Below are 117,882 nucleotides of genomic sequence, written 5' to 3' on the forward strand. Positions count from 1 at the left end.
TTTTCGGTAATGATAACTATGTATGTGGGAGTTCCTGTTATCTATAGGATTAGGGTTGTGTGTGTAACGAATAGTAGGGTACGGATGAAAGATTGATTCATTATGATTTGAACGGCTGAATGATGAGGAAACGGAAGGGATGAATGAGGATTGGGATTGAGAGTGCGAATAGCAGTTTAAAATAATCAATCATCAGAGGATCAGCGAGTTGTGTAAGACGTAAAGTCCGATTTCCGAAGGCGGAGCGTAGCGAAGCGGAGCAGAGAAGTTTTTTGAATAAAAAATCAGATTCCATTATTTGCACATCTCCACTCCACCTTCTTCACCCCGTTTCGGTGCAAATAGGTCGCGTGGAGAAGAGCGGAGCAATGCGGAGATGTTCTGAGCGGTGCGGTGTTTCATAGATAGCAATAGACTGACAGCTGACAGCTACGCACAGCTCACACTCTCTTCTCGTCTCCGCAGCGCTCAGTTCTTTTCCGCTCCACTTTGATAGAAATAGCCTGCTAGCGTAGCCGCACATCTGATTCTCTTCTCCTAGAGTAGGCCTAAGGCCGGCAATACACGGACCGCTTGAAGCAATTGCAACTGATTCGGGCGGTCGACAGCACGGATTTTCATCGTGCGGTCAAGCAGTCGCCAGCCATACACTGACTGTTCGAGCTGTCGACAGCTCTCGCGCAGTTACCGTCCACTTTCTTCATTCTACGGCGCGCGCGCTTGTGATTTGTTGAGCAGTTATCACTGGCAGCTTCAAGCTGTTGACTCTTGACTACTCGAGCTGTCCGTGTATGGCGGGCCTAAGACGGATGTTGTATGATTATCATTTTAAAAGACCTGTAAACTGTATTAGACGAGCAATATACCAAGTTCTGAATAATCATCCTAGTTTTAATAATCAAGAGCTGGAAGTCCCTCATGTAATCAGAAACACGTGTGCCCAAATTAAGGACTCAAAGCCTACTTGAGGACTCAAATACGATATATTATTAAGAATGTATGTATGTATAATGTAGTAAGTACCCGCGATTTTCCCATCCCCGTATCCTCTCTACACTCAGCGAGAAGCAAGCATTTTTTACAGATCATCGTTTTTAACAACTGTATTACTCAAGAGAGTGGAAGCAATGGCAATATGGAGCTTCATACTTATATGCCTTCGTTCAAGGATGCGGAAGAAAGTCCCCAACTATACGTATTTAATGAATACCTACGTTAGATACTTCTCGAAAGTTCACGTTACAATACACATTGTGATATAATGACGTAAACTAATAACTGTTCGTTATATTGTTAGGAGTTGTGTATATCTTTTACTAACTTTCCGCCCGCGGCTTCGCCCGCGTGGAATTTTGTCTGTCACTGAAAAACAATAGGTACATATGTGCGCGTCCCTGTTTCAAAAACCGGGATAAAAACTATCCTATGTCCTTTCCCGGGATTCAAACTATCTCTATGCCAAATTTCATCAAAATCGGTTGTTTAGGCGTGAAACCAACACAGAGTTACTTTCGCATTTATAATATTAGTATAGATTAATATTAGTTAGATACGTACGTTTCGCGTCTCAATTCTTGACTTATAGGTTACGGTCTATTTTGCAACTTTATAGGTAGGTAGCTCAGGTAGGTAGGTACCTACCGTTTTTCCAGCTCAAATTGTTTAATGGGTTTAATTTAAATCTCCTGGCCAACAAAGTAAACACAATAATATTCGGTTCATGGGAGAAGGAAATTAACCTTTAGCAGCTAATAAGTGATTCGATTTGCTGATTACGATTCGATGTTAGCGAATATCCGGCGTGGAAGGAAGGTGAGAAACGAAGTGCGCAGACAGGTAACTTAATTCCATCTCCCCATCTGAAGGGCAGGGCGGAGAGGAGAGGCCCTTTTATGCCTAAAGGTTAGCAGTTAGGCATAAAGGGCTAAAAACCGCAATAGGTACCTAACAGATAAAAATAAGCCAATTTTCAGGCGAAAAACAATAAATCAGACCAATTTGTTTATTATACGAGAACTGCCTCGTAACAAACGAGTTATCAAATTTCGTTAACGTAATGATTAATGTGTTCGTGAACTCGTAAAATTTTAATCCATTCATTTTCTAACGCGATAGAGCGACATTTACACGGCGCATAGTGGCTTAGCAATGTCACCAAAATTTATTGGAATGAAGCCTTTGTCCACTTTTGGCGTGCTTAGGAAAATACCTATCTAAAATAGTAAGTAACTCATATAAACGTCGAGTTAAGACCCGTGTCTTACTATTTTAGTTGAAATGGAACGCGAAAGTTTAAAATCTTAAAACACCTATCTGATGGACAAAGGACTATATCGTCAAACACAAAATTGAACCACACAGGTGAGTAGTATTATGAAAATAGATCGGGTTCTTCCTCGAGGGGATCCAACAATAATTAGAGCTTGATCTAAGGTTTATAGGTCCTACTGGCGTGAAAACTGTGGACGAAGCGCTGGACGCAGACCGCTACCAATCGATTAACATGGAAAACATTGGGGGAGGCCTAAGTTCAGCAGTGGACATCCTTTGGCTGAAATGATGATGATGATGATGATCATGAAAACTCAAAAAGTCAAAACTTTACAGTCAGCTTTAAATCATTATTGTTATGGATTTTCCACTGGAACTGAGTGTACCCTCTTTTGGATAGAATTAGATACATATTTTTCTTTGATTAGTCAAATAAATTGTTACTAAGTTACTACATATCTTACTTAATTTTCTTATGTAAAAAGTGTCTATTTCTAACACCTGTTGCAGCAAAAACCAATAACGTTCCTGAAATAATTCTGAATATTTTAGCCCTAAACTTAACTTGACCGATCTAACTTCATTCCTATTGCAATAATACTGCTCTATTAACATGGACAAAGGGCAAACGGCTACTAGTTAAGCAAATCCGACCTCTATTTTGTCTACGCAGCAACGTAAGCTACCCACAAATCCTGTTAGTGAGGACTTACTGTGACGCAAACCTTTAATCCAGGATGTGCTTGCGCGTAGACTGAGGGAAAAGTGCAATGTGTTTTACGGTAGGTACCTACTCGTAAGTACTGGCGTATACGATGGGTTCGTAATCTTTGGATCTGTGTGCCCCAGTTGAAAGAGAGACAGTAAACTGTCTTTAGTCGCAAAACCTTTACAGATAGGTACAGTACCTACATACTTAGTTTATAGGAAAAATTTCGTTAGCGTTTAGTGCTTTTAATGAGTATCTAATAAAATTATTCAGTAAGTAATTAAATAATTCTAAGTAAAGTAACTACTCAGTATGCAGTTTGTCCAGACCGATACCTAAATATGATCGCGTCATAAAAATACCAAAACTAGGAATGTAGATAAATTTTATAATGTAGGTAGAGGTTTTTAGAAATATTTTATCAAGGACACTCTTAAATGAATCTTCTCAAAAAAATGGGCGACTTATGAATGAAATCAATTTATTTCTTGTCAATCTCTATCGACAAGAAACATACGAACTGGCTCCTATAATAAATTAGTGTTTCTCTTACTACTTCCATTGTGAATCAGTAGTACAAGTAACTCATTAGGATGTCCAATCATAATGTGGCTTGCCTTAATCCTGCCTATCGGCTACCCATCTTGGCCCTCCATCCCCCTTCTAGAGGGCATGTAGCCTGTAGGTAATACATAGGAATTATCGGCGAAAAGGCCTGAGACTAGGTAGATTACTTCATTACTTGGCCCGACTTCAATTTGTTTGCAGACTAGATCTAGATGTTTGTTATCTACCTTTTTACAAACGCCAACATTTTTGTTCCAAGTGTTCTAAATTATTCGTTGTTTTGGTAATACTGAGGAATAGGGCTCTATAAATTTATCCATTATTGTAATAAATATGATTCCCAAATACATATCAATCTTCTCTGTTGTCTCATTAGTTATTTAAAATCAACAAATAACACAATATTTGAAGTCTAGCAGTAGCATATTTAAGAATTTTGCCTGGATAATGATTTTCTGGAATGTACCTACTTAATTCTTTTTTACAGCCTGGAAAGATAATGAAAACTATCAAATCAATCACCTGAATTAAAATTAACGATTCATCTATCCGTAAGAACTTTACCACAATAATACCTAATTGATTAGTTGTCTAGATAATGAATATGTATTTTCCCAGACATACACTAAAGGCAGTTAAATATCTACCTGTGCAACCTTCGGGGGAAAGTGATTGATTGGACTTGTCGAGTGCTTCGATATGCCGTCGCTAATGTAGGTACCTACCTAGATAACAAAAAAACGTTTTAGTTCCCACACAGTGTATTTAGCCCATGTGGCAATAAATCACTACTTAATTAGGAAAAAATAGGTAATTGGTATTATTATTATTGATATACTTACTTAATATGGCTACGCAGCTACGATACGGCCAATAGTTTTACACCACAGAGCAGAGGCAGCGAAAGATGATGGCAATGAGGGTTTTCGCGATTGAAAAATCGCGACGCGAGGTCCAAATGCTGTGTGATTGGTGGATTTTGACATATCTGTCAATGTCATGTCAAAAATAACCAATCATGCAGCAGTTGGACCTCGCGTCTACGTATTGCCATCTGGCGGATTTTTCAATCGCGACAACCCTCATTGGACCATGATAAAAACGAAATATAACGTAGCTAAACTACTAATAAGGCTGGTTTGCGTCACCAAACTTTAACGTTAACCGGTGTTTTTGTATGGAGTTTGACAGATTTTTGACGTTTGTTAAAGTTACAGTAAGATGGTGCAACTCAACCTTAGTTTGCTAGACCGTACGAAGTATAACGTAGCTGTACTAGTTTACCCAAAAGCTTCTATAATGCAAATCGTCTCACATAATTTTACAACCTTGAAGGTTTCCCAAGGATGTCAGGTTGGGTTATCCTAAGCAGCGTCGAACGAAACAAATATTATACGTTGCTAACTGTTATTTACACCTTTTTTAATAAACCAGTTGTTAGGTAGGAAAGAAACTACGATTAGTTATGTTTTCGTTTTTAAAAGCACATCAACACATGTCAGACGCCCTCGTGAATACAATTTATCAATGTCCTCACTTGTTATAAGTATCCCACAGTATGGAAAGAAGGAGTAGTCGACAGCATATCCTACTAATATTATAAATGTTAACATGTTTGTTACTCTTTCACGCAAAAACTACTGAACGGATTTTAATGAAACTTTACAGTTTATAACCCAGAATAACTTATACTAGGTATAATTTATGACGATATGACGTGACAAACTAAATTACACGCGCGTGAAGCCGCGGGCAAAAGCTAGTCAGACCATACATTCTTGTTGCAAAATGGCACAAATTTCAATGACATAAGATGCCGCAGTACTTAGTTAACTTGATGTGCTGTCGCCTCTACATTATACAGTGATAGCATAGCTACCGGGCGTCATATAAAATTAAAACATGAATATTAAACGGGAAACTATAAATATTAGCGTATTTCTGGCCGCATTGTTTTCTATTAGCATCACAATGAACAATAATTCCTCAATAAAGCTATTTGCGCCACTCGTCAAAGGAAACGCTTGGCTCGTTACACGCATTCTATGTAAATGCAAAGGATGTGCAAAGTGCACCTATGCACTTTAAATGACATGCTAATACAGGGTGGAAGAGACATCTCGGCAGAAACTTAACAGTCAATTCACAAACTACAGATACTTAAAAATTTCAGATTTTCCTTCATTTTCTTGCTCTTGAATACTTGAAATTAGGAAATTAATATAGGCATAAAAGTATAAAGTAACATAGGCATCTTCCTATGTACCTAAGTTACGAACGTAAACGAACGCTAATTAATTATGCTATTATGGCCATATGTATCAGTTAAAACATTATTTCTTTTCTTTTTAGGACATAGTATTTGTAAGGTTGAAGTTTATACGCATGTATAGTATAGAGTCCTACTCAAATTCTATTTCTGTACTTAAATAAAACAATTTTGATTTATTTCGATGACAATTTTATTTATACCGCGAATATTAAATTGTTTTAAGGCACTAAGTCGAGAGCGTAGCTGTTTTCTTCAGCCTTCAAATGAAGGAAAAAGCCATGTTATCTCCGGGGGTCTTAAAATGTATTAACGACACGTCAGAAACACTCGTTTGCTATTCTAAAGCTATTTGTAGAAACCTACGTAACGAGAAAGTTTTGTTAAATACGAGTAAAATAATGTAGTCTTTCACTTTCGAATTCATAGAGAGAACTACATAGATACGTGAAACTATGAATTTATATAAAAGCTCTTTATTAACAAACATTTTCATTCACGTTGTTAGCTTTTTTCTTGCTTTGAATTCTATATACATTTAGCTAGGTATTAAGTAGGTTGAGTCATTCAGGTAAATGCTTTATTATTTATTTGAAACTATTGTACACCATACAAATTGATTCTATAAATGGCGAACTTAATGCCATGTGGCATTCTCTTCTATAAAGCGTCAAGAACACCCAGACATCCTGTGAGGACAAAACAAGAATAAAACTGTTACGAAACTTCAGATTGTAAATACTAATAAAATTTGTCCCTTCTATAAAAGTAATTGGGTACAAACTTTAGAGACTCTAAGTATAGACTAGGACAGGGGTTCCCAAAGTATGAACCGTTGAGGAGTACCTAAGCGTAGATCTACCTTCTGCCAAACATACTTATTCGTTTATTTACTATCCCACTATCATTTCAAATATACTCCCTAGCCGCTTTCGACTACAGTGAATACCACAAAATTCTTTAGTCCGCAATAAGACTGCCCTATCATATTTTATTTCAAATACCAAACACACATACTAAGTACAACGGCTCCGTGACAACCAAGTTGAACTGTGAACTGAAAAGTTTGGAAGCCTCTGACTTAGGGCATTACAAGGACGCCTAACTTCAGAACTTTAACACTAAATATAGATAGCCCAAGTCTACACGTGTCCGACCTATACTGACTGAAATGGAAATTTCAGTTGGGTTACGTTTTTTAGAGATTTTTGTAGACTATCTTAGGCATGAAGTCGCCCTATCTCCTATCGCAAGAAAGAAAGAAAGAAACATTTATTGCCATGGACATCACAAAAGACAAAAGAGGTAAATAAAAAAAGCGTTGCCCATCGCAATGGGACCCCACTCAGCATATGCCGTGGCCCCCGGTGAGGAAGGCCACGACGCTGGTTTTCAGTGTGCCCGCGTTGTGTTGCGCGTAACGATCACAGGAAATTGTACCCTAGTGAATACAGCCTGTGAAAGAAACTTCGGAAGTAAAGGAACTTCTACGGATGCACTAAATTCCCTTCAAAAGTATCATAAAATACGATTAAATGTTTAAAGACTGACAATATTTATTCAACTCAGGCCAATGTACTAGGTATTTCTTACAAGACCTCTAATTACATCTTACAGCAAACCTGTATAAATAATTCAATAATACAATGAACAGGCCACCTTAATCGAATATTCTTAGCTTCGGAATAATACGGGAAGTCAGCGGAAGAAATGACAATAATTTATTATACCACGCGAACGTGATTCTTTTCATAACAGTCTCTGCTTGGTATTAGCTAGGGAGTTGCTAAAATGTAAAGAAGATGAACGACTACCTACTTCCTTTACCGTCGTTTTTCATCCAACTTATATCCATTTATTAATAAATAAAACCTATCTTTCATTATTATTTCATAGTCATAAATACGCATTTACTATCCGTTCGCTTTAAGTTTGCCGCTGTGGCGATATGACGTCACTCGAAGGGAAGCGTCTATAACTATAACAAACTACATTTAAAATATTTTTTATTATTATTGATAAAAATTATGTATCTGCGTAAAATAAGACACATTAATTGTGTTTATCACAAACTAATTGCGTTTAATCGTGGTTGGGGGAGCGGACGCGAATTCCACGGACCGGCAAACTTAGCGCGAACGGGTATAGGTACTATCAGTAAGTACCATTTTCACACTTAAAGATACCTTCTAAGCAAATATTTGCTCTTCGGCGAAAATAGTATGTAATAATTTAGATCGAACTTCACTTGGTTGGCAAGTTCGTTTGATCATCTAAAAATGTTTATTTACTAGGTAATCACTTTTCATTGCAAAGTGAAGTAATGTAGAGATCAATTGAAAGTTTAAACAATGTTTTGATAACTTTAATCATCTTTACATTATTGCTTAATTTTGGCGCAAATTAAACTGGCCATGACACATAAATTGTTCCGAAGTTACCTAATAAAATTCCAGACTGTTGTTAATTACTAAAGCTTAGGCTAGATAATTAATAAAAGTCCAAAGCCCCATTTAGGCAGATAAACGAAAGTAGTTCAGTTGTCATGCCTGTTTCGCAAGTTGTTATTAATTTCGTTGCTATTAAAATTAACAAATGAAAAACAAGTAAAATTTTACATTTCATATTTTGCGATGGCAACAAGGATCAAATATTTATAGCTTCTTCTAAAAATTGCGAAAAAAATGTGCTATTTCATTTTTTTTCTGGATAGTTTCTTACCACTTATCACGTAGTAAAAATATTCATGAGAACAAACAACCCTTATCTTCAACCTAACATGTTCAAAATACAGGGCGTATTCTCCGATTTGGATGGAAATAAAAGAGATAAATTCTTGTGTATAATAATTTATTTTAATTTTCATGGCAAATAACACAGACATGGTGTCGTTTCGCTCAATGTAAAACACTAAATAAATATTTTGTACGTACTTATTTACTTCTGCGACTAAAACGTGCGATTAAAAGTATACAACTACAATATTTAGCAAAATGCTAAGAGAGCAGATCCAAACAACAATACGCGTCAGCTAGCCTACACTTTGCATCGTATTTAACAACAATATTGCAATCATAATAACCATAAAAATAACTAATAAGTTATACCTTGCGGCGATACAATAATATCGGTTGATTGTATGGAGCACACAAATACAGGGTGTAAGAAATAGGCTTGCACATTTTTAACTCTTTTTTTATTTCGCCAAAATTTTATTTAAAAGTTAATTTTACATACATAACGTAAATTAAAAGTTCATTTTACATACAAAACATGTAAACATACATACAAAAAATTGAAAAAATTCAGAAAAAGTTTCTTAGATTTTTAAACTTCAAACACCGGATAATGGGCACGACTTACGAGGCTGACTGTAAGCATCATCATCTACTTCCATTAAAACTGCGAAGAGAAGTCGCTGATCTTACCTTCCTCCATAACCTAATTAATGGTAAAATAGACTGCAGTGAGCTTCTTTCGCGAATCAAGTTACAGGTGCCAACTCGTGCCAATGTCAGGAGAAATTATCTTAGACTTCACGTTGATGCATGTACCACTAATTATGGACGCAATTCCTTCTTTAACAGAGTTTTCAAAACTTTTAACAGCAATTATTCTGAAAATGTTGACCTTTTTCATATTGTGAGACCAAACTACTTCAAAAATCAAAGTAATAAAGAATTCTTTGGCGACACTACTTAGCACTCTCCCGGTAAAAAGTTGAAGTATCTGTTTACTGCTTAATATTCTGCTATTTTGGTATGGCTTTAGTAGGTATTTTCTGTATTGTTTTAACTTTTTTTATATATTGTAGTTATACTGCATGCTAAATGGTTTTGTTTTGGATTGTATCTTGATATGCTATTTGTGAAAACTATGTAAGGCATTTTTGATCTTAACCGCCTCATCTATTAATAATACATATATGCTGTTTGTTTTCCATAAAATAAATAAATAAATAAATAAATAAATAAATTTTGCCTCTTCATTTCGAGGTTTGCTAGATCTTCCACGATTTTCAACTAAAAGTTCCGCCAACCTATTCCTGACACCCTATATACATTTGTTTAAACAATTTTACATTGTTCGAAACTACATATTACCCAGTCTCAAAAGTTGTATTATAAACAAAGGCTACCTACGCTTACTTATTGCAAGTAATATTTACATCTGGCTACAACACTGATACGGCCGATAGTGAACGAGCCTATATTCGTCAAAGATAGATTCATTGGAGGTTGCATTTAAAACTTTATAAATGTCCATTAAAAAAAATTGGAGATATAAAACTTCATAATGTAATATAAATAATGCAAGTTGATTTTTTGAACAACACAATTTAGAAGAAGAGTAAATATTTAATTTGCAATAATTTATGTGTCAAATACATAAGAACTAACCCACTCCCTTCAATAAATCTACCGCGGAGAGAAATCCCAGTTTAGTAGTCACTTATTTATACTTTACACGTAAATGAAGGAGCAGTGACGTGACGTCACGTAACACGCACTAAGGGAATAGTTACGTATGTAAAAAGAGGTATTTAAACAATTTTCTATTCAAAAATTTAACGCATTCAGTACAATAAAGCAGAATTGACTTATCGCTTCGTTCGCACCCTACATCATGACGCCGTTTCCATCACATATTGTCATAATTTAAATTTCATACAAACATTTCAATAAACTAAAAATATTTTTATTTTTTAACTTACCCGTAAATCGGCGGTTCGAGGCCTTTTATCTCAATATCAATTAACTTTCAAATTATCTCAAATCTCAATTAACTTTCAAAGTTAAATCATTATTATTCCAACTACATTTTTTAAATTTATACTAAACACTTCTCAAAGAAGAAAACGTATTAATTTTTAACGAAGACCCCATCTCATCATCTTTATCTAACATCATAATAATTCAATTTTGCAAACTTTCTAACAAATAGAAAAAAACTCGTGTCACGAGAAAAAATCACATTCAAATTCTTCACACTTTGTTTACGCAATTTTAGTTTCGTTGTAATCAATTTCACCAAAATAAATATTGTCAAATTTAAGAAATATACTCTCACACTCAAAAATTCACCCATGTCATAATAATTTTATTTATTTTCTCGACATTAATTTCTAGTTAAGACATGGGCGTGTGACTATAATTAACATTTCTGTTTATCTAATCCAACAATAAAAAATAAGGCTCAATTCATTTCCTAGCACCGAATGACGTCTCGAATCTCAGTCTCCAATAATCACAATTCCATTTGTCATCGTACCCCCTCCAAACGTTCCAACCGATAAGATAAAATGTTCGTTCACAGCGAAATCGTGTAGCAAATTAGTAGGTATTTCATACAATTAAGTAAGTATAGTACGCTATGTTTACTTATTACAGGACTTGGTGACTCTGATCTCATAGTATAATTAGGGGTCATCCATAAAGTACGTCACACGTAAAGAGGGGGGGAGGGGGTCGACAAAGTGTGACATGGTGTGACAAGGGGTGGGAGGGGTCCTAAGTTTCGTGACATCACATTTCTAGAGGTACTTACTAATCGCGTAATTTGAAATATAAATTAAACTAAAAAATACCCCCACCACTTAAGCACAACTCCGTCGAAGTCGAAAACCTAGAAGAGTTTTAATGGGCAACCAATGAAGCCATTAAATCAATAAAATCTTTTGTAGGAATTATTTGAGATTTAAAATCTAATTCTACTGGCCTATAATGCCGCCAAATGCACCGTACCTCGCGCGTGATTTTATTGTTTCTATTTGTTGCTATTTTTTTGTTAATTTAATAATTTTTCGATGTGAAATTGCAAAACATGTGACGTCACACTAGGGAGGGGGGGTCTCAGAAATGTGACCACCTGTGACAAGGACGGGGGAGGGGTCAAAAAATCATGAAATTCGTGTGACGTACTTTATGGATGGCCCCTTATCAAAGATTCAAATTCAAAATGCTGAGCGCATTAACTTTTTTGTTGTTTATGTGTTTGCTTTTAAATTTCACAGCAAATTCTGAATCTTTATTTGGAATTTATTTTCCTCTTGGGCATGGTTTAGATTTAATTATAGTTTGATAATAATTTGCATTAATTATCTCAAAATTACACGATTCGCCTTGAACTCACACGAAATTTTAAAAGTAAGTTGTTGATTTATTCAATAAAATACAATAGTGAACTTAGATTAATAAAACCTAGATGGATAGTCTTCATACAAACGCTTCGTCAAGAGTGAGGCAAAAATCTTATGTCATTAGTGTCAATTTTGTTGGGGAGTGTAGACAGTGAAGGCGATTTTCCCGAAAGTAGGGAAATTTTTAATACGTTTTTAATTATTTTATAATTAACAAAAACAAAACGCATCATGTGCTTACTTATTTATTGAATTCAAAGTACCTACCTAATAACAATAAGATAAATCGACTTAAAAGTCTCGATTTCATAAAAAAGGAAGTGTATTTGTACGGCGAACAATTGGGAAATAAATTTTCTTGTTACTGGTATCATTCCCGTATTTAATTTTTGAAAGCCAAATTCAAGCAAAATACGCGTCGAATTGTAGTACTTACTTTTATGAAATGTAACACTGGTCACTTTCTTTCGTTTTTCTGATGTATTTTAGACACCCTTTCACAGCACAAACCGTTTTAATTAATTAAAATTCGTCGGACGTGTTTACCAATTTTTCACTTTGACAGTTCATGTGACGTTTACGGGTGAGCCGTGCCGGCTCCCTAAAAACTGCCTCACCTTTCGTGCACTGACTATCTATCTAGGTTTTATTAATCTAAGATAGTGAAACGATCTGAATTTAAAACACTAAATATTCACCCTTTGCGTCACATTCATTAAAATATTTACATTATACATAAAATCGTCATAAAACGTGATAATATTATACATATAATTATCCTAAACGAATCTTAATCACTAGATAGAACAATCGTTATAATATCTTTGGTTTAATAGTCCATAATACACGCAACCTCATTTGTTCAAATCTGGGCAGAGTCCTAAATAAAATTATACGTACAATCTCTATGAAATCAGTACAGAAATATATAGAAAATGATCTCCCGATTCTTTCATATGCATTTTAATACATTTAAAATGCTTTCGGATATGGCAAGGATGCATAGGTTTACGGTACCTCTCAAGGCATATTCATAGAACCACATTATGTGCGCGGGGCGTATGCCGTTCTTATGAGAATGAAACGGTGCGTACGCGGTGCTTTCGACTTCTCATACAAATATACACGCACTACATATGCCCCACGTAACTCACGCAGGATTGTGAAAATACCTTCAATATCTGTTTCAAATACTTCTTCATTTGAACTTAAACTGCTAGGACTGCGGTTTTTATTTATCAGATTGCATTACATTTGATTGCACATATTAAAACTTAAATACAAACTGAGATTGCGATTTTAACTTACAAGCTAAAAGTAAATTGATTTAACAAAATATTTACAATAAAGTTTCAATAAAGAACTAAGGCAAATGCTTCGAGGAACCACAAAAACACATTTTCATCATATTTACAGATTTATCAAACTTCATCATTCATGTTGCTTCATATTTACTATCAAATTGACCGGAATTTATATTTTAAAACATTTATTTCCATAATCTCTTTTCAATTCATATCTACTTCTTTCGACATTCGTTTTTTTATAATCTTTGATACTCAATGTCTAAAAAATTATTATCAAGAATATTTTAGAGCCATCTTACTGATTGCTCTTAAAATCGTAGTCTTTATTACAAAGAAAACATACGAATTAGAAAATTGTGCAACATTATAAATAAATAAGTAAACAACTATTATAAAATGTTAAAATAACCGAGAATAATATAAAATGGCTCATCTATTGCTGTATATTTGTGCAAATTAATTTAAACCGTCTGTAAAAACTTTAGGATATTGCAAAATACATAAAAACGTTCGTTCGATTTGTTCAGAATTTTTCAACAAATTCATGACAAAACTTCCGTACTTAGGTATCAAACGCACTGTCAAAATGCTGTATAAAACTCAGTTCCATGTTGGAATTATGTGTATAGGATGTTCTTACGTGCCCTGGTCGTAGTCCTCTAGAAAGCGTTTGGCCTTAATCTTGAGTTCTGTGAAGGTGGGCCGCCGGTTTGGCTCAAGGTTCCAGCAATCGGTCATCAGGTATCGGTAGATCTCAGATGGGCAGTCGTCGGGTATTTGAAAGCTGGAATAATATAAATACGTTAGAAACGTGACGAGGGCATTGACAAGTAGTAGATGACAGACAAAATTACAACCCGATCGAGTTAACTGCGCACCGGCAGCCGTGACGTCACATCGACGCTTTGGTACAGTAGGCGGAACGAACGCGGGTGAGTGAAAGGAAGAGTCGCATTTCAGCGAAATTAGCCGATCAGCCAGTACGTCGATCGGGTTGTGATGTTGATGATGTCAATTTTGACTACTTAGGCTGGGTTGCACCATCTTACTTTAACTTTGACAAACGTCAAAAATCTGTCAAACTTCATACAAAACACACCGGTTTTCGTCAAAGTTACGGTCAAAGTTAGGTGGTGCAACTCAGCCTTAGTATACTTACGTCTCATCTATCTATTACAGTATCATACAACAACACACAAAAGATTCTTAAGAATAAGAATGGCCCTAATATGCACGCCAAGGCAAAATGACCTCTACTCCTATTCCTACAAGGATAGCTTACCAAGAAGCCCGCTCCTTGGGCCGCGTCATGTCGAACTTGGGCACCTCCTGCGTGGCGCGCGTGAATATCTCCCACGCTGTGACGCCGAATGACCACACGTCGCTTTTGGTCGAAAACATCCACGGGTCACTCGCAGACTCGGGCGCGTACCTGGGACAATATAATAAGGTAAGTTAAGATATTGATTCGACTGTGTGAGACAAAGTGCATTGAACTACATACTTCACTCGAAAGACGAGGGCTACCCACTAAAAATCAAGCGGATGTTTAACACACAAGTGTCACTACTCGTGTTCTTAGATATTTGACAGGTAAAGCCTCGAAACCAGTCAGTCAATCTTGCAATCTCGTTAAAATGACACAATATGATAGATCTAGCGCTTTGCTCAATTTTATTAGAGCCTGAGCGGCACGGGAGAGGTGACATTGACATAATATTATGACGTAACAAGAGCATACAAATCTCAAGCATATTTGAAGTCTTGCTGACTTTTGACGTCCCAAAAACATCCGTGCCGCTTCCATACCACAGGGACTGGTTGAGTTAAACGCTAGACCTTGCTGTACCCATATAACTATTTTCGTCCGTAACTTCATCGCGCCATGATCGTGCATTTGAATCTGTCACCAATGTTACTTTGTTTAAGAATAGTAAGAAAGGAAGCCTGGATTAACTAAGCCATCGTCGCTGCAGGAGGCCTGTAGCAGCCTAGACGGGCTGCTTGCCTTCTGGGGGGATCTGGGGTGATTGGAGTGGGAAGATAAATCGCGCACAATGGCCCAATCATGAGGCTATTAGGGCGGTATTCGATTGCCCTGCAAAACTAACTAAAGTACGGCCAACTAGCAGCGATACAAAAGGTCGATACGATTGTCGAGTTGACAATATATTCTGTCTCTTCCCATCTTATGTATTTGTCATAATGTCTCGTTCTCCCGCCAAAATATGTCAAAGTCAGACGGTTTCACCCAAGACATTGGGTTTGTTTACATTTGGTATCGCTTCTCGTTGGCCGTACTTTAAGCCTTATCTTAGAAGCAGTGGAGGACATACCAGTTGATGGGCAGCAATCGCTCGGTCTTGAGCTTGTACTTGTCGTCGTCCTTGGGGATGGCGCGCGCGAGCCCGAAGTCGGAGATCTTGACGTGGTATTTGTCCACCACGAGGATGTTCCGCGTGGCCAGGTCGCGGTGCACTATGTTCTTACGGGACACGTACTCCATGCCCTAAGAAAAGGACATTCTATTTACCCCATATTTCTATGTACAAACAGCAACACTTCTAAGTATACACCATCACGTGATCAAAATATTGCAAGATAGAGAGATAATAATCTATACGTATGTGTGTGTAAGGTAAAATAGTTTTGATAGTGACTATGTTCTTGCGGGACACGTACTCCATGCCCTGGGAAGAGGACATTCTATTTAACACATACTTCTATGTACAGCCGGCGTCAAATAGTTCGTGACACCCAGTGGTAAAAAAGTTAACAACACAACTTTATTGCAACTGTAACAAAGAATGTGTTGCGAACTAATTGGTTACTTTGCGTGTCACGAATTATTTGACGCTGACTGGAGACAGGACATCACAAACTTTCATTTAAAAATAAAACGATACCTACAACTTTGGTACAAGCAAATAACTCCAAAGCTAATCTACACTCATGAATAGATTTAAGCCCCTCATTGATCCTTCTATTGTTTTTATTTTCGTTTCGCACCTGCACTACTTGGCCTTTGTCCAGCAGTGGACGTCATTTGGCTGAAACGGAACGGAACTACTACAATGTATGGACTATTATAATCGTGTCATCATATCGATTTCAGACGTAAAATCAAAAAGCATTTACATTATGTATGTGGGAATATTTCACTGAAAAGCTGGTTCTATTTGTAACACGAAAATTGCCCTGGCATAACAATCTTCTTAGGATTGCTGTTTAGAAATTAAGCTATAACGTTATGTAAGAATAAAAATAAAAAACTAAAATAAACTCGTTAATCCCACATTTGTGCTATCCAAAAATCGAGATCCCATCATGTTTAAGCCAGCCCAAATGGTAAGTGTGGCAGAAAATAGTTGCAAGAAAAATAAAGAACCCTTATTGCCTAGCATTGACTGTTTGTCACAAACCCAGTTGCTTTCTGTAACACTACAACCAGAGGAAATACAAATGAGTAGGTCAACTTCGTGTGTGCGTGCGGTATTGGCGCGCTCACATACAAACCGCGCCCGGTGCGTTTCTATGAAGATGACCTACTCATTTGTATTTACTCTGCTACAACTCACCGTGGCGATGTCCCTTGCGTATATTAGCAGGTGCGTGATGGACAGCTTGTCGCCCTGGAACTTGAGGTAGTAGTTGAGCGAGCCCTCCTCCAGGTACTCCATTACGATCATCACGTCCGGCTTCCACGAGTAGCCCAGGATGTTCACTATGTTGTTGTGGTTCAACGACTGTAAAATGTATCGTTAGTTGTAAACTTCTGTAATAGACTAAGAGCTAGTGAACGCCAGAACTACGTCATTTTATAAAAGCTGAAAGTTTGTCAGCGTATGCTCCGAATACAGGATATTTTATAATGTTGGTGAATTATGAAGTTTGGGTCATCGTGGCCATAAAATCTGATTTTTATGTATAATATTTGGGCAATAATTAGAAGTAGTTTCCCCATCAGCCAGACAGTTTTGACAGTTTTTTTAGGGTAGCTGTCAAAGCCACGATGACCCAAACTTCATAATTCACCAACATTATATCCTACTAGCTTTCCGCCCGCGGCTTCGCCCGCGTGGAATTTTGTCTGTCACAGAAAAACTTTATCGCGCGCGTCCCTGTTTCAAAAACCGGGATAAAAACTATCCTATGTTCTTTCCCGGGACTCAAACTATCTCTATGCCAAATTTCATCAAAATCGGTTGCGAGGTTTAAGCGGGAAAGCGTAACAGACAGACAGACAGACAGAGTTACTTTCGCATTTATAATATTAGTTGGGAAGTTGGGATATAGGGAGCATACACTGACAAACTTTTAGTGTTTATAAAATGACGTAGGTCTGGCGTTCACTAGCTCTTAGTCTATAAGAAAAACAACTCTCATTTGAGTAGGCCGTGATACATAGACATGACTGTGAAAAACAAGAATCTTTACAAGAATTTCGCATGATATCTCAGCACTCTGCACGTAAAGAACTTGAATGCAGAGCGCCAGAATCTGGTTATCATTTTATTGGTTCCATTGGTGAAAACTCGTACTGTATTATGCGAGAACAGCTCAAAAATGCAAACTCAACATGGCAGAAGGTTTTGGTAATATACTGAATGTCCCAAAAAGAGCGTCGACTACGCGTTAGAGCCTACGCAACTCGAACGTGCACCCGTTCGAGTTGCGTAGGCTCTAACGCTTTTATATAAAAAAAAATAGCATGACCAGCGCAGTGTAGCGCGGCGTTCCCAAGGTGAAAACCTTCCGTCTACTATATTTCGAACTTTAGCTCTTTACTTTGTATAGTGTAAAGCCTGGTCCGTGAGCACGTAGAATTTTTTCCAATAACCCCAAGCTACCTCGCAGCGCGTAATTATGTTGCTGTCGCGCTCGCACACTCACTGCGGGCGCCCGCCGCACAGTCGCGACAGCAATATAATTACGCGCGAGCGATAAGGATGGGTAGCTTGGGGTCATTGGACAAAATTCTACGTGCTCACGGACCAGGCTTTAGTGACGTCACCTTCATGATCTCGAGCTCGTTCTTGAAGTCGATGTAGAGCGTGCTGTCCTTGTCTATGGCGTGCGCCTGCTTGGTGAGCTTCTTGATGGCCACCTCCAGCCGCTCGTCCGTGTCCCACTCCATCCAGCCGCGGTACACCTCGCCGTAGTTGCCCTGTGTTGGAGAAAATTGGTCTTTATGCTACATATGTCTAGGTTCATTATTGATGGTGAATCGTTTAGTAGAGCCATAGCACACATGTTACTTTTAGCACTAGCGATCGGCGATTTAGCCGCCCACTTAAAAATGCGAAACTCGGCGATTAAATCGCTTTTCAAAGCTCGACGCAGCGAGAACAGTCACTGAAACGCGATTTCGATATCGCGCATGAAGTCGCAAAATCCGAACACCTATGCTAAAAGAAGCATGTATGCTGTGGCATAAGCAAATTTTGACAGTCAATAGACAGGAGTGTCTGGCGATCAAAGGGGTCTGCTACCACTATGACAGTAGACTTATGATTAGAACACACAACGGCTGCATGCGTCACGGCTGCCCTCTTGCCACGAACTGTTCTCCGGGATCGTCGACTTATGGCGCATAATTGGGACATACAGCCCATAATTTGCCTACATTCTAATAATTAATTTGGACTTTTAACTCACGCTTCCAATCCTCTTAGTCAGCGTCACAAAGTACGTAGACCTTCGCGTGACAATCGGTTGCATGCGTCGCGGCTGCCCTCCCGCCACGAATTGTTCTCCCGGGTCGTCGGCTTATGACGCATATTTGGGACTTGTAATACGTTCCAAATAAGAAAGAGTCTACATACTACTAAAGAATATAAGACATTACTCACGCTTCCAATCCTCTTAGTCAGCGTCACAAAGTACGTAGACCCTCGCGTGACAATCGGTTGCATGCGTCGCGGCTGCCCTCCCGCCACGAATTGTTCTCCCGGGTCGTCGGCTTATGACGCATATTTGGGACTTGTAATACGTTCCAAATAAGAAAGAGTCTACATACTACTAAAGAATATAAGACATTACTCACGCTTCCAATCCTCTTAGTCAGCGTCACAAAGTACGTAGACCCTCGCGTGACAATCGGTTGCATGCGTCGCGGCTGCCCGCCCGCCACGAATTGTTCACTAGGATCGTCGGCTTATGACGTATATTTGGGACATACAGCCCATAATTTGCCTACATTCTAATAATTAATTTGGACTTTCAACTCACGCTTCCAATCCTCTTAGTCAGCGTCACAAAGTACGTAGACCCTCGCGTGACAATCGGTTGCATGCGTCGCGGCTGCCCGCCCGCCACAATTGTTCACTAGGATCGTCGGCATATGACGCATATTTGGGACATACAGCCCATAATTTGCCTACATTCTAATAATTAATTTGGACTTACGCTTCCAATCCTCTTAGTCAGCGACACAAAGTACGTAGACCCTCGCGTGACAATCGGCTGCATACGTCGCGGCTGCTCTCTCGCCACAAATTGTTCACTATAGTCTTTTTCACGTAAGATGATCCGTATGACACTTCAAGGTTATCCGTATTACGCATACTACATATGCAGAATATTTTTAAAAAAATATTTGTATTTTATTAGCAATATAATAAAAAAAAAATTAACTACTTGTCTTGAAATATGTAGTAAAATCTGAGTCTATTGATTATATTTTAATTAAATACGATGTAAAAATATTTTTTATTTAATGTACGCAATGTGTGAAACGGAATAGATTTAGTGCTGGGGTATTTGTTGTATAATAAAATCGATTATTTCCGCGGTTCATTAATCGATTGCAGTGAATACTTAGTTATTAAAAACATCACAAAAATCAACTGTATTTTTCGATTATTGACTTTAATAAACGCATTGAAAATAAATTAATAGTTTTTCATTTAAAGAAACAGAACCAGTACTTTTTAGGAATCGTTTTTTTGAACACGAACCATGAAATTTGAATATTATTAATAAAAAATTGTTACAATAATATTTGTAATTAAAAAAAACATGTTTTTTGTTAAATAACACATATACAAAATATTTATCTAAAAGTAGGTTTTACTAACTCTTCGAAAAAAATCGATAGATAAATCGCTATGGTTTAGTTATGTGACATCTCTAAATCTTTCAAACTCGAAACGTCATACGGATCATCTTAGGTGAAAAAGACTATAGGATCGTCGGCTTGACGCATATTTGGAACTTGTAATACGTTCCAAATAAGAAAGAGTCTACATACTACTAAAAAATATAAGATATTACTCACGCTTCCAATCCTCTTAGTCAGCGTCACAAAGTACGTAGACCCTCGCGTGACAATCGGTTGCATGCGTCGCGGCTGCCCTCCCGCCACGAATTGTTCACTAGGATCGTCGGCTTATGACGCATATTTGGGACTTGTAATACGTTCCAAATAAAAAAAGAGTCTACATACTACTAAAGAATATAAGATACTAGCAGCCGCCCGCGACTTTGTACCCGTGGATCCCGTTTTACCACCGTTAGGGGTAGGGTTGAATTTTTCTAAATCCTGTCTTAGTGAGCACCTACATTCTAAAAGGAACCCATGCAAAATTTGAGACTCCTAGCACTTTTAGTTTTTGAGATTTCGTGATGAGTGAGTGAGTCGGTCAGTCAATCAGTGACCTTTCGCTTTTATAAGTATAGATTACTCACGCTTCCAATCCTCTTAGTCAGCGTGACAAAGTACGTAGACCCTCGCGTGACAATCGGTTGCATGCGTCGCGGCTGCCCGCCCGCCACAATTGTTCACTAGGATCGTCGGCTTATGACGCATATTTGGGACATACAGCCCATAATTTGCCTACATTCTAATAATTAATTTGGACTTTCAACTCACGCTTCCAATCCTCTTAGTCAGCGTGACAAAGTACGTAGACCCTCGCGTGACAATCGGTTGCATGCGTCGCGGCTGCCCTCCCGCCACGAATTGTTCTCCCGGGTCATCGGCTTATGACGCATATTTGGGAATTGTAATACGTTCCAAATAAGAAAGACTCTACATACTACTAAAGAATATAAGATATCACTCACGCTTCCAATCCTCTTAGTCAGCGTCACAAAGTACGTAGACCCTCGCGTGACAATCGGTTGCATTCGTCGCGGCTGCCCTCCCGCCACGAATTGTTCTCCCGGGTCGTCGGCGAGCGGCGCGCTCGCACTCGCGCTACGCAGCGAAGACGACGAGCGCAGCGCCAGCGCTACGGAACTCATGCCTTCGAGGGAGCTGGCTAGTTTGTTGTTGTTGGGGAACTGGGAACAAAAGAAACCGTTGTAGAGCGGCGGAGTCATTATCAGCGGATTATTTAGACTCTGGCTTAAACAAAGACAAACCGAGACCTTTACTATCCTCAGCCGGCCTAGAATACGCGTCGTGATAAAATCTTATCGATGATTTTAGACGACAATTGTATGTGCTTATCGCGAAAAATCGATAAAATGCCTTGATTAAAGTTTATCTAACTTTTTCTGTTTGATCTAAATTAGACAATAAGTTATGTATACCTATTGCAAATAAATAAACAACATAGAAGTACATGAAATTGGAAATTAATATACTTACGTGGTTTTCAAAGTGGTTGACAAGAGTGCCGTTGAGAGAAGGCGCGCTGCTGTCCGATATTAGCGACTTGTTACTGCTCGCGTCGCTTAGCTCACTTGGCGCAAACCTGTCGCCTAAAAAATAACACCATTAAAATATGTCTTACTTTTATAAGAAATTATCAGTTCCAAAGGAAAAGAGACTGAGATTTTACAATTCGAAAAGTGATTGACTTACTTGACACTGTGTCTGTAGTATCCATAGGATGGTTGAGGCAGATCTTTGGTTCTTCATATTCGTGAATAGGCACGTATTCTGTAAATGAAATGAGATGTTATAGCATGAGGCATACAAGTGAATTGTTGCGCTGCTTTTGGAAAGCGTAAAATAATCAAATTCTAAAATAAGATTCCGTACTTTGCAGAGCAGACACCTTACAAGGGACTATCTACGAAATACTTTTTTGTTTATTGATATAGAAAAACACGCACATGGGACAAAAAGTACCCCACACAAAAATTGTCCTCAATAACTGAGAACGCCGTCCGGACTTGACAAAAGTACAATCCGTGGCATTGAGCCAGTGGCAAGTTCTCAGCAGACATTTTTTTCAGGATCCAGGGAATTTTGTCCACTGTGGACAAAAGTACCTCGTCTGCGCAGGCTTTAAAATCTATGATGACGGTTCATGATGTTGGTCACCAGTATTGTGACCACCAGAGCAGCAGTAGAGACTATAGTTGCAGGCCTCTGTGCAGCATATGGTGGTGTTGTGATCACCAGCGCCCCGATTGCGCTAATTTGTAATGTCTCCAATTCATTCGCGTTTCATCTCTAGTCCACACTCCAGTCACACACCGTTTTCATTCCAGCTAATGTGCAATAATTCGGTATCGCGGTAAAGTTATTTATGCACTTTCCATTAAAATTCCACACCTTATTTTATAAACTTAAATTACTAAAACACAGGAAATATTCGTGAAGCGTTTGAATTGAGTTTGAGATAAAATAGCATTCTTTTAGCTTTTACACAAAGACGCATTAGCGTTTCATTTACGTGGCAGCTACGTTTGAACTAGCTGTTTTTGTTCGTCATCCAGTCGCGTTGTAGTTGAAAATATTTAGCGCAATCGGGGCGCAGAGAAGCATGAGAGAGCATAACACACTGACCTCTGTGCAGCATGTGGTGGTGTTACGATCACCAGAGTAGCATAAGGGAGCACATAATACACTGACTTGTGCAGCATATGGTGGTGTTGTGATCACCAGAGCAGCATAAGCTCACATAGTATACTGACCTCTGTGCAGCATTATGGTGGTGTTGTGGTCACCAGTGAAACAGAAGAGCGTATATCTGCCTGACCTCTGTGCAGCATGTGGTCGTGTTATGATCACTAAAGCAGCAGAAAAGCATATTATATCAGTACACTGACCTCTGTGCAGCATGTGGTTGATGTCGCGCATTATTTCCTGCGGGCGCATGGGGGAGGCGCGCCAGCACTGAGCCAGCAGCGCCCACACCTCGCCCGGGCAGTGCGTCGGCCGCAGCAGGCGGTCGCCCAGCTCGTAGCTCTGAAGTAACACCACGGTAAAGTGAATCATTTACGCTGGTTGAAATAAATAAATGAACCGCGCCACCGCGTTTGAGCTAATCAGCACACGATGCGTAAAATCTGATTGGTTATTCAAAACTCTTCTCTGCTCCGCTCCGCCTTGGTGGACCGAATTAGCTGGCGCCGCTGGCGATTAGCAAGATGTTTCGAAAGTAGTGATAGCGTGGTGAATAGTCAATAGTCAATATCTTTATTGCATTCCCTGTTGTATGCTATAGTTCTCCTATCGTATATCGCGCTCACCAGCTGACGCTACTATCTTAGACACTAGCGAGTCAGGACCTTACACGCCAGTAGTGCCAACTGTTATACAAAACCAACGGAAGAATCGCAATTCGAAAAGTATGTCAATTGATCGGTGGTGTCAACTCTCATACAAAAAGGGGGATATTGTTTCTTGGAACCATGTTACAACTAGCTTTTGCCCGCGGCTTCACCCGCGTGAAATTTAGTTTGACACATATCGTCATAAATTATAGCCTATGTGTTATTCTGGGTTATAAACAATAATACTGGAAAGTTTCATCATAATCCGTTCAGTACTTTTTGCGTGAAAGAGTAACAAACATCCAGACATCCAAACTTTCGCATTTATAATATTAGTAGGATAGTAGGACTATGTTAAACATTTCTAAATTAAAATTACCTTCTCAGTGAGGACGGGGTTGGTCTCGGCCGGCGAGACGCCGTAGGAGAATACCTCCCACAGCGTGGTGGCGAAGGCCCAGATGTCGCCCACGGCCGAGCGCTTCGCCAGGTTCATGTCCGGGAAAAACTCCACCGGCATCCAGTGGATGCTGCAAGAGATACATATTGATAGTGACCCGGTCGTAGCCTTCGTAGGTCTATTTAGTTAGGCTGAGTTTCGTGAGTGGCGACAGAGTAAATACAAATGAGTAGGTTATCTTAATAGAAACGCACCGAACGCGGTTTGTATGTGAGCGCGCCAATACGTATGCGGCGCGCACGCACACACTGACAAAATTTAACGTGGATTATCGGGGAGTTGCGCCGAATTTTGACAGTGTGTGTGTGTGTCAATTTTGTTTGTCTCTCTTTTACAAAGGAGACGAAGAGGGGTCAGAGTTTTGTTTCTATATTTCAACAAGTTTTTTGTTCATTTCGTGTGAATAGCATCAGTAAACGTAGTTCAAAGAGCTATAGCAACAAAGCTAGAATACTCACTCGATAGGCGTATACGGCCTCAGGCTAGGCCCAGACAGCTTGACAACAATTCGGTCGGCGTCACAGGCCGCCAACAATAATCTCTTGCATCTAATGTACCCGTGGATAAGCCCCGCTTCTGAGAGGTCCCACAGAGCGCGCGCTAGCATCGCAGCCACTTTCTTGAGGTGGAGTGGTTTCACTTTATCGCCGTGTTTTCTGGAAAATAATTCGAGTATTTTCGATTTTTAGAGATTTTGGTGGGGGGTGGTGAGGAAAGAACCTTTATGAAGCTACGTATGCAGTTTTTTTGCAAGAAAAATAGGTTTGACAACTACCACATTTAGCTACTATTATGTGTAGATGTTCATAATCAAAATTATCTTTATTTGTTTAGACTAATTAAATTAGTACTTACAAATCGTCAAATGCTCTTAAGGAGCCTATACATGTCTCATTCTTTTTTTGCCCTACCATCAGCGCTTCGAGACAAACATTTGGCAAGTGCTGAGAAGAAGCGCCGCAACAAACTCAGTCACCACTGTCTGCTGGTTTAAATATAGATGAAAGAATCCAGTAAATGCATATTCTCTCATGAGATTTTTTTATATGGTGAGAATTAAGTTTTCTAATTGTAATTTTAACGTCGCGATCCTGAGACAATGCCTGAGGTTCGGGAGCGGCACGGGAGGGGTGAATTTCACATATTATGACGTGACAGAGCATACAGGGTGGAAACGATAAGTGATCTCACTCGATTATTTCTAAACTGTACAAGATATCGAAAAACTGGTTACTGACCCTGAAAGTGCTTTACGAGCTCTTTCAAACAATATCAATGATAGGTTACAGAATAAACTGGATCTATCAGAAAATTCAATGTTTCCAGCTTCCATACTAAAGGTAAGTAAGTAGAAATGTTATAAAAAATAATTAAGTAATAAACTCTTAAAATAAACTCGTGAATTGCATTCTATTCTAATTCTTATTTAAAATTATTCATGGAAAACATTGGTTTTAGGCTTACTAGCTAAAATATTATCAGGAGATGTGTGCACGACGGACGGCCTCCGAAACATAATAGTTGTAAAATAGTTTTCGTTTTGTTTCAATTTTGTATCGTTTTTTATTTTCGTTTATATAGTTAAATAGTAAATAGTTTTAATTTTGATAATTTCGTAATACAGTCCACTTTCTCTTAGTTGGTTCTCAGTTAGTAATGTGTAAAGTCTCTAATTAATTAATTAATTAATAGATGTATGTGATATTGGAGATGTATAAATTATAGTTTATTTTAGAAAACAGTTAAATTATAGTTTATTTTAGAAAACAGTTAAAATGTATAGTTTATTTTAGAAAACAGTTAAAAATGTATAGTTTAATAGCCCTTTGTTTATGTATGATACTTAAATTGGTAATTTCACCTAGTAATAGTTGACAGATCGTGTTTATAATATGTAAATTAGAAAGATAATTATGTGTAGATCTTTATAGTTATTTACTTTTAATTGATGATAGTCTTAATTAGCCATAAAGGCAATTAATGTAAAATAGTGTGGCCAAATGAGCCCTATTTTGTGTACAAATGCTTAATTAGTAATTAACCCCGTACCTGTGTACCTTTATTTACCTATCGAATAGTAAGAAGTAATTTGTCTGAAAATAAATAACATAGATTCCAAAGAATAGTGGAAGAGCTAATTAGAATCCGATAAGAATTAGGTCAAGGTCATAGTTAAAAAATAGGTCACCGAATAGATAAAAAACAGGCTCTCTATACGGTATTGCCGCCCAGGGGGGGTCTAAATTAGAAAGAGAGGGCAATAGATTTGCTGTTTCATTAGAGCGAGAGGCAGCTAGGTTTTCTCACTCTAATGAAAGTAAATAAATATCGGGGTGCCATCCGGACCCAGTCAGTTCCGCGTTTTCTCCTCAACAAGCTGCAACACCAAGCTCTCGCCACTGCTCCGAGGAACCGGTCACAGTCTCAACCACAACCGAGTTATTATTTCTGCGCTCCCCGCCCCCTTCGTCTCGCTCTCCCGCTCGCGCTGCACCCCGCATCGCGCCGTGTCGGCGTACGGTATCCAGGGTCCGCACAGGGTTGCTACCCCATACCGTCCGGCACGTCCATTCGGAGCCGGATTGGACACTTCGGCAGCAAAAGCGAGTGGGAAATTTCATCGGCTTCATAACCGGAAGCAAGGGGAGCGTAGCAAAATGCCGGTGACTCGGAGTAGAGGCAGACCCGCGGAGCCGATCGAGGCACAGGAGCGCCCTGAGGAGAGCGCTCCCGCGACCGCGTCACAGTCAGTGGCGGCCCCGAGGCCGTCAGCGCCGGAACCGGTGCGGCATATCGAGCCGCCCGGCTCCCCGTCGGAGGCGCCACCACCACCGCCAGCACCGTCGTCGCAACAGCAGCACGACGACGCAGCAAGAGCGTCGTCGACGAAATCCGACCGTGCGCGAAGGATCGCGCGCGCCAAACAGAAGATAGCCAGACTCAAGCTGGAGCTGGAAGAGGCCAGGCTTGCCGTCCTGGAGGAGGACAGCCAGGACGGCGAGTCGGTCGCATCGGGTGAATCGCTGGGCCAGGCGCGAGTGGCCGAGTGGCTGAATACAGTGCCGCCGCCACCGCCCGCCGCGCCGCTCAGTGCACCGCAACAGTCTACAGGCGTAGCACCGCCGCCCGGCGTGCCACATGCACCGCCGCCCGGCGTGTCACACGCACCACCGCCGCCACCCGGCGCGCCACACGCGCTGCCGACCGGCGTATCGATCGCACAGCAGCTCGCCGCGCCGCTATCGGGCGTGGCGCCGCCGCACAGCGTACAGTTGAAGCAATCGTCGTCATCGAAGCCGCCGCCAGCAGCAACGGGGTATCATCGGTCCGAGGGACAATTCGACCTTAACGAGCTGGCGGCCGCCATCGCGCAGGCTGCGCGCCCACATGGGGCCACGCCGCGATTCATCGGAGAACTGATGCCCTTCGGGGGCTCACATCTCGACTGGCTCGCCTTCAGAGCGGGCTATCAAGAAACAGAGAGATACTTCACAGAAATCGAGAATACAGCCCGCCTGCGACGGGCTTTGAAAGGAAAAGCCAAGGAAGCGGTTAGCAGTTTACTCATAGTAAACACTAGCCCGGCGGAAATAATCGGCGAACTCGAGACAAGATTCGGCAGACCGGAGACGATTGCGCTCGCCGAGATCGAACGACTTCGCAACGTACAGAAGCCTACAGATGCGCCACGGGACATAATACAGTTCGCGAGTCGAATAAAAAACAGCGTCGCTACACTCCGCGCACTCCAGCAGCCGCAGTACATGTACAACCCGGAAGTGGTCAAGCAAGTGACAGAGAAGCTGACGCCGTCGCTGCGGTACCGGTGGTTCGACTTCAGCCGGGACCAGCCGCCAGAGGAGCCGGACCTCGTGCGCCTTCACCGCTTCGTGACCAGGGAGGCGGAGGCGTGCGGGAAGTACGCAGACCCCGAGCTCGTCGGCGGCGCCGAGGAGCAGCAGCAGCGCGCGGCGCCACGCAACCGGCCGCAGCGCGCCTACAACAGTCGAAGTGACAGCGAAAAATGCGACAACAGAAGCGAAAAGTGTCCAGTGTGCAGTTTACCGAACCATAGCGCCGACAAGTGTAGAAAATTTGTGCGTGCGAACAACAGTGAACGATGGAGCATAGCGAAAGCGGATCGACTATGTTTCCGTTGCCTGAACCCCAGGAGAGGGGGGCATAAGTGTGAAGACCGTCAGTGTGGAGAGGACGGCTGTGAGAGGACCCACCACCCATTACTGCACTTCAAGAGACCCGAAGTGCCAGCCAGCCGGAGTGAAACAGTGACAGCAGCAAACTCATCTGGAAAGTCAACCGTAAGTTTCCTCAAAATTCTACCAGTGACAGTGGTGGGCCCCAAGGCCAATATAGACACATTCGCACTCTTAGACGACGGCTCGACAGTCACACTCATAGACGAAGACCTGGCTAAGCGCGCGGGCGCTACAGGACCCATAGACCCATTGAGCATAGAAGCTATAGCGGGGGCCCGCGTCACGCGTACCGACTCGCGACGAGTGAAACTTGTGCTACGAGGGCAGGATGAAGAGCACTCCCTGCGAGGCCGCACTATCAAGAACTTACGACTGGCGGCCCAGCACATTGACCGAGACTTGTCAAAATATCAACATCTTCAAGATATCGAAACGCGAGTGCGGTATGCGGAGGCGCGGCCCACTATCCTGATCGGGCAGGACAATTGGGAACTCCTACTGGCCAACGAGGTACGACGTGGCGCCGCAACAGAACCGGTGGCGTCCCGCACACCCCTGGGGTGGGTGCTCCACGGCTCAAGCAGCCGGAGCCTGGGGCACACAGTCCACCACGTATACAGGCTCAATGAAGAGAGCGACAACAGAATAGAAGAAATGATCAAGAAGCATTTCGCAATCGAATCATTGGGCGTGACGCCCAAGAAAACGCGCGCCGACCCCGAAGAGCGGGCGCTTCGCATCCTGGAGAGTGAAACCATCAAGCTGCCGACAGCGGGCTACGAAACGGGCCTACTTTGGGCCACCGACCACCCCGAGCTGCCCAACAATTACGACCAAGCCTTGACGCGCCTACACAGCACAGAGCGCAAGCTGGACAAGCAGCCGGAGCTCGGGGCGGCGTACGAGCGGCAGATGACACAGCTGATAGAAAAAGGATACGCAGAGGAAGCCGCCACCGCACCATCGACCACCGGGCGCATCTGGTACCTGCCTCACTTCCCGGTGCTCCATCCAGCCAAGCCCGGGAAGGTGAGGCCAGTCTTCGACGCCGCCGCTCGCACGAAGGGTACGTGCCTGAACGACCACCTGCTGTCGGGTCCGGACCTCCTGCAGTCGCTGCCGGGGGTGCTGATGCGCTTTCGCCAGCACGCCGTCGCCGTCGCCGCGGACATACAAGAAATGTTCCTGCGAATACAAGTGCACGAGAAAGATAGAGATGCGCTGCGCTTCTTGTGGCGCTCACACCGGCGGGAGGGACCGCCCACAGAGTACCGGATGAAGTCGGTCATCTTCGGAGCAGCCTGCTCACCGTGCACGGCGTTGTTTGTCAAGAATCACAACGCCGAGCGTCATCGGGCCGACCATCCGGACGCAGCCGAAGCCATCGTGCGTCATCACTACATGGATGATTATCTCCAGAGTTTTGAAACAGTTGAAGAAGCAGTTAGAGTGAGCACCGACGTGCGCACAGTGCACGCGGATGCCAATTTTCATTTGGCCAAGTGGGCCTCGAATCGCTCCGAAGTACTAGAAGTCCATCGGGCGGAAGCTGCCGCCACTCGGGACGTCACACTTGAAGACATCGAAGAGAAGGTCCTGGGCCTCACCTGGAGGCCGACCTGCGACACCTTGGGATTTAATCTGAACTTCGCCCGGGTGCCTGACGTCGACAGCGGGCAAACTCCGACGAAGAGGGAGGCTCTGCGGACAGTGATGTCACTGTTCGACCCGCTGGGCCTCGCCTCCCCCATCACCATCGTAGCGAAACAGCTGCTACAAGAGGCGTGGCGCGTAGGCGTCGATTGGGACGTCCGCCTGCCGCCGCCGCTGTCGACGGGCTGGAGTGAGTGGGTGCGGCAGCTGGCCGCGCTCCGAGACGTCAACCTGCCAAGATGTCACCCTGGCTACAGCCGGGCGACCCGACGCGAGCTGCACACCTTCGTGGACGCCAGCGAGAAGGCCTACGCCGCTGCTGTCTACTGGCGCACTGAAGACGAAGACGGTAGAGTGCACGTGACGCTTGCCGCCGCCAGGGCGCGCGTGGCGCCCCTCAAGCTGACGTCCATCCCAAGGCTCGAGCTGCAGGCCGCCGTGCTGGGCTGCCGCCTGGCCCGCACCGCCGCCGACGAATACCAGCTGAAGGCAGACAGAAGAGTCTTTTGGAGCGACTCGAAAACCGTACTCGCGTGGCTGAGGGCGGGACCCCGCTCTTTCAAGCCTTTCGTCGCACACAGAGTGGCAGAAATAGAGGAAGACACACAGGCGAAGGAGTGGCGGTGGGTGCCGACCCAACAGAATGTGGCTGACGACGCCACCAGAGGAGCGCCGGTCAACTTTACGCAGCATCATCGGTGGTTCACGGGACCGAAGTTCCTGTATGAGCCTGCTGACAGCTGGCCGGCCGAGAAAATAGAACAGGCGGCCCCAACCGGAGAAGAGAGGACCCACTCCGTCGCATCAAGCATCGTCGAGCCCAGAGTCTCCGATGCATTACCGTCACCACACAGGTTCTCGTCGTGGCTGCGCCTGATACGCGCCACGGCGAGAGTCCTCCAGGCGATACACCGCTTCCGTGCCCCGCTGCGCCGGGCGCGCCCGCAGAGCGCCAACGTCAACAGTTACAAGCGGACAACTCGAAACACCGAAGCCGACCCGACGTGGCGCCGTGTCGCCAAGCCGACCGCGCCGCCCACGCCGCGCCGAGCCGTCCTTACAGAAGACGTCATACCGCCGTTGGCCGCCGAGCACATCGTGTGGGCGGAGGAGCTGTGGGTGCGCGCCGTGCAGCAGGAAGCGTTCGGCGCCGAATTAGAAGCTTTAAAGAAGACAGAAGCAGTGTCCAATGACAGCCGGCTGCGCTCACTCGCGCTGGCCTTCGATCCGTGCGAGCCGGTGATTAAGCTGAAATCGAGAATCACGGCCGCAGAAAACATCACAGAAGAACAGAAGCATCCGATTGTGCTGGATGGAAACCACCAGTACACCAAACTCTACGTGGCATGGACGCACCAGAAATTACACCATGGCGGCGTGGAGACAGTCCTGAACGAAATCCGACAACGCTTCTGGGTGATCCGAGCTCGTCCCATCGTGCGCAGCGTGATCAAAAGTTGTCAGCAGTGCAGAATTCGGCGTGCGGTGGCCGCAGTACCACCGACAGGCGACCACCCGACGGGACGCCTCGCTCACCATCAGCGGCCCTTCACCTACACCGGCCTCGATTATTTCGGGCCGCTCTCAGTCACCGTGGGCCGACAACACCAGAAGCGGTATGTGGCGCTGTTCACATGCCTCACCACCCGGGCCGTGCACCTGGAGGTCGCGGCCTCACTCTCCACCGACTCCGCCGTCCTCGCGCTGCGCCGCATGATGGCGCGCCGAGGGCAACCATCAGAGATCTGGTCGGACAACGGCACCAACCTGCGTGGTGCCGACGTCGAGCTCCAGCGGGCCGCCCTCCAGGCGAGCCGGCAGGAGGCCGCCAACCACCTCATCAGATGGCGCTACATACCGCCGAGCGCACCGTTCATGGGCGGGGCGTGGGAACGCCTCGTCCGGTCCGTCAAGGACGCCCTCAGCACCGTCCTGCGCGAGCGTCACCCCCACGAAGAGACGCTCGCCACTCTGCTTTGCGAGGCAGAATACACAGTCAACAGCAGACCACTGACCCACGTGTCGGTGGACCCCGACGACGCCGAAGCCTTGACCCCCAACCACTTCCTACTCGGGGGGTCGGGCCGCATCCAACAGCCGGGGACGTTCACCGAAGCAGACGTCGCCAGCCGCCACCACTGGAGGCGAGCTCAACGGCTAGCCGACGAGTTCTGGGACCGCTGGGTCCGAGAGTACCTGCCGGAGCTCCAACACCGGCGGGAGCCGCACGGGAGCGGAGCACCGCTCAACATCGGCGACCTCGTGCTCATCGCCGACTCCAACCTGCCACGCAACGTGTGGCCCCGGGGGCGCGTCGTCCAAGTCTACCCTGGGCGCGATGGCATCGTGCGCGCCGCCGACGTCGCCACCCGCACCGGAGTCCTGCGCCGCCCCACCAAGAAGCTCGTCGTGCTGCCCACATCGACCGTCGTGACACCGAGTGAGGTGTAGCGCCGAGTCAACCAGCGCTACACGGCGGGAGAATGTGCACGACGGACGGCCTCCGAAACATAATAGTTGTAAAATAGTTTTCGTTTTGTTTCAATTTTGTATCGTTTTTTATTTTCGTTTATATAGTTAAATAGTAAATAGTTTTAATTTTGATAATTTCGTAATACAGTCCACTTTCTCTTAGTTGGTTCTCAGTTAGTAATGTGTAAAGTCTCTAATTAATTAATTAATTAATAGATGTATGTGATATTGGAGATGTATAAATTATAGTTTATTTTAGAAAACAGTTAAATTATAGTTTATTTTAGAAAACAGTTAAAATGTATAGTTTATTTTAGAAAACAGTTAAAAATGTATAGTTTAATAGCCCTTTGTTTATGTATGATACTTAAATTGGTAATTTCACCTAGTAATAGTTGACAGATCGTGTTTATAATATGTAAATTAGAAAGATAATTATGTGTAGATCTTTATAGTTATTTACTTTTAATTGATGATAGTCTTAATTAGCCATAAAGGCAATTAATGTAAAATAGTGTGGCCAAATGAGCCCTATTTTGTGTACAAATGCTTAATTAGTAATTAACCCCGTACCTGTGTACCTTTATTTACCTATCGAATAGTAAGAAGTAATTTGTCTGAAAATAAATAACATAGATTCCAAAGAATAGTGGAAGAGCTAATTAGAATCCGATAAGAATTAGGTCAAGGTCATAGTTAAAAAATAGGTCACCGAATAGATAAAAAACAGGCTCTCTATACGGTATTGCCGCCCAGGGGGGGTCTAAATTAGAAAGAGAGGGCAATAGATTTGCTGTTTCATTAGAGCGAGAGGCAGCTAGGTTTTCTCACTCTAATGAAAGTAAATAAATATCGGGGTGCCATCCGGACCCAGTCAGTTCCGCGTTTTCTCCTTAACAAGCTGCAACACCAAGCTCTCGCCACTGCTCCGAGGAACCGGTCACAGTCTCAACCACAACCGAGTTATTATTTCTGCGCTCCCCGCCCCCTTCGTCTCGCTCTCCCGCTCGCGCTGCACCCCGCATCGCGCCGTGTCGGCGTACGGTATCCAGGGTCCGCACAGGGTTGCTACCCCATACCGTCCGGCACAAGATGAGTGATATGACAGTGGCTGTACTAAATGTATGGAAGCTGGAAACATTGAATTTTCGGATACATCCAGTTTATTCTGTAACTTATTATTGATACCGTTCGATAGAGCTCGTGAAGCACTTTCAGGATCAGTAATCATTTTTTGGAAATCTTATATAGTTTAGAAATAATCGAGTGAGATGACTTATCGTTTCCACCCTGTATAAATCTGAAGTCTCGCTGACATTTGACGTCCCGTGTCGCTCTCATATCTTAGGCACTGCCTCAGTTATCAACTAACTCAGTTGTCAGCTAATCGAACATTTAATACAACATAAAATGTTTGACAATATCAACACTTACTTTAGATAATCGTCCAGCGGCCCGTACGGCACATATTCCAGCACCAACGCGGTAGGCGAGTTTAGAGTCACCCCGTACAATCGCACGACGCAAGACGAATGCACGCACACGTATTTCGAAGCGAGCTCGATGAATTCCTGAAAATATAAAAAGCATTATAACTCTATAACCATTTCTTTTACATTTAGAATATTCTATTGGGTCTTATTATATTCCCTTCTACCCATCTCATTCATTCACGATGTAACAACGCTATGGGCAAAGGAGATAGAGATTGACAGAGTCGATAGATCGACATCGATTTACCTTCAGAAATCAAAACTAATCTTAAGCTTACCTTCAAATGATCGTCCCTTTGTAAAGCTTTAAATGCAACAATAAGTTTCTTAGTTTCGTCCAGATTCCAATGCGCTTTGTAAGTGACTGTTATATTGCCGGATCCCACTTTCTCTGAGCCTGTAAAACAAAACACATTAATATTATGGGTCTTCACTTTCAGTGCAATGAAGGTATATAAAAAACGAAAGGCACACAAAAAGTAAAATAGTCCAAGCTCTTTCGTTCGTTTCAGCCAAATGACGTCCACAGCTGGACAAAGGTCTCCCCTAAGGATTTCCACAACGACCGGTCCTGCGCCGCCCGCATCCAGGCACCTCCCGCGACTAGTGTTGCAAAAAAAAAACGTTTTTTTTCTGGTGTGAAAAAAAACGTTGAAAAAAAACCTGAAAAAAAACAGTTTTTTTTCTGGACCATGTTTTTTTTCGAGTACGAAATCCAAAACTTTTAAGACAAATACTTAAGAATACATAGGTAATAGTTTTCGGTTTATTTTTAACTCTACTATACTTTTCTGGTTGATTGGTACTAAGATTTCATGAATACAGGGTGTAAAAAAACCTATCACGAAGACTGAAACTACGCCTTCTGTACACCCAACCAAGTAATATTACAAAATATTATTGGTGGGAAATATTTTTTATTTTTATGATTAAAAAAAATACAATATTCCGCAGCCCGCAATGTACAGCGCGCCACGCAACGCAATGACCGTGCCTATGTGTGTGTGAGTGTATTGGAGCGTACGCGCTTTCCCGCCACTACCTACCGCGACCGCAGAAGTATTTTGTACACAAAATTACCAGATTATTCACTTCCTACATTTAAAAAACACATTCCTTTAGCATTTGTTTAGGTTTAGAACTAAGTACTTACGGACTAATCCCCTTCGACGTCGTCTGGAATCGGCCGCTCCAACCGGACAAGTTGTGGCTCGAACTGACGGCCTTCCACGTGCAAGCAAACGCGTGCCAGGTAAATCGTGTTTTGATGCGCGCTCCAGTATTCCTTCACGTACAGACTGGTATTTAAGTTCCTCAAATACGACACAATACACGCCTAGACGAGGCGGACGGAGGCACAATCGGCTGATTGTCCAACAGACGTTGTACAGCCAGAACAAAAATACGTGCATCAATCAGTACGGTGGTGCGCTGTAGGATGTTCAGCCCGATACCTACAGCCTGCAGGGCTTCAGATGCGATTCCACGTGCCCTCCCATAACAGTAAACCATGTTTACGTACTCACGAGCACTGTACGTATGGTTAGGCATCTTTCTAACACACATTCACTATTACCACACTCACTATCACACGTTCACACACTAACTATCCGCACGAGAAAACAATCAAAAGTCGCAAGCGCATTCGACGGCCGAAGAAACCGAACTGGCCGTGCGAGCAACGCGAGGAGCGAGCGGCCCCTCGCAACAAAGGCACTGGCCCGCGCGGCGAGACTGACTGACCAATAACAGTCAAGCAATACGTCTAACGAATGTGTCGTCGTGAATCGGTACTCTTCATTTTCAACTACAAATTTACGTAATTTTTAACTTAACAAAAATGTAATTTCATCACTTTAGTACAGGCAAGTCTATCAACGAATGAGATTGTAAAAGCGGCGGCAAAAATACTTTGATTAATCTTTGTTAACTAAAGATCCGTCCTAGCATACTTAATAATAATTAATGCTTTAAGCAAGCTTCCAAAATACTCAAATTTGAATGAATTGTAGATGCGCAATCGTTATTAATAAAACAATAAGAATATCAATACATTTTGATAGTTATTCCGTGTAATAAAGTTACGTTCATTTAAAATAATCACGAACAAGACGATGAATCTTTTTATGTTGAAGAATGGAAGTAATTGGTATGAAAGAAGTGCTAAAAGATATGAAATTTTGTTTAGTTTCTAAAATCAATCGAGTTTAAAAATAAAATCTTATCTTTAAAACCTCCCATCGAAAGTGAAGGAGCAAGAGTTTGCCAGTGTGTTATTTCTAGGCGTTCAGATTGCAGTAATAAGTAAGTTAAGTTTTATTTTATTAATTACTATCGTAAAGACGTAAAATTTATTAAGTTAGAGAGCTAGAAATAATGAACCTGTGTGTAAGAGCATTTGTCATTTGTTTAAAGTACTTTTTAATGATACAAGATTATCACATCTGCTTACTGCCTGTGATTAACGATTAAAATTACGTTTATTTAGAATCGCGTGCATAACCATTATTTATTTCAAGTAAATTATGAAGAAAGGAAGTAATGAGTATGGAAGGAAGACTGAAAAAAGAGACCTTTTTATTTAGTTGCTGAAATCAATTAAGTTTAAAGAACACACAATCATCACTCCTATCGAAAGTGAATGCCTTAATCAACGATAGGAGTAACATTGCCAGGTGTTTACTCTAGGCGTTTAGAGCGGTGTGGTGTAAGCAATAATTTGAGTTTTACTTTATGAATTTTATTACTATCGTAAAGACTTAAGTTATTGAAGTAGAGAGTTATTAATGTAAAGAATGACAGGCCTCATTCAAAAGATCATTATTCATCTGTTTACGGTACTTTTTAATGATACCTACTTACGCTTATCACACTTGCGTAGCTAATAAGACCTGTGATACTACATTGTGATAGAATAACGGTTATGCGTAAAAGCACGGTTTAGTTAACAACCTAGGTTCTGTAAGATTATTAAATTTGCGGAAAGAAACAAATTCGTGTAAAGGGTTTTTATTAATTAAAATGTAATTTATTATTTTTTAGAATAAAAACTAAACTGGTAAGGTGATATTAAGGTGTAAGTAACTAATTTAAGTACTCATTTCATTTTTACAAACTAGGTAGATTTGGATTAAGCTCAGTTCAGTTGGTCCAGTCGTAGTCGTTGAACTCACAGTAGAGTTGAATGACTCATGGGCGAGCGCGGGTTGCGGTTCGGGGCGTGGGGGCAGCGCTTGAGCGTGTGTGCGCGCGCTGCTGTCCATTTCTTATTGTAAAGACAAAAGCCTTATTGTGACGAAAATACTCAAAATTTTAATAAGGTTTCTTAGAAAAAAAAATTTTAAACAACGAATTGAAATTGATAATGTAAAAATCTTGAAAAAAATATTCTGACTTTGACCTTCAATATCTCCTAAACCACAAGTTTCCCAGGTATGGTCCCAAAGAAAAAAATGATCCCCATGATGTGGAGAATAAGTAGTCTTCGGCTTCGGGATAGGTTTTTTTACACCCGTTATATTGGCAACATTTTTACATCAACGAAAGGGAAATCCCCAAATCAATTACATTTGCACACAGAGAAATCCCCTTTAGGTTTGTTTATTTGAACGTAGTTGGCTTAGCGCAGTTGGGGTGTGCGATGGACGGAGAAAGTTCAATATCAAATTATTTAGTTTTTGTGCTATTCGAGTGTTCTTTTGAGTGTGATTACCAACTAAAATACCTGAGAATGCTGAAACGAGTAGGTTCAGGTCTAAAATGTAAGGCAGAAAAAAAACCAAATGTAGAAAAAAACAACGGTGCTATGTTTTTTTTTATTTTACATCACTACCCGCGACTTTCACGAACGTCGGTCCACCTAGTGGGGCTCTTTGCCAAGGTTAATGCGGTAATAATAAAGGTAAGTGATCATACCTATGAATAGCATGATGTCCTTATTGAGAAGGCATCGCGGGCTTTTGTTAGTCTTCAATACCTCCTGCAGTTCTGTCTGGTCTATTCTCACTCCTTTTTTCACCGGCTCGCCACATAGTAGCAGTTGAGATTGATCTGTAAAGAGAGAAGACAAAACATTTATGGCGCCTTTTGGAGTTACAATATGTGTTAAAGACGTAGCACACTTATCAACCCGGAAAGAGACCGTAACCATATCAACTCAAGGCGGTCAGTATTCTTTGTATGAAACTCTATACTGCAATGCACCCTTTTCGGCAGCTCGCGAAAGGCGATACGGTGTTAATCCCTCTCCGAGTTGATAAGTCTGCTATGACCTTTATTTTGCAACAAAAATTCTAAGGCTAATGACTGTACAACAGTCGACAGCACGTCAGACTTTACATATTTGTTGCAAAATGGCCTGTATTACAACGAGATAAGACACCACTGTTATCTTAGCGTAGTATTTGACTTACCGAATTCTGACGGTGGCACACACTCGTTTAGAAATATCTTCTTTTCTGGGTCTTGATGGCTTCTGATTATGGCGTGAATATCATAATACTCGTTGTTGTTGAACATGTAACAGTGCCCTTTGAATTCTATTTTATATGTTTCTGTTGTACTGCAAAGGAAATAAATGTTTTGAGTCCCTATGAAGTCAATTTAATACAACATTTACAGCCTAAATTTATGTCTCTCACCATATAAAGGCTATCGTATTTAGCCACTAGTGAGTGCCAGTGGCGCCAACTTGTGAGCGCAAATACGACCACCTTTACTCCACTAAAACATATTACATACTTAACTTACCGAGTTTTCGTACAAACGTCCAAGTAATAAATATTATAGTCATCTTGACACTGCCTTAAAATATAGCAGCCGTGCTTCTTAGCACGTTTCTCTTCCAGTTTTCGGTATGAAAACGCACCCCTAATAAACAAAAAACAACAAAATTTCAATACAGATTTTCAAATAAAAATGCACAGTTTAAATATGTAGTATTTAAATATGGAATAAAAATAATATCTTACCCTACTGGACCATGGCACTTGATTTCTTGCAACTCTTTCAACGATGGCGTTTCGTCGTCTTTTGATAAGTTGAACGTCCATTTTACCATTAACCTGTAGAAAAAGGTTCGTATTATGATTATGAATAATCCACGATTAATCTAATAATTTCTAGTAAGAATTAGAGAGAGATTTTAGGAGCAACATTCTTATTGCATACATGCATGATGATGATAAGTTAAGTGGCCAAACCAATTCATATTCGCGCTCAAATGTATATCCGTCGTGAAATAATAGGTATACAATATTTTAATACCAAAACAAACCTGTAATAGCCGTCGCAAACAGAAATAAACGACGACAGCTGGTCGTCAGACTTGAACTTGAAAAACAACGGGGTGCCCCTTCTCGACACCTCCAAGGTGCAATTGCCGTTCCGCATCAAATAGATTAGCCCTTCTATGGTGCATACTTGCATCCACTGAAATAGAAATCACATCAATTAGTGAAAACGGCCAAGTCACACAACATTGACTATAATAATAAAGAAATCGCAGTAAGGAACCATAGACTTGGCACGACTTTGTCTAGATTTCATTACTTTTTAGAGATAAACAAGCAGCTCCATCGAGACTTGGCTAGTTTTTTACAGAATGTTTTTGGTGGGATTAAAAGGTTACTGACCGGGCCTATACCTGTTGGTTGTACTTGGTTCAAATATTGTCCTTTATTCAAATAATATTGTACTTGAACCAAATATTAAAAGTACACTAAACAGATAGCAAAAAGGACATAACGGTCGATGATATGATAAGTTCGAGCTATCCGTGGGAATGACTACTTCTTACTACCACAGCTGGTTAGAGATTACGATATACGATTACGATAATAAGGCAAGTATGTTAATTAGCTTAGCAACTTAATTTGTTCTTCCACAATTAATTAATGCTTGTTTGAGAAATCGCTCGGAGTATATTAGAAAGACAGGTTCACGAGTCAATGGCCCTGTCTATTACTTGTTTTATGTACGAAAATTATATAACCACTCTTTGGTAAAAAAATAAATAATAGCGCAGGCGAAAAAAGAAGAATGAACTTAATTTCTCAATTCTCTTCATAGTCATGGAAATTATTTATAATGGTGAAATTGTAGAATATTAATAATTGTTATTCTTTAATGGCACTAGAAAGCTCTCTTATTTTACTTGAGAATAACGATGCATTAGTCGCGCAAATAACGTAAAACTTTATATTAACGTAAAAAAAAAAAGTATACAGGGTGTTTGGCGCATCGTGTGCCAAAATGATTTGGCGGATAGAATGGGTCATTTCCTATATTTTCAGCCCCCATAACACGTTCCATACCAGGCGGCTACTTTTAAATTAATTTTTTTAGTAATTTCACCAAAATACCCAAATCGCATCATTTAATTTCGATTTCAAAAAAAACTACTAAGCGCAGCCCTAAAGTAAATATTTTGCTTTGACGTGCATTAATGTAGGGTTGCATCAAATCTAAAGGACAATGACCAAAAGTGGTCCAAATGTCCACCACTAACGAGACCTATATTGGCTTATAGTCCATTAAATAGAGATTAACTTTCAGTATGGGACGAAAAAAAAATAAGCTGTCAGTAAAGAGTTATGACCGTATGAAAAATTGTAATAGTTTACGCGCTAATCTCAGGAACTACTGGTCCGATTTGAAAAATTATTTTTGTTATGGATAGCCCATTTATCAAGGATGGTTTTAGGTTATGTAACATCACTCTACAACCAATAGGGGTGGAGCAGCGACCACCCGACCATAATTCCAATATTATTGTCTTTCTTCTGAGCTTATTTTTTTTTCTTTTAGCGAGAATCTAACACGGCACACTAAGCGACATGACAACATGCATAGATTAATCCAAAATGTGCGATTGATAGAATGATATCAAGAACATTTTTCGGATGAAAAGGTAAAAAACATGACTATTCATTCAGTCATAACTTTTTACTGACAGCATATTTTTGATTTCGGTTTGGTTATAATGAATCAGTATTTAGTAGACTATTTTACTACATAGGTCTCGTTAGTGGTGGACATTTGGACCACACTCCATACATTTTTGGTCATTGTCCTTTATTGGCAAATATCATCTAGTTTTTTTAAAATTCAGCTTTGAAGTTTTCCGAAAAGTTAAAAATGGACTGAACATTTAAGTTTACAAGGGCATTTTTTTTTTAAAAGAGATAGCGATCTTCGGATTTTATCAAAACTTCTCTAGTCTATCCTCATTCAAACGGTATACTAATCTTGTTTAAATAATAACAACAACTTCACAAATTCCTTAAATTAGTGCATTGACTCTACTCGGACTGATTTGCGAAATTTGTGTTTATAGCTCCTTTTTGTGTGAATAGCACGTAGAACACCTAACAGGTAAAAATTATTTATCTTATTGTTAGCGTCATATTTATATTTATACAATAACTATTGTTATTTTAGTAATTTTTAAATTGATTGTAACAATGAAGTAATAATTAACCTATTTTATTTAATGTATTTTATTTGATTTCCGTTTATGTTGGTTCAATTAACTAGGATTGCAACAAATATTATTTTAATAACTACTGGTAATTTTATTAATATTTATTGTCGATTATAATGGTAAAATATAAAACTATTTTTAGAAATATTTTATTATTATACACTTTCTTTAGTTTTCAATCAATTTCTGTTACGAGTTGTTAATTTGACTACAATTACAAAAGCCAATCAGAGACGTCAGCCAATCGGAAGCGTCGACCAATCACAGCACACCGACTTGTGGTGGGGGTGATTGAGCGGGGCATTCGATAGCAGAGCGAGAGTCAGTCTTGATCGAGCGCTGAGCGGAGTAACAGTTAAGGACGAAATATTAATATTGTAAAAGTGTTGTGTGAAATATACTGTGAAAGTGCTGAAAAGTTTTACGGAGTTTAATTTCCACTGACCTGACCCAATAGGTCAGAAGTGGGATTACCAAGAAAATTTTGCATTTTCTTACGCCCACGAGCCAGAAAACAAACGTAAGTACGTTAGTAAATTTGTAATGGTTAACCTAATGTACGAGTATTTTTTTTTCTTCTTTCACTCCCTTCTTGTTCTTTTATTATTTGACTTGATCAACAAATATGAAAAGGTTTTTCACTTATTTTTAAGCTATTTATGGGCAAACTTTTTTTTAATTCCTCTGATAAATTGTGAAGTGATAGAGAAGTAAAAAAAAAAAAATATATTGTCTTGCAACTGGGAAATATTTGACTTATTACGCCGCTAGGTGATTAAATTTATCCTGGCATTTGCTAATTTTATGAAGGTTACATTGCTCTAATTACTATGAGGTTTAAATGTAATTTTAAAATACAATATTCGATTTATAATACGCATAGATGTTCCTATTAGGCAGTGGTATCTACTTTAAAGTATAAAATTGAGATGGTACTGATGTGACATATATTAAGCTGGTCTCTGTAAGTTTCAGATAATTGAAAAATGATGGAGGATAGCGATGATGCCCTAGGTGGAGGGTTTGATAGAAGGGATGCCCTAGGTGGAGGGTTTGAAAGGAGGGATGCCCTAGGTGGAGGGTTTGAAAGGAGGGATGCCCTAGGTGGAGGGTTTGAAAGGAGGGATGCCCTAGGTGGAGGGTTTGAAAGGAGGGATGCCCTAGGTGGAGGGTTTGAAAGGAGGGATGCCCTAGGTGGAGGGTTTGAAAGGAGGGATGCCCTAGGTGGAGGGTCTAAAAGGAGGACAGCCCTAGGTGGAGGGTTGAGGATGAGGTACAAAGGGGTACCTGAGGAAAGGGATAAGGAAGGGAATACATCTGATGAAGAAGGAAGTGTTATACTACCTTCAAGGCAAGAAGGCGTACGACATGCTACTTGTAAGGGGAGAACAAACCGATCTTCACGACCAGTATTGCGGAGACGGCGCTATACTACTTCGTCGTCGGGAACTGAAGGAGAGCCACTCTCTCCATCACCAAGGGAGAAAAGAAGCTCTAGGAAGAGGCGCGGAACTGGTGACTCAAGGAAAAGGGCACGGGTCATTTATTCATCTTCAGAATCAAGAAATCAGTCGCCATCTCCGAAAAGAAAAAGACCATTGGAGAACAGAGAAGAGGAACGGGATACCAAGTTAGTAGATAAATTTCTGTCTATTTTAGAAAAAGTTAAGAGTTCGGATAAGCCGAAAATTACTTTTAATTCGAGTGTGATACCGGAGTTCGACCCTTTATCTAGAGATCAAACTGTCTCGACATGGATCACTAAAGTAGAGGAATGTGCCGAGGTTTATGGATGGGAAGAAAGGGAGATTATCCACTATTCCCTACCAAAATTAAGCGGCGTTGCTAGAACATGGTATCAGGGTCTAACTTCGATATTACATACGTGGTCAGAATGGAAAAGGAAACTAATTGAATCCTTTCCATGTAGAGAAGATTATGCCGAACTCTTAACCGAAATGTTATCTAAGAAGGCTAAATATGGTGATTCTTTAGAGCATTACTATTATGCAAAAATTAATTTGATAAATAGATGTAAAATCACCGGCAAACAAGCAGTAGATTGTCTTTTGTACAGTATAGAGGATCGGGCAGTAAAAGTTGGTGCCCAGGCAGCACAATTTCGAGAGCCAGAACAGGTGCTTAAATATTTCAAAACAGTTAAAATAGGGCAGAGCAGAGACAACCAAGATACGATGAGGAGACGTTCTGAAAACAACGTGGATTGCGCAGATTCTTCGAAATCAGGTAACACCAACCCCATAATTAGGTGCTTCAACTGCAACGAGATCGGGCATCCAAGTTTCAAGTGTGAAAAGACGGCATCTTCCGTGAAATGTCACAACTGTAATGAGGTGGGTCACCGTAGTTATAAGTGCGATAAAGCTCCTTCTAAATGCATGACATGTGATCGGGTTGGTCATCTTACTTCCAACTGTTATAAAAACATAGGAAAGTCAGTTTCTAATGAGTCCGAAAATACTTCAAAACAGAAACTTGTATCTTAAGTAATGACAGAGGTTACTGGTATCAAAAAAATGTGTGTAACGGTATGTAATGGATTTAAAAGTAAATGGGTCTATAATTTCTTGTCGCATCAATCTAGGGAGTACCTAAATGCTCTTTAATTCAGATTCCAATTCTCTGAACCTAAATGGTTTATCTAAATGATGACACAACCTTGCCAATCCTCAGTGGTGTAGGAGCTAATATGGTCATTACGCTTGGAGTAGTAGTTGCCACGGTACCTAGAAGATCAATATAATATCAGATAATATCATCTCGTACTTAGTGGAAGACGTTCTGGCGCGTCCTGTCTTGTAAGGTCTTCCTTCTTCTTCTTCTTCTTCTTCTCTTATTAATGGCGATGAACTTGTGTTCTTTTTCGCCACGTCTTGTAAGGTCATCCCTTTACTGAAAAACTAGACATCCTTATAATTCCCTAACGATATTAAGTTTGACTCTTGAGGTTCTCATGTATGTAGGTATACAATGCGCGCAATCCAAGTTTCTGCTGATTGCGAATTGCTAGATTTTAAAATTGATGTAAAGGTCACGTTACGTGGTTTGAGAGGTCAGGAATATTATCTTACAATTATAAAAATATTATAGATGTCTCACAGAAACCGATATGTACCTATTATAAAGTATTTCAAGACTTTGTCGTGTCCTACGATATAAAGCATATTCAAAAGGCCCAGGACTAGTGGGCAGGTTAAATATTTTAGATTATCGCACTATTTTAGATGCATTATCCACATCCATCCATCCATGGCGGCGACGACAAATGATAGGATAAGCTCCTACAAACATACAGGTTGGTATTAGTACATTACTAACATAAGACGACACCGAAGAGCCCTTCAGAATTGTAAAAGTGGAACAGAAGGTAAAGTATGCCATTAATTTTTAAGCACTGGCCACACAGTACAATGATAGAGACCTGGTACGCGTGGAGAGGCAAGTACCTACCTCACGATGGTAAATAAAAAGATGGAAACCTGTAGTAAACTATCAAGATCCCTACCGTATAGTCCTCGATACTGACAGGTTTGTTATTAAGGACACACCTTTTACTCGAAAAAGTGGGTAGATTTGGATGAATTTCAATAAAAATTTTGAGTCTGAATCATCTGAAAATGACATTGCAAAAGATGAGTAAATAGTAAATTTAAATTGGGTAATGTCCTCTCTCAGAAACACTTGTAACATGTTGATTGTCTGTTGTAATAATAAATAGTATGATGTCGGTGACTTTATATCCACTTTATTATATGCTTTTAATATATCTAAATGAATTAGGTAATTATAATTTACACCAACTCTTTATGATTAGTTTTGTAGATAAAACCAATTTGAATTAGTTCTAATATTTATTTTAAGTCTATTAGGATGTTTTTTTTCCATGAAATGTCAATTATGTTATATTGCATGTTATATTTTTTGTTTAAATGAAATAATAAGCGATGGGACTCGCTTTAAGTAGGATGGCCGAGCTGTTAGCGTCATATTTATATTTATACAATAACTATTGTTATTTTAGTAATTTTTAAATTGATTGTAACAATGAAGTAATAATTAACCTATTTTATTTAATGTATTTTATTTGATTTCCGTTTATGTTGGTTCAATTAACTAGGATTGCAACAAATATTATTTTAATAACTACTGGTAATTTTATTAATATTTATTGTCGATTATAATGGTAAAATATAAAACTATTTTTAGAAATATTTTATTATTATACACTTTCTTTAGTTTTCAATCAATTTCTGTTACGAGTTGTTAATTTGACTACAATTACAAAAGCCAATCAGAGACGTCAGCCAATCGGAAGCGTCGACCAATCACAGCACACCGACTTGTGGTGGGGGTGATTGAGCGGGGCATTCGATAGCAGAGCGAGAGTCAGTCTTGATCGAGCGCTGAGCGGAGTAACAGTTAAGGACGAAATATTAATATTGTAAAAGTGTTGTGTGAAATATACTGTGAAAGTGCTGAAAAGTTTTACGGAGTTTAATTTCCACTGACCTGACCCAATATTATGCAATGTAAAAACCTTTTATCTATCGTTTTTCAATGTGGATTTCTTGAAATTAAAGACGAAAATAATTATTTTGATCGTTTATTAATTATTACAAATTTTGTTCAAAATGTCCGCCTCGGCAACGTATACACTCAAGACATCTTCTTCTAATTTCGACTGTTGTCGTATGCAGCCACATTTCTCTTTTTATTACTAATAAGGCGTTTTCTATTCGTTGTAGTTTTTCTATTGTTTGAATCCGTTACGTACACCAGTTCTTTAGCTTGTCCCCAGACGTAAAAATCGAACGGAGTTAGGTCTGGGGAACGTGTAGGCCACTGTATAGGGCCATCTCTTCCAATCCACGAGTAGAAAACGCCTTTGTAGTAATAAAAAGAGAAAATTAGAAGAAGATGTCGTGAGTGTATACGTTGCCGAGGCCATTTTGAACAAAATTTGTAATAATTAATAAACGATCAAAATAATTATTTTCGTCTTTAAATTCAAGAAATCCACATTGAAAAACGATTGGGAAAAGGTTTTTACATTGCATAAGATAAATATTTTTTACCTGTAGGTGTTAAACGTGCTATTCACACATAAAGGGGCTATAAACACAAATTTCGCAAATCAGTCCGAGTAGAGTCAATGCACTAATTTAAGTAATTTGTGAAGTTGTTGTTATTATTTATACAAGATTAGTATACCGTTTGAATGAGGATAGACTAGAGAAGTTTTGATAAAATCCGAAGATCGCTATCTCTTTTAAAAAAAAAATTATACCCATTTAAACTTAAATGTTCAGTCCGTTTTTAACTTTTCTGAAAACTTCAAAGCTGAATTTTAAAAAAACTAGATGATATTTGCCAGTAAATTTAGATTTGATGCAACCCTACATTAATGCACGTCAAAACAAAATATTTACTTTAGGGCTGCGCCTAGTAGTTTTTTTTTTAATCGAAATTAAATGATGCGATTTGGGTATTTTGGTGAAATTACTAAAAAAAATAATTTAAAAGTAGCCGCCTGGCATGGAACGTGTTATGGGGGCTGAAAATATAGGAAATGACCCATTCTATCCGCCAAATCATTTTGGCACACGATGCGCCAAACACCCTGTATATCATCTGCCGACCACAAAGGTACTTTTGAGTCAAATCCTTTTTATAAGCGCGAACGAAGCAACAAAAACGCAGTAAGGAAAAGGCGCGGCGACAATTAATATTGCTCAGCCATATTCATTTATGTAAATAGAAATGAGTTCTACGAACTAGTTATAAAAAGACCATAAAAATGGACATGTTTGTCTATAATAGGGTATTTTGCATCTTTTAATAGCTACTAAAAGTTCAATTCTCAGATGTAATATTTTTAAAACATTATTTAATTGGGAACTGGGACTGCTTAAAAATCACCTTTAAAACAATTAAGCCATCAATGATCGTCAAATTTTTATTTTATATTTGTAGAGGAACTGTATAAAACTCATGGGCAACCTAGCATGTTTTTGAAGTACATATTTGCTTTTTAGAGCCACATAACTTGGGCCGATTGTAAGGGTATTGATACTAGTAGTGTTATTTCGATTGTAAATTCTAATGTTTTAAAGATTCTTGCTTGAACTCTTGTAAGCGGATAGGATCTAGAATGCCGCGCCATTTTATCGATTTTACGTGATAAGTTCATACATTTGTCGCCTAAAATCATCGATAAAATTTTATCACGGCACATCCTAGTCCGGCTGAACTGCAGCTATAGTATTATCGACCATCGTTTTAGAGAGCTGTGGAGGAAGTTCTTCAAAATACCCTAAACACAAACTTTGAAAGAATGAATATTAAGAATGTATTACCTCTCCTTTATTCGTGTCGTATAACCGAATACCGGGCTGCTGGGGATGGAATGGCGCTACAACGAGTCGAACCGGCACTATGTTATCGGCGTTCAGCCACAAAACATTCTCGTACTCTTCGGCTAAGTAGTTCGGCGCGAGCCCATACAGTTGCACCATGTATTTGTCTTTCAGGTAACTGCAAACAAAATTATATTATGTACAGATGAAGGCACATCAAGTTAAGCATTTGGCATGTTATGTAGTTGCAATAGATTTATATTTTAGGTACAACAAAAAAGTGTAGTATGATGTGCTTTTTTTTACTGTAAAAACTCAATCCTCAAAATCAAGACTCCAAAAGACAAGTCTACCCAGTTTGAGAACTACTAGAAGTCATAAGATATTTTATGAAATTGCTTCCGTAAAAAAAATACGTAAGAATGTTCATCAGCACAAAGATGCCCAATTTCTGACTACATTTAAGACGTAAAATGTAGCTCATTTCATAGAAATTACAAGCATTTTGCAACTAACTGTGAAATCCAAATCAAATACAAGTTTTTCATTCGAGACACAATGATAATAAATTAATCGTAAAATATACACATCCTTATCAATATAACATTTACTCACTTGACACTGTAGTGCATCTCAAATAGCTTGGGGAGATAATAGTTTGCGTGCCGCTTGGGAAAAGGCCCATGACGCTTATTTATTATCTTTGGTATATACTTTTTACAGTTTCTCACTACTTCATTCATTGATAGTTTCTCTTCAGTTATGGCACGGCACCTGAAACATAGTTATTACTACAGTTGCCGCGAATACTCGCTATTATTCGGTATTCGGCATTACTCGACATTTTTTTGATATTCGTCGAATACCGAATAATAGCTAGTATTATTCGGCATTCGGCGAATAGTCGTCTAAAATAAACTTTTAGTGAACAAAAAAACTAATGAGTTAAAAACAATCATATTTTTATTATTTCCCTAATAAAACAATGTACCTGTGCCTATCATATTCATGAAATTAAATTAGTTAGGCTTTTTAATTAATATTTTAAATCCAACAGAGGCAGATTGTGGTGCAAAAAAACATTTTTTTCTGCACGTTCGGGAGCAAGTTGGTTTCGTTTTTCCTCGTAAATAAACCTGCCTCGGAAAATAGTCTTTCTGAATAAACAGAGCTTGCTGGTGTGATTAAGTATCGTTTAGCAAGCTTACTTAATATAGGAAATCTATTCTTATTGGTACTCAAAGTCCACCATTCATATGGGATTATTTTTCTGTCAGCCTTTGCTAATGCGATGTAGTGGGCGATTTCTTCAGCAGTGGCACTCTTGGAGTGCTCTTTAGTAGGTTGCTCTATACAGGGTGGAAACGATAAGTGATCTCATTCGATTATTTCTAAATTATACCAGATATAAAAAAAACTAGTTATTGATCCTGAAGTGCTTCATGAGATCTATCAAACGGTATCGATTGTAGGTTACAGAATAAACTGGATCTATCCGAAAATTCAATGTTTATTTATTTATTTATTTATTGCACATAATGGATACATTGTATATTGTTAGGTTCCATACATTTAGTAAAGCCACGTAATATTAAAAACTACACAAGATATCGTAAACCTGGTTACAGATCCTAAAAGTGCTTCACGAGCTCTATCCAACGGTACTAACAATAGGTTACAGAATAAACTGGATCTATCCAAAAAATCTATGTTTCCATCTTCCATAAATTTAGTACTACCACAATCAAGGCACTCATCTCTTGATAATATTATAGCAAGTAAGGATTAAAACTAATGTTTGCCATAACTAATTCTAGATAAGAATGCATAATTATGAGTTTATTTTAAGATTATTATTTAATTAAAAGAAAAAACATTTCTAATATTGTGTGGTTGGCATACATTTATTATGGAAGCTGGAAACATTGAATTTTCGGATAGTTCCAGTTTATTTTGTAACCTATTATTGGTAGGTACTGTTCGAAAGAGCTCGTGAAGCAAATTTAGAATCAGTAACCAGTTTTTCGATATCTTGTGTAGTTTAGAAATAATCAAGTGAGATCACTTATTGTTTCCACCCTTTAGATGATTCTTCAAAACATGCCCAAAATTTACTACATACTATGTAGGTATGTATAACATGAAACAGATTTATTTAACTTTATTGTTTTCTTTTCTCACAACCTTAGAAGAAATAAGAAATAATTTTAATGTTTTTATGTCGAATAGTAATGTCGAGTTATTCGACTATTCGCCAAAGTGAATGGCGATTAATCGGTATTCGACTATTCGCTATAACCACTATTCGCGGCAACTCTAGTTATTACTTTAACTATGTAATTATAATAATGACGTTCGTGTTATTGTAGTTTTTAATATTAATTCAAGAGCTAGGTAAAAAGTAGTAGCATTAATTTATTGATAAAAAATAATGTAATTATATGAATTATAATAATACCCAGAAGTAATTTTATAGCTTCTTGAAATACTAAAAACTACAACAATATAAACATTTATTGTTAAATGTATAATCTTTATGTAGATAGGTAATAACATCTTAATAGCTTGAAGACATGAAACCTTCAAAGAGATTGTTGTAATGTAGAAATTATTATGGTGGGCCCATTCTTAATCAGCCTCTTTTGTATGATCAATCGTAAATGGTTTGAAATATGGAATTAAACAAAATGTTCATTTTTAAAGGGCTACTCTCACTCACAGGGACACTCTCTGGTCTGTCTGACAGATTCAACCAGACTGGACTGCAAATATTCATCTGGAATTCTTGTTTTACATTTTAGCTTATTTAATGCTTATGTTCTTATACTCTTCAGATAACCATGCATGTTTATTTCTAAGCAATCCTGCTGAGTATAGTTCTAGTATCGGTAATTTAAGCGTCAGTAATTACAGTCCTATTGTTTCATTTGTGTGATATTTTTAATCCATGAATTCTATTGTAGTCAGTGTAAATAGGCTTAAAACACTAGCTTAAAAAACTTATCATTATTATCTTTCAGTAATAATCATCTTTTAATCAGACCTTAGTATATTTACAATTATTAATTAAAGCTTCCACTAAGTCAGACCAGTGCTTTAGCAAACTGCAATGAAACTTAAAATTTAAAATTAAATTCTATAAAAAAATGTCTCCAACACTTGATGAACTCATAAAATCGTAGTGAGATTTGTAAAGAAGCATTTGAATTTTAACTTTACAAAATATCTTCTTGCAGAAGATTTTCCTAAAACATACAAAATGACCTGACAATGACGATGATCGGGGTATGCTATCTGATAATTTTTTTATCTCTCATTGTATAACAATCAGTCAGAAGATTTGTAGATTAAAGGCAATCAGAGCAATACAATAACAACAATAAATTCATTCATACTCACATATCCGTGATGCCCAAGCCGAGCAGCTCTTGCTTATGATCGGGATACCGGATCTCCGAGACTTGATTGTCATTGATGTCAATTCTGGCTTGTTGAAAGTAATAGTCAAAGGTGACCTCATCCAATGACATCAAGAGCCCCAATCTTGGGACCTATTATCAAAAATATAGCAATTAGCATTGATTACTAAACTTATTTATTGCAAGTAAGGAAATGGACTTAATGGAGAAGGAATTCTTTAAGGACTCTTAAAGAATTATAAACCACAGATCTTTATCATTATGAATCTATGAATTTAAACTATAATTAACACAGTTTAGATATAGATCTCATTGGTTTAGATTGGATTTGATTCATTCAATTGTTTTAATAGTTTAAATGTATGAAACTATTAAAACAATTGAATGAATCAAATCCAAAAATTTAAATATCTTCAATGTCTTGTTAAATGTTTGGATTTTAAAACTTTTATCTTATCAAGCAAGCTTAGGTACATGTTTTGATTTAAATTAAGAGTAATTTGTAGGTAGGTACTGTGACATCTCTTTTAGATTTAAGGTCATAAGCCTTACAGATTGTCTTAATGACCAAAAACTGTTCAAGTTTCTTTAATTCATGGAACTTGTGAGATTTCAGACACTATGCAAAAGTAATTGTGTCTCGCATTTATCAGTACCTAAGGCATATGAAAGGTTAAACTTTGATAATTTGATATCATTCAATTGAAATTATTATTTGATGGTTTTTAATATGCTGCCTATCAACAACACCAGGATAAAGATATGTATTGTTATCTACCCATCTGCACAGTTCTTATCTATTACACAACACAAACAACATTATTATTGTGATATGATGCTAAAAGATAACAAATACACTATGGTGTATGTGACAATTACTATGCACACATAATAAACATAGCATGTACAGTAACATGAGTTAATTCAATTATCACATGCATATTCAAACACAATCTGAGGGTCAAATTGACAACTTAGGCCAAGCACTTACTTTGAAACGAATCCTCAGCTCATAGTCCCTGGAGCTTGATAAGACTTCGCAGTTGTCTTTGAGAAAATACCGACTCCCTTTGATTCTCAATGCAAACAACGTACGCGTCAAGGGAGGTATGTTGTACTTCTTGCATAAAATAATGCACAATTGCTCAGCTGTAAAAGTCCTTGTGGGGCATTCTATGATTACTGGAGCACGCTCTGTAACCACTGACACGGTAACCGTGTCGTCTCTTGAGGCCATTGTAAAATAACACCATAAAAACAAGGGACGCTGGTGATAAAATTTAATTCACTTTGACAGTATATTTAGGTTAGCACTGAATAAGATTATAAACATTTTCTTCATCTTTTCTGTGATTACGTATGATTATAACGTCAGTGAGTAAATACACAAAAGTTTATCTTTAAAACTAAGGTCACAACACGGCCATCACTAACAAATTTTATTTATTTATTTCACTAGTCGATGCCTTGCTAGAACGAGCCATAAATAAAACGCCATTACAAAATGACAGCCAAACACGAACCACTGACAACCTGTATGTTGTCTCGTTTTCTCTCATGCACTTAAACAAGAATAGCAATAGTAGAAAATAAAATCGATTAAAGGTTTTTGGTAGTTTTTTTATGAATGAGTTATAAAACACGTCCGATTATAAATTAATATCTTTCCTTTGCTCAAATCTTGCCGATGGAGACGCTAGTTAGCCGTAAGCACTTACTTTTATTACTAACAATTTGCTATATCTTAATATAATTTCATTCGTTCGTTCGTATATAATATAATTTATTATACCATATTTTTTGTCCCAATGAGATCTTTTTTTAAAATTTTTGTTAATGGTTATGGCCAAAGAAAGTATAAGGTGAATGCACATCACTATTTCTTGACTACCGGTTATTTTTCGATTGTACCGATTTATCTCGATTGACTTTTTGTTCAATTTGTATCATCTAAACTCTATTCTCTTTGGTCCTGCCCGTCGCCATTGTTTGAGGTCTTCGTCATTGTTGTCCGTATTTTTATTAATTTGTAATTAATACACACATTGTAACTTGGTAATTACATTAATTAACATACAGGTAAGTGTTTTCAATTATGTTTCAGTTGTTTTTAAACTAAATCTCATTGTAAAATCTTAGATATCCACGTGCGATGAAAGTTCCATAGCCGGTCTCGGCGTTTTTTGACGGTTATCTTTTCTTTGTGACTGAAAAAGTAAATCCAACTTTTGAAAATGTCCGAAGGCCTATTGTTTATAAATACATCAACATTTTTACATCACTTATGGTTTATTGGCTCTAGTAGGTAGATGTAGGTATTCAATTTAAAACAACGCAATAAATAACTACCTTCCGGATTATTTACTCACGTTCATCATGATAGGATCTACAGATTCCTATAGGAAACAGTATTGGATTTACCTTGGAAAATTTCCTATAGGTTATAAGAGAGGTACAGAAGAACTTGACGACTTATAAAAAAAAAAGAAATGTGGGTAGAATTATTACACTATTGTTCTCAAATTTTTTTTCAATGGCCTCATCGTATAATTTCTTTCCAGAAAATGGATGACGAATGGGATGATGCTTCTGAAATTGTAAGTATTGAGTTTTCCCAGTATTACTTGAATAATGTAGATAATTTTTTATCCAGCATGTTTAAGCAGTCTTGAGGCACCATATTAGAACTATTTAGTCATCACGTCAGTATAAAATTTTCAATGAGTTATTCAATTTAAGGACTAGTGTAAGTACCTATTCAATTATTTTTTTCTAACAATAAAATCTTTGTTGCAGGTGGCCCCGCCTCCAGTAGTTAAAAACACATACAATAGTTATGATGACCCGTCAGTAGATGAAGGACACAGCCTATCCAGAGGCAGAGGCTTCACATCATTTGATGATGGTAATATCTTGCTTTTATTAAAGACTAGTAGACCCAGCGAACTTTGTACCACCACTTTTTTCTTTAAATAATACCAGTTTCTCACCGTTTAATCCTCCCTGAACTACGATACATTTCTAAGTCAAAATAAGCTAAATCGGCCCAGCCGTTCTCAAGTTTTAGTGAGATGAACAAATAGCAATGTTATAGATTTTATGTATTTCATCAATTAGTGCACCTATTTTGCTAATTGCGAAAGAGTGTACAGAATTTGCCTGTCCTTCACATATCAAACATTTCAAAGATTCAGTGTATTAAATACAAACTTGTTTAATTATTATGATGTTAGTCATTCTTCTAACTAATATATCTACATTTTTTAATCATATAAAATACACTGCCCCAATAAAATTATATGTATGAAGTCATCATCACTATAAAAACATTTTTATTACTCTTGTTACACTTTTTATTCTTGTTAACAACTTGTTGACTGCTCAAGTTCATTGTCTATCAGCATTTCGATTAACAAGCTAGCACCGGCAGATTTAATACTCTCTTTTTTATGAAATCTAAAAGAGGTTTGTTCACTGAAGTGTTTAAAAGTATGCTGATAATGTCTCAACCTTTCTGCTAACATAATGCTAAATAACCTTTTTCACTTTCAAGCATCTTTAGTAGATTGTTATGTGGGTAGGCTACATGGTTTTTTGTTGCTCTTGATCAATGTAAGTCAACCCAAAAGTAGAAACATTTACAAGTGGAGAAGGGCACTCAAGTTCCATTTATTTATTTTACACTTAGTTGAATTAAAAGTTGTGTAGATACAGTTTTCATAGTGAACCATAATTTGGTCATGAAGAGTTCTTGCAACTCATGGAGGCGAGTGAGCTTTACTTTACTTGTGTGTGTACATGTACATGCACATTATGATAGTGTGATGTCTATCAAAACTTGAAAAACAAACAGCTACCACACATGTGAAGCTCACTCCGCCTACGTGAATTGCAACAACTATAACTTGAACAAAGAGCACAATTGCCATTGATTCTGCATGTTGATGTAAAAAGAGTATTAAGTTGGACGTGCTAATAATACAAGGGCGCATTCACAGTTAGAGCTTTGTTACAGATTTAGATAAAGACAATGGCGGTGGCTTTGGCGACAGACGCGGGCGCGGCGGCCGGGGCGGAGGCCGAGGCAGAGGCGGCCGCGGGGGGCGCGGCGGCGGCAGGGAGCACCGGGATTATGAGACTAATGGTACTGTATACTTTTTATTTATATCTGTTGTCTAGTACCCATAGTACAAGCTTTGCTTAGTTTGGGGCTAGCGGCGCAGTGTAAAATGTCCAAGAATATTTATTATTGTTATTATGTTTTATCTATATCTATAAAAGCGAAAGGTCTCTTGATTGACTAACTCACTCACTCATCACAAAATCTCAGAAACTAGAAGTGCTAAGAGTCTCAAATTTTGCATGGGGGTTCCCTTTAGAATGTAGGTGCTCATTAAGAACGGATTTTACAAAACCACCCCTAAGGGGGTAAAACGGGATCCACGCGTACGAAGTCGCGGGCGGCCGCTAGTTTATTGATAAAAGTTCATCAACAGCAAAACTGTTTTGCCAAAACACATAAGACATTCACAGGGTTTCAGTTAAAATATGTTTGCCAATTACAGGTATAACACAATTATTTCCAGAAGGTTGCAGCATTAAATATGTTATTTGAACTTTTTGTTGATCAAACGACGACGACGACGTGTAGGATTTCAAAGTTATCAACAGAACCACAGTAATACATTTACTGTGACAGAACAGTCTTACTCTTTATCATGTGTTTTATTTTATTCACATGTCACTGTTTTGAAATATGTATTGTAGGTACTTCATAACATTAAACATGTAAGTTTATGAGGATGTATTTTGACACTCCTTGTACGCTATTATCTTATTGTAAACTGGTGTGTCAATTTAACATCACACAAGGGAATCTGTGATGCCGATTATACTCGTGCTATAAAAAGGAGGGGAAAACGTATCCAGAAAAATAGTACAGTCCAACATAATATTTGTCTTACGAATTTAGTTGCGCAGCTGTTGATAAATGTGATAATCGAGGTGACAGATATTCTTTGTAAGTAAAATTTCGCGCCGATAGTGAGGATGACTCATCGAACCCGTGAGGATAGATTACATCCTAAATCTTATTCAATCTGTATCAATAATGTAGTTGTTATTGCCATTTTTTCGCCAATAAAAGGTCAAGGTCGTGAGAAAACCTGTCCATGGTATCTTTGAAATATTCTTCCTATATTGCTAGCTATTTATAGTGTCTTGTTTGTTGTATGTTTTATTCCACAAATAATACAGGATTCTAGGTGAGGAAGAAAATGACCTAGAAAATTTTTCTTTATTTATTCTTTCAGTGATAAAATCAATTATTCTCATGCAATAAATTAATTAGAGTGCTAAATAAATCGTCTTGTTACAAGCCCATCCATCAAGTTAATAAAAATTCAGTAGGTTTCTAAATGCTACATGAATGCGATCCGATTGCAAAACGTGTCGTGCACATGCGCGTCAATTTTGTTTTTGTCCCATTGTGTAAGTGTTTTATGTAACTATTTTTTGCGGCACTTTAAAGTGATATGTTCGAGTAGGGTTCAATATTTTTTTTGTAGTCGCCGTTTTTTCTCGACACTCGAAAAGTAAACGCATTCTTGATGTGCATGCAATATTTCAACAAGTCGCTATTTTTTGTTGGAAAATCGTACTTACGCTATTCGTCTTTTGAAACCAAACTTATAATATTTTGCTGTGCGTTTGCAGTTATCAGAATTTGAGAAGGAAATGGTATATTGAAATCGCTTATTCTACAAAAAGCCATGACTTACAAATCGACCCTTACATTTTTGTATTATGTAATAATATCCAAAGATAGACGCGCGCGAAAGCATTATATTTTATGCACATAAAACTATACACGTGTCCATCTGAACACTGCAAACGTAGACATTTTTTACCGTCACAACCATCATATTAATCGTATGGTGTCAAGTGGAAGAAACTGGACACAAAGATAGTCGCTGGTGGCTTGTATACCACATAACAGGCACAAAAGCGTCTTCACTTGCGCAGTCTCCAATGTGCTCGTGATTATTTTAGGTGACAGTTACGGCGACGACAATGACAGGGGTGACAGAGGCGACCGCGGGGAAAGGGGTCGCGGGAGGGGCCGAGGCGGTCGCGGTGGCGGCCGCGGCGGCGGCGGTGACAGAGACCGCGGCGATCACGGCGACGGCGAACCGGAATTGGGCGAAGACGGCGAGCCGAAGAAGCCGCCGGTGACGTACGTCCCGCCGGAACCCAGCAATGATGAGCAGGAGATCTTCAGCAGTACCATCAGCTCCGGAATCAACTTTGATAAGTTTGACGCTATTGCTGTTAAAGTGAGTATATTAATTTGAGAGGAAACGCCAATCTGCACTTCTGTAGTAATATTGTAAATGCGAACTCTGTCTGTTACCATTTGCCGCGTAAACAACTGATTAAGATAAAGTTTTGCATATTACTGCATATTAGTACCTTGAGATCCATGATATAACAAAGATAGTTCATATGCCAATTTTTAAAAGAGGGACACGCGCGCTGTAATCTTTCTGTAATATACTAAAATTCTCCCAGACTGTGTTGCAGACTTGGTACATATTAGCGTTCTTTAAATTTTCAACAACAAAAAAACCTTATCTGATACTAAGTCATACTTTTTAGGTGAGTGGAGAGAACCCGCCACGGCCTATTGATAGCTTCGAAAACGCCAACCTTCGGAAGTACGTCTTAGACAACATATTAAAGTCTGGCTACACAAAACCCACACCTATTCAGAAGCATGCGTTACCCATCATCATGAATGGCAGGGATCTCATGGGATGTGCACAGACTGGCTCGGGCAAAACTGTGAGTAATAACAATAATAAGAGTCAATTTCATTAAACCATGTTCAGATTTGATTGTAATATTCACTGTTTTGTTTCTCACAGGCAGCATTCCTGTTACCCATAATAAATACACTGCTCCAAGACAACAGGGAGCTTATAGTTGGACCAAATGGATGTGCTCAGCCACAAGTAAGTTATTTATTATGTTCAGTTTTTCATAGTTGAACATTTTATAAAGGCGCAGCAAGAAGGTGATTAATTAATATTATAATAATTGATTTTAATTAACCGATTATTAACATGTGTCATGTAAACGCTTGTTATTCTTTAGTTTTTTAATGTTAAATGTTTTTCGTTAAACAGATATTCATAATTTCACATTTATGTCTGCATCATTTTGTCCAAGCCACAAAGAACTGTCACTAAATATGTTATCAACTAATGCGTTGTAATTATTCCAGGTAATCATAGTGTCGCCCACACGCGAGCTGACGCTGCAGATATTCAACGAGGCGAGAAAGTTCTCGTACGGCTCCGTACTGAAGATCGCTGTGGCGTACGGTGGGACGGCCGTGCGTCACCAAGGAGATAACATTGCTGTGAGTTATACAATAAACATAAATTAAAATTCTTTATTGCTCCATATATACTCAACATCAAATAAACCGCACCTTCCGTGACGCGAACTTTAACGATTTTCTTCTGACACAATCATGGTGCCCCAAAAATATTGGTGTTATTTGAAAGCCCAATAAATATCCCTAAAGAAAAACACATTGAATTTTCTAATAAATGGTTAACATAAACCATAAATGTACCTTGAAAAAATACCTCACTTTGGGCCCACCTATGGGATTAATTAGACCAATTTTTATGGTTATAAAACCAAATAATGATCTTACGTGTCCTTTTTAACAGATGGATAGCGATTAATCCCAATTTAACAGTTTTATAGCCATAAAAATTGGCTCAAGCGTAACTACCTATTTTTTGAAGAAGTGACTCTGGATCCTTCTAAAAACACATTTTTGGGATAAAAACCTTTCCTTTAATGAAATGAAGTTTAGAACTAGGCTTTCAAATGGAACCAATGTTGGTGGGAAGTGGGGATGCATACGTTTGAGAAGTGCATGTTGCGGGAGGTGCGATTTATTTGATGCCGAGTGTATTTATTTTTAGCAAAGTCCTGACAGGATTCAGAAAAGTGAGCTATGTTTTCATGTGGTCACTACATATTTATGTTGAGAGAAATGTCCGGAGTACATGGTCAGTTATAGTATGATACATTTATTTAATAATAACTCCAATTAACTAATTGATTGCTTTGTAAACAGCAATTAATCAGAGTTAAGAGCAATAAATAACATTCGCGCGTCGAGTTTAATATCTTCAAGTTTTAACTTTTATTTTAAATTCGCACACAAAACTAAGTCTTTTTTACACTTCAATGAACTTGAAAATCTTAACTCCTATTTAATACCTAATGGATCAGTTGTTAACTTCACCGACACGTCTTCAGAAGTATTTAATAATATCGATCAGCTATAATATTGCGGCTTGCAAAAAGGCCATCTACCATCCATCGTATTCTCCGAGACGTGACAAACGTGCGATGATTATTTTAGTTGCGTATTATATTTATCACAAAACAGCTCAAAATAAATTGTATTTAATATCAAGCATAGTAAGGGCTTGTAAATATTTAAGTTTTAGACTTATGACTGTGATCGAATTGAGTTTTGCACCTAATATAGACTTAGTCAATTTTCCCAAATCAAATTCATTAAATTCATTTTAAAGTTTAAAGTATAGGCACAGAATAATAATAAGTACTACGTACAGAAGTTTTACTTCGCGAAGGTATTTAAAAAAATGTATGCTCAATGTCATTAACAATATGGTCTAATTTAGCCTGTCTCAAGAGTCAAGCACCATTTTGTTGACAAACGTCAGTGATCGGCACTGCGCCGAAGCTATAGGGCTGACTTCGGTAAAATGATGTGACGTGAGGTGCCAAACTGCGGAAAATGGCGGAGGAAATACATGATTTAGCATGAATTATCATGAATAATATTAACTACTTATTTACCTCTCAGTGTCTTGAGGCAACTTAAAAAAGTACATTCTGTGTTTTTATTATTATTTAAGCAGTTAAATTCTGCACATTTCTTTATTTTCTTCCGTCATACCTACACAAGAATACGCGTGCGTGAGTCAATGTTCGCTCGTATGTGAGGCCTTGTCGAATAGTATCCTGTGGGTGGGCCATCGTGCGCGTTTTGTTTTCGATGTAAACTCGCGGAGATGTACAGGCCTGGTATAGGCTCTTCACATTCTAAATATAGCTTGCCCTACTACCACTTAACGCGATAATGCTTGGTGCTGAGAAGTGACGGAAGAAACCGTCACTTTTGTCAACCTTTTATTTATAACTAGCGACCCGCCCCAGCTTCGCACGGGTGCTAAGTAAACATATACTTCATGAATCACTACCTATTTTAAAAAAAACGCATCAAAATCCGTCGCGTAGTTTTAAAGATCTAAGCATACACAGGGACAGACAGCGGAAAACGACTTTGTTTTTCAAAATATAGTCTGGTATGCTCACAGGTGCACTTAGAATTTTGTCGCTCGCACACTCACTGCGAGCGCCCGTCGCACAGTCGCGACAGCAATATAATTACGCGCGAGCGATAAGGATGGGTAGCTTGGGGTCATTGGACAAAATTCTACGTACTCGCAGACCAGACTATAGTGACAAGAATATTATTTATTTCTCTTACAGAGAGGCTGCCACATCCTAGTGGCGACTCCGGGTCGCTTGCATGACTTCGTAGACCGCAGCCGCGTGTCTTTCGAGAGCATTCGCTTCGTGGTCCTGGACGAGGCAGACCGCATGTTGGACATGGGCTTCATACCCAGCGTCGAGAAGATGATGGAACATTCCACCATGGTGCCTCTTGTGAGTATTTTTTACAAATATTCCGTGGAATATTTTACACTCACGCCCGTATTCACAAAATCGAACGCACAGTGTTGAGATGCTTGCTTAAGTGAAGCAGCAAATCGAACGCACAGCGTTGAATAGAGCTCTGTGATTAGTTCATGTGACACACTGTGCGTCCACGCGTACTGTAAGACCTCAGTGATGTTTGTTAATTCGGGCGTCAAAATGTTAGTGTAATCGTGGACGTAACTACGGTACAATCAGTTTTTATTTTTATTATTTGAACAAGTCTAGTGATTATGTCAGTTTCGCCATTTATCTTGGAGAATATTTTTGAGGCTGGGGGATTTCATTAATTTATTAATAAATCAAGAAATTACACTAACGATAATTAATCAGAACCGAACATATTAGAACTTGAGCAACTTATCTATAAATTAGAAAAGTTTGAGTAACACAATGAACAACACATAATATCAATGTTCAGTATTACAATAACATCATTCTCTATACTCTGTAGCTCTGGGATCAATCATCTAGTCAGCTAAAATGTGCAGACTGCACACACTATGAAATGAAATGAAAGGCGTTGGAACTGTCAAAACTGTCTAACTGTTCGGAAAAATACTTCTAATTATTGCCCAAATATTATACATAAAATCAGATTTTATGGTATACGTTAGTAGAATTACAGTCTATTGAATATACAGAAAAAGCCACCGTAAAAGTTAGACTTACGTTATCATGGCTTACTTCTCTTCCAGACTGACCGTCAAACGCTCATGTTCTCCGCCACCTTCCCCGAAGACATCCAGCACTTAGCCGGCCGCTTCCTCAACAACTACTTGTTCGTTGCCGTCGGCATCGTAGGCGGGGCCAGCACGGATGTGGAGCAGATATTCCTGCAGGTCGCCAAGTATGAGAAGCAGAATGAGCTGAAGAAACTCATTGAGGAGAACAGTGAGTATCTTAAGACCATCATCATCATTTCAAACACAGGACGTCTGTAGCTGAACATAGACCTTCCCCAATGATTTCCATAATGACTATAGTCTTTTTCACGTAAGATGATCCGTATGACACTTCAAGGTTATCCATATTACGCATACTACATATGCAGAATATTTTTGAAAAAATATTTGTATTTTATTAGCAATATAATAAAAAACAATTAAGTACTTGTCTTGAAATATATAGTAAAATCCGAGTCTATTGATTATATTTTAGTTAAATACGATGTAAAATTATTTTTTATTTAATGTACGCAATGTGTGAAACGGAATAGATTTAGTGCTGGGGTATTTCTTGTATAATAAAATCGATTATTTCCGCGGTTCATTAATCGATTGCAGTGAATACTTAGTTATTAAAAACATCACAAAAATCAACTATATTTTTTGATTATTGACTTTAATAAACGCATTGAAAATAAATTAATAGTTTTTAATTTAAAGAAACAGAACCAGTACTTTTTAGGAATCGTTTTTTTGAACACGAACCATGAAATTTGAATATTATCAATAAAAAATTGTTACAATAATATTTGTAATTAAAAAAAACATGTTTTTTGTTAAATAACACCTATACAAAATATTTCTCTAAAAGTAGGTTTTACTAACTCTTCGAAAAAAATCGATTGATAAATCGCTATGGTTTAGTTATGTGACATCTCTAAATCTTTCAAACTCGAAACGTCATACGGATCATCTTAGGTGAAAAAGACTATAGTTTGGACCATATTTTTTATCGAAAAATGTATTATAATATGGAGCTGAATTTATCAATTTAAGGACGATAGGTTGTATTTGCGAGTCATGAATGTAGTCTTCGTATGTCAATGACATACCGACCGATGCTTGTTCTTTGGCGGCTAATTTTTTCTGTACTTATTTAGTTGGCCAATTTTAATCAAGAAAATAGGTGTAACACTTGCACACATCACATTTATTAACTAAAGCCTGGTCCGTGAGCACGTAGAATTTTGTCCAATGACCCCAAGCTACCCATCCTTATCACTCGCGCGTAATTATATTGCTGTCGCGACTGTGCGACGGGCGCCCGCAGTGAGTGTGCGAGCGCGACAGCAATATAATTACGCGCGAGCGATAAGGATGGGTAGCTTGGGGTCATTGGACAAAATTCTACGTGCTCACGGACCAGGCTTTAGATGTTACATTTGCTTGAAACAACAGAGATGTTAAAAGTTCTCAAATGACGCACGACGCGTAAAAATGTAAATTATATCTCTTTAAGTATTCAATTTTGTACGTTATTATAGAATGTTCACGGTCCACTTTCAGACGGCAAGCGCGTTCTCGTGTTCGTCGAGACGAAGCGCAACGCGGACTTCATCGCCGCCATGCTCTCGGAGCGGCAGTTGCTGACGTCATCCATCCACGGCGACCGAATGCAGCGCGAGCGCGAGGAGGCGTTGCACAACTTCAAGAGCGGCCGCCATTTCATTCTCGTCGCCACCGCCGTCGCAGCCAGGGGGCTTGGTAAGTAACACTATTTTCAGTCATTCTCACAGAATCTATATCTATACTAATATTATAAATGCGAAAGTAACTCTGTCTGTCTTGCTTTCACGCCTAAACCACTGAACCGATACCGAACTTTGGCATAGATGTAGTTTGAGTCCCGGGAAAGGACATAGGATAGTTTTTCGGTTTCTGAAACAGGGACGCGCGTGATAGTTTTTCTGTGACAGACAAAATTACACGCGGGCGAAGCCGCGGGCGGGAAGCTAGTAAAATATAAATTCGCGAGCGCGACGACTCACTGAATTTCAAGAGCGGCTACAACTTTTATCCTGGTCGCATCGCGTAGAATTTAACACTCCCTGCGGCGATGCGGCATTGGTTAACACTGTCTTTCTGTATACTTGAAACAACAGATCGAAACGTCCCGGAACCAACTTGGTGCTCAACGCCAAATATACGTGACACTGTTACGTAGCCTACTAGTATTCCATGATACAATTTGTAACGTATTTATGTAAAGGCTTAGCTTCTAGCTCTATTCCTAGACATACATTATATGCTTTTACATAAGACTAAATAAAATATTTTTCTTTCTTTACAGATATCAAAAATGTTGACATCGTCGTGAACTACGACCTCCCAAAGAGCATAGATGAATACGTACACAGGATCGGCAGGACCGGTCGTGTCGGCAATAGGGGAAAAGCAGTTTCCTTCTTTGACTCTGACCAGGTAAGCTTCTATACATATTATTATTCAACTGCATTGGAAGTTGGAACTAGTTTCTAGTCTAGAGTTCAGGGTTTGCTGTCTAATCCCATGGTATTTGTCTTATCTAAGGGTGTGTTGTGTTGATCAATAGCCAAAATATCAACTGAGGAAAAAAACATTAAAGTAGCTGTAACGGGGGAAAACTGTCGATGCAAAAACCCTCTCACCTTCCCATGGCTTTACCTCCTTTCGGTTATACTGTACGAATCCCGGGAGATTGATTACTCCCAACTGTTCCTACTATTCTTTTAAAACAGCATCTATTTCAACCAAATAAACGACTTCTGGATGTGTAAGTTCGTAACGCGGTAATTGATTTCAGGACAACGCACTGGCAGCGGATCTGGCCAAGATCCTGCGGCAGGCCGAGCAAGACGTGCCTGACTTCCTGCAGACCACAGGCACTGCCACCTACAAGGGCAACAAGTATGGCGGCAGCGATATCAGGGTAAGTGGACAACTTTCAGGCCGCTACCAACCGGTAAATATGGCCTATATCAGAGTAAATACAAATGAGTAGATTTTCTTCATGGAAACGCACCGAGCGCGGTTTGTATGTGAGCGCGCCAATACGTATGCGGCGCGCAGGCACACACTGACAAAATTTAGATAACCTACTCATTTTTTTTAATCGAGAATAAATTTTATAATAATACATTAACTTAAAATGACTTACAAACTAAAATTTACTCATTTGTATTTACTTTGCCTATATTCAACGGTGGACGTCCTGTGGCTGAAGTGATGATGATGAACAACTTGACAGCTACGACAAAGGATGATGTTTCAATCGCATTGACAATGGATTAGTGTAGTACTGGTCAATGGACGACGCTACAAGTTACTTGACAAAACACCCTTTTTTACGTCGGGAGATCCGTTGAGCTGAGTGGGGCCTACTCACTAAAACTCGACGGTATACTCCCGAGTCCAATGAAGGACGAAACACTACTTGAGCGCCCTTATGAATATTACTTCAAAGGCCAATTTTGCAACTTCTCGCTCGGTATCACTTCGGCGTTGAAATAGAAATGCTAGTTAAAAATTCAATAAAAATAACGGTCCGACTACACAGCGATGACATGTTTGCATTACCTGTATTTATCGGGAATGTTTTATTTGTACAATGAATGCTAATTCAGACACTTAAAAAGTAAGCGTTTGCATTACATAAATGATTGCGTCAAACATAAGTGCGCACATAAATACTTAAGCTGGATTCTTGCAAAACTTAACGTTTTGTTTGTTTCCCATGCTTTCTAAAGGGAGGTGAATTTTCGCAGGTATGATTTATCTTAAAAATGCTTTAAGTCAATTTATTTTGTAGTCCCATGTGTAGTTTTTATACATCATCATCGTCATTTTCAGCCATAGGACATAGGCCTGCTGAACATAGGCCTCCCCCCAATGATTTCCACAGTGGCCAGTTGGTGGCGGCCCGCATCCAGCGCCTTCCCGCTACCTTAATGAGGTCGTCGGTCCACCTTGTGGGTGGACGTCCTACGCTGCGCCTTCTGGTACAAGGCCTCCACTCCAGAACCTAGCTGCCCCATCTGCATGTTTTTATACATACCTAAACAGTTAGACGTAGTTTCTATAGTCTGGTCCGGAAGCACGTAATTTTGTCCAATGACCCCAAGCTACCCATCCTTATCGCTCGCGCGTTATTATATTGCTGTCGCGACTGTGCGACGGGCGCCCGCAGTGAGTGTGCGAATCATTCTATGTGCTCCCGGACCAGACTATAGACATATTCGTAGTTTTTAGAGATGTTACAAGTTTTTAATAAAAGCATTTAATTTCAGAACTTCAACAACGCCGCTTCCAGTGTAGATCAAGGCCAAGAGCCTGAGGAAGAATGGTAAACTTATGGACCTCTTGAAATTACACCACTTGGTATACCAGTGAACGACCGTTTGATTGTAGTGCAACACGTGGTGTGTGTATATCAATGGTGCTTATGCTGTGAACCTGTGACACTGTGGACTATTCATACAGAACTAGCTCCATAAAATCATTGACATTGCGCAAATATCAAACTCCACTAACCAATCGTCATCAACGTAAGACTGGAAACCTAACCTTTGACCTAGTATTCTAGATTTAAGAATTAAATATAAGAACCCCCTACCTTATCCATTTTTTTTTACCAATTGCATAAGTCCCTTTGGTTATACATCATTGTTGTACTTATATAAAATAATATAACATTAATTAGTTAATAAGTTCAATTAACATTTGTTTTTTTTTATTTTTAACACAAAAGTGGTTGATTTAAGTTTCTTTTCTGTTATTATTTTTTTCATTGTGTGATGGAAATCAGGATTTATGTAGGCATTTGACAAAGGTTTGCTTTTATAAATGCTACACGAAAATCTGTGATGTAATGTTAAAGTTGCTCAGTTTAAATTTTAAAATAGTTACTACTCATAGGTTTATTTCGATAACTTGTAAGATATTACTTTACGTATTTTGTGAGCTTAAGACTCATTTTATTATCTTACTTACATGGAAAGCATTGCTTGTTCAGAATCTCTTATTATGTACAAAGTAAAACCACTGCGGACTAGGCCTGTGTTATATGGCCCAGGCAGCTATGTGCCTCGTAAACTTACCCTCTGTACAAATTGGAACAAAACATTTGTGAATGTTTTAATTTTATAATCTGTGATGATTATTATAAGTAGAGATAGATTCGCATCATCTTTTGCCATAGGTATTGTTTAGTTCAAAACTAGTATTTAACTGAACATAAAAAATGTTTGCAAAGCAATGACAAAACGAATTAATTTGTACAAACTATTTGTACCAAGTCTAAATTCCAAATATGTATCGAGCATTATTAAAATATTGTTTGATAAAAAACTCATTTTGTTGTTAACATTACTTTATTAATAAAAGATTGAAATTGTCAATATAAACTGTTTTCATCTCTACATACCTCCCTGCATATAGTTACTCCCTAAGATGAAAGTCAATGCACTTTTTCCACAACATCACACACAACACATAGTACTAATTTAAATCACCACACAGTATTACACTTCTTGAGCCGAAATTAATATTAAAAACACTACATATACCTTTAGGTATTATGTATGTAACCATGGGTCTGTTTCACCATTTCAAGTCCTTGATAGCCTTTTAGGCATTTTTTATCCAATCGCAATGCACATCTCACACAGTACAATAATAATACTTTCTATTATTAATAATGTATCACAGTTGTCACTAAAAATATGCCTTTAGAATTTACTTTCTAGAACATGGTTCAAGTAATAGTCGAAACTGCGTGAAAAATTGGGATCACACAAGGGTCTGTTTTCGACCCTTTTCTGTTCCTTTTCATTTGATCTGTCAGTTTATAGCTGCACCATTTGCATCATCATCAGAATCTATAGTCTCATAAGAAGCTGAAGGATTTCTTGTTATAAGGCATTTAACGACTCTGTAAACGAAAATAAATCGTTAAAAATAATACACAGTTGTTTAGTAATCTATTAAGGATATTCATCCTGAACCACAGATTTGGTTGACCTAGCTTAAAATTAACCAAGTGGGGATAATGAGGGCTATCGTTTTAGCGCTCACCAGTTGACGCCACTGTAAAGTAAGATCACTGTCACTTGCTAGTGGCGAAGACATGGACGAATATTTGCACTCGCGAGGATGGCGTCATTGTAAAGTAGGGTCATGTCAATCACCGGTGGTGCCAACGGTTATGTATAAAAACGATAGCCCTCATTGCGTTAAGTTAATACACATACACAATATACTCACAGCATGAACATCAGCGAACTAGCGTAAATAACTGCTGAGAGCACCAAAAATGCTCCAGGGAAAGTTGAAACGGTCAGCTCGTACAATCCGTTGTAGACGAGTGGCGACACAAGAGGACAGAAGGACTCGGCGAATCCCAACAATCCGAAAGCCTTTGCAATGTCTTGACTGGGCAATGTTTTTGTTAGGAATGACCTGGTCAACGGTCCGTACACCGAACCGAAGAATGAGACTGCGGAACCTGAAACAAATAATTTATTATCAAGAAGGTTTACCGCTCGAGAGCACTCAATGACTCATGAAAAAGTCGATCTAAAAGAAAGCTAATGAATCATGCCAAAGAGTATTGAACCTAAAGACATAAAACAGGTAATTCCCGTTCAAGTGCATGTTACGAAGTAACTAATGTAATCTGTGGCATGGCCACTATCAATAATTATTATCAGGCAGGAGAAACAATCGTATCTTTTTTTTTAAACTTTCGCGTTCCTTTTTGTTAAGACCCGTGTCTTACTATTTTAATCGTATCTTTAACAGCAAAAAAGTGCAGAGTGCATTAGCTTGTCGAAGTATAAAGAAACTTACCGAAGTACATAACCCACGTGGTGGTTGCACAAGATTTTATGACATACTCCACGGCACACGAGAGTAACGATACCACAGTGAAAGTCAAGTCGCTAATATGCAGCCATTTCTGAATGCAAGCAACACCGACGAAGGAACCTATAAACCACATCGCGGTGCTGGTGGACGAAAACGTCGTGTAGTCTTTCATTGTCCATGCCAAATGCTTCCTTGTGTACAGGTATAGAAGACCAAAAGTCCCGTAAACTGTGAATGCAGCGAAAACCGAAGCAGCTATAGTTAGAAGTAGTATAGCTCTCCCATAGTTTGGTTTCTTCTTGAAAGATACGGTTATCATTTCTTGTACATGTGAGCAATTTAGAACCGAAAAAATGCTCCCCTGAAACAAAACATGACTGTCCATAAGGGTGGAAAAGTTATAAACAAAATACCCATAATGTATAAAACTACAGGAGGAAACGAATACAAAGTTTGAAGAATCAAGTGAAAGAGATTGTTTGATACAAGCATTCGTTGCAACACGATTGACCACTCCAAGCTATTTGTAGGTACATAAACTTCCACGAATCCGACTTATTCTTATCGCTATAAGCCCGTAGGACTCCGGGGCATTCCTGTACTTATCAGTTAACACCATGCAGTTTTATCACAATATGGTTTAATTTATAGTGACAGATATGATTTGCAAGTATTACGCCTACCTGACTTATGTTGACCAAGGACTCCTCGATGAAGATCATTGTAAAGGCGTACGCAAATGTGTACAAACTGGCGACTAGAAGAAGCAGGTATAAGTTACCTATTCCCTTTACTGTATAGGGACTGAGCATTGCACCCGCTGTATGACCCAATGCGAAAGTTAACTGGATTATCATTAACCTGAAAAGCATACATTTATAAAAAGACCATACCAAAGGTCTAACTTAGCTACTATGTTATTAATGTATAGCTAAGATTAGTATAAGTTGCTGAAAATCATGGCCTGTGATTTTGTGCTGTGATCCGCATTTGAACCTGGAACTACAGCCCAAAATATGGTTCGTTCGTTCGTTCGTTTCAGCCAAATGACGTCCACTGCTGGACAAAGGCCTCCCCCAAGGTTTTCCACAATGAACGGTCCTGCGCTGCCCGCATCCAGGCTCTTCCCGCGACCTTTACCAGATCGTCGGTCCACCTAGTAGGAGGCCTGCCCACGCTACGTCTACCAGCCCGTGGTCGCCACTCGAGAACTTTCCTGCCCCATGGCCTCAGTAGAGCCTCTCAACAAGTGGGCCTCAGAATGAACATGGACAAGACAAAAATCATGTCTAATGTCCGTGTTGCACCCACTCCTCTGAAGGTTGGAGACTCTACACTCGAAGTTGTTGACAATTATGTATACCTGGGACAAACAGTCCAGTTAGGTAGGTCCAACTTCGAGAAAGAGGTCAATCGTCGAATCCAACTCGGATGGGCAGCGTTCGGGAAGCTTCGCCATATACTCACGTCCGAAATACCGCAGTGTCTCAAGTCGAAAGTATTTGACCAATGCGTGTTGCCAGTGATGGTATACGGATCTGAGACGTGGTCGCTTACTATGGGCCTCATAAGAAGGCTCAAGGTCACCCAAAGGGCGATGGAGCGGGCTATGCTCGGAGTTTCCCTGCGTGATCGAATCAGAAATGAGGAGATCCGCAGGAGAACCAAAGTAACCGACATAGCTCGCAGAATTGGTAAAATCAAGTGGCAGTGGGCGGGGCACATAGCTCGTAGAAAATATGGTTATTCCTTTTTTATCCAGTCGCTCGCTATGGTATGTAACTCCAAAAGTCCAAAGACCAAACCATAACAGTGGAAATGACGACTAAAACGAATAATGCGCAAAACTTTCATAGTGTGTAGTATAGGATTTTATAAAACTGTTGGGTATTTTTTCCATGTGAGACTTATTGAACTTTCAATTGACGGCCTTGTAATGCCCGCCAGAGCGCGAATTGAGTCAGGCATCCGTACAAAGTTACATAGAGCTGAGCTAGACTGTACATAATATAATTTAGCGACACCTAAAAGATCTGTTCTCGTTGCTGGTGACGTCACTGATGAAGCAAATGGCCCCGATCATCAGCACTTTGTATCCCCCCGTCAGAGAGAAAGGCAGGCAACTGATGATGTACCACCAGGGCCCGAGCTCCTCCATTAAGCCGTATACCACGGTCAGGATTGCGCTGAAAGTCAGACCTGAAATTTAAAAAAATGTTTAGATCTCTTGGAGTTGTCGGATTCAATTAGTTTTGGAAAACCTTAAGTGTTTTAAATGTATTTTTTGGTAAATAGGCTCACCCCCGTTCCGGGGAATAGTCTAATAATAGCATTGTTGTTTACCTAACTGCTTAAAAATTGGTTAGGTATAGTCAACGGCTACTATGATATCAGATTAAACATTTTCGTTGCAAAATAGTCTTTATTAAAATGAGATAAGACGCCATAATGTTTAACTTGATGTGCTGTCGTCAGTACGTTAAACTTAAATTCAAGTAGGACTTTCCTACTATCAAGCTTAATTGACATTATTATGAATGGGGTATTTTTATATTGACAACAAAAGCTACTATCTAATCTATCACTGCAGTTTGTTTTCGCAATTTTCTTCGAACTATACAGGGTGGAAACGATAAGTGATCTCATTCGGTTATTTCTAAACTATACAAGATATCGACAAACTGGTTAAAGTGCTTCACGAGCTCTATCTAACGGTACCAATAATAGGTCACAGAATTAACGGGATCTATCCGAAAATTAAATGTTTTCAGCCTCCATACTAAATGTATGCCAGCCAAACAATAATAGAAGTATTAAGTTTTTTATTATTCGTAAATAGATACTCAGGTACAGCTATCAACTATTGTATAATCCCAAGTTGGTCCCATTTAAATTTTATCAAAATTGGTTCAATAAGTAGTTACCTAAGTTACTTTTAAAATAATTTTGATTTTGCCATCCATATAACATGAACAAATAAATATGTCATCCATGTAAATGAAATTGATATCACTATTTTTGCTTTTTGTATGGAGTTTGAAAGATTTTTGACGTTTGTTAATGTTAAAATAAGATGGTTCAACCCAGCCTAAATCTAAAAAAAAGTTCTCATAATTATTGAATGAGTAGGTAAGACGGCGGGGTCCGTCTAGGCACGCCAAGGTTACCCGCGTTGGAGGGAATTCCCTGTGGTCACCACGGAGTTCAATTGTATTATTTAAGTAACATTTTGTAAAACCACAGACAAATAAAATAGGAATAGTAGATTACGCGTTATGGTAATAATAACTTAATTAATGTGGTAAAGTTGTTTATTTTGTCAACTTGCGGCAGAAAGTAGTAGGGTACAATATAATAGTTTAGTCTTTTTGCGAAACTATCCATGTTATGGCGCGAGATAGAAAGTCCCTATAAATTCTTGATTTTGCAGTCGTCAGCACATTTTACCAAAACTACCACAGTTAATCAGTATGGGCATGTCTGTAAAATGCGCACATTAACTACACTGATTTGATATCGGCCGATTCTTCATACAAATTAGAATCGGGTCCAACTTAGGCCAACTAAAAATGGTCTGCGCCTAGGCTAAGACTTACCAAAGAGTGTCCAGGCGATAAGCGGCTTCCGTCCATGCTTATCAGACCACACGCCCAGGAATAATGACAGAACTGCTGGAACTATTGCTTCCAGCACAGAATTAACCGTATTCACGAGAGTGACGTATTCTTGGACCTCTTTCTCCAGTTCCTGTGTGTGGTTTATCTTCTCTGGATCTAAGAACGACTTGCAATCTGCGACCGTGTAGTTTAATGAGTGAACGCATGTACGATACATGTTTAGATTGCTTATAGGTGCACCTGGTTAGGCATAAAATAAGTAATTGTTAAAAATGTTACAATGTTAGGTACAGTTTATGTCAATGTTATCTTTTAAAACTACAAGTCTTATTTTGTTACTTTGCTACCAAATAAAATAAAAATGACTAACGGATGCCTAGATGTTATCTATGTATCTAACGTTGCAAATAAACGTTTCTATCTTTCTATGTATAAAAAACGAATTAATGATGTAACTGAATCGGCCCCTTGTTTACGAATGTTTCATTACTTACAACTTTAGAATAGAATAGAATTTCTTTATTGCGGTAAATGTGGTACAAAGTAGTGATAAACAATGAATGTTCGTTTCACACATCTAACCAACTCTTTACCATATCTTTACCATAATATTGCAAGTCTTTTATCTTTTAAGTAGGTTCACATTCAAAATAGTCAAGGGGATATACTTTGTTTATATTTGAAATGACCCTTAAAAATAAAATAAAAACCTTTTTGAATATAAAATAACCGCAAACGGCAATTTATGAACTTACCTGACAAATAGAGTCCAAATAATATCATAAACAGAGGAATTTCAATCGTGTTTTTCAATTTAAACCCTTTTAAATGCGCAAGAGCATCTTCAGGTCCTGCTGGGGTATCACCAGCTCCTAATAGCTGATCAGTTTCTTGAGGTTCCATATTATTTTTTTGTTATTCAGCAAACATTTTCAAAAAACACGTCCACTCTGAAAATAATACGAAAACAATTTGCGACACGACGCGAGCTTGCCTTTCAGCGGGCTTATGTTATACTAACTTTTATCTGTAATTGTGAGTAATGTTGCTGACTTTTAGAAGGACTAACGTTTAATCTACACACTGCGGTCACTGTATGACAAGAATGCCCGTAGTTTTGAAGTTAAATACCTAAAATTTAGTTAATTCCTATAGACTACTTACCGAATGTATTAGTCTGAAAAGGAACTGCAAAGCCTAAAACAACAAAAAATACAGTAAATATGGTTAATTACAGTAATGATCGACCGCTCGTGAATGCAAATGTAAGAAAAATATAACAGACATGTGGTCGCCACCCGGTAGTCACCTTGTGCGTTGCGATTAATTTACTAAAGCTCATCGTGCATGTTATCACTACCAACTTACCGAAAAGTTTGTTAATGATTAACGCAGTGTGTAGTAATCTTATTGCACAATTTGCACATTAACAGGATAATTCATTGACGAAATTCGAATGCACGTCAACGAAAAGATTGTTTTATCTCAATGTAGGTATAGTGTGAGATAATGTCAGTAGGTGATTACTAAGGCGATTGCAAAATGCACTGCCCCCATGCGCCTGTCCTAGCCAAAGCAAAGACTACTATTGAATACTGGTCCTAGCCTTAATTTGATGTCTTTTAAGGTCAGGTTTGGCCCAAAACTTTTATCTTGGAGGATCCAGATTCCAGAAGCAGCGTTTGTTTTTAGATAACTCTTCTCTTGGCATCTGGGACTCCTGCATAGAATAGATAGGCTCCTTTCGCTAGAGCCTAGAATAAAATTAAAAAATTGTCTACTGACAACAGACAAATCTACCTAGATTTGTACTTACCTAAGTAGCTTAAAAAAATACTTGATTAAAATATTTTCAGGTCATGTTGTCAGCGGCCAATATACTTTGAAAGTAATTAACTCTTGCCAGGAAACGTATTTTTTGTGCGATTTTTTTACAGAAGGAAAAAATAGTGTTTAAACTATAGCCGCCTTAATACACTCGGCATCAAATAAATCGCACCTCCCGCGACAAGCACTTATCAAACGTATGCATCCCCACTTCCCACCAACATTGGTACCATTTGAAAGCCTAGTTCTAAACTTCATTTCATTAAAGGAAAGGTTTTTACCCCAAAAATGTGTCTTTACAAGGATCCAGAGTCACTTCTTCAAAAAATAGGTAGTTACGCTATAGCCATTTTTTATGACTATAAAACTGTTAAGTTGGGATTAATCGCTATCCATCTGTTAAAGAGGACACGTGAGATCTTTATTTGGTTTTATAACCATAAAAATTGGTCTAATTGATCCCAGAGGTGAGCCCAAAGTGAGGTCTATTTTCAAATCACATTTATGGTATATGTTAATCATTTATTTAGAAATAAATTGTATTTTTCTTTAAGGATATTTATTGGGCTTTCAAATAACACCAATATTGTTGGGGTACCATAATTGTGTCAGAAGAAAATCAAAGTTCGCGTCGCGGAAGGTGCGGTTTATTTGATGTTGAGTGTAGTTGCTAAGAAATAAAGATAAGCCACTTACCTCCACTTATCGGCGCATCCGCTGCTAAACTTCAAAACCTGCGCGTGAGTCTGCGACAGAGAACCGACAGACAGTCCGGTGTGAAACGACTGACACTTGGTTAAAAAGACTGACAACGATAGGGACTTTCTTGGAGATTTTGAGCAGTGATTCATAGTGTCTATTGCAGTATAGTAATATAGGTACAGACAGATAAAAGATATTAATACACTGATTAGGATCCGAGAGTTTATATCCTTTATTCTACGAATTATAAGATTTCTCAGTAACACTCAATGTTTATTCAAAGATAACAAATGAAAATGACGTATTTTTCAGGCAATGGAATTTTAATCCGTATTCGAATCGCACACTGCTAACTTTGGTGCAGTCCTGTTGTCCCCCCTGGCTAGGGGAGACAACAGGACTAGATTTTTAATCAATGATTTGAGGGCTGTTGTCCCCCCTGGCAAACATGATTTAAAAGCCATATATTTTTATAACATCATTTTTGAAATACTGAAGTACTTGACTGAATGCCAAATTGCCAAACGGAATACCTAACCGTTTGTTAAATAATAATTAATTACCATTTTGATAACGAAAAAAATAAGGTGTTGGTGCCGATACGTGCCGATACTGACACCTACAAACTTGAAATTTGGCAGGTAGGTTCCTTATAGAGTGTAGACATCTGCTAAGAACGGATTTTATTTAACTATTTATTTAAGGATATGAAATAATACGAAGGATACAATAGGATTTTACGAAATTCCACACATAAGGGGGTAAAACGGTCAACGGACTCCACGCATACGAAGTCGCGGGCGGCCGCTAGTTGAATCACTGAGCAAGTATTGAATATTGTGATTGATTTAAAATTATGCAGTTTTAGCGTCCTACCTACTAATATTATAAATGTCAAAGTTTGTGAGTATGGATGTTTGATACTCTTTCACGTATTTAAAAACTACTAAAAGGATTTTTAGTAAACTTTACAGAAGATAATATTTTTTATACATGAGAATAGCATACCTTTAACTTAGCTTTTGCCCACGGCTTTGTCTGCGTAAAATTTTGTCTGTCACAGAAAAAAATATAAGAGCGCCTTCCTGTTTCAAAAACTGGCATAAAACTATTCCACGTCCTTTCCCGGACTCAAAACTATCTCTACCAAATATCAAAATCGGTTCAATGGTTTAGGCGTGAATTCGTAACAGACAGACAGATAAAGTTTTTCGCATTTACTTAATATTCATAAAGATTTGTTAAAAGCAAGTAAAACAGATTTTGGAATAGTCAGAAATAGTACCGGTACCAACAACTTTAAATATTTTTTTCGTTAACAAAATGTTAATTATTATTTTACATACGTTTAGGTATTTAGTTTGGCAATAAGTATGGCATTCAGTCAGGTACTCCATTTTCAGTTCATCTTAAAAGTTATAAAAATATATGGCTTCTAAATACTCAATGTTTGCCAGGGGGGACAACAGTCCTCAAATCATTAATTGAAAATCCAATCCAGTCCAATCCTCCCCTAGCCAGGGGGGACAACAGGATTTCGAAATCCTGTTGGCTCCCCCAGGGGGGCCAAGCAGGGGGGACAACAGGACTGCACCCTAACTTTAAACGATGTTATTGATATACAAACAATTAAAAATGCATCATCGTCTTATTCAGTTCTAATAGCTTAGATGCTACTTTGCAGCATAAATGTTTAGACTGAGACCTGTGCCGCCGTGCTAGCGATTATCAGCAGTAACTCCAATATTTTGCTGTTAACCCTTACACGCTTATAACTATTCCAAACCATAAAATTCTTTTTTCTTTAGTTATATCTATTTATTTTAGTCTAATTAAACATAAAAGTAGTACAGAAAATATAAGTGCTATGTATTTCAGTGTTTTTCAGTCGGGGACACATATGTCCCTATATGCGTTAAGGTATACATTCCCTCATATATTGAAAATAAAATACTTTGACGCTTTTATTGCAAAATAAATACAAATCACACTAAATATGCACATCAAATTTAATCAATAAGCTTATTTTTAATATTTATAATAAGAAATTAAAATAGATAGCATCATATCTTACGTATTTTTACATTTGATCCTCATCTCATCATAGACCTCTTTCTTGAAGTTAGACCTACCTAACTACACTGTTTGTTTCAAGAACAACTTTGAGTGTAGAGTCTCCAGCGTGCAGAGGAGTGCGTGTAACATGGATATTTGACATAATTTTTTCGTGTTGTCCATGTTTATTTTGAATCCCATTTATTGAAAGCCTGTACTGAGGCCATAGAGCATTGATTCTAGGTCTTCTAAGGTCTCAGCCGTGCCGCGACTACAATCGTTGAATCTTACTTGGGGGGACAACATCTGAGAGGCTTCGCGACATCTTTTTACCCAAAATACCGCAGTGTCTCAAGACCTTTGACTGAAAGTCTTTGACCAATGTGTGTTGGCTTGGCGGCGATGACGCACGGAACGGAGACGTGTTCCTTCACTATGGGCCTTATGAGAAGGCTCAAAGTCACCCAAAGGGTGATGAGGAAGTCCGCAGGAGACTCAAAGTAACAGACATAGCCTGCATAATTACCAAACTTTCGCGGCAATGGGCAGGGTACATAGCTGGGTGATGGCCGTTTGGGCAGAAAATTTCTCGAGTGGCGCCCACGTATAGGAAGACGCAGTGTGGCAGGCCTCATGTTCCTGTGCTGCTCATGTACATTCATGTAGGTATACGAGCAGCACAGGAACGATTGTTGTGAAAATCCTCAGGGAAGCCTCTATCCAGCAGTAGACACCCTTTCATCAGGGAGGAAACCATCCTCGTTGTCACTATTTTCAGTCATCATGACTTCTAAAATTCGTCTTTCCTGAGCGAAATTTCTTCAAGTCGATTTGAAGACAAATGATTTACAAAAAATATGTATGAATTATAAATAAAACATCAATATAAACATACAAATTATAACGAGGCAAACAATATCCTTAGTAAGAACCAAGTTGCCTTTGACGCACATAGGGACACCCGTGTCCCAATACAGATTTTTACATAATATTCATTATACATACGAAGAAAATGGAAAATATGTAATAAAACGATAATTATACTCATTAGTGAATGTAAATCGGAAGAAAAATAATAGCCAAACAGCCGCTAAGTAATTTTAAAATATTTTTTAATTTTGACGTCTAGCGAATTTTTTTTTCACATTTTGTGCCAGTATTTTTTTACACAAGGAATCGCGTTTTTCATTATTTATAGCGCATAATCATAAAAGATAAAATTAAAATTTAAGAATATTAAACTACAAAGGGTTTAACTTAACTAGTATTACTCTAAATCGTAAAAACTATGCGGGGACAAATGTGTCCCATATGCGTGAAAGGGTTAAAAAATCTCCTGTCAGCTCATCTAAATAGAGCTCATTATAGTTTAGCCAAAAACTGGAGTTACTGCTGATATCACTAGCACGGCAGTGTGCTGAGACGTACAAATCTTACAAGTACAGAGCTTTCAGTCATCTCAAAAAAGGGGGTTAATTAACGGCATATTAATGACAAAAACGAATAATATTAATTATTTATTTACACAGTACATAACACTACAGGAGAACATATTAACATAAATATTGCTAAAAAATGCTTGAAAATTTTACACAAAAAATAAATAAACATTTCACTTAAAAAAATAACCTAGCTGTCAATCTCACTGGTGATAACGATGGACGCCACTTGATTCACACACAAAATTAAATAACATACGAGTAGTAAATACCTAAATAAAACACATTTCACATTTTTCTTATCTTCCTAATCTACATAAAATAACAGTTTCGAGCTTTTTATTTACAATAATTGAAATCGGAAGCGGGTTTTAGTTAATTAATAATACTATATTACATCATCGGGATTTATGCTAATTTTGACCATGAAAAGACAAGACAGTAGCATAACTAAAGACGAAAATTAATTTACTGACTATTCCATTTTACTGTGGCGCGTATCTGTGTCAGAGTGTGATTCGATGTGTTGATCTGTTTCTGCAATATTAAAAAAAATAAACCCGGATAAGAATGGTCATCATAATCTCTATCATACATAATACAATAGTAGGTGTAATATAAATTTCTAATAATCTTCAAAAAACTAAGTAACACGACAATTTCTGGGACCTTTGACTTTCATCCAGTAGTGTACCTACATGATGACGAAGATTCAGTTCTAAAACTTCAAATATCAATTCTCTGATTAAATATTAGATTATCGATCCTATATCGATATTCAGACAGTCTGGATTCATTTCTATTTTATGATCTAGCCTTAAAAATAAGTATTAATAATCCGATCGAGTTAACTGCGCACGTGGCACCCAGCCGCGGTGCAGTCCTGTTGTCCTGTGTGGATTTTTATTCAATAATTTGAGGACTGTTGTCCCCCCTGGCAAACATTATTATAATGCCAATAAAACAAAAGCCATATATCTTTATAGCATAATTTATGAAAAACTGAAGTACTTGACTGAATGCTATGTATGTATATTGCCAAACTGAATACCTACCTATAGGTGTTATCACGGTATTAACACCTACAAACTTGAAACTTGGCAGGTAGGTTCCTTAGAGGGTGTAGACTAGACATCCGCTAAGAACAGAATTTATTCATTTAAGGATAGGAAATAATACGAAGGATACATAATATGAATATGAATATTTTAGTTCTTGTAAGTATCCGCTAGGGGCGCTGCACAATCCGTCATACATTTAATGTCTTTTTTTACGCAGTCGACGTCGAATACGTTTGATGTAAACAAACTCACACTTAGCCCCCTGATACCTACGGACGGGGCGAACGCGGGGACGTGTGCGGGTAAGTGCGAGTGAGAGTCGGAATCTAGCGAGGTGCGCAGTTACCTCGATCGGGTTGTATCTAGCTAGTATCGCCTAACGAAACTTTCAGACTGAACATTGCTCGCAATTTTTTGACCGCAAGCTCGGCTTTTTCACAAAATGTACTAAAAGAACTTGAAGTATTTGTCTAATTCCAGGAAAAGCCTAGCTTGTTCATACTATTTTACTATGAAACATACTTGGGTAGGTACTTTAATAAAATAAACTACGTTTTCCAACTTACCCTCAACTAACTGATATGGCACTGAAGGACTCTTTACTGTGAGACATTTCACGATCCTGCAACAAATAAACACACTTCTGTAATGCCTGGTTACCTATTCTGGAATACATCCTTCATTTTTATTTATTTCGAGACTATAATAGTCTTTACACGAGAGTCGCTCCTAACGGTCACGATATAGCTTACGTTATTTCTTTATTTTGAATGCTTTCTTCAAACATTTATTACACCTTATGTCCGCACTGTGGGACGATTAAATTGATCAGTGGAACGGTATCTACTTTATTTACGTAAGTAGATTTTAAAGATGAATAACTTTCATGCCTATCTAATCCTGATCAAGCAGGCAGGACATCAACCTTCACTGACATATAAGTCGACTTTTGAACGAAGCCGTGTGACGTCGCATTATGGATCGAAAATGAGATTTTTGGACATAGCGATTTTTTTGATAATTTCTATGATTAAAATTACCAATCGATAGGTTACGTCATTCAAATCTTTAAAGATATCCCAAAAAAAAGTCACTTTTACTTACTTTTTTTTTTAATTTTCGAAACCTCATAACTTCTGAGCGGGCAAATTTAGGCGCGCGCTGATAGAGTAGGATTATAGTCAACAAGCCATAGAACAAGGCTCAAGTAGTTTTAAAGCAAGATCTGTCAAGACTTAGTCAAAATCGACCACTTTATGTTTCATTCCATACAACGATAATGGAAAATATTTTTTTCCAGCCAATATCACTTTTAGAGAAAAACTTTAGTAACATTTATTCATCAGAATGATGTAACCTATCGATTGGTAATTTTTAATAATAGAAATTATCAAAAAAATCGCTATGTCCATAAATCTTATTTTCCATCCATAGTGCGTCGTATCGTGCTTTGTGAAGAGCCCTAATGGCTGATTTACACATAATATGTAGGTATATAACTAAATTTTTACTTGATTTTTCTATCAAGTTGGTGGGCGGGGCTTGTCTTGACACGTTTTAACAAGCATAGTAAACAAGAGCGTGACGTTTGGAATTAAGAATTAATAAGTCGTCTATGAAACATTCCCACAGGTAATACGGTAATAAAGAATCATACTCACAGCAAGAACACTAGTGACACAGTAGAAATAGCAGCGGTGAGCACTAAAAATGCTCCAGGAAAACTTGCTAGCGTGTAAGCATACAACGCATTGTACACCAGTGGCGCTAGCAGCGGGCTGAAAGACTCGGCCGAGCCCATCAGGCCGAAGACCTTTGCTATGTCTTGGCTGGGTAACGTCTGGGACAAGTACGACCGGATCAACGGCCCGGAGACTGTCCCGAAGAGAGCTGCGGCTGAACCTGAAATGGGACGACTGAGATTATTTACAGAACCAATCGTAACTAAAGCCTGGTCCGTGAGCACGTAGACTGTGCGACGCGCGCCCGCAGTGAGTGTGCGAGCGCGACAGCAATATAATTACGCGCGAGCGATAAGGATGGGTAGCTTGGGATCATTGGACAAAATTCTACGTGCTCACGGACCAGGCTTTACCAACCCTTTAACTGGACATGGGGTCTTCGGAAAATTGATTCGCATTCATATGTGATTAAAATGACTCAAAAGTAGATAGATAAACTAGTGTTTATAAACTACTAGCGGCCGCCCACGACTTCGTACGCGTGGACCTCGTTTTACCCCAGTTAGATATCATGTTGATAGATGGCGCTTTTTAGACGTCTTATTTATTTATTGAAAATTTGTCACATATCGTCATAAATGATAGCCTATATGTTAATCTGGGTTATAAACAATAATACTGTAAAGTTTCAACAAAATACGTTCAGTAGTTTTTGCGTGAAAGACTAACAAACATCCAGACATCCTAACTTTCGCTTTTATAATATTAGTAGGATTGCACTCCACACAAAACAAGAAAAAAATAAATACTCAAGATATTTAGTTTTCCGTTATCAATATTTTTAAAATGAAAATTATTTAGAAGACGATACGTCTACGATCGTATCAATTCAAAAAGGAACTCACCAAGATACATCTGCCATGTATCAATCGCTCCAGCTTTTATAATGTTCTCAACGACACATGAGAAGACAGCTATCGTAGCGAAACTCAGATCGCTTATATGGAACATTTTCTGTATCAATGCTACCCCAAAGAACCCTCCCAAACTCCAAACGATGCTTAAAGCCGAAAAGGTCGTGAAATCTTTCATCGTCCATTGCAGTTTGTTCCTTGTGTACAAGTACATAAGACCCATTGTTCCGAACATAGCGAATGCGTTAAGGGTAGACCCGCCGACTGTAAGAAGCAGCTTCGCTCTGCCGTAGTTTGGTTTCTCCTTGAAACTTTCCGTTAGCATGTCCTTAACGTGCGAAAAATCTAGCACGGAGAATATACTGCCCTGAAAAGAAATTTTTATATTGACATCTTCTGTACCGCTTATCAAGCCAATAAATGGACTTTTGATTTGATTTGAAACAAAACTCATTAAACGACATACCCTTAAGCAAGGTGACTTGTACCTTGTTTAGTGTGAATGCGATAGAAGTTGTCTATGATTTTTACCATACAAAATTAAAATCAAAATATTCACTCATTACATTTGTTTGACACATTTAGATGTAGTGCTTCAGACAGTTAAAATAGTATCCTTATGATCTTAAAAAGAAGCGCTGACTTTCTTGCGCTGCTCTTATTAAGTAAAGCCTTTATAAAGAAATAAAGAATTTTGAATTTGAATTTTGAATTTTTTTTTCGGCCCATTTATTGTCCCGAAGCAGTGGTAAGATTAAAGTAACCTACTGGGACGAGCAATGACGCTTTTTTTAAAAGCCTGCAGAATATTAATTAATGACTTTAAGACTATTGACTTTTTAAAGCTGACGTTAACAAGCACACTTCTTACCTCTTCAATATTACTCAAAGACTCTTGAATGGCGACAGCGGAGAATGCGTACGCGCACGCATAGATAGCAGCCACTATGAGCAACGAGTAGACGCTGCCCACAGCTCTGAGCAGGAATGGGCTGACCATAGAACCTCCCGCTATGCCAAGCACTAGGCTCATCTGGACCATTACTAATCTGAAGCAAACAATATTCAACTTTAAGGCATAGGTATTAGTGCTGAAGGTGGTGGAAAGCGCCTGGATGCAGGCAGGTCGTTGTGAAAATATTGAAGGGAGTGTTTGTTGTCCAACAGAGGTCGTCTTGGGGTTGAAAATTAACGCTGTGGAAATCTTTGTACCACGTTCAGTAGAGACTTTCGGTCAAAAAAATATTTTACATATATAAACATACCTAGTTAACTAAACCAGTACAGCAACAATTTGAATCAAAAAATGCAAGTATCTGACTCAAGATGTAAATTAACAACTTGGTGAATAAGATTTAGATATTAATTATATTAGATAAGACTTTTTATTTATCATCATCGTAATCGTGAATCACCAAGGAAAAGTTTAACAACAATAATTTATGTTTAGGCAAGTTTTAGAACAGGTTTGACTATAGGCAAAATTCACTGATTAAGTTACATCCATAAATATAGGTATTATGTATAAACCGATCTGCTCCAAGTGTAAATATTGTTATGCCGAACCAAATCTTCTATTATTTAAACCTACACGTTATGATCATAAGGAACAAGCAGAAAAATCTTCGTTTAATAAATTGAGTCTCACCTAAAAGTCCTATTTCTATTGTCAGTGACGTCACTAACGAAGCACATAGCGCCAGTGATAACGACGCTGATCCCTCCAGTCAGCGAGAAGAACACGCTGCAAGCCACCAGCCACCATGGGCCGAGGGACACCATGCTGTATGCCACTAGCGCCATGGAGCCCAACGTCATTGCTGGAATTAAAAAAAACATTTTTGAGCTATGATAAAAAATGGGCAAAGTAAATAAGGCTTGGGAAACATCATCGGACGGGTAGTTTAAATTTATTAACCTCTCCGTTGTCTCTCATTCAACGTTTTTTACTCATTTGCTAAAATGCTTATTTCTGTCGCGCGGGGCTCAAAATCAGCGAAATTCGTAGGTACCTAGTTGATTCACACCTAATGTGCCAAATTGTCCAGAAATGACTAAGCCGTCAAGACTTGTATTGGCGTTCTTCTGCACTTTTCGATACCACTCCTGCCTATGACTCAGCTACCGGCAGTGGCAAACATTTTGCTATAGCCACAAGCAGAGATATCTAGAACCTTTAATTTTGAACTTACCCAGAAGGTTCCAGACAATAAGAGGTTTCCTGCCGTGCTTGTCAGACCATGCTCCTACAAACAACGAGAGCACAGCTGGCCCCGCTGACTCTAACACCGATTTAGCTGTCATGACCTTGTTGGCGTACTCCTGGACTTCTCGCTCCAACTCCTGCCTTTGGCTTAGTTCTTCGGGAGTAGAGGTCATCTCAGGAGAGAGGAAATGTTGACACTCGGAGGCGGTGCGGTTCAGTTCGTGAACGCAAGTCCGGTGCATGATGAGGTTGCTTATTTGGATTCCTGTTTGAAAGGAGATTTTGTTGAACATAGATGGTTAACTTTCGTCGACATATTCGAAGTGACATTCCTTTAGAATAATAAAACTCGAAATCAAATCAACAACATTCATTGTTAAAATTTAAAAACCGACTAGTGTAAGGCCCGTTTTCCACCAAGTTGAAAGGAGACGAGATTATTATGTCAAAAGCAACTGATAGAATCCGTTCAGTCTCCGCTTTGGTCAAGCCGAGCATCGAACCAGCAACCATGATCATTTAAGGCGTCTACATACCACGTCATCGGACAGTTAAAAAAAGTCATAGGCTTACCAATTTCTAACATAAGACATAAATAACTATTATCATAGATTTTTACTTACCAGACACAGCAACACCGATCATTATAAGAAGAATCGGGACTTCAATAGCATTCGATATCTTGTATCTTTTTGGACTCGCTTCCTCACTGATGATCTCATAGTCATTATCACCCATGGTTTATTTTTCAACCTTCAGACAACCCGTATTAATAAGATGTCAACAAAATCCACAACACTCTTCAAAGCATTTATCCAACACTGTTTATAAACCGACAATCACATGTTACTATCACAAAACTAGATAGATAACGTGCGATACCACAGACGGCCATACAAAAACGTAAGCGGCTAAAGCAAATCAAAAACAAAATTAAGCATGACTAGCATGAATTAAAAAAGCTATGTAGGATGACAAAGCACAATCAAAACATGCTAATAAGGAATTAAGAGTACCTAAAACCACAGCTATAACTTAGTAATAAAACTAACAAAGAACAGGCAGATAAGTGTTATTATGACACATTAATTTAAATTAATAGTGATATCATTATTACATTACTTCACATAATTAAGTTACTTTGTACAGTGCATCTGTCCACAAAACATTAGCACAATGGATTCAGTACGCATTTTATCTCAAGCGTCCTTGAAACAATAATATGATGGCCGCTCGCTAGACATGAATACGCACTAGCGCTGCCGACGGATTGTCTTTACGTATAAAATCAAAGGTCAAACGAATGAGTTCTGTGAGCAATACTTAAAATAGGTAGAAGGATATTATGCAAGGCGACCTTATTACACTGGGTTAATAACGTCTAATATTGTAATTGAATTGCACTTCAAACACAACTGATTTGAATATCAGCGAACTCGGACTGATGTAAATATTTCACCCAAATGGGTTCAAAACATGTGACTCATCTATGGCGCGTTGTTATGTTGTCATAGGTAACAGGTAGTAGGTGAATCCTAATGTGCCCGAATAAAAGAACAGATAAGTGTAAAAATCCTTTAATGATAAGTCTTAATACCTACACAGTTAATGTGAAGACTAGTGCAGGCTGAACAGGTACACTTAAGGCTAAAATTACCGTTTAGACAACTTTAGCTAAGCAATGAACAGCAGTAGATTGACTGGCTCGCCTTGAAGTGGCGTGCTCTATGAATTTATAATACAGGGTGTCTCAGAAAGACGACAAGCGGTAAAAGGAAATCAGTAAAAAATATTTATATGAAATTGTGGTATTTATCTTTTTATGACCACCAAGTTGCGTAACTGGTACACTTTTAAACAATCTACCGCATCGTATTAAGAAGTTGAGAAAATACTGTGGATAAGCGGTATGTTGTACAGGCGGCATATCAATTTAAATTAAATAGCTGTGGTACTTTAATTTTTTTTAATAGTTGCCATTTTGAAACATAAATGTGTACCTGATGTCAAATCGACTGTACAACGTAAGTAACTACAGCGTACGGAGCGCCAGAATGGTTATGGAACTTCTGGTAGGAATTTTATGTTGGCATTTTGAGAGTTAAATCTAACTATGTTATGAATAAGTTCTGTCACGTTATAAATGTTACAATTAAAAATTAGTTCAGTCTCTAAAGGAAGTAAATCTTGAGAATCAAAAACGCGAACCCGTTGTTTGTTAACACTGACTTATTTTTTTAATCAGTTTATTTGAGATCAATGACCGCAACCAATCTTTCGCTACGTACTACGCTGAGATAGACAATTAGACATACAACATTTTAATATCCTAATTTTACTATTTTTATTTCTTAGATATTGAGTTAGATGTTTAATAACTATTACTCTAGAAGTTCGACTGAACGTTACGTTTAATGTCGCCAATTTTTGCGAAAAATAATGATTTTATAATAAGACTTACAAAGGACATCATCCATTTTGGTCCAAAATCAAAAGTGCCGGCCAAAAAATAAAAGTGCTGTATTCTGATAGAATACGTCCGCCTTAGCATTTATTACTATGGCACCAAAGCTGTAGCACCACTGTGCATCGTAGTATTTGAGCTCTAAAAATATATGAAACGACTGACTTTGATCTCAAATACTACGATGCACAGTGGTGCTACAGCTTTGGTGTCATAGTAACAAATACTAAGGCGGACGTATTCTGTCAGAATACAGCACTTTTTTTTTTATTGGCCGACATTTTTGATTTTGAACAAAAAATGTATGAATCGTCGATGAATTTTAGATCTCAAATACTCGACGCACAGTGGTGCTACAGCTTTGGTGCCATAGTAACAAATGCTAAGGCGGACGTATTCTGTCAGAAGACAGCACTTTTTGTTATTGGCCGACACTTTTGATTTTGAACAAAAAATGTATGAATCGTCGATGAATTTTGGATCTCAAATACTCGACGCATAGTGGTGCTACAGCTTTGGTGCCATAGTAACAAATGCTAAGGCGGACGTATTCTGTCAGAACACAGCACTTTTTTTTTTATTGGCCGACACTTTTGATTTTGAACAAAAAATGTATGAATAATCGATGACTTTTAGATCTCAAATACTCGACGCACAGTGGAGCTACGGCTTTGGTGCCATAGTAACAAATGCTAAGGCAGACGTATTCTGTCAGAATACAGCACTTTTTTTTGTTGGCCGGCACTTTTGATTTTGGACCAAAAATATATGAAACGTGGATGATGTCCTTTTATTTTTATTACCATAAAGCAAGCAAGCAGAAATTTTAAAAACTATATCACAAAGGTCAACTTACTATCTAATTATAAAATTCACTGGTACTTATCTTTTCTTATCACAATAATATGATAGTAAAGTATTATCTAAATTTTATAATAACAACAATAATAATATGTACATATAAGTGTTAATAATTTGGTATTTTTTTCACAATAAACTTTATCAGTAGTAAATTTCATCAAAAATTTAAATAGACTTTTTACAGTTAATTAATTTCCAATATTGCATTTTTTTAAGTATTTACTATTTAGTTATCACAGTCTAAAGCATTCAACATATTATATTATTATTTTAAAAAATCAGCTAATTTTATTATTTTATTGTACTTAAATACTTTCATTTGTAATAAAAAGACGAAAATCTTAAAATCATCACTAAACGTATAATGTGCTAATAAGAAAAGAAAGCAGTTATTACTTGAACCTACGTGATCAAAAAGGGAAATACGACGAAACCGTGATATAAATTATAATTCAGATTCGAAAATTCAAATCTAACTATTCAGTCAAATCGTCATTATTTCACTGGGAATTAGGACGATTTCATGCTCGTCTGTGCAGTTGTGTACTAATCATAGCAGCATCTGACTACGTAGTTTCAAGTACTGCCCAATCTTGTACGTACACCCTGTGTAATTTACTAGGATACTAATTAAAATACCTCTAAAATTGATGTAAGTACACTTAGTTGCTCATAATATAATATTTATGTTAGTTTGATCAAAATTAAACTTTAAAAACCTATTAAGATGAACCAACAAGACACACATTTATCATTATATGTAAATTACAACACCTTTTTTCATTGAATTAACTGTGACATATTATTACAGTCTCGGCGAGTAAACTAGATAAAAAAAGGCTTAATCAAAAATGTTACTAGTCCCACGATTCTATGTGAGTCATCTCTATGTCTCTTGTAATTAATTAATCAAAATCTTTTTTTTAACATTTTAAAACACCTTTTTATACAAAATTACTGTGACACTAGTTACGATGACCAAACTAGATAAAAAAAGCCTTAACCAAAATGTTACTAGTCTCACGAGTCTATGTGAGTCACCTTTATGTGTCTTTTGTAATTAATCAAATTCTTTTTTATTAAAAAATTACAACACCTTTTTTCATAAAATAACTGTGATACCTGTCTTGATGATTAAACTAGATAAAAAAGGTTCAGCTAAAATGTTAGTAGTCTCACTAGTCTATGAGTATGGGAGTCACCTCTAGACTAGTCCTAGTAAAATAAAAATAAAAATTTACTCCTATTAATACATCATGCACACGGTGCAAAAAACGTTAATAGAATTATTACTTATTAAATTATGTTTTCTGTTCAGAATAATATGTATGAGTAACTTACTAAAATACCTATTATTAACATTGTTCTTGTAAAATATTGCTAAGCATGGCAGAACACATTTCAAATGATTGACCTTTTTTAAGCACCTATTATTGCGTATCTTGCAGTCTTATACTTACGTATTTTATCACAATATCAACAGCTGTTGTTTGATATTATAATATTCTTTATTTATCTACGAGTTTATTTCCAATGGCTGGTAGTTGGGCACGCTGGCACGCCATCTGTAGTAAACAGCGGTACTGAAACAACAAAAAAAAAGTTAAAATGATCCATTCTATGAATTTTATTAATTTTATTTTTATTTTGTTTTATTCAGAAAACAAACAGCTTACAAATTACAAAAATAAATACATAAATTGCATAGATACAATGTAGTTGGTCAAAGCCTAAGGCACAAAAGTTGTGTTATGTATTTATTTTCTAACTACATAGGTAGTTTAAACTTTTTCTGTCTAGTAAATTCAAACTAATTTATTATTTAGTTTCATTGCTGGGAAAATTTTTTGTTCAATATAAGCATTTCGCACGAAAAACACATAAAAAAACGCAAAATCATAAAAAGGTTTGACCAGTATTACCAGTAACCATAAAACTGAAAGGCTTTTATACCCAAGTACTTAATGGAAACAATAAAATCCTTCGAAGCTGATCTCGTAAATAAACATAGGTAATTTATTTTTATTTAAACAACACGGTGCGATAAAACCGCAATCTGCAAAACAAGATTAGCGCCAAATAGAGTATCATATCACCTCGCATATTAAGCTGGCGACTGACTATAGTATTAAATTGTAACGTAACATTCGCTACGAGTGTGGCGCTATGTATGGTTATTTGCTGAGAAACCATGAACAGGGCAGAGCGGGTGCATTTCCGTAGACAGGTTCAGCGGTAAAAAACGAATCGTCAATTTGTAGCATATTAGATTAAGTTTTTTAATGCTCTCATTGCAGCATATTAATTAGGTTCAAATATCACAAGTCAGTCGCCAGTTTTACTAAATTTCGAAGCAATCGGAGGTAAAAAACTGGTAGAATCTAAAAATAACAAGAAATGCCCTTTTAGTCTCGTGCGCCCTTATCGAAAGACATAAAATGTCAGGGTTATTCAAGACCCACTGTATGGAATCTATACTAATTATAAATGCGAAAGTAACTCTGTCTGTCTCTCTTTCACGCTTAAACCACTGAACCGATTTTGTTGAAATTTATAGAGATAATTTGAGTCCCGAGAAAGGACATAGGATAGTTTTTATCCCGGTTTTTGAAACAGAGACGCGCGCAATAAAGTTTTTCTGTGACAGACAAAATTCCACGCGGGCGAAGCCGCGGGCGGAAAGCTAGTGAGGCTATATTTAGAATTTAGATGTTCAAAAATATAACATTATTGAGCAGGATAAAATATTATAATTATTATAGTTCAATATTTACTTGTAAACTCAAATAAATCATGTTTAATTGCTTTGCTTAATATTGCTAAAAATAAAATTTTACTAGGTAGTTTTAAAAAATAAGGCCGATATAAGACCCAAACTATTAAAATCTCAATTTATTTCATCAAATATAGAAGTAAATTCGTGAAAATTACTAAAAATCTCACCTCAGCATCGTAGCGCAGACCAAACAAAGTCCGCTGGTCAACAACATAATAGCTCCAGGGAACGAACTGATCGTGAACTCGTATAAGGCGTTGTACAACACTGGAGAAATTATCGGGGCCAGGCCTTCTATGGCGCCCATCAGAGCGAATACTTTAGCAATATCCTCCATCGGCATGACCTTGGATAAGTAGGATCTTATCAGCGGCGACGAAAGCCCACTGAATACGTTAATGACAGCAGCTGAAAAAAATTAATGATCAGAAACTGGTATTAAAGCCAGCAACCTGAATTAGGAGGTCAGAATATGGTATGTAATTCGGCAGCAACCTGAATTTGGTGGTCAGAACCTGGTATGTAATTTGCCAGCAATCTGAATTTAGTGGTCAGAGTATGGTATGTAATTTGCCAGCAACCTGAATTTGGTGGTCAGAACGTGGTATGTAATTTGCCAGCAACCAGAATTTAGTAGTCAGAAACTGGTATGTAATTTGCCAGCTCAACCTGAATTTGGTGGTCAGAACCTGGTATGTAATTTGTCAGAATCCTGATTGTGGTGGTCAGAACCCGGTATGTAAGTTGCCAGCAACCTGGATTTGGCGGTCAGAACCTGATGGTATGTTATGTAAATTCTTGGTACTCAACTCTATTTTAAATAACAACGTAATTATATGTAGTTATGACCAAACAGGTGGTTATTTATACGGTTTCTTTGTTCGAAAATAATGGTATACCTTAGTGTTTAAAAGCAAATATTGTTTCACAAACTCACTATTATGCTGGTGAAATCATACTTGAACCGATTTCGAAAAACTGCAACTTATAACTGACAAAAAAAAAGTTCATAAAAAGTTGAGGAAGAAAAACCTACTAGGTATATTTTATTTTGTCTTTAAGTTCGCCTTTTGTACTCTGATATATATACGTATCTAATAGGCTTTTCGCCCAAATTTCAATAATTAGTTAATAATATACCTTGATGCCTATTTTATACAAATGCGCTCTTATTTTGGAAAAAAATCTCATCTCCAAGGATTATTTTGCATTTTCAATAATATTTGACATATAGCCCTCAAAAACGCTCACGACCGTCATGGCGTCTTGAATGACGTCACGCCTTGCAAAACACAGCTGTTTTAGTACGGAAATTGTAAAGTTAAATTAATTACAAATGGATCCATCGTATTTCAAGTCCTGTATAGTGCCCCAATGTACATGCACAAGAATAAAAACGCCAAACAAGTTATTTGTAGGTATACGTACCAAACAATCAGCAGATACGTAAAATATGATGTCCATTGTTTATCAACAAAATCAAGGATGTATTTTTGTGAAGATCATTTCAATGTAAGTTAGATATTTCACACAACATAATCTGATATCATGTACCTACATATTATAATGAAATTGTTGAACTTTGTTTAAGAATAATGATAACAACAAAATGAGGTTAGGAACTATTCATGACATATTTACCAACAAACTTCACTTTTTTTTTTAATATAGAAATTCACGGCTCTGGGTCAAGACTTCACATGAAGAAAAGTGTTGCCAGTCGGGTCTTGTCAGAAATTACCAGAAATATAAAAAATTTAGGTAACCTATTTTTAAAATGTACTCTCTCATCTTATTCATAAATGGGAAACTATAGTATTATTATATTATTTATATCACTTAGTTGTACTGTACAGTACCTATATCTAACATTATTTGCCAAAACTCGAGACATAATGTAAAATTATTTGTTGAGCCCTATAAAAGAAAAATATCTACAAATTTCGAAAAATCACCTAAAAGGTTACAAAAATAACCTTCTAGCAACACTCAAATGTTGGCAATGACAATCTGGCCTAAAAGGGCTTGCACCCAGAGCCGTAAAAAACTATATTTAAAAAGATAGAAAAAATGACGTAACGCTTTCTGATTGGTGTTTGCTGTCACGTGACTTATGGGCCATTTTTTCCGAATTTATTTGCTAAAAATATAAATAATCTTTAATTATTATTTTATGTAGTTTCGTTTTTCATTATTTATACGACTATCTTAATAGTTATACAATCTTATACTGCAGATTTATTCACTGTGGATGTGTGTAATAAGGTTGAAATAGTTTTCTTACCCAAATAGAAATGCCATGTAGTCGTAGCAAATCCCCTGATCATATACGAGATTGCAACCGTCACCAGCGCCACGATTGAAAGGGCCATGTCTCCAATAGGTAGGTATTTCTGGAGCACTCCTACTCCAAAAAATGACCCCGCGAAGGATATAGTAGTATCCACAGCTGAGAACTGCGTGTAGTCTTTCAGAGCCCAGTGGAGTTTCTCTCTGGTATACATGTAGCTCAGTCCGTAGAGGCCATAGAGCATGAATACTGACAAGCTGTTGGCAAATGTTAGCAGAAGCAGCTGAGCTCTTAAGTAGTTTGGACGCCGCTTGAAACAATCTCTGAACATTTCCTTCACGAGTAACCAGTCCAGAACTGACATAAGACCACCCTGAAAAGCAAGAATCGATTTATCAAAATAAATATAACTTTAATAAGGGTCACGTCATTTTCTAGGCTTTTTAAAGAAAGGTTGAGGTTTTTAAGCACTATGACGACAAACTGCAGGGTACCTACCTAGTAATATGCTTAATACTTTTTATATTTCTAAACTTTTTCACTGGCGGACTTAATGCCGAGTGGCATTTTCTACCAGTCAACCACAGGTCAAGCAGAGATAATAAGTATGTCCAGTAAGTAGAAGAATACATAAAGTTAAAAACTGTCAAAACAAAAGGTACAGTGACAGCACATCAAACTATGCATTTTTGTTGCAAAATAGCCTTTATTACCTACAAGATAAGACGCCACTGTGTTTAGCTTTATGTGCTGTGTCATCCGTACATTTATTTACTAAAATAATTAAACAAACACAATGAACACCGATAACAATTCGGGTCAACAGAGATATAAATATGGGTTCAAAAAGCAGCGCACACTTTCGATACCAAATACAAAACAAAATGGATAAAAGTTTTAAACAACCATGATTTATTTTGTCTTGTATTTTTGCTTCACCGATTTTAGTTTACAGAACCTTTTAATGGAATCAGACACGCAAAAACGAACATTAAATTCCAAGGTTGCTTTAAATTATGCGACGAGTCGGCCGCAAAAGGTTTGTTGTGGATTCGCAGAATGCAATTAAGTGCAGCCATGGATTATTAACAAAGTCAAGATTCTGATTTAAATGTAATTTAAAAATTATCTTGTATGCTTAGATTAATAAAGCTTGTATGTTGCAAAGAGATTGATAAAAAACCAGACGGAAGTAAGTTTAATCGTAGTACGACATGTTACAAAATATAGCTTTTGTGTAAATAAATAAATAATAGATTGGATTTTGGTCTCTATCTTGAAACAAAATTAAGATTAGCGCGACTTAAACTGCGTACAGCGCCATCTGTTATCTTTAAAACACACTAATACAGAGCAAGATTAAAAACAAATGACAAACATATTTACCGGTATAGCCCCATTCAGGGACTCCTTCAGATGGATGTTAGTGAACGCGTACGCTATGACGTACAAAGCCGTCACTATCAGCAGAAGGTAGACGTTTCCCACCGCCTTGATCAGGTATGCGCTCAGCAGCGATCCCATCACACTCCCAGCTGACACCGCTGCTCCTAATATTGTTATTCTACAATAAATGACTAAAGTAAGCAAAGCTTGTCCTATGGGTACTTGATACTAGATATTAAGCTAACCACTAAGTACACACCAAACAGACAAAAAAGTCAAACCGAATCTAGAGCATTGCTTTAGTACCTATTTAAGAGTTTTTTTTTTCGTTCGTTCGTTTCAGCCGAAAGACGTCCACTGCTAAACAAAGGCCTCCCCCAAGGATTTCCCCAACGACCGGTCCTGCGCCGCTCGCATCCAGGCACCTCCCGCAACCTTTACCAGGTCGTCGGTCCACCTAATGGGAGGCCTGCCCAAGCTACGTCTTCCGGCTCGTGGTCGCCATTCAAGAACTTTCCTGCCCCAGCGGCCATCGGCTCTACGAGCTATTTGCCTAGCCCACACATTTTTTTTTCACATTTTAAAAAATACACACTTTTTTCAGAATGTCCAAACAATGAACAGTGATTTATCAAAATTAAGTATTACCCATGATTGAGGAATAATATCTTTTAGCAGTGTTCATACCTGAGCGATCTCGTCGATTTTGTCGTGATATCAGCTATGTAGCAGTAGGCCCCCGTAAAGATTACACTGATCCCTCCAGTGAATGCGAAAGGTATGGAGGTGAGAACATACCACCATGGGCCAAGGTGCATCATGCTGTAGATGACGACCAACATGGAAGACATTGTGATACCTAAAATAATGATTTTAGGTTTATTCAATTAGGAAATGGTCAGGCTGAAACTATTCTACTTTACCTGTACATTTGTATTTTTTTCTTTCATGGCTTCATAAAGATGCCAACGTTTTTAATTTTTTAATTAGCAGTCTACCTATATCCTTTTTCTCCTTTTAATTTTATTGAACTGATTTTAAGTTTTAGATAAAAAAGCAAAAAATAGTTTTTATGTCTAAAATTATTATATTAGCACAAAGAAACATGATAATGGTGATAATATCTATATCATATCATTAATACATATAGCTTGTGCTAATATAGTAGAATGGTTTGTAAATATATTTTATTTATTTATTTTAAAGATTATAGAATAGATGTTTTATAATTTTACAATTGCCAATCATATCTAGAACCAAATCTACATTTTAATTTATAATATGCCTAAATAATGGAACTACAAAAAAGTTTTTAGCGTAATAAAAATGCTATACTATTATAGTGATCATAAGCACTTACCAAGTAAAGACCATACTATGAGGGGTTTTCTGCCATGAGTGTCAGACCAAACACCAAGAAACATGGAAAGTATGGCCGGGCTGATAGACTCTAATACTGTTTTAACTGTCTGTATGAATGTAGCATACTTCTGCACTTCTTCCTCTAACTTATGTGTCACATTGGATTTTTCAGGAGTAAGAAAAATTTTGCATTCATCTAAACTGTGGTTTAGGGAGTAAACACAGGTCCGATATAAAATAATATTACTAATTGCTGTTCCTGAAATAAAATTTTACAAAGCAGTTAATGTCTATTACATTTTTTAAGTTATTTTTATTTGAAGGTAGCGTTTCATCAACTTACCTGAAAGTGATACAGCTAACAGAGTTAAAAATAATGGTACCTCCATGGTTATAGCAAATGGCCTTCCCGGTAATTCACTGATGACTCTATTAGAAGCATTAGAAGTACTTTCTGTAACTTCATTTTCATTTTCAGCTGAATTTTCAGTATCTTGTGCCATTTTGTTCAATTTTTGTAACTTGCGGGTATTCAATTAATAATCCTAAGTATTCTATTTCTGCGGTATAAACTTCGCAGTAGTAATTTAAAACAAATCGTGGATGCCGATCAAAGAACACAAGTTTTACGACTGATCAGCTGTAATAACAAAATAAAACAAAAGAAAAGATAATTGAACGAGTGAGTGAAGTTTCAGTGTTCGAGAGTGAAATGAATGAATAATTATTGAAAGTTTTGGGGTTTTGGATATTTTCTCCTCCATACAGTCTGAGATACTAACTGAAACAAAAGCAAATCTATCTTATCATTGAATTAAATGGTGGGTTCCGTACATTACTTTTGTTTCTTTTCCCGCGTAAAACTCAAGCAAAGCAAGTGAGTAAATGGTCTTATACAAAAGAACAAGAACGAATGTATTGAATGTCAGTCAATGTCAGATTTTTTTTTCATGTATGTCAAAGATTGTATAAGTTATGATATAATTCCCCCTTAAATCAAAGTATAGTAGTGTCGATTTAGGCCAGAGCCGATTACGGTAATTTTTAACGTCTCCAATCCAGACACGCTTCTCGATTCTGCGATACGATTGGTCGTTCAACAGCGTACGTCAGCTGTTTTGGTTTCCACCACAGCTGAGCGGAGCAGAGAAATGTGTTGACTATTCAATCAAATTTTAATAATGCACTTCTCGTTTCCACCTGAATCCGCTCCGCTCCACGCTTCGCCGCCGCGGCTGTCAAATTTTGTAAAAATAACCCTCCTTCTGGCGTAGTCGGGTAAATTTGTTTTTAGTTTTACCGTTCCTTGCAGTCATCAGTCGATTGTACCGATTGTCCCATCACTTTGACACCGCCAACCGACAACTAGAAAAAAAAGTCTTTGTCTATGAATAAAAGGCAAATGAAAAAGGCGAGCGTTTTTGACAAAAAATCTTACGTTTCTGACTACTTTGCTCAATAAAATTGTGCGAAAATAAAGAAAAGATAATTATCAGTGATTATTTAGTTAAGGTAAGCTATAAAACGGGGACTATGTACAATAGAGGGTAAGCCGACTCATCCTTCAAGATTTGATGAGTCGCCTCTCCCCCTGTCATATTGTAACCACATCCGCCGTTGGAATCGTTTACTGTTATTTTTTGTTAATAATTGCTACTGTGTTCGAGATCGGAGCAGGTGGCAAAAGTTTTGACAAGGTTTTAAAAGTTTTCCGTATAGTGGACGTGTAATTCGTAAATCATCGTGGATATGCCACGACCTATTTTTAGACTGGCTTTCTTTTCGAGCCGCATTGCGTTCTGATATTAGCCGGTGTCTGTGCATTCCAGTGATTCAATGTGAATTATTTTTTAGGTGAAGGTGTAAAAGTGTCGATATGGCGGTAAACGTGTACTCCACTAATGTGACTTCGGACAATTTGTCGCGGCATGACATGCTGGCGTGGGTGAACGACTGCTTGCAGTCTAATTTCGCCAAAATAGAGGAATTATGTACAGGAGCTGCATACTGCCAGTTCATGGATATGCTGTTCCCTGGCAGTGTTCCCATGAAACGAATCAAATTCAAGACAAACTTAGAACATGAGTACATACAGAACTTCAAAATATTACAAGCAGCATTCAAAAAAATGGGAGTTGACAAAGTAAGGCTTTTGAATTTTTTCAATATTTTGACAACATACCTTCCGTTTGTAATATTATTGGTTCATGATATAGATTCATGGCTGAGTAATATATTATTCATGATTTATTATGATATCATGTTTAGTGATAACCAAAGGCAAAATAGATGTGACATTAACAGCTATATTTAGAGTTTGTTCACCTCTGACATAATTGGATTTTAGCGCTAAGCCTATGATAATTTGTGTTCACCATCATACACTGGTTTCAAGGTAGACATGATTTTATAAAAGAATACTATCGCTCTTGCCTTGTCAATGGCATAAACCATGGTCATATCCATAATGGATAGTAGAATAATGAATTTCAATACAAAAATGGTAACTGTGAAACTGAGCTGGCCATACAGTATGTTAAGTTTTTATTCATGTAATTACAAATTTACTATTGTATCTCTATTTATTGCAATACAAACATATTGCATTAAATAATGTGTTTGATAAAAACTTTCTAAGAATATTTTAGTTTGTAATGCATAAAAATCTCTCATGTTAATATCAATTTTATAAACTTTCTAAATAACAGAAGTTTAGTGCTACATAATTATTTGTGAGGCCTTTGTCCAGCAGTGGACGTCTTTCGGCTGAACGAACGAACAAATTATTTGTGAATAGGTCTTAAAACTATGCCATGTTCTAGGTAATACCAGTGGACAAGCTGATAAAAGGGCGATTCCAGGATAACTTTGAGTTCTTACAGTGGTTTAAAAAGTTTTTCGATGCTAACTATGACGGTCGCGAGTATGACGCGTTCGACGCGCGCGGCGGGCTCACGATCGGATCGGGGGCGTGCGAGTCTGGGGTGCCGCTGTGCGCCGCCGCCGTCGCGCCCCCGCCGCGTCGCCGCGCCGTTCCCACACACCACTCCGGCAGTACGCATCCCACAACACTAGCCTTGGGCAGACCAAACGCAGGGCGGTAGCAGCGCAGTTTGAATGCGGGGCCGTGCATGTAATACAAGAAACTCTGAAGTGTGTCACACCAAATTTGAACGCGGGCCCGCGCTCCAACTGCAACTGCCGAAATACAAACGAGGCGGCGCGGGTGCGGGACAGAAGCGGCGCGAACGCGGGCCCGCGCTGTTGTATTACTATGGCGGCGATATTAGCATGACACCGGACGCAGGGCGGTAGCAGCGCGTTGAAAGCGGTTTTCAATTTAAATTTTTGACAACCGCCCGCGTTGCAACTGCTTTGAAACTGCGCTGCTTTCAGTGTGCCTCAGCCGCGCTGCAACTGACCCGCACTGCTTCTGACCCGCGTTTGGTCTGTGGAAGCCTTAAGCACCCCACGACTCACCAACATCACTATCCTAACCCCTTTCATACTCATACTCATTAACATCGAACCCTCGATTACGTGGAACAAACCCACATTTACCCGCACCGTAGAATTGTCGATTCTTTTTATTTTACTCCACTTTTTTTCTTTTGTAGATAGTTCCCATTGACAAACTGGTGAAGGGTCGTTTCCAAGATAACTTTGAGTTTTTGCAATGGTTCAAGAAATTCTTTGATGCCAACTATGGAGGCACGGAATATGACGCGGTGGCGCAGCGCGAGGGGCTGCCCATGGGCCACGGCGGCGCGGCGGCGCCCCGCTCGGCCGCCGGCGCGGTCAAGAAGCCCGCCGCGCCCGTCGCCAAAGTCGCGGCCAGACCCCAAACCAGTACTTACATTTTGTTTTCTTACATATTACATGTTGCTTGTACCTTTTTTGTTCGCTTTGTGGGACAAAATTACATTACTTCCTCGCTAATAAACATTGCAGTGTTCATCATTTGTTGATACACTGTTCATGTCAGTGTTAATTTAACATTTGGCCGAAGAAAACTAAAAGATGGCTATTCACCTGTTGAACAATGTTTGTTAGTACGAGGAAACTATTTGGAACCATTGCACATTTGATAAAATTTAAAATCATGTACATAAAATGTATACATCTGTTTATGCATATAAAATTCCAAGTATTATATCCTCCTTCCAACTGTACCATACTTAGCTGTTGCACTTCTGTTCACCTACTTACATACTAATGAGTCTATATTTATTCAGCATGTAATATTTCTATTTATCCTTATGAATAATTTAATATATTGACTGAGTTTTCCAATAAACAGTATTCTTACCTGTTATGTATTATATTTAACTTTTATTCGCGTAGACTGAAGCATAAAGTATCTTATGTAAAAATGTATTATGTAAATAACACACTAACACAACTGATTTTAATGGACAAACAGACAAAATATTTATATTAATGTTGTTTTTACAGTTGGAAAAGCTAACAGCACAGTGAGGTCTCCTCCAGTGAACTTGTCACGATTAAATCAAAGTGCGAAAGGAGATTCTAAAGTTCTTGACGAACTTAACCATCAGGTAAGATTGTCATATCAACTGATAAGGCTGCCAATTTTTATCGCCATGTCCAAGTACCTCTGTACAGTTTGAGAAACCAATTTATATGAAGAAAAATGCAAATTATTCTGCCCAAAACATTTGTGACAACATTAATTCCTTTAAACCTATCTTAAAGCACTTATATCCGTCTGATTGTTATCAACAATATTGCGTCGCTTCTTATCTTTACGTCAATGATGACAAGATGCAATAGAATGCGAAAGTCATTATTATCATCTCACTTCGTAAGGAGTTGAATCACAGCTTACATACATTAGTATGTACCTAGTTCATATAAAATCACAAAATATATTCTCAAATCTAGCTGCATTGTAAGTTAGCAGGCTACAGCTCCTGTGTCATATGAAATGATAAATTTAAAAGTATTTTCGACCATATCGGTCACTCCGTCCGTAATGACCCCTATAAGTTAGAGAATAAATGCTGATCCTCTTCATAAAAATAACATTTGACCTCGACGGGATTTAAACCCGCAATCAGGGCTGGCGTATCCGGTACGCTAACCGTAATACTTAGATGCGATCAACAAAACTTTACTAAATTGTCTGTGGGAGTGGTTTATGTTGGGTAACGCCCATATCGCAAAATTCCTCCGTAAAATCATAAAACTAAAAAAGTCATAAAATTATTTTCTTTTACACGTATTATAACAAAGTGTCTAACATAATAAGAAACAAAAAAACAGCATAAAAAAGTAGATACTATTTAGATCATTATTTCCGCATAGTTGCTTTACATAATATTTTTAACTTTCTAACAGGTAAACGAACTCAAAGCGACAGTTGACGGCCTAGAGAAGGAACGGGACTTCTATTTTGGCAAACTCCGGGATATAGAAGTGATCTGTCAAGAGATGGAGGAACAGCAAAACGCTCCAATTGTTCAGAAAATTTTGGACATTTTATATGCAACTGAGGTCAGTATAAATAACCACTGATTTTGAATTTTGAAATCTATAACTACAATTTCAATGTCTAAGGCTGAGTTGCACCACCTAACTTTAACCATAACTATAAAGATAACCGGTGTTTTTACCCGACTGCGCCAAAAGGAGGGTTATTTCTATGGAGTTTGATAGATTTTTGACGTTTATTAAAATAAGATGGTACAACCCAGCCTAAATTAATTTATTTGCTTGAGATAGTACAACCTGCTTCAAAATAAGATTTGGAAGGTATATTTCTATGTCTCTTTTCTCAGCCTATTGAGGAGGGCTCCCCGCAAGTCTGGGGACTGGGTCAAAACTCACACATGCTTATTGAAGATTAGTGAGTTTTCTTGCCCAATAGGCTACCCAGTAAATTATTTTTTAAAAGGCCTTCATTTTAAACTAGGCAGTTCCTGAGATAGCATACGAAAAGTATTTCCAAAGTGACAATTGAGCTTCAATGCAACGTTTTTTATATTTCGCCAGTGTGGCAAATATTTTGAGGTGTTAATTGACTACTGGTATATCGGATGATATAAGGCCCTACGCAATAAGTAAAGAGAGACCTTACTCAATGCTGAAAAGACCAAAATGTCGCTTATGCTATACGAACATACAAGGCTAGAGTTTTACTGACGGATTTTTGTATGACCGCTTTTTACGTTAAATGCAGTATAGCTTATAAAGCTTCTTCTAAATACCACCAGGCGGCGCCACTATGTCTAGTATTTCGAATCGGATTTTACGAATCGCGCAGCTATCTCAGGAATTTCTCGTTTAATATGACTGGCACATACCAAATGCATGAAATACCAAACCGAACTTTTGTTGGTCACCTTGGCTACTTGGCAAAACTAGTTTCATATTCAAGCATAGATTGTAAATTGAAATCAAAAGCGTTATTGTACCAACCACCAAATTTAATTGAATCTAAGAACGCGTAGTGCTACTGACTAATTTTAATGTGAAAACGATCTAAGTATGCTCGAGTTTGAGTCTAGTTTTTACAAAAACAAGCACACTCGCGCCAATTATTCGAGATTTTATAAAATCTTTAGGCCTGGTTGCGCCATGCGCGATAACCGCGAGGTTTCTGCTGGGAAGTTCTCATACATTTGCATGTCAGACCGCGCGGTCCTCAATGCCTCGCCAATGAGAACCACCCAGAAACCGCGCGTCTTAACCGGACCTCAGTGTTAAGTAATAATAAATGAACCTAAAAATGTATTTGTTTTGTTCACAGGACGGATTCGCGCCTCCGGAGGAGATAGACGGCGACAACCCACACCCGCCGGAGGAAGACGAATATTGAAATAAACGTAACATCGACGCGTATCATAGTGCTCTTTGTATATTATCAACTCGAAATTATCTCGCTTAACAATCATCAACAGTATCGAGTGCTTAGTATTTCACAGCCAATGAGTCGTCATTTAATATTATGATAGTTTATAATCACTTGGAACAGTGGCCCCAAAATGGCTCGAGCTTACGTGAATTTGTTACGAATCTTGTACATACAGACGCAATGTAAATGTGACATCACAACACCTGTATAATCTAAACAAATAAAATCTTTATACGAGTGGCTGTGTTATATCTAAGTACATTCCATAATTTGGGGGCGTGATTTCTTGACTGAATTTACTTCTAATTCTGAATGTTATATCTGTGGAATAATCCGTTTCTTATATGATATTGTGTTGAAATATATTGGGAGGTTGGTCGTATTGTGCAATGTGGTGCAAAAAGAGTGCTTCTATGTATTTGTCTTGATCACACCGTGTATATTATCATTTTCGGGCCACTGCCGCCCGGGCATGCATTTAATAGGTTGTTACATTGTTGGAGAGGTTTACTGTTACTTGTTTAATTCTGTTAATAGTATTGCATTTGGCTAAAATTATATTAATACTAAATTAGCAGTCTCGAGTGAAGCAAGATCTGAAAGTATTTGGACAATACGCTTTGTATTAAAATTATGTATTTACGTAACTTTCACTGATATTGTTGAACCTGACAGTCGGTAAACGGTTCCATGTAGTTGTGATATTTACATGACCACAATTTTAGGTTAATCATTACAAGACTTGACAATGTTTGCACTAATAACTAACTATAGGAGTATACTAATTCAGAATAATTTTAAATGTATTTAGAGCAGGGCAGTTCCTCGCGGGACAACTAACGACTTGTTGGCCGGAAGATGTTATTCGCTGGTTAAGATAAAATAGATAATTAATTTATTTACTTTAGCATTCATAAATTGCCTTAACAGCAGATATTAATTGCCTCTGGTTTTCAGATTGTGAATGTCTTATCAAATAAATAATAACTTTATTAAAAAATGTGTTTTAATTTAGTCACAAAACTCACAAATAAATAAATGCTATGTTGTATTAGCAAATGAAACCCCTTATTCATCAAAAGTACACCTCTAAATGATGAGTGTAGTGTTCGTCTAAACAGATACGCCAATGAAAAGAAAACCTTATTGGTATCCAGGGAATAAATATAAAAGAAATCAGAATATATTACAAACAAATATTTATTTTACATGTCTCTTAAATTCCATAATCATAATTTAAAAGTACATAAAATAATAAAATACTTTCACTGCCGTAAGCCAGCGGTTTCACGACGTATTTCAGCACCCGACTAGCGGACCCATCGTTCAGCGCCTACAAAAGATAACAGAAGACATTTAAAATTACCCATTTATTTTAAAAATTCTAATTTGTTAATCTATTAACAGGGTGTACTATAAACGAAGCAATTCTTTACACTGATAAAACAAAAGTTCTCAACATCAGATACGTGTAAAAAGAACTGCTTATTGTTACACCCTGTATAAGTATTTTGGACGCTGGACGATGGTGTCGATTGGACGCTGAAATTTACAAATAATCCGCTTCAAATATTGTACTGTATGTAGTACACAGTACAGCAGTAAATATCAGCAAATACAAGTTGATTTGTAACGTGCGATAATATTGTTGATAACTCAATACATTCGTTCAGTGATAGGCTGTCCATCACAAAAATATCATCTACCTACTCTATGCTATAATTACAATCTATATTACATTACAAACACACATTAAAATAAATCATCGAAAAAACGCGCAAACTATTTCTAATAAATCTTATAGATCTTAATAATATATTAAATACAAAATGTATTTTTAACATGATACATAATTATCAATTTTATACAATAAGTACAAACAAGTGAACACCTATAGTTGTAGTAGCAAGTTTATGTAACTTATTTTCTTGGTACGTCAATCGGAATACTTTAACATGAACCTGAAAATTTAGTTGCTGGTTTTTTCTGGTGCTTATGACTATAGGTTCAAAGCAATTGGAGAAAATTCGACACCGAATATCTATACAAATGCAACTTACATAAATATTCAACCAACCAACTTATTAAGAGCACTTACGTAATAATTAATTGATATAATAATACGTAGTTAATGCATTTATAGAAGTTAATCTCAAAACAATACAGTTAGACCTATTTTTCATATTTTAAGACACTATTTCGTTACTAACCTTTGTCTTTTATCGAGTAATTCCGCATGGCTGGGTTTCGCGGTTGATTTCTTTACTTGTGTTTTAGTTCGAGAATTCTTTATAATTGTTACATTATCATCGAGCGAAGAGTTTTTTAATGATGACGATAAATCGACTCGCCTCGTCCTCAGATTTCTAAGCTTCAATGTAGCGAGTTCCGTAGAACTGTTTATAGAGCTGGACAAATCTACACGCCTTTTTGACCGTAATGTCATATTGGGGCTTTCGTTTTCGTAAATTAGAGAAAGGTCCGCTACAGGTTGGGCCTTTTTCCTAGACACATTCTTTTTGTTATCACTTATATTCTTTGTAGGTTTGCTTTTATCAGGAATACTCTCTACCAACTTGGGTTTTTTACTGGGATTCCCATTCGATTTAGTTGATTTGTCGTGTTCAACGGCGTCGTCACAGCAGGCTTTTCTTTTAGGCGTCCTGATAGATCTAGAAGATATGCTTCTATTAGCAACAGTTTTATCAGTAGAATTACTACTTTGCTGATTGTTTTCTTTGTTCTTAATTTCATTTGGAGATTGAGTTTTTTTATTATTATTTTTGGTTTTATTTGGCGATAATACTGGTTTTTTAATATTTTTATTTACAGATTGCGTCACTTTATTGTTTTGTTTACTTTTAACTGGAGTTGGTTTTTTATTAGTTTTACTTGTTGTTTTGTTATTTTTGGTTTTGTCAGGGGATGGAGCTGTTTTATTGTTTTTGGCAGTATCTATACTCTTATTTGGTTTCTTTACTTCTTTCTTGCTATTTGTGTCTTTACTTTTTGTTTTAGTAGTGGTACTCTGTTTATTAGATTTTTTGGTATTTTTGACCTCTGGTTCTACATTGGGAGATTTGTAATCTAATGTTTTCGGATTTACTTCTATTTTTTGTTCTTTCAATTTTGTTTTTTTATCTTTGGGTGACAAAAAGGATCTGATGCTAAGATTTTTGCTAACATTAAACTTTAGTTTTCCCATGTTATTAGTGGGCATTGTTTTAGATTTTATGCTTCCTGAAACTGATACAAGACTTATGTTAAGTGGATTTTGGTTCTTGACAGTTTTGTTAGCTTCTGTGATGATACCTGTAAACAAAAACATAAATAATATAAGTAATTGCTATTACAAGTAAAAAAAGGAGTAATGTTAATTTGCATGTAAATTCAATATTATTATCATACTTTTTGATTGAGCCAGATTTTCCTTTGCAGCTATATGGTTTTCTTTAACAGCAGATATCCTCTGCTTAGGCATAGAAGTTTCTATGTCACTTTCAAAGTCAGCATCCCAAAATGATTTGACACAGTTGTACACACTTTTCTTATGCTTATCTGGAATAAAAGAAAATAGCCCGTCAAATGTTTGGTACGAAAAATATGAATAAAATAGTACAAAACTATGAAAAAGTTATTACCATTATCTTCCGGAACAAGGGCTTTGTTAACTTCAACATCTGGAATGGCAGATGCCATAATATTTTTAGGCATTTTCTCAACTAGGACTTTACAATCATTAATTTTCTTAGAGTTAATTACATTATTCTTAATAGTCTTAGCTTTTGGTTCTTGTTTGTTCTCATCCGTTGCAAATATTTCTTCATCTGTGTAGGTGTCGCTTACATCGTCATTATTGCATGTCGAAATTACTGAAGTCACATCCCACTTGTCATCTTCATCGAGTTGCTGATTTTTGCTGCCTATGCTACTTATACTAGTTGTGTTTGTAACATTTGTCGCGTTCATGCGGTCCGGCGGGACTATCTTATGAATCAAATCCAGCAAGTTATTGTCCTCTTTAGCCACATCTCGACTAAGACACGACTGGTTCGTAACCAGTTTCCTTGCTTTATGTTTCTCTTGTTGTATGGCACTGTAAACATTAGTCTGAGGACTATTTACATTTATAGCATCATTGCTCATATTTTTTCTTTCAGTGACATCCATTTTTTGGCTGAATAACTTTCTCTTGATGAAACTAGGTCTCATTGATACATCACTAGTCGAGTGTTGAGTTGTATTTGGTTGTTCTTCAGCTGTTACTTGCTTCTCTTCATCAGTCGGTTCTGTTTGTGGTACACTAAGAGGTAGTATAGCATCTGTTAAAGGTGGGGCAGACTTTGAAATTAGTTTTTCTTTGATTTTGCCTGGCCCAGCCTTCTTTACTGGTAATTGAGGTTTAATGAACTCAAAGTCATTATTATTTTTCTGTGCTTCACTAACATTGTCTTCGTTTACTAATACTTGCACATTAGGTTCCTTAATAATTGTACCATTAGCTTTTTTGAATATTTCTTCATGATCACTGTCAGTTTCATTATTTTCTTGTGTGTTATATTTATTACTTGTGTGATTTTTAGGTTTACCCTGTGATTTATCTCTTTCTGGAATAGGTATTGATGCAACTGATTTATTGAACCTTTGAGATGGTAGTAGGAAGCCATTTTTGAATCTATCTCTCTGAGTGAGTTGATTGTGCATAGTGCTCTGAACATTTGAGGTGTTGAATCTATCTTTCTGAGTTTGTATTGGTAGATTTTGCATAGATGGCAAAGCATTTGAGGTATTGTATTTATCTTTTTGGGTTGGTCCTGGTAGATTTTGCATACTTGGGCAAGCATTTGATGTATTGAATCGATCTCTCTGAGTTGGTCCTGGTAGATTTTGCATAGTTGGTAGAGCATTTGATGTATTGAATCTATCTCTTGCATTCACAGAAGGCACGGAAAACATTTTCTTCATTGCATTTTGTTTGAAATTATCTGTACAATCTTTATACATGTTGCTTTCATTAATTTTCTTTCTAAAATCTGTCATGTCTGTCCGTGTTGATCTACAACTAGACATATTATCTCTGTACATGGCTGATGCGGTTGATTTACAGTCGTCACTACTAATGGAAGAGTCACTGCCTAGTTCTCCAGAGTCGTAACCAGATTTACGCCGATATCCCTTCAGAAATAATTTAATGTTTCTTCTTTTCTCAATTTTTTTCCTTATTCGCTTTTTCATGAACTTGTCGTAAGCTTCTTTGATCAATTTCAAATCATTTATATTGAAGTTATTATTTTTTATTGCTAATGCAATATCTACAGCACTCACAGTGGCATTAGAATCTGAAAAAACAAACAAAATAATTCAACATTAATTGGGAAAGGGCTCTCCTTTGCACAACAGGTAGCCTTTGTCATTAAAATGATAATAAGACAGTGCAGGACAGCAAAGAAATACAAAACAAGTTATTAATATTAATTAATAAAGACACTTACCTAAACTTCTCATTGACATGGGAGATCCACTTCTCCCATTGTACATGGACCGCTGAGAGCTCATCCCGCCGTGGTAGTACGACTGATTTCGTCCTCTCATGTCCGATCCACTGTACATAGACATAGGTGATGTCTCTCTCCTGCTGTACATACTCCTCTGGTCAAAACTGGGTTCGCCATAGCGCTGTCTTCCGAAATTTCGGGACATATGCATGGTTGAGGTCATAACGTTGTTTCGAAAACTCAAATTTGTAATATTGGCATTGTTTATGTTAGGGCCCCTTGCACACACAGTCTGAAACAATCACAATTATTTAAAAATGCTGTTTTCTTCTTGTTCCTAGACATTACTTAGATAGTCAAGGAGATTTAAAGAATATTTCATTTATAATCAGTTGATTTATTTTAGTGCAAGTACTAACCGTGTTCTCATTCTGAAAGGTAAACACATTATTGGGCAATAAGTCACTTTCACTGTCCGACATTTTATGGACACAACGTTTCTCACAAACTTAGTTTTATTTTAAGCAATGGAAAACTAAATAAATCTCTCCATTTCGACCAAAATAAACCCAATCGTAAAACGTAACCGCCGATTCACTTGAATGAAATTGAAGTTTGTTTGGATGACAGACGGAAGGTTTTGTCTATGATAAACTTCAAGCTTGGGTGTGTCTCATCTGTGCTTGGGTGGTTGTCTCTGATTTTAGTGTTGGGAAACACGGCAAATAAAAAAAACCGGTAAAAATTAAATAATCAAATGCCAAGAGACAACGCGGCGACGATGGAGCCGCCCTTTACAATACCGCTGCGTGTCCTAGGAACTACTAGGAAGGAACATATCAATGAAACTACGAGTACAAAAAAGTCGTGGGCGATGAGAGATTGAGAGCCTCTCCTCATCTTTTATATAAAAAAAAACAAATTTTGAGGTTAGATTTTCAGAAAATTGTTGAAGAAAAGTAAATATTTATAAGATGTGTTAAATCTGATCAAACCTTTACGAAAATGTCGCATGTAATAAACTTTAGCCTCAAGCATTTACTGCCTGCTACAAAATGCTACTTTCGGGGAAACTTTTCATACAATTTCTGCAAGTACAGCAGTACAACAACTAATAATAATTCTAGCAATGTTCTTGATAACTTGACTGACTGGGAGACTTTGAGTAAGAAGAAAAAGATTAGCAAAGCCATGAAAGCTTATCTAGAGCGGGCCCAAGAACATGATGAATTTATGAAGAAACAACAACAAGAATTTACTATTGGGAAACGACATTTGGCTAATATGATGGGCGAGGATCCCGAAACTTTCACTCAGAAAGATGTGGATAGAGCTATAGAATACCTATTTCCTAGTGGTATTTATGATCCAGCTGCACGCCCGTTAATGAAACCCCCAGAAGAACTATTTCCTGCTCGCAAAGCCGCTGAATTTGATGAAGCAGGGCGACCACATCATTTCTTGTTTTACACTGGCAAACCAAACTTTTTCAAACTACTTTATGATGCTGCAGATCACATTAAACAGCTCCACAACTTTGAAGACAAAGTCATCCGAAAGAAAGCCACTCCTGACCCCAACGGCGTCCTTAATTTAGAAGGAAGCATGTGGCTCTCCAAAGAACAACTAGAACAAATTTTAGTAGAGAAAATCCTTGACATTGAGTATGACAACTTTAAAGTCGTCATGGAAAGACTTACTTCTTTGCCATATGCTTACAGAAGCAAGGAATTTATTGAAAAGTACAGAAAGACTTTGGCTGCACAGAAATTTTCATTGGAAATCCCAAAACCTAATTACGATGATGATGGCCGTGCCTTTGTGACAACTTATGAGTGCTTAAGGAAGAAAGCAAGAGGTGATGTCACTATTAGATCACCAGGTACTGGAAAGATCACTATAAATGGTAAAGATATTACGTACTTTGAAGATGTGCAGTCCAGAGAACAAGTCCTGTTCCCTTTGATATTTACTGGCATGCAGGACAGAGTAGATGTGGAGTGTAATATTGAAGGAGGTGGCCCATCAGGACAGTCTGGTGCCATCAGATGGGGTATAGCTTGGGGATTGCGCAGTTTCGTAGAAAAAGAAATGTTAGAGAAAATGCAGTTAGCTGGGTTGCTGACTCGTGACTATCGTCGTCGTGAACGCAAGAAGCCTGGTCAACCTGGTGCCAGGAAGAAGGCTACATGGAAAAAGCGATAGTTATGTCCAAACCATATTTATGCTTGTGGAATAATAAAACAATAGTTCTCTATACATTTTTTTATTATTATAAATCAAGAATCAACCCACATTTGCTAGCTTTTTATCCTGTAACTCTTTTTAAGGGATTTCTTTCTTCCTCCAATTTTCTTCTGGAACATTTGGTTCTTCCTTTCTTTGTTGTATATTCTTTTCTTCATTACTGATTTCAATTCCCTTCTTTCCTTATGAGGTTCATTGGTTTCTGTTTTGTTAAAGAATGCTAAACCATCTGTAAAACAAATTTCAAATTGATGATTAAAGTTATGGATCTAAAATTTAATGTAATTAAATTTTAGATATTAATCTTATTTTTTGAAATAAATAAATCTATTTTACCTTGCAATCTGCTATCAGACGTTGAGAAAAACAGGTTTTCTCTCCAAACAGCTTTGGGTTCTGCTGTTTCTATTTTTGTTTCTTGTAAAGTCTCCTGTTTCTTGTCTTTGCTAACTTCCTCATCTTCAGAGTCTGAAGAGTCATATACAAATGGATTCTTTTTGCCACTTGGATCTAGAGGATTCTTTACTTTTGGTACCTTTGGTTTTTCTATTGCTATGTAATCTGTATTCTGATCAGGAGCTTCTGAAAATAGATAATTTGAAATGAAATTTATTCACCTATAGTAATATAATTTAAATTGAAGAAAAAACACCTTTTACCATTACACAAGATGCCAATGTTTACCTTGAAGTGACATTTGCAACTATATTAAAAAAATATTTGTAGTAGACTTATTACATTTATTAGATTACCTTTCTCTGTCTCTTCATTCTGTCCAAATAAACTACGTAAGCTGAAAGTGGTTGGTTGAACTAGAGCTTCTTTTAGGGTCTCAGTAACTTTATAAAACTGCTCCTTTGACACCTCAATTTTGTCCACTTCAGTTTCAACGGTTTCTGTTTTCTGCTCCTCCTGTTTATCCTTTAACTTCTTTTTCGATTTTTTTGCAGGTTCTTTAGTCTCTTCCACAGGTGCTAAGAATTTTGCATGTTCTGGCTGAGATGGATCAAAACGAAGCATTCCCAATTTTGTTCTGCAAGAAAAAAATTACACATAAACTTTTAGAATTTCCTAGAATTGTAAACTAGTACAGTTGTGACAATCCTTTACAAATGGTGAAGTTATTTTTAAATACAAACATACTTAATTTTACGTGAATCATTATCAGTTGGTCTTGCTTTGATAGATACACCAAGGACATCTTGTAAAATATTGAGCTGCTTTGTTTTTTCATCTGCATTGTTTAAATCTATCCTTTCTTCTTCGTCTGGTTTGCCTTGCCCGCCTTCCTCTTCCGATTGGTCATCTTCAATGAACCTCTCATCTAAGATGAAACGTTTATCAGATTTGTATCTTGATTGTAAATCTAAAACCTTAAACATTGTGTGGGGTGTAATAAGTAAATTACAAAGATAATTTTAGATGCATGAGATTCTTTAGATATAAGTATAATTTCAGTAAATAATATACCTTTTGTCCCTTTTTGCCCTCAAACTGTTTTTTAATCTCAAAGTTAACTTCATCTCCACTGTCATCGTCATCAAATAATGTATTCTTTTGGTCAGTTGATTTTGAAGTCTTCATATTTTCTTTTCCATTTACTATCTTGGATTCTGTTTCTTCTTCATTATCTGAGAATATAACTTTTTTGTTGGGAGCTTTATCCTAAAAATATAAAATGTTGTATTAGCTTTATAAACTTGTATTGCAATGATTAATTAAGTTAAACCTGCATTTGATAGGATATAAAACACTTACAACTCCAATTAAGCCAGTTTTTATTATCATTTGTTTTTGTTTGAACTCTTGTCTTTTCTTTTTGAGTGACTCCATCCTCTTCTTGTCTGAATCTTTCTTCTTTTTGTCATTTTCATCAATGTTGCTGTCTTTATTTGTATTATCGCCATTTTGGAGGTCTTCATGCAATTGATTCTTCTTCTTCTCATATGGTTTTAATACCTTTAATGCTTTGTTATTTTCACTTGATGTGTGATCCAATTTCCTTTTTCTTGGATTTAGTTTGTCACCTAATTTTATAACAGGATTCTTTTTTGGTAGATCTTCTACTTGATCTTGCTGCAAATAAACGATGTAAAATATAAAAACTTATAAATATTTTTATGTTAATAAATGACTCAGTGGAGCAAATATCAATACCTTTTCAGTTTCTTTTCTCTGTGCTTCACTTCTCTCTCTCTGTAGCCTTTCCAAGAAACTTTCTCTTGCTCTTGTAACATAAAGTCGACTGCCACCAAAGTCTCCATTAGAAAAATGCTTTATACCTGTGAATTTGCAATTTCAAATTATTAAAATGAAAATGACAATGATCTATGCAATAAAATTACACTGATGAAACTAATAGACGTAAGTTTAAACTACATTGGTAAACTTTTAGATAATAGAATAGGGATATTAGAAAATTAAAAGCCCACATGAATAACCAAAGTATGAAGATTTAAAACCCCCCTTGCTCCTGGAATTTATTGCAATACAGGTTTGTATAAATTAAAAAATCGTTTACTTACAGGACTCAACTTCATAATTTGATGCAGATAGGGTAATAAATGCAAATTTCTTTTGATCACTTTCAGTGTTGGACTTGTTTTTAAGATCCACATTGATTATTAATTGTCCATACGATGAAAAAGCTTTGAGTAGATCATCCTGAGTAGCATTTTCAGGTACGTTTCCTACAAACAATCGTGTGTGCGAAGACATTGTTTGCAGAATTTAAATGTATTTTTATAAAATTTTAAAAACGTAAATACATACACATGATAAATTTTTAGGTTAGTTTTTAAATCACAGACAATATGACGTTGACATTTATGTCAAATAGTGACGTCCATTATCGGTATCTTTTGGACAGAGAGCTACCGATAACAAAAAAAAAAGTATCGATAAAAGTATAGATCGCTCAACAAAAGTTGAGGCGGACGGTTCTCTTTTTGCAAAATTTTTAGCCTAAAAAATTAAAAACGTCATACGAATGGAAGGGATCCTTATAGTCCAGTCATTATAGTAAGTTCACCTCGGAATTCGAGATACCCAGCTGTAAGTCTGTAAATACGTGTATATTGACACCCTAAAAGTTGTCTCAAAACCTTCATATGGTAGGGTGTAAGCAACTATTAAATTTGAAGGTCAACGGTCACAAAAATCGGTTTTTTGCGCTTTTTTTGGAAATATCTCATTTCCTATGGGTTTTTTGCTATTTGTATTTATTATCAATATTGTAGAATACTAAATTCTCTACAAATTTTGTTTAAAAACTTTTTTTATACGGTGAACCGTTTTCGAGATAGAGGGCGGAGAGCGCGCGGTCACTGCATCACTTCAGGTCTACTTAAGCGGTTTAGATTTTTCATACAAAAGGATTTTCCCGCTAATTCCTGTGGGAATTTCGGGAATTCCTTGTTGTAACTAAGCTTTGAGTTTACTAAGGTACCTACATGCCAAATTTCAAGCGTCTAACTTCCGTTAAGCGTTTAGATTTTTCATACAAAAAAATTTTCCCGCTAATTCCTGTTCCCGTGGGAATTCCTAAGTATACTATAACCTGCCCAGGTGTATGAAGAATAACACTGGTCAACAAAAAAAATAAAATTGTTTGTTTCCTGTGATTTTTTTTCTGTTTCTATCTCAAATTGACGCATATTTTTTAAATATGGCAACAGTTTTTCTCTAACAGCTTTTGTTTTTAAGTTATAGCTATCTACCCTCATTTAATATTTTTACTTAGATTTTTGATTTAATTGGACAAAAAAATATATTTTGTTGGTGTTTTCGATATTGCTTCGTTATGAAGATGTTGTGTGCTTAATCCAGATGGCTTCTGCTATGTTTGTGGTAAATATAATATTTGAAAAACATCGAAAACCTCTATCGGACTTGATGAAAACTGCGTAACATCGACACTGTAATATAAATATTTGAAATTAAGTAATCAAGACCACAAATGAGTCATTTGTGTTCTTGAATAGGTGACATCTTTTAGGCCAACAAGGGGGCTACACAAAATTCCCGTTCCATGTGTATCTGGAATAGTCGTAACAAACAATAGCATTGGTTACAAAAAATTTGACCAGTGCGGCTTCCCGCACACACAACTTTTAGCTCTTCAGCTAAAGTTGATACAAACAATTTTATAAACGTGCCTTTAGTTAGCCAAGACCGTATCACCGTACTTCCACCACTTTATATTAAGCTCGGCATCTTGAAACAGTTTGTGAAGGCGCTTGACAAAATTGACGAATGTTTTAATTTTCTTTCACGAAATTTTTCAGGATTAAGCACAGAAAACTTAAAAGCTGGTAATTTTTGATGAGACTCGCATTAGGCAACTGGTGAATGATCGTAATTTTAAGAAATCAATGAGTGAAGTCCAGTCCTAAGCTTAAAATGATTGTTTTGGTTATAAGTAATTTCCTTATGCAAAAAGAGATTGTTGAGAGCATGCTATCCAACTTGCAAGAGCTAGGGTGCAACATGGGCATAAAAATACACTCCATGTACTCGCATTAACATCGATTTCCACAAAATGTGGGTGATTTTAGTGTGGAGCAGGATAAAAGTTTTCATTGGAATTTTCTGACAATGGGAGAAGGTTATCAGGGGCGTGGTGCTCATATATGAATGGCAGACCATTGCTGGAGTTTGCAACGAGATCTACTCAAACTTGCCTATTCAAGGAAATCATATAAAATATCATTTGCTAGTGTTCAATAGAAATTTTATTAGCACAATGTATAATTTTTCTTATTTTCTTGTCAAAATAATAAAACTCTATATTTTAAAAAGTAAAGCTGTTGGCGATCTCCCAGTATTTTTTTCATAATCAGGGCCATGGAAATACCCAACAACAGAAAAAAATTGAAGGAAAAAAAACATGTGTTGACCAGTGTAATTGTACCAAGTTTCGTTAAAATCCGTCGAGTAGTTTTTGTTTCTATAAGGAACATATTGATAATAAATACAAATAGCAAAAAACCCATAGGAAATGAGATATTTCCAAAAAAAGCGCAAAAAACCGATTTTTGTGACCGTTGACCTTAAAATTTAATAGTTGCTTACACCCTACCATATGTAGGTTTTGAGACAACTTTTAGGGTGTCAATATACAAGTATTTACAGACTTACAGCTGGGTATCTCGAATTCCGAGATTCTTACCTAATTTAAGCTTAAATGACTGGACTATTAGCGCGGCCAGCGTATAAATCTTTGCTTGTGTTGATGGCCTCAACTCTCGTTGCGCGTTCTCAGGTTGAGATTACTGCGCACCTGGCAGCCGTGACGTCACTCAGGGGACGGGACGAACAGAACAGGTGTGCGGGTAAGTGGGAGTGAGAGTCGTTTTCCCGTGAGGTTTGTATGTACGATTTCAGACTCGTAATTTATTTGCAAAAATTTTACCCGACAACTAAATAAGCATTCTTTTCGTATCGATTGAACGGTGGGTATTTTCTTAGCAAGCTTTTTTTTAAAAGAGTTTCGTTAGGTCCCCTCGTATTAAGCTAAATGTTATGCTTGTGTCAACGAATAGGCTCACCACAATAGTCAAACGGCGACAGGGTTTGAACCCGCATTCCTAGGATGTTGATTCAGCCAGTCCCTGTCCCCCTTCAAGATTCTGCTATCGTAATTTTAAACCCCCTTGTAAAATCCCCTACCCGATCATGATTCCAAATTTCGAACCCTGAACCTTACAGGCATTTTATCTCATCTTGACTTGATTAAATTAGCAGTTAGATTATGAATAAATATGGGAACGTTAAATAAAATCACACAAGATTTAAGTAATATAAAATCTATTGCCACAAATCTCATAACACAAACCTGTTCATAATACTGTGTCTCTTAATTACCAATGTAGTGTCATTCAGAGGTATGTGTGTATTATAAGGATAGCACAGACAGTTTATAAAAATATTCTACAAATACATAACAGGTTAACATTAATTTATCAGTGTATTTGATTTCAGTATACAATTTCTAAATTCCCACCCAACCAATATATTATTGAAATAAAATCTATAGTCAGTTTTTTTGCGTATTAAATAGATAAGTACAAAGATAGACAGTCAATCAGCCTAATTAAATAAGACCTAGTTTGTGATCTATATTAAACAATAATAAAAAGCTTGTCATATTAAATTAATGTTTACATCGTAAGGCCGAGGTAACACGGAAATAGTAATACTGTCACCCAAAAAATCATAAAGATTCTAACAGTAGAGAACCATTTTATCTTTGCTGTTTGTTATTTGTATCTTTGAATGATTTGTCTCTTTTTATCACACTGGAATCTACATTTGATAGAAAGTGACAAAGCATTATTAAGTTGTGTTGGGCAATACATTAAACTAGTATACAACCACGTGACAAGCAAATAATTATCTTTACGGGTACACTTACAGCTTGTATTTAATTCTTTTATTGGTAACTCGGCCTTATCGAGTTTTACAAAAGGTTTATCAAGCTAAACCATCATAAGGCCGTTTCCACAAGGCGGAGCAGAGCGGAGAAGTGTTTTGAATAACCAATCAGATTTCATTATTTCCACTTCTCTCTGCTCCGCTCCGATTTGGTGGAAGCCAGGCCTTAAGCCCACAGATGCTTAAAAATTATCTAATAAAACTTTCTATTTCAAATAAATTATTTTACGTTAAACAAACAGACCAGTACCTACATCAAATTTCTGACTCGGTTTTTAAAAAAGTATCACATTAAAAGCGTAAAATCAATACCATTTTTGTGATGCGCGTTTGTTTATTGTTATAGATATATTGTGCATTTTATTGTAGTGATTGAGCCATATTGCCCATACTTCGAACAGGATACAGTTACATTTGATACAGACACAATTCCCGCCTTAGGCAGTTCGATTTTTTCAAGTTATTTATAATTTAAAAAAAGGATAAAGTAACTTCTTCTGCAGGCAATATTGCACCTTATAGCGTGATTTTTGGATTGCACTTTGCGTAGAGCAGTGCCAGTATGTAAGTGTACTTTAAAATGGTTATTCTATACAATCTATTTACACAAAATGTCTACATTACAACTAATCTGTATACAGTAACTATATGAACAAGAAGTAGATAGAATACATAATTACATGATATACATTATACTTTATTGGTATTGCACAGCCGGGGTATTTGACCTTTCAGAGTTCCTATTTTATATCTAAATTTAATTGAAAAATATTATAAGGTTTTTAATATCATACTGCGTCATAATTATTTAATCATTGACTGAAGCGGGATAGAAATATTACGTTTTCTTTGAGATATTATGTTTTAAAATAGTAGTAGGTTTGTAGGATATAATAAAATATTTATACAATCAATTACCCCGTTGAAATATTAGTATACAGTTGTCGGTAGAAAACTTTGTTTGTACAAGATCCTAACTTAGTGACGAAAAGGCACCGCTAAGTATTCAAGATAAAAAGTATTGTCTTTTTAGAAACGCCGTGAAAACAGATAATGTACTTTATAAATGTGTGTAATGTAAATAAGTAAATAAATATACAAAAAACTTGGATGCGTTTAGTTCATTATAGCTATGACAGGAATTACATTAGAAAATTTAAATTACACTATATACGAGTAGTGAATCGAAATCCCAATGGTTTCCTAGCTAAAACATAATAAATATCAGAAAATAAATAACAGATATTTTATGTAAAATCTTTCGAAATTTTGAGTCATATTAAATTGCTGTTTGGGTCTTAATTTTAATAAATAAAAGCAATTAAAATTAAATTCCTTAACATTTAGTTGCGACAAAACTATGTATAACCCATCTTATTTACATATACTCTTACCTGTCACATATTGCACTAAATTTAAATAATAAATGTAAGGAGTAACAGAACTGGAATGATGGTTCCTACACTGTATGGTTAACAAAATAGGTT

At 37.8% G+C, this 117,882-nt stretch overlaps 9 protein-coding genes across 15 annotated transcripts; 3 read left to right on the forward strand and 6 right to left on the reverse strand.

Moving 5' to 3' along the window:
- Window positions 1-12,908: 12,908 nt before the first annotated feature.
- Window positions 12,909-52,858, reverse strand: LOC135079882 (tyrosine-protein kinase hopscotch). Its single transcript, XM_063974509.1, has 22 exons — window positions 52,283-52,858; window positions 51,272-51,423; window positions 48,488-48,646; window positions 47,873-48,050; window positions 39,288-39,442; window positions 38,983-39,075; window positions 38,762-38,881; window positions 38,425-38,573; window positions 37,928-38,062; window positions 34,291-34,409; window positions 33,954-34,090; window positions 24,636-24,833; window positions 24,097-24,247; window positions 23,271-23,409; window positions 22,075-22,152; window positions 21,859-21,971; window positions 21,330-21,548; window positions 18,277-18,429; window positions 16,841-17,008; window positions 15,599-15,771; window positions 14,545-14,694; window positions 12,909-14,046 (listed from the first exon to the last, which is right to left on the reverse strand). The coding sequence occupies exons 1-22, from the start codon at window positions 52,526-52,528 to the stop codon at window positions 13,899-13,901; spliced, it is 3,333 nt and encodes a 1,110-aa protein (XP_063830579.1). The 5' UTR covers window positions 52,529-52,858; the 3' UTR covers window positions 12,909-13,898.
- A 389-nt stretch (window positions 52,859-53,247) lies between these two features.
- Window positions 53,248-67,237, forward strand: LOC135079883 (ATP-dependent RNA helicase vasa). Its single transcript, XM_063974510.1, has 14 exons — window positions 53,248-53,370; window positions 53,853-53,888; window positions 54,088-54,196; window positions 55,307-55,435; window positions 57,343-57,626; window positions 57,949-58,134; window positions 58,218-58,304; window positions 58,577-58,714; window positions 60,901-61,077; window positions 61,827-62,022; window positions 63,363-63,560; window positions 64,147-64,277; window positions 64,639-64,764; window positions 66,122-67,237. The coding sequence occupies exons 2-14, from the start codon at window positions 53,856-53,858 to the stop codon at window positions 66,179-66,181; spliced, it is 1,854 nt and encodes a 617-aa protein (XP_063830580.1). The 5' UTR covers window positions 53,248-53,370; window positions 53,853-53,855; the 3' UTR covers window positions 66,182-67,237.
- LOC135079884 (probable peptidoglycan muropeptide transporter SLC46) lies at window positions 67,186-74,994 on the reverse strand. Of its 2 annotated transcripts, XM_063974511.1 has the most exons (8): window positions 74,840-74,994; window positions 73,072-73,266; window positions 72,296-72,556; window positions 70,724-70,898; window positions 69,383-69,560; window positions 68,682-69,060; window positions 68,097-68,337; window positions 67,186-67,764 (listed from the first exon to the last, which is right to left on the reverse strand). In XM_063974511.1, the coding sequence occupies exons 2-8, from the start codon at window positions 73,217-73,219 to the stop codon at window positions 67,674-67,676; spliced, it is 1,473 nt and encodes a 490-aa protein (XP_063830581.1). In that variant the 5' UTR covers window positions 73,220-73,266; window positions 74,840-74,994; the 3' UTR covers window positions 67,186-67,673. The 2 variants fall into 2 exon arrangements, with proteins under 2 accessions (XP_063830581.1, XP_063830582.1); XM_063974512.1 differs by lacking the exon at window positions 74,840-74,994 and having other exon boundaries at window positions 73,072-74,250.
- A 3,410-nt stretch (window positions 74,995-78,404) lies between these two features.
- LOC135079885 (probable peptidoglycan muropeptide transporter SLC46) lies at window positions 78,405-85,200 on the reverse strand. The gene is made up of 8 exons (XM_063974513.1): window positions 84,826-85,200; window positions 84,189-84,467; window positions 83,645-83,816; window positions 82,868-83,045; window positions 81,988-82,363; window positions 81,062-81,302; window positions 79,967-80,022; window positions 78,405-78,876 (listed from the first exon to the last, which is right to left on the reverse strand). The coding sequence occupies exons 1-8, from the start codon at window positions 84,938-84,940 to the stop codon at window positions 78,815-78,817; spliced, it is 1,479 nt and encodes a 492-aa protein (XP_063830583.1). The 5' UTR covers window positions 84,941-85,200; the 3' UTR covers window positions 78,405-78,814.
- A 3,232-nt stretch (window positions 85,201-88,432) lies between these two features.
- Window positions 88,433-95,981, reverse strand: LOC135079886 (probable peptidoglycan muropeptide transporter SLC46). The gene is made up of 7 exons (XM_063974514.1): window positions 95,685-95,981; window positions 95,340-95,600; window positions 94,667-94,838; window positions 93,980-94,157; window positions 92,588-92,966; window positions 90,471-90,711; window positions 88,433-89,110 (listed from the first exon to the last, which is right to left on the reverse strand). Exons 1-7 carry the CDS (start codon window positions 95,842-95,844, stop codon window positions 89,044-89,046), a joined length of 1,458 nt encoding a protein of 485 aa, XP_063830584.1. The 5' UTR covers window positions 95,845-95,981; the 3' UTR covers window positions 88,433-89,043.
- Window positions 95,982-96,710: 729 nt separating this feature from the next.
- On the forward strand, window positions 96,711-103,218 carry LOC135079887 (microtubule-associated protein RP/EB family member 1). Of its 4 annotated transcripts, none has more exons than XM_063974519.1 (6): window positions 96,711-96,853; window positions 97,196-97,484; window positions 98,164-98,395; window positions 99,797-99,900; window positions 100,703-100,858; window positions 102,114-103,218. In XM_063974519.1, exons 2-6 carry the CDS (start codon window positions 97,218-97,220, stop codon window positions 102,180-102,182), a joined length of 828 nt encoding a protein of 275 aa, XP_063830589.1. In that variant the 5' UTR covers window positions 96,711-96,853; window positions 97,196-97,217; the 3' UTR covers window positions 102,183-103,218. The 4 variants fall into 4 exon arrangements, with proteins under 4 accessions (XP_063830589.1, XP_063830585.1, XP_063830588.1 ...); XM_063974515.1 differs by lacking the exon at window positions 98,164-98,395 and adding an exon at window positions 98,959-99,190; XM_063974518.1 differs by lacking the exons at window positions 98,164-98,395; window positions 102,114-103,218 and adding exons at window positions 98,959-99,190; window positions 101,143-101,226.
- A 182-nt stretch (window positions 103,219-103,400) lies between these two features.
- LOC135079896 (uncharacterized) lies at window positions 103,401-108,316 on the reverse strand. Of its 2 annotated transcripts, XM_063974526.1 has the most exons (6): window positions 108,133-108,316; window positions 107,711-108,005; window positions 105,860-107,557; window positions 105,627-105,776; window positions 104,429-105,530; window positions 103,401-103,551 (listed from the first exon to the last, which is right to left on the reverse strand). In XM_063974526.1, exons 1-6 carry the CDS (start codon window positions 108,193-108,195, stop codon window positions 103,545-103,547), a joined length of 3,315 nt encoding a protein of 1,104 aa, XP_063830596.1. In that variant the 5' UTR covers window positions 108,196-108,316; the 3' UTR covers window positions 103,401-103,544. The 2 variants fall into 2 exon arrangements, with proteins under 2 accessions (XP_063830596.1, XP_063830595.1); XM_063974525.1 differs by having other exon boundaries at window positions 103,401-105,530.
- A 260-nt stretch (window positions 108,317-108,576) lies between these two features.
- LOC135079898 (small ribosomal subunit protein uS9m) lies at window positions 108,577-109,972 on the forward strand. The gene has a single exon (XM_063974529.1). The coding sequence runs from the start codon at window positions 108,719-108,721 to the stop codon at window positions 109,916-109,918; it is 1,200 nt and encodes a 399-aa protein (XP_063830599.1). The 5' UTR covers window positions 108,577-108,718; the 3' UTR covers window positions 109,919-109,972.
- On the reverse strand, window positions 109,969-112,776 carry LOC135079897 (probable RNA-binding protein CG14230). Of its 2 annotated transcripts, none has more exons than XM_063974528.1 (8): window positions 112,486-112,776; window positions 112,118-112,242; window positions 111,719-112,036; window positions 111,431-111,625; window positions 111,104-111,333; window positions 110,713-110,993; window positions 110,297-110,539; window positions 109,969-110,189 (listed from the first exon to the last, which is right to left on the reverse strand). In XM_063974528.1, exons 1-8 carry the CDS (start codon window positions 112,676-112,678, stop codon window positions 110,014-110,016), a joined length of 1,761 nt encoding a protein of 586 aa, XP_063830598.1. In that variant the 5' UTR covers window positions 112,679-112,776; the 3' UTR covers window positions 109,969-110,013. The 2 variants fall into 2 exon arrangements, with proteins under 2 accessions (XP_063830598.1, XP_063830597.1); XM_063974527.1 differs by having other exon boundaries at window positions 109,971-110,189; window positions 110,297-110,542.
- Between the last annotated feature and the right edge of the window lie 5,106 nt (window positions 112,777-117,882).

This window comes from Ostrinia nubilalis, chromosome 17 (assembly GCF_963855985.1).
Source record: "Ostrinia nubilalis chromosome 17, ilOstNubi1.1, whole genome shotgun sequence".
Taxonomy (NCBI): domain Eukaryota; kingdom Metazoa; phylum Arthropoda; class Insecta; order Lepidoptera; family Crambidae; genus Ostrinia; species Ostrinia nubilalis.

Bases quoted from the DNA above. Each gene is read 5' to 3' on its own strand.
- LOC135079882 (XM_063974509.1), bottom strand. From the start codon at position 52,528: ATGGCCTCAAGAGACGACACGGTTACCGTGTCAGTGGTTACAGAGCGT. The intron at 39,076-39,287 runs GTTTGTTTTGGT...CTTTTTCTACAG, and splicing joins GTTTGCGACGGCTATTACAG to GTTAATGGTAAAATGGACGT. The intron at 22,153-23,270 runs GTCAGTGTACTG...TTTCATTTACAG, and splicing joins CAACCACATGCTGCACAGAG to AATACGTGCCTATTCACGAA.
- LOC135079883 (XM_063974510.1), top strand. From the start codon at position 53,856: ATGGATGACGAATGGGATGATGCTTCTGAAATT. The intron at 53,889-54,087 runs GTAAGTATTGAG...TCTTTGTTGCAG, and splicing joins GGGATGATGCTTCTGAAATT to GTGGCCCCGCCTCCAGTAGT. The intron at 64,278-64,638 runs GTAAGCTTCTAT...AATTGATTTCAG, and splicing joins CCTTCTTTGACTCTGACCAG to GACAACGCACTGGCAGCGGA.
- LOC135079884 (XM_063974511.1), bottom strand. From the start codon at position 73,219: ATGGAACCTCAAGAAACTGATCAGCTATTAGGAGCTGGTGATACCCCA. The intron at 72,557-73,071 runs GTAAGTTCATAA...ATGCCTAACCAG, and splicing joins ATTTGGACTCTATTTGTCAG to GTGCACCTATAAGCAATCTA. The intron at 69,061-69,382 runs GTAGGCGTAATA...GTTTTGTTTCAG, and splicing joins CCTTGGTCAACATAAGTCAG to GGGAGCATTTTTTCGGTTCT.
- LOC135079885 (XM_063974513.1), bottom strand. From the start codon at position 84,940: ATGGGTGATAATGACTATGAGATCATCAGTGAGGAAGCGAGTCCAAAA. The intron at 81,303-81,987 runs GTGAGTTCCTTT...GTCCCATTTCAG, and splicing joins TACATGGCAGATGTATCTTG to GTTCAGCCGCAGCTCTCTTC. The intron at 80,023-81,061 runs GTGAGTATGATT...TATTTGTTGCAG, and splicing joins GTGTCACTAGTGTTCTTGCT to GATCGTGAAATGTCTCACAG.
- LOC135079886 (XM_063974514.1), bottom strand. From the start codon at position 95,844: ATGGCACAAGATACTGAAAATTCAGCTGAAAATGAAAATGAAGTTACA. The intron at 95,601-95,684 runs GTAAGTTGATGA...ATTTTATTTCAG, and splicing joins GTTAGCTGTATCACTTTCAG to GAACAGCAATTAGTAATATT. The intron at 90,712-92,587 runs GTAAGAAAACTA...AATTTTTTTCAG, and splicing joins TACATGGCATTTCTATTTGG to CTGCTGTCATTAACGTATTC.
- LOC135079887 (XM_063974519.1), top strand. From the start codon at position 97,218: ATGGCGGTAAACGTGTACTCCACTAATGTGACTTCGGACAATTTGTCG. The intron at 99,901-100,702 runs GTAAGATTGTCA...ACTTTCTAACAG, and splicing joins TTGACGAACTTAACCATCAG to GTAAACGAACTCAAAGCGAC. The intron at 100,859-102,113 runs GTCAGTATAAAT...TTTTGTTCACAG, and splicing joins ACATTTTATATGCAACTGAG to GACGGATTCGCGCCTCCGGA.
- LOC135079896 (XM_063974525.1), bottom strand. From the start codon at position 108,195: ATGTCGGACAGTGAAAGTGACTTATTGCCCAATAATGTGTTTACCTTT. The intron at 107,558-107,710 runs GTAAGTGTCTTT...TTGTTTTTTCAG, and splicing joins CATGTCAATGAGAAGTTTAG to ATTCTAATGCCACTGTGAGT. The intron at 105,531-105,626 runs GTATGATAATAA...TTTTGTTTACAG, and splicing joins AAATCTGGCTCAATCAAAAA to GTATCATCACAGAAGCTAAC.
- LOC135079898 (XM_063974529.1), top strand. From the start codon at position 108,719: ATGTCGCATGTAATAAACTTTAGCCTCAAGCATTTACTGCCTGCTACA.
- LOC135079897 (XM_063974527.1), bottom strand. From the start codon at position 112,678: ATGTCTTCGCACACACGATTGTTTGTAGGAAACGTACCTGAAAATGCT. The intron at 110,543-110,712 runs GTAATCTAATAA...ATCTATTTTCAG, and splicing joins GAATGAAGAGACAGAGAAAG to AAGCTCCTGATCAGAATACA. The intron at 110,190-110,296 runs GTAAAATAGATT...TTTGTTTTACAG, and splicing joins GTCTGATAGCAGATTGCAAG to ATGGTTTAGCATTCTTTAAC.